At 39.3% G+C, this 144,179-nt stretch overlaps 2 protein-coding genes and 2 long non-coding RNA genes across 15 annotated transcripts; 2 read left to right on the forward strand and 2 right to left on the reverse strand.

Moving 5' to 3' along the window:
• Positions 1–16,634: 16,634 nt before the first annotated feature.
• Positions 16,635–47,074, forward strand: LOC131226712 (uncharacterized). The gene is made up of 3 exons (XM_058222348.1): positions 16,635–16,948; positions 44,430–44,694; positions 46,658–47,074. Exons 1-3 carry the CDS (start codon positions 16,681–16,683, stop codon positions 46,887–46,889), a joined length of 765 nt encoding a protein of 254 aa, XP_058078331.1. The 5' UTR covers positions 16,635–16,680; the 3' UTR covers positions 46,890–47,074.
• Positions 37,891–40,713, forward strand: LOC131226713 (uncharacterized). Its single transcript, XR_009161992.1, has 2 exons — positions 37,891–38,179; positions 40,066–40,713. It is a non-coding gene; the product is annotated as an uncharacterized LOC131226713 (long non-coding RNA).
• Positions 47,075–53,164: 6,090 nt separating the features above from the next.
• On the reverse strand, positions 53,165–114,017 carry LOC131227791 (probable magnesium transporter NIPA3). Of its 12 annotated transcripts, none has more exons than XM_058223618.1 (9): positions 113,544–114,008; positions 112,663–112,719; positions 99,501–99,591; positions 99,220–99,380; positions 98,992–99,119; positions 98,714–98,851; positions 67,362–67,454; positions 54,019–54,183; positions 53,165–53,928 (listed from the first exon to the last, which is right to left on the reverse strand). In XM_058223618.1, the coding sequence occupies exons 1-8, from the start codon at positions 113,779–113,781 to the stop codon at positions 54,058–54,060; spliced, it is 1,032 nt and encodes a 343-aa protein (XP_058079601.1). In that variant the 5' UTR covers positions 113,782–114,008; the 3' UTR covers positions 53,165–53,928; positions 54,019–54,057. The 12 variants fall into 12 exon arrangements, 5 of the variants coding, with proteins under 5 accessions (XP_058079601.1, XP_058079600.1, XP_058079597.1 ...); XM_058223617.1 differs by having other exon boundaries at positions 54,066–54,183; positions 113,544–114,007; XM_058223614.1 differs by having other exon boundaries at positions 53,165–53,974; positions 54,066–54,183; positions 113,544–113,984.
• LOC131227792 (uncharacterized) lies at positions 89,207–90,019 on the reverse strand. The gene is made up of 2 exons (XR_009162502.1): positions 89,688–90,019; positions 89,207–89,406 (listed from the first exon to the last, which is right to left on the reverse strand). It is a non-coding gene; the product is annotated as an uncharacterized LOC131227792 (long non-coding RNA).
• Positions 114,018–144,179: the final 30,162 nt, after the last annotated feature.

Consider the following 144,179-nt stretch of genomic DNA (forward strand, 5'->3'; position numbering starts at 1 on the left):
CTCTTTAAAATCAGAGTTACAGAATTCGAGATTAAAGGAATTAAACAAAAGCTATAAAAATAATTTATAAATACCGTTCAATAGCTTGCTAATAACTATAGCTTATCTCCCTTGCAGAAGAATTTTGATAATAATAATTGATATTTCAGATTCAGAGATAACTTTAATTTATAGGCAAAGAAGTTAAATCTTCGACTGGCCTGAGGCGGTCTTTGACTAGCCCGAGCAGTAGATTTTGTTTCAACAGATTTCAGATTTGGGCGGGATAAGATTTATCCAATCTTCGACTAGTCTGAGGACCAGTTCGACTAGTCAAAGAGCTCTATTCGACTAGTTGAATGTGGTCTTCGACTGGTCGAAGATCCCAAATATCTAAACCAATTTAGTTGCTAGATTTTGAGCCAAAATTCCTTAGGCTGGTCGAAGATCAGCCTTCGACTAGTTGAACAAAAAAATCGACTAGTCGGATTTGTAACCATAAGTCAGTTTTGCTTCAACTTAAACTTAGACTGGCCAAGAAAACTCATACTAGTCAAACTAAACCTTAGGCTGGTCGAATTCCAAGCAAACACAAGTGTAAAAATTCAATTTAAATAATTTTTTAAAGCACCTAAACCTAAGGTCTTCCTAGGGTTTTATACTACCTGAGATATGTGAAATATCTGAACTTCTTTGTCTTAAACTTGATCACTGACTTCATCTTAACTTTTAAGCTTGATCTTGTACTTAAATATCAGTTGATCTTTAGCTTGATCTTCTCTTGAGAATGTACTATACTTAAGCTTGATCTTCTCTTGAGAATGAGCTTAATCTTTTCTTGATAATGTTCCGGACACTTGAGCTTGATCTTCTCTTGATCTTAAGCTTAATCTTGGACCGGTCTAGAGGATTTCTTGACAAGTGCTTTAATCATTTTAGCACTTACAATATCTTCTTTCTCTATTTTTACTGTTGAACTATGGTAGTGAATCACATTGAAAGAAGAAGTCCTTAAATCCGTAGACGCAAGTTTATAGACACAAGGAAAAAATAATCCATTCAAAAGGGTTAACCCCTACCTTTTACAAATCATGTGAATAATTGCAACCAGTGGTTGAGAGGATAATTTGATCTTGTATCTAGTCTCCAAGCTGTCAATCTTGATGTGGGAAAACACTAACGATTCAATCAAATCTTGAGTTGAGTAGACTCTGGCACGTTGCACATTATACCCACATACGATAACTGAATATAGGCTCTCATTCACTCGTGTGGCCTTATTTGATTGAATTGACAACAACAACCTCATTGATCAAGGTCGGGTGAATGAGCATGTTAGGATTACAACTGGCCACCTACGCAGGTTATGATGCCTCTTAATCCAATTTTGATTATCGAGGTTTTTTACTATTGGAGAATCAATTTCATAGGACCATTCCTCTCTTTTAAATATCTTTATATCTTATTGGTTCTTGACTATATTTCCAAATGGGTTGAGGCAATTCCTTATAAAAACCAGTAATCATAAAATGATTTTATAATTTTTAAAAGAAAATATCTTGTCAAGATTTGTAACACCTTGAGCCATGATCAGTGATGGGGGCACACACTTTTGTAATAGACCTTTCGAAGCTCTAATTAAGAAATATGGTATTACACACAAAGTGGGTACTGATTGACAATTCCAATTACAAGACTGTGATGACTAACTTGGTGAGACTGAGATCATTCCGTAGGGATTTGTGGTTAAAAAAACAATTAGAACTAAACGAATTGTTTGGGTTTTTAATCCAACGAAAGAAAATTAGGGTTTAAACAATAATTAAGAACAATTAAGGATCCAAGAATCCCCACTTAACAAATTCTGAAACTAATTCGTCTTCTTCAAGTAGATAACTCAACTGAAAATAACTCTACAAATCCAATCACAAACATCCAACTAGATATATGAATCGAGATCGAGCTATCTCTCAAGAAGATCTAGGCAATTGATAGCAGGGAATCAAAAACATCTATTGTACCCAAAGTTCAAAATAGATAAATTGATTTTACAGATAGACTCATCTCCAATCTAAAAATTCAATCAAAAAAATCACAATTCAACATTCAAAACCAATAATACTTGAATTAAAAAATGAATTAAACAATAAAATTCATCAAGAGGTTCATCCCTTAGCCTTACCTAAGAGATTAGCCTAGCATGACTAACATCTTAAACAAAAACAGAAAAAAAACGAACTAGGAATGACGGATTGAAGAAGAAGGACGGCACCGGAAGAGCTTCACCTTCACTTGAACTCTCCCCCACAACCTCATTTCTCATTAAAAATCCTAAAAGCACCTCCTTATATAGGAAAATTCCAAATCGACTTGAAATTTATGTAGTGGCGCAAACTGTCTATCAATCGATAATTCTCAAAAACGTCTAGCAATCAAATTAAAATATTTGTTACATAGTCGATCAATCAACCTCCTGGACTTCAATCAATCAAATATTGCAAAAGGTATCCAGCGAGCTTAAGTCATAATTCAATTAATTTCAACCTCTTCCACTCAATCGATCAAGACGCGTCGAGGATTCCTCGATCAATCGAGCCTCTGCTTCGATCGCTCGAACTCTGTTGTTTCTTCGGGCCTTAATTCATCACTTTAAACTTAGTTTCAATTTAGATTTTCAAATCGGCTTGCATGTAGAAACTGTATATAATAAAGTCCATTTATCATTTGAATGCAAGGGAAAATAATGCTTAAACAGGGTTGAATATGCAATATTTAAGTCTGATAAGGTATGCCCTATCATCCACAAACAAGTGGTTAAGATGAAGTTTCCAATAGGGAAATAAAATATATTTTGGAAAAAACTATGAATCCATACCATAAGGATTGGTCTCTTAGAATAATCGATTAGTTGTGGGCTTATCGTACAGCTTACAAAACTCTAATTGGAATATCTCCTTATAAACTTGTCTATGGGAAAGCTTACCATTTTACTATGGAGTTAGAGCATAAATCCTATTCGGATATAAAGAAGTTCAACTTTAATATTCACAAGGCTAGCCCGCTTCATAAGGTCTAGCTCAATGAGTTGGAGGAAATCTGGAATGAAGCTTACGATAATGCCCAAAATTACAAGGAATGCATGAAGGTATTCCATGAAAAAAAAATATCATTTGAAAGTCTTTTAAACTATTTCAAAAAGTTCTCTTGTATGATTCAAGGCTACATCTATTTTCGGGAAAATTAAAATCTCGATGGATTAGCCCATTTATAGTTAAAACTATTTATCCTCATGGGGTTGTTGACTTGAGATTAAGAATCCCTCAAATGGCAATGTGTTTAAAGTGAATGGACAATGTTTGAAGCCATTTTTTTAAAGAATTTTACCTCAGAGGAGAAGTCCCTTCATCTAGAAGATCTTGTTTATCAGGATTGATCTCTTAGTCTAATGGAGATCCCCTTTTGTTTATATGAGTAGATTAGTCTATCTCATTTTTTTGTTTTTGTTTTTGGTGTCTTGGCAACTTGAAGAATTTAGGCACTTGTGATCACTCATCTTTTCAGGTAAATTCTCCCATTTTTTCTTTAGTCTTTAGAAATCTCTCATGTAGAATTCATTTTATATATGCATTAATCTTCTTTTAACATTGAAGACAATGTCTTATTTAAGTTGGGGGGTGGGATTCTTGTTGAAAGTTCTTCCAATTGTTTGTCTTTTTGTTATTTTGGGATTTTTTAAAAAATGAAAGTTTGATTTCTGTGTACTTGTGAAACCTAAAGGTTGTATGAATGAATGATAAGGCACTTGGTGAAAAAAAATTTAAAACCTAGAATCTAGTTGAATTGTAAAATTCAAAATGAGTTCTTTTCATCATTTTTCTGTTGGGAATTTGCAAACAGTGTTAAATCTTGAATTTCACGGTTTATGCAACTCCCAGGATGCTCTACAATCTCCAATAGTTGTTTTTTCCTCACCTTTTTCTCTCTAGTCGCAATCAAACTAGGGTTTTAGATCCTTCAAACCCAACTCTCTCTCTCTCTCTCTCTCTCTCTCTCTCTCTCTACCACGTTTTACCCTTTTCTCTCTTTTTAACAAATAGGGTTTTGAAACCATAAAAGCCTCAACCCATGTGCATGTGTGCTTGCATCTATGTGTGCATGCATGGGTGTGCGTGCATGCGCGGGTGTTCATGTATGCATGTGTGTCTTCCTAGGGTCACTACACCAGCCCAGTGGAGTTACCTTGAACAAAATAATTTTTTCAAGATTTTATTTTTTTTTTTGCAATAAAATCCCCTTACGACTAGCGAGTCTAACTTTGCAATAAATCAAATATTTTTTAGAAATCCAGTGACATCGTTCCCAAGTAAAGCCTCCAAACAATACCATTTTCAAAAAATATTTTCTAAGATAAGAGTGTACAGTATAAAAAAGCACTAGAAAGTCTTTCATACTTCTCAGTGGGCACTGGTGTAATAATAAGAATTTGATTTTTCTAATCTTTTTCATTTTACTAAATTCATATGCATTATAGATTAACTTGAATGCTCAATGTCAGTTTGATCGCATTTTATAAGTGATGGAAGTTGTACTTAAGCCACATTTTAATTAGGGCAACCACACGTCATTAGTAGAAGGATCAATAACAACCTAAGCATCAAAGTTAGAAGCTTGGATAATGAAGATAACTCGGTATACCCAGTCAGTGATACTTGTCTACCCTAACAATCGCAATGCAATAGTTGGATCCCCATTAAGTTGTAAAGCATGGAGAAACTACATATTTCAATGACCAAACTCACAAACAATTTCATGAGATGGTGTAGAAAGAGACATCACTGCTCTTGATCTAAGTGTAATAGTGGATCCACATAAGGTCACAACACACATGGATGATTACCTCACTAAAAATCCTGATTCACATACATGCCTGAAGTAAATACCACTTCACATGTGAGAACCACAGTCGGATCCCCGAGTGTTGCAAAGCACAACGATGATCACTATACTCTTATGATCCTTGGGTACACTCGAGTTACCTTTCGATGAACATTTAATTGATAAAAACAATTAGGTCAGAATGGACTTGACCACTTTTAAGCCTGACTGGAATGGTAGAATATTTGTTATAGATGTCGAATATCAAGTTGCGATGCTAGTCATATATGAAAATGTGTGGTTAACACAATTACTAAGAGATTTTGGAGAAAAGTCGACTATCTCATTCCAATCATGAGTGGCAATATTAGCTCAATCATATTGGCATCAACTTCGATGTTTCATGACAACATGAAGCACATGGAGGTCTATTATCACTTTATATGTGAGAAGGTCACAATCAAAGCTAGAGGGTTGATGCACCCCTCAACAAGTGACCAAGTGGTGAATGCAAATAAGTTCAATCTCTTCGAAAGAAAATTGGGAATGATAGATGCAAGTGGGACTTGCAATGAGAGTGTTGAGAATCATTGTCGTCTTAAATTTGTTATGTTACGTAGTTACCAAGCATGCTTTGGTTGATTAACTTGTAAAAGTGCTTAGTTAAAAAATTTCCTTCTAAAAGTAGTAGTGTTAGTAAAATTAAGAAATCAATAACTATCTTCCGTACAAGGGCCTAGCTATTATGTACATAACATATGTGAAAGCTCTTTCTTCCTTCTCTCTTCTCTTTTGAATAAAATAAATTTTATTTTTAGCCTCTCCATATATATCTATATGTTTGTACTGTCTTCTTTTTTTCTTATTCATTGTTCTTGTCCATGAATGCAAAAACATCTTTTATATAGCCTTGCTTGTGTTTTTTTTTTTTTTTTTTTTTTTAAACGGAAGCAATTCAGAATTTTGAGCCATAGGCCCATATTCTTTATTGTCTTGGAACAATTTTTTATGATTAAATCACAATAGCAAATATGTATATAAGATAGATGCAAAAGATAGGATCAAGATCTCCTTGGACAAGACCTCTACTAATGCTAAAGTAAACCTTTAGGAAATAACATGATCTTGGGAACCCATTAAAGGTAGACATTTACTACACCATTTATCTACCAATCGTACATTTTTATCTACCAATTTAATTGGTAGTGATGTGTACTATTAGTGATATCATGGACATGAAAGCAGATTAAGTGTAGCCCCGGCCCCACCTAATACGATGCGGCCCTAACCATGGGGCCCACCTTGGCCAATTCAGTTTCTACCATCTGGCCAAAAATAAAGCAAATAAAAATTTCAGGTGGCCCGCACCAAATGAAGTGGTGGTGTTTGATCATTTAAAACTTCTTCTGAGCCATTAAGGGGTCGTTTGGCACCATAGATTTGGGGGGATTTGAGGGGATCTCAAATCCCCTAGTTGTTTGGGAGCATAAAGTAACCGGGGGTTTCAAATCCCCTCAAAAAGAAGGTTTTAAATTGACGGTGAGAGCTTGGATTACACCTAAAATCCTTTTAATAGTTGCATGTGTAACATTTATGTCACTGTACTATTATTCTATTGGGCACATGGCCCACTAATGATATTAAAAAACAATCAATTACATCACTATAATTACTTTAATATGATGATCAACATCGTCCAAACATTGTCCATGTAAATCAATGGCTAAAATTTGCTGGTTAGTCACTTTGATGGGGACATCGTGTGCACACGCACGCCCCCCACCCTATGCACGTACTCAAGGAGTAGGAAGGTCTCATTATCAATATGGATTGACGATGACATCTATAGAGGACATCTTAGTTAGGAGGTTGTGCTATGGATCATTGGAGTGGACCCGATCATCTTGTGGATCCCACCATTGGATCTCATGATCGTGGCTAGGGGTGTACATCGAGTCGAACCGAGTCAAGCTGGCCTCAGCTCAACTCGGCTTGAACACTAGCTGACCTCAGCTCGAACTCGGCTCGGCTCGATCCTCGAGCCTGACTGGCCAGCTCGGCTCGGTTCGGTCAGTAGCTCGGCCAGCTTGTGCCAAGTTCGAGCTAAGATCGAGCTGAGTTTAACATTGAGGCATTTCCACAAACACCTGAATTGCAACTTCAAAATCCCACTGTTTTACAAACAGAGGTAATGGTTTTACAGGTATTTATCAAACACCTTCTAAGTAACATAAAAAGCCAAAAACAAAAAACAAAAAAAATAAAAAAAGGTATTTGTTTCATTGTAGCTCCACCGACACTTCTAGCCCATAATCGTCCGCCACCTGTTGCATCAGGCTGTTAACTTCCCCCTCCGGAGTCGACAGCGATGTGCTACCTGCCATCGAGCTCTCCATAAACTTGACCTGGACCTCCATGTTCACAAACTACTTTTCAAACTGGTTTGTCGTTTCCGACATCACAAACCTGCCTTACCACCAGCTGTCACGCCCCAGACTCGAAAACCGACTTCACAAAATTTTCGATCACCGAATCTGGTGCCGACAGCCTCCGTAGTACCCCATTTTCGGCTCCTGGCACCCATACACCAGGTTTCGATCCTGGGATCCTACAAGGAGGATTTCCATAACATAAGTCTGTTCATAACCAGCATACCCAAGATCATAATCATAGAAAATAACTACAACAACAATATTACAAAATCCATAAGAAATTAAAACTTTTACAATATATGGCTCGAATTAAGAAAAGGTATAATGATAGATAACAAAAACTCCCAAAAGATATCTCCTCAGCAAGCTCCTGCTCCTACACTAGCTACTGCCTAGCGTCACATGCACGTATCAATCGTGAATAAGCTTATAGAAAGCTTAGAAGGTGGTGTAAGTGTGTGCAGAATAGGTGTCAAGGATGCAATATCAGAGTATGTGGAAATGCTGGCAAGACCATGAATACTGTTAATTCTATCAGTCATACCAAGGCTATGATATATCAAGCATGAATGCTATAAATCGTCACAAGGCTATGCAATGCAACATATGAGTACTAAGCGTCATACCAAGGCGATACAATAAGAGGCCTACATAGCCAAATGATATATGCAAGGTGTAATGCAATCATGTTAGTCCTCATATCAAGTCCACATATCAGTACAGTTCCTGTCTGGAAAATCACTGAGGTCAAATACACTACCTGCTGATTGCCGCTCTTCTAGCCGCACAGCCCAGCGAGTGTAAAAGACCTCATTACCTGCATGTGGACAGCCAACACCAACAAGGCACGACGGTAGTGCACCCATTTACGAGCTGGTCAGACTCAACCTAACTATTACCCCCTCACTTAGGCGGGTAAGACCACACCCCCTCGCAACCAACCACGATACAGTAGGAGACGGCCTAATGGTAAAGGCACCGACGCTCATGTTTTCCACTCGGTCTCGGCGTTGGAGCATCTCCTGATACCATAAAGGTTATGGGACTTTCACCCAAGGATATCCTACGTGCCCACAGTACTCAAATAAACATTTTCGGTGTCCAAATCTGGCCACCCACAATATACGTGTGGAGGCTACGGCCCTGATGAAGCTAAGGTGAATATCAATCGTGCTATGCAATGCCAGATGCATGAATCACCTAAATCAACCATGCATCAGTCCTGTGCATATAGCGTGCTCAAAAGGGGCAACTCCGTCACTCAGGGAGTCCCATAATAGCCTGCCCAATGGCATAAACCATGACCAATCACATCTCAACCAAGCACACATATGATGCACATGGGAATGGGTTATGAAGATAACTAAGTATGCCATGCATTGATATTATACTCTCCTCATAACAAGGTAGGATCTAGGTACTTAGACAATTTTACATAGAATGGAAGGAGCACAACTACTAATGGGGGCCAAATAGCTTAGGGTATCCCAGGAGACTAAGTAGACAATGCCATCGGCCTAAATGATGAGAATGGGCCTAGCAACAAGTCTAAGGTGAACATTCAACCACCAATAGATGAGAATGGGCCTAGAGGGGTCCTCAATGGGGACATTTAACCACCATTGTCCCCTAACAAGGCAGCCCAACAATAATCTACCTAGAAGCAAGGCCCAAGGCCTAAATACCATTGTGAAAACAAAATGGGCAGCCATACATCCACATCTCAACACATAATGGGCCCTAAGAGAATGGCCTAAGGTTCTCATGAATATAATGGACTCAACAAGGGCATAACATGGCCCAAGTACATATCATTATGGGCCAAATGGAGCATTTGTGGCCCAACTGTCATATGTCACCGGATCCATGCATTAAACGGATCAAATGGCCAGCCCATAAGCCCAAGGATATAAGGCCAAGGCCTAAATTATTTATGTAGGCCTCACAACATCAACCCATGACTTGGCAAGGCCTAACCAACAAGTTATAAAGTGGGCCTTGCAAGTCAGCCCATACCAGGGGTTTAAGAGAGGGCATTCAAGGTTCATTTGCTCAAGTTGAGCTCATAGATAGCTCATTGAGCCCATAATATGATAAGGTCAGTCCTTGCACAATACTGGGCTCAATTGGAGGATCTCTAGCCCATCTGGGCCTATAGGACCATAAAAATCTGGTTCATACATGGTCCACAATATACAACATAAGATGGGCCTTACAAAGCATTAATTAAGCCCAAAATATACCTTAGAAAAATAGGTTGATTTGTGTGTATACTCAACACTTCATTTGGCGGGCCACACATCCTTAAAATGTCCCACAACAAGTGTCATGCACCCCTTAATACATTGATGGATTTTTGGCCCACCCAGCTTCCTGGGCTTGCTGAGGTCTAGTAGATATAAATTTTTGGGGGAAAATAAATCTGATAGTGTCCCTTAGTCATCATAGTGGGCCCCAACAAATGGAGGGTATAAATACAATACACAAAAGGAGGTGGGCCTACTGCTGGACTACAAGTCCAGCAGCAGCCCAAGAAGGCTGGACGTCTAGGTAGGCCTAGGCATCCCTAGGGCCTGGACGGCCTGAACAACATACAACAAGGTGGGTTCAATGGTGGATATCCCTCTAGGGAGTGGTCCACACATCAGTGGGCCACCCTAGGGAGGACGGCTAATGAATAAAACACATACATCAAGTGGGCCACTAGGGTGGGGCGGCCAGCCCACTCCTTCGGCGTCCCAAGGGTGGGACGGCTGGCCCTTTCCAAAATCCAGGTGGGCCCCACTTTAGGACGTCCCACCAAGGACTGGTCCCCTACTAAGTGGACCACACAAGGGATGGATGATTAGGATAAAAACATACATAAAGGTGGGCTCGAGGTGGGGTGAATGGCTAGCCCATTACTGGACATTCAGCCCAGCTGGATGTCTAGCAAGGTGCTACTATCCCAGCCCCTAAACACCCCAAATTATGAGTAGATATGTGGCCCATAGGCACATGGGGTTGTCCCTTACAAGGTGGACCACAAGTTGGGTGAATATGAAGGTCACCACCACACAAAAACCTAGGTAAACAACCATGGACAGCAAGGTCTAAAAAAATACAGCAGAAAAAATAAAATATTATTGTCCCTATTTTGAACACCCCAAAAGGGTGGGCCCAAGTCCTCCAAAAATTGGGAAAAAATATTTCTAACTTCCCCATACAAGTGTACTTCAAGGTGGGGTCCACAAAAGTGGCCCACCATTTCAAAAACTATTTTATATTTATGGTTTTCCAAACTGTAATGTTGCTTGACGATTCAAAAAAATCTGGACTGTCCACCCCACTTGGGCCACACCTTTGGGTCCTCAAACAAGGTCAGATAGGTGTGAAATTTAGTATACATCTAGGTGGGGTCCACACCTCTAAGAAAAGTATATCAAAGGGGAAGAAACAATCCCCCAAATAATCCACAAATCTGCCTCAAAACCATCTAGAAACTGTTTAGAAAATTTCTGAACAGCAACATATACATGAAGTAAACTGAGCATAAGAACCAAAATAAGGGGAAATCACCCCATGAAATCAGTGTTGGTCCACCACAGTAGGCCTCACAAATATCCAGACCTATTCCTCACATAAAAATCCATTGCATGTGCCCATGAAAGGGGAAACAGGTCATCAACATCCATAGAGTGGACAGCCATAGGCGTCTACTCTCTTTGGATGGTCTGGATGCTTCCAGGCCATAAGGTAGGCCACACACATCAGAGAATAAGAGATAATCAAAAGAGAAAAATAAGAATCGGCCATAAGGGAAGGGGCTCCGCCACATTGAGGCCCTTCCCTTTATCACAAACCACACATCTACTAATATTGATGAAGATACAATGATCTACACATGCATGCATCTTTCTAATCAAGATCCAATGGTAGGGATGACATATCCACTAAGGATCAAGGGTCTAGATAACCCAAGGATCCTTCTAACTAAGAAAAAAGACCATGGTGGGGTCCATGGAGAATGTTCAGACCCATGGGTTATGCATGCAAGATAGGATGGGCCAATGAGCACACCCAAGAAGACATGGGGCCTCCACCATCATTTCGTGGGCCCCACATGCTTCAAAACATGAGATGAAGAAAAAAAATAATAAAAAGAAATACAAATCTAAGTTCCTAAATGAAAGCACCCACCTACTAGGTCTCCAAGCTACCACCACCAAGAGGTCCTCCAAGCACCTAGAAAGAAGGTTCAAAGGCTAAGATCTTTAGCTAAGGGCTGGATTATGGGGTTATAGGGTGGATGGAGGGCTGGATAATGGGCAAGAGGTGGGACATTCAAGCTTGCTAGGGAGGGGGAGAGAGAGAGATAGATGAGGAGAAGAGAGGGAGAGAGGGAAAATGAGATGAAATTGTAAGTGGGAGGGGTTTCACCAAAACTTATGATTGCCTTGCTAGAAAAGAGGGGAAATGATGACTTCTCTCTCTAGAGAAAAGGAGAAAGTTAGAATTTCAGATTTTGATTAGAGCAAAAAAGAGTTTTCTTGTATGGGAGAGACAAAAAGGAGGCTACCTTGGTAAAAAGACCAATGATGACTTGCTATCTAGGGACCTAGCTACCTAGCCTAGCCTAGATAGTCTAATAACGACCCTAGAATGATGCAAGCATGCCTAGGGATTTATGCAACCCTAGGTGGGCCTCACATAGCGCGATCTATGGCCTAAACAAGCACGGCCCACATTTTATGATCTACAACTCGGATTGCATCACGAGACGCGGCGTTGGAACCGCGGCGACGATGCGGTCGCTAAGGCACTAGTTTCGGGTCGATCCGGGTCAGATTTATATGAATTAACTTAAGGGTCATCGCAAATGCAATCCGTAGGTCGCGAGTTGCAAAAAATTCTACCGGTATGACCACGGGACCTGACGGAGCAAAATGGATACTAAGGTTAAGGGTTTTACACCAGCCACATTTCGTTGAGTCATTTTATCAAACAGTTGGTGAGCAACATCAATGGCAAAGTAACTGAGTCACTGAATTGGTTCGATCCGAGTTCGATTTGAGCTAGATTCGATCCGAGTTGAGTCAAGCTGGGGCCTGCTCGAACTCAACTCGAACTCATTTTCGAGCTCAAAAAATTAGCTCGACTCGGCTCGAACTCAGCTTTGAATCGAGTCGAATCGAGCTTTTTCGAGTCGAGTCGAGCGAGCTAACAGAGCTAGCTCGGTTTGTGTACACCCCTAATCGTGGCCCACTACCCTAGATGATCTAGGATTTTGAGTTTTGATTATTATCGCTATTAGAAACATCATGAACGGTTTTGATTGTGTTGATTGGTTGTTATTTTTGTTACTTCGTCTTTAAGTCTTAGTGTGCGTATATGGCGTGACTTTTGGGGTTTAGGATTTTCTTATAAATATGCAACCCCATGTGGGTTTTTTTATTAAAGTTTATGAATAAAATTCTGCATTTTTTCTTCTATATCCCTCTGAGTTAAAGAAGCTAATTGGGTGCGAAACTCTCCCTTCCTTGAAGGGCTAATTACTATAGTGCGAAGTCACAACTATTCCAAATTGTCCCCACCTCCTCCACCCCATATCCACCATCTTCCATAGCCCTCCCATTTTCAGATTTATCCTTTTTTTGTACCCAGTTCTCCACTATAACAGATTTTCAGATTCTAGGTCACCAGAGGGGCTGAAACTTCAATGGAGCAACACGCACACACCGAAAGGCGGATCGTCATGAAACTTGGTGTGAGAGTGAGCCTCCCTTGGCTGACCAAGCTCTAGGTGGCCTTTTTCAGTTTCATGGGCCCCACAATCGTGCACCTAGGTGGGCTGTTGTCCACACGTAAAATCCTTCTCAGGTGCTTTTCTCGTCTCTATTTCTCTCCTCTCTCACCTTAAATCTCAAACCCTAACCCTAAAAAATCCCAGATTCCAAGTATTTTCAACTTTTGCAAACCCTAGGTTTTCCCCTATTTGAAATGTGGTGAATCTCTTGAATTGGAGAATAGTCCTTTGTAGGATTGGATGAATCTTACACTCCCTTGAGTATTGTTTGGTTTATAGTTTTATTTGATCCAGCCCTAACTTGTGTAGGTTTGGACCCCCGTAAATTCCCCTTGTTGAATGTTTGATCGTATGTGGGACGTGAATTTTTTTTGTGATTGTTTAGAAATTAGTACGATCTAATGCTTGAAATCTTGCATATCATATTTAATTTCATGTCTTGCATCACACTTGGACATGATCTTGTGCTTGTGGTCCATCCAGGACTTGAAATTTCATTGTTTTCAGGCAAAACATATATTTCAGCGGGCTTATTACAACCATTGTGTCAAACATTACATACATTGCTAAGTAGAGATATTAAAGTTGATTTCGCAATTAAATTCAAACCCTCGTAAGTATACCATGCATAGTTACTTTTGGATTAAAGTTGATTCCTAATACAGGGTGCCAAACACAAGAGGATTTCAAATCCAGGGGTTCCAAATCCACGCTCTTGAATCAAGATGGAAGCAGATTGCGTAGTAACTTAGTACCCTTAAGCGTATTGAGTATCCTCTATTATTTATTTATTTTATCCACTCCGTTCATCCATTTTAAAAAATAATTCTAGGGCTTGATCCCAAAACAGAAGCATACCCAAAGCTTAAGTAGACCACACCACAGGAAACAATGTAAATGAACCTCTACCATTGAAAATTTCTTGGAGGCCACAGAAGTTTTGGATTGAGCTATGTTTGTGTTTTCTCTTCATCGGTATCTTTGTGATCTTATGAATAGGCTGGATGACAAATAAACATTACTGGGGACCCTTGGAAGGTTTCAACGGTGGAAATCGTTGTTCCACGCTGTTTCCTGCGGTATGGTCCACTTGAGGTACTTCTTTCCTTCATCCAGGCTTTTTGTAACCGCATCAACAGGTTGGATGGAAAATAAACATGAGTGGGCCAGGTAGCTTGTCAGTAGGCTCAGGTTGGGCTCTAGTTGGGAGAAATTAACATTTTAAATCCGGACAGTTCAAAATCCGGGCCAAAGCCAACCCCAAGCTCGCCGGTTGACACCCGGTCGAGGTTTCGAGTACCAATAGGTGGTGAAATTCCACGACGGCGTGAGTGTGCAGTGGTGTGCATGCGTGTGTAAAAAGAAACAAAGAAAGCTCGTCCTGTTGACAGGGCTCAAAGGTGGGGAAACGGATTGGCTACTCCCCCTGCCACCGGCCAATGGCTGGTGGTCGATGCTCTATGGGCCCCACGATAATGTATGTGCTTCATTCATGCCGTCTATCTATTTTCTACATAATTTTAGGAAATGAGACCAAAAACGAGTTATATCCCAATCTCAAGTGGACCACATTACAGATAACAGTGTTGAATGAACAGTCAACCGATTAAAAACTTTCTGGGGCCATAAACAGTACAGTGGGCCTTAGGAGAATTTTAATGGTGGATATCCAATAACTATTGTTATCCTGTGGTGTGGTCCACATGAAATTTATATCCCTCTCATTTTTGGAATCAAGCCCTAAAATAATCTGTAAAAATATACTGAACAAATACATCATGGTGGGGCCTAAAGAGAACCGACCATCAGCCACCGGGCTAGTGGCACAGGGAGTAGCCAATCCGTTGGATTGGGTACACTAACCCCACTGGGACCTCTCCAGAGACGGACCCTCCTGTCAGGCGATTTGCAGGGGCTACTTTAATACACGTGTCTTATCCAATCCGTCCATTCATTTTGAAAGATTATTTTAGTGAGTGCCATGGAAAAAGATGCAGATCAAAGCTTCAAGTGGACCACACCATAGGAAGCAGTTGTAATAATGCCCACCCTTAAAACCTTCCTGCAGCATAACGTGATGTTTATCTTCCATCCAACCTGTTCATAACGTCACATGGAACCGGTTGAAGGGAAACTATAAATATAAGTTGGATCCAGAACTTCTGCGGCCCTAAGAGGTTTCAGTGGTAGGCATTCGCTTTAGGAAGTTTTTAATGGCATCATTTATTCACCATTGTTTCTGATGATGTGGTCCACGTTAGATTTGGATATGCTTTCTTTTTTCTTTTTCATTTTTTTTTTCATGAGACAAAAATTGAGCTTTAAAAACATACGGATAGTTTACAACACATAAATCAAAGTGGGCCCCATGGTCAAGGATGCAACATGTTGAGTGTGGCCAGGGCCGCACTTAATCCTCTTCCCCACGGACATTCTCGGATGTGGATTGCGTCTTACCCATGCCCGTCTCTAGCCTCAAATGGGCAGTTCTATGGGCTGGCCCACCCTAATGTATCTTTTTATCTAAGCCGTCCATCCCTTTTCTCAGATCATTTTAAGGCAGGAGCACTAGGGGTGTACATAGAGTCGAGCTGGCTTTAGTTCGACTCGGCTCAAACAATAGTTGACCTCAACTCGAACTTGCCTCGACTCGGTCATCAAGCCTGACTGGCCAGCTCGGCTCGGCTCAGTTAGCAGCTCGGGCCAGCTCAGGCCGAGTTTGAGCCAAGATCAAGCCGAGTTCGCCATTGAGGCATTTCCACAGACACCTGAATTGCAACTTCAAAAACTTACTATTTGTAAAATAGAAGCAATGGTTTTGCAGATGTTTTAACAAACGCCTTCTAAATAATGTAAAAACCAAAAAAGAAAAAGAGAGAGAAAAAAAGAAAAGGCATTTGTTTAATATACATACTGTACTTGCCACCGATCAAACCTTCCTTGCCACCAGCCAAACCTTCCTTGTCACCGGCCATATCCCATTGAGGCATTTTATAACAGTTGGAGAGCAACATCAATGGCAAAACAGTTGGTGAGCAACAACAATGGCAAAGTAACCAAGTCACCAAACTAGTTTGATCCGAGTTGGATTTGAGCTGGATTCGATCTGAGTCGAGTCGAGCTAGGCTTGCTCGAACGCGGTTCAAACTCATCTCGAACACAGCTTCAAACCGAGGGAAATCACCTTTTTCGAGTCGAGTGGATCGAGCTAACCCACCACTAGTTTGAGCACGAAATGAGTCAATGCAACGCTCAAATGGACTATTGCATTTAATGCAACTGGCATTTAATGCAAACAAGCTTATTATTTGGTGTGGTCCACTTGAACGTTGGATCTGACTCATTTTTGTGTTCATACCTTAAAAGGATCCGAGAAAAGGGATGGACGGCTTGGATAAACAGATACAACACGGTGGGCCCGCACACAGAACTGCACGCTCCGGCTAGAGACGGGCGGGCGTAGGACGCGATCCGCGTCCGACATCATCATCCACGTGGATGGGACCCATTTGTTGGAGGGTTCTTATCGGTAATAGGAATGTTGTTCAAAGGTCAGTGTATAAACCCTCTCCACAGCAAGAGAGAAGACAAACAGAAGAGAGAGAGAGGATGGGAACCCGTTCCTCCGACGATTTCTCAGTTCTTGTATTGGCTTCTGACCTCAACGTCGATGCCCGCTCTCTCCTATCAGCACCAGATGGAAGAGAAGCATCTCCTCAACAACAGCAAGAAGAGGTCTGGCACGACTGCCCTCCTGCTCTCTTCGGCGGTGATGCCGACGATTTCTCCGACCTCGATTCCTTGCAGGCTTTCCGCATCGAGGGCTCTGATAAATCCGGCAACCGCATCTTCCGCATCGTTGGCAAGTTCTTCCCAGGTCTCGCTCCCACTAGCTCTTTCTCACCTTTTTCCTTTACGAATTCCGCATCTTTCTGCTTTCAAAGAACTTAATTTTGAGATATTTTAATTGGTTTTTTTTCTCTCTTTTTCTTTTGGGGTAATTTTTTGGTGGAATTCAACTTGGAACATGTAAAAAGATTGGATTTTTTCAATCCTAATCTTGTGTTTTTTTAGCACTATCGTTGTAATTGCTGCTGCTCAACTTGGAATATGGAAGTTTTCCCCAGGTTGCAGCCTCTATGCTTCTTCCACCATCGCTTTCCCTTCTTTTCCTTTTTATTTTTTTCCCAACTTCCGCATCTTTCAGTGTGTGCATATCTTGATTTTGAGATATTTAATTGGTTTTTTTTTTTTCTTGTTCTTTTGGGGGTAATTTTTCAATGGAATTCAACTCGGAACATGTACAAAAATTGGGTTAGTTTTTTCAATGGAATTCAACTTGGAATGTGTAAGAAGATCAGAACTTTTTCAATTCTGATCCTGAGAATTTCAGTCCTCTAACTGTAATCACTGCCACTCGACTTGGAATGTAAAAGAAAAGCAATTTGATTTTGTGTCAGTTTTCCTGCTTTTCTACTGCTGAAGTCCAAATTATGGGAAGTCTAATCATATTATTTTGCAATTAACTGTAGAATATCTTGATGAAATTCAAGCCTGGCATGGAAACAGTTTGCACCCTCATACTCCACCCAAAATTCAGTTTATGATGATACTCCTGTCTTCCTACATTACATTAATCTATAGTTCAAATTTATCGTTCTCCAAGACATGCTCTGTGGAAAGACTTGTAGAGTTTTCATGGTATTAGATATGTATGTTGGTGGGTGAAATGACACGAGGAGAAGGGTAGGGTTCTGCGAAGAATTAAATGGGGAAATGAGAAAGTGGAACCTGTCTTGGTTCACGAAGGGGATTTCAATGGATCTGTTTTTCCAATGAGAAGTTGGGGGATGCATAATTAACTTTGGGTTAAGTGGATTTGTGGATTTTGTGGAGGCTAATGATCTTATGGATTTTCCTTTAAGAGGAATTTTTAATATTTGATCTGGTAATTGGACTAATCTGATCATGGGTGAGGTAGCTTGCTTCTCATTTCTGGGGTAGTGGGAGAGGCACTATCAAGATGTTGTTCAATCAATTCCCCCAAGACCAGTTTTGCATCACATTCAATTGTTCTTGAGGTGGCAGCATCATTCTGAGGCCCCAATTACATTCCAATTCAAGAGTTGGTGGCTGGATGTTCCTCAATTTAATCGATTGGTTGCATGGTATTCCAAAAATGATTATGCATCAGCTGTATCGGCCGATACGTAATGGAAACAGTCACACTTGATATCGTTCGTTGCTTTCACCAAAAATAAAAAATAAAAACAGAGCAAAAAAGTCACTGTTGATGCTGGAGTGAATTGGTCCATCATGAAAAAAAATGGGCTGTATCAGTCTGTATCTGCATATTGGCCGATATGGGCTGATACGCCCTGTATCAGCCCTGTACAACATCACAGCCAGATACAGCCATAAACTTCCCATTTGAAATATTTGCTTTCAATTTTCTCTCATTGTTCCACTTCATTTTTCATTTCAACCGTAAGGAAGCTTAGATCTTGGCCTTTTTTTCCCCTTGAAAGGTGGACCTAGCCCTATTTTGTGGACCACACAATAAAATTTGAGTAGGATGCTAGGATCTGATAGATTGAAGTGCAGTGGACAATTTGAAATACAGGAAGAAGGCTAGTCCATCACTTCTTTAACTTTTTTTTTATATAAAGAATTTTACCAATAATTTTGAGATTTTTTCCACAAATAAAGTTTTGGCCATTATAGGAGACAAGGGCCATATTGGCTGATTCAACCCATATCGTATTGGCTAGCAAGCTGGCCAATTCTGTTACATGAGACCTTGGTTGGTTGCTAAATGGCGAGTTCTTTTATAGTGGAGGGATGGGCTGGTTTCCATTCGGAGTCCTCATAGGATGAAACAGGAAGAAAGAAATTTTGCAAATGAGGCTCTTAAAGAAGGAAGGGATTGTGCCCAAGATCACCAACATTGACAGGGAAGAGGATATTGGAGCTATTTCTGATGGCCTTAGATTGGAAATGGAGGCTCTTAACCGGAAGGTCCGTAACATTTGGAGATTTTCAGAAGGGATGAGTTTGCTTGGAAGCAAAAGCCTAGAACTACATGGTTAAAGTGTGGGGACAAGAACATTGTGTTTTTAAGAAGATGGAAAATGGGAAGCAAAGAAGTATTTGACTCTTGTGGATCAAAATGTGAGGGCCGAGAATGTAACCCAAGTTAGAAGTCATCATTGAGTTCTACAATGGTTTTATGCTAAGGAGGAAATCATTAGACCTTTTTCTTTTCGAAAGGTCTGTTAGACCCTTGTTTGATGATGTCGAGTCATCTCGCACGAGTCTTCTATATGGCTTGAGAGGACTTAAGGAGAAGTGAGGAATGCAATTCAAAAGGTATACAACATTGGGACCTAATGATTTTTCCTTGCCAATTCTCAATGCTTTTGGAACATCATTAAGGATGGCCTAATAGAGTTCATGAAAGAATTCTACCAAAGGGCAAGACTAAATATGAACTTAAATCCTCCTATATTATGCTTATTCAGAAATGAAATGGGCAGTGGAAATCAAGGAGTGCAAGCTAGTCCATTTTGCTGGGAGTTCTTACAAACTTCTTGTAGAGATCAAGGTGTCCCGTATGGCCGTATCGGTATCGGTTGGCGTAACGGTGACCTCCAAAACCGATACGGATACGGGGGCGTAACGGTGATACGGGGGCGTAACGGCCCGTAACAGCGCAAATTATTTTTTTTGCCAAAAAAATATGAAAAAATATGGATTAAATCCGGAATATTCTAAGCATTCCAAATATGCATTCATTTATAAATTGGAACATGTTTATGGTGGTGTAACGGTCCACTCTTTAGTGAGAAGTTGTATCGGATTGTCTGATGAATTTATGAACCAGATAACCTGAATTTGACTACAAAATTCATATATTTAATTTTGTAACTATCTACTATCAATGATAGATATATTAGAATGAATGTAATATGAAAATATCTTACATTTAGGTGTTTGCAATTATTTTTGAGGGCCAAAATTCATGCGTAAATAGAAAAAAAATATAAAATGGCACCCCAAATATGTAAAATGCACATTAACATGTTCTACTATGATTAACACATCATATGACATCATTAAAACAGCAAAAGAATCATTAAAAAATGATTTTTCGAATTTTCAAAAAAAGGGCCGAAATAAATGCGTAAATAGAAAAAAATAAAAAAATAAAAAAAAATGGCACCCCAAATATGTAAAATGCACATTAACATGTTCTACTATGATTAACACATCATATGGCATCATTAAAACAGCAAAAGAATCATTAAAAAATGATTTTTCGAATTTTCAAAAAAAGGGCCGAAATAAATGCGTAAATAGAAAAAAATATAAAAAAAATATAAAATGGCACCCCAAATCTGTAAAATGCATATTAACATGTTCTACTATGATTAACACATCATATGGCATCATTAAAACAGCAAAAGAATCATTAAAAAATGATTTTTCGAATTTTCAAAAAAAGGGCCAAAATAAATGCGTAAATAGAAAAAATATAAAAAATATATAAAATGGAACCCCAAATCTGTAAAATGCACATTAACATGTTCTACTATGATTAACACATCATATGACATCATTAAAACAGCAAAAGAATAATTTAAAAATGGTTTTTCGAATTTTCAAAAAAAGGGCCAAAATAAATGCGTAAATAGAAAAAAATATTAAAAAAATATAAAATGGCACCCCAAATCTGTAAAATGCACATTAACATGTTCTACTATGATTAATACATCAAATGGCATGATTAAAACAGCAAAACAACCATTAAAAACTGATTTTTCGAATTTTAAAAGAAGGGGCCAAAATTCATGCGTAAATAGAAAAAAATATTAAAAAATTATTAAATGGCACCCCAAATCTGTAAAATGCACATTAACATGTTCTACTATGATTAACACATCATATGACATGATTAAAACAGCAAAATATATTAAAAAAAGTATAAATACCTATTTTTGACGAATTTCTGAAAAATGGCCCACGAGCTTTGATTCAAAAAAATCTATAATATAATGTGTTTTTCTATCAAATTCCTAGCTAAGGTTGGTCGAAATTAGTAGTAGAAGGAGTTAGAAACAGTTTGGAAGCAAGAGGTTTCAAAAAACAGCAAAAACAGAGCTAAAAAAAAAAAAAAAAAAAAGTCACCGTATCGGCCGATACGGGTACAAAAAATCGAATCGGCCGTTTCGGCCCCGAAACGGGTAACGGTTCGCACCATTACAGTTACGTATCGGCCGATACGTAACCGATTTGGCATACCATGGTAGAGATCCCTCCTTTTGATATTAAGAGAATTTTCAAGTCTTATCATATATTAGTTTCAATGGGCATTTATTAAGGATTGTTAGGAGATGGGCCCTCATGATGTGCAAATGTACCAACAGTTGAAGGGTTGGGACTATGGGGATTTTGTATAAAATAACATGATGGAAGTGTACAACCACGTTCACTGAGAAATTCTCTTATACTCCATAGGAAGATGGGTAAGAAAAGACTCGGCAACCTTTTTGTCTAAATGAAGTTATGGCCCTGATAGAGTGGAATGGTAGAAAAGGATTCATGTAGCCGACCCCAATTAGTTGGGATAAAGCTTAGATGATAACGATGATGATGGATTACTTGGGTAGAGGAATGCGTCTCCATGCATCTCTCTATTCCGGTTATCCTCTGTTGCTGGTGCTTTTTCGTCTTTCTTTTTCTTTTTGAGTTTTTTTCCAACCGTAAATCCCACGTTTTGCCCTCTTTTTTGTGCAACCCAAACTTCACTTTCCCAAACTAATACACTATTTTTTTCTTGGACGAGAAAGTCCCTGCAATACAAACCCATTTTCTAAAATCTTATATCTCCTTCATACAACAATACCCTAGCACCAAAAACTCATTTTCTGATTTCTTCTCTCCTCTTCGTGAGAGAACACCCTAACACCAATTTCCTGAATTCTTCTCTCCTCTTGGTACGAGAATACCCTAACACGAAAAACCTATTTCTTGAAATTTTCTCATTTCTTTTTATTTCTTCTTTTGGACGAAAATACACTTGCTACCACATATTTCATTTTCTTCATTTTCCCTCAGACGAGAATACACTTGCTACCACAAACTGTTACTTCATTTTCTTCATTTTTTCAACTCAAGAAAGGAGGAAAATGGTGCCTCCATCGAAGAAGCAAGAATTACAGGCATAAGAGGAATCGAGAAATTTTGTGAAATGTTGTATTTTGTTTTGAATGATATCTTGTATAAAATTCATGGTGAACGAAGACTTGTTTATGAATTGTTAATTAATTTAATTGTGAATAGTGATTTCATTATGAATGGTGATTTGTTTGTGAATTGGTATGATTTATCTGAGTCTCAGTCAATTTCACTATGTTCTCGTTCACTTTCACGCTGTTCTCGTTCAATTTCAAGATTTCCTTATTCAATATCACGCAATTCTCGATCAATTTCATGATGTTCTCATTCAATTTCCTCAATTCTCGGTCATTTTCACTCAATTTTCGGTCAATTTCACTCAATTCTTGATCAATTTCACTCAAGTCTCAGTTAATTTCACTCAACTCTCGGTCATTTTCACTCATTTCTCAGTCAATTTCACTCAGTTCTCTGTCAATTTCCCGATGTCCTGATTCAATATCACACAGTTCTCGGTCAATTTCATGTTGTTCTCGATCAATTTCACTCAATTCTCAGCCATTTTCGCTCATTCCTCGATCAATTTCACTCAATTCTTGGTCAATTTCACTCAACTCTCAGCCATTTTCACTCATTTCTCGGTCAATTTGGTGAAGTTCTTGGTCAATTTCACGATGTCCCTAGTCAATATTAGGCAGTTTTCGGTCAATTTCACTCAAATCTCGGCCATTTTCACTCATTTCTTGGTCAATTTCCGCAAGTTCGCGGTCAATTTCATGGAGTTCTAGTAAACAAGGCTCAAGGACTTCTCCCCTATTCTTCTTTTCTTCATTTCCCCAACTCAAAAAAGGATGAAAATGGTGCCTCCATCAAAAAGCTACAAATTACAGGTATATTTAAAAGCACCGAAAAGAATTCCCAGTTTATTATTTTTTAAACTTTTGGGCTAAAAATAAAATTAATCCAAATTTCAAATGAATTATTTAATACTACAAAGGAAAGAATCTATAAACCACATTAGGGTTTTTTTTTTTTAATCTAAACCCTTCACGGTGATAAAGGGGCGTAACGGCCCGTAACGATACAAAATTTTTTTTTGCCAAAAATATATGAAAATCGCTAAAGGCAGTAAACAAATTTTTTTAAAATTGGAAATTTAGGAGAAAAATCCATTTTTAGAATTTAAATGGATTTATAATTTTGAACCGTAATGTTTACCAAAATTCTTTTTAATTTTCAAATTCTAATTTATAACTTAACAATTTGATAATTTCAAAATATTTTTTAAAAAATAAATTAAATTTAATCCTTCCAATTTTTTTACACTCACTGGATGGGCTGGTTTCCATTCGGGGTCCTCATAGGATGAAATAGGAAGAAAGAAATTTTGCAAATGAGGCTCTTAAAGAAGGACGGGATTGTGCCCAAGATCACCAACATTGACAGGGAAGAGGATACTGGAGCTATTTCTGATGGCCTTAGATTGGAAATGGAGGCTCTTAACGGGAAGGTCCGTAACATTTGGAGATTTTCAGAAGGGATGAGTTTGCTTGGAAGCAAAAGCCTAGAACTACATGGTTAAAGTGTGGGGACAAGAACATTGTGTTTTTAAGAAGATGGAAAATGGGAAGCAAAGAAATATTTGACTCTTGTGGATCAAAATGTGAGGGCCAAGAATGTAACCCAAGTTAGAAGTAATCATTGAGTTCTACAATGGTTTTATGCTAAGGAGGAAATCATTAGACCTTTTTCTTTTTGAAAGGTATGTTAGACCCTTGTTTGATGATGTCGAGTCATCTCGCACGAGTCTTCTATATGGCTTGAGAGGACTTAAGGAGAAGTGAGGAATGCAATTCAAAAGGTATACAACATTGGGACCTAATGATTTTTCCTTGCTGATTCTCAATGCTTTTGGAACATCATTAAGGATGGCCTAATAGAGTTTATGAAAGAATTCTACCAAAGGGCAAGACTAAATATGAACTTAAATCCTCCTATATTATGCTTATTCAGAAGTGAAATGGGCAGTGGAAATCAAGGAGTGCAAGCTAGTCCATTTGGCTGGGAGTTCGTACAAACTTCTTGTAGAGATCCCTCCTTTTGATGTTAAGAGAATTTTCAAGTCTTATCATATCTTAGTTTCAATGGGCATTTATTAAGGATTGTTAGGAGATAGGCCCTTGTGATGTGCAAATGTACCAACAGTTGAAGGGTTGGGACTATGGGGATTTTGTATAAAATAACATGATGGAAGTGTACAACCACGTTTACTGAGAAGTTCTCTTATACTCCATAGGAAGATGGGTAAGAAAAGACTTGGCGTCCTTTTTGTCTAAATGAAGTTATGGCCCTGATAGAGTGGAATGGTAGAAAAGGATTCATGTGGCCGACCCCAATTAGTTGGGATAAAGCTTAGATGATAACGATGATGATGGATTACTTGGGTAGAGGAATGCGTCTCCATGCATCTCTCTATTCCGGTTATCCTTTGTTGTTGGTGCTTTTTCGTCTTTCTTTTTCTTTTTGAGTTTTTTTCCAACCGTAAATCCCACGTTTTGCCCTCTTTTTTGTACAACCCAAACTTCACATTCCCAAACTAATACACTGTTTTTTTCTTGGACGAGAAAGCCCTTGCAATACAAACCCATTTTCTAAAATCTTATATCTCCTTCATACGACAATACCCTAGCACCAAAAACTCATTTTCTGATTTCTTCTCTCCTCTTCGTGAGAGAACACCCTAACACCAATTTCCTGAATTCTTCTCTCCTCTTGGTACGAGAATACCCTACCACGAAAAACCTATTTCTTGAAATTTTCTCATTTCTTTTTATTTCTTCTTTTGGAGAAGAATACACTTGCTACCACATATTTCATTTTCTTCATTTTCCCTCAAACGAGAATACACTTGCTACCACAAATTGTTACTTCATTTTCTTCATTTTTTCAACTCAAGAAAGGACGAAAATGGTGCCTCCATTGAAGAAGCAAGAATTACAAGCATAAGAGGAATCGAGAAATTTTGTGAAATGTTGTATTTTGTTTTGAATGATATCTTGTATAAAATTCATGGTGAACGAAGACTTGTTTATGAATTGTTAATTAATTTAATTGTGAATAGTGATTTCATCGTGAATGATGATTTGTTTGTGAATTGGTATGATTTATCCGAGTTCCTCGGTTAATTTCACTATGTTCTCGTTCACTTTCACGCTGTTCTCAGTCAATTTCACGATTTCCTTATTCAGTATCACGCAGTTCTCAATCAATTTCATGATTTTCTCATTCAATTTCCTCAATTCTCGATCATTTTCACTCAATTTTCAGTCAATTTTACTCAATTCTCGATCAATTTCACTCAATTCTCAGTTAATTTCACTCAACTCTCGGTCATTTTCACTCATTTCTCGGTCAATTTCACTCACTTCTCTGTCAATTTCCCGATGTCCTTATTCAATATCACGCAGTTCTCGGTCAATTTCATGATGTTCTTAGTCAATTTCACTTATTCCTCGGTCAATTTCACTCAATTCTCGGTCAATTTCACTCAACTCTCGGCCATTTTCACTCATTTCTCGGTCAATTTGGTGAAGTTCTCGGTCAATTTCACGTGTCCCTAGTCAATATTAGGCAGTTTTCGGTCAATTTCACTCAAATCTCGGCCATTTTCACTCATTTCTTGGTCAATTTCCGCAAGTTCGCGGTCAATTTCATGGAGTTCTCAGTCAATTTCACGCTTTTTTCGGTCAATTTCATGCAGTCCTCGGTCAATTTGACTCAATTCTCGGTCAATTTCACTCAGTTCTCTCCTCTTGGTACAAGAATACCTTACCACCAAAAACTTATTTCATGAAATCTTCTCGTTTCTTTCTATTTCTTCTTTTGGACGAGATTACACTTGCTACCACATACTTCATTTTCCCTCGGACGAGAATACACTTGCTACCACAAACTATTACTTCATTTTCTTCATTTCCCCAACTCAAGAAAGGATGAAAATGGTGCCTCCATCGAAGAAGCAAAGAATTACAGGTATATTTAAAAGTGTTAATTTTGTGGACCCCACCGTATTATATATGATATATCCGCACCGTTCATCTATTTTATTTAAACATTTTAGGGCATCAGCTGAAAAATGAGGCAAATTCAATGCTCAAATGGCCAACATGAAAGGAAACAGTGGCTTTAATTCCTCAATCGTTGAAAGTTTCCTTCACTAGGCCCACATTGAGGGTTTTTTTTAATCATATAACCCATTCATGGGGTCACACAGACATGGATAAGGGGAAAACACAAATATCAACTTGATCGAAAACTTTTAAAGGCCCTAAGAATTTTTTAATGGCAGGCGTTCAATTCCACTGTTTCCTTTTGTGTGGTCCACTTGAGCTTTGGATCTAACTCTATTCCGTTGGTGGTGTTGCCGTCGTCTGGAGTGGTCCGACGGCCTCCCTCCGAGCATTGAATTTGCCTCATTTTTTGGCTAGGGCCTATCATGATGTATGTGACTTATCCACACCGCTCATTTGTTATGTCACCTGAATTTAGGGTATGAGCAAACAAATGAGGCAGATCCTAAGCTCATGTGGACCAAACACAAGGAAACAACGGAATCAAACGCCTTCCATCAAAAAATTCTTAAGGCCCTTAAAAGTTTTCGATCAAGCCAATATTTGTGTTTTCCCCTTATCCATGTCTGTGTGACCCTATGAACGGGTTATATGATTAAAAAAACCTCAATGCGGGCCTAGAGAAGGAAACAACTTTCAACGATTAAGGAATTAAAGCCATTGTTTCCTTTCATGAAGACCATTTGAGCATTTAATTTGCCTCATTTTTTGGCCGATGCCCTAAAATGTTTAAATAAAATAGATGAATGGTGTGGATATATCATATATAATACGACGGGGTCCACGGAATGAAGTCAACACTTTCAAATATACTTCTGTAATTCGTTGCTTCTTCGATGGAGGCACCGTTTTCGTCCTTTCTTGAATTGGGAAAATAAAGTAACAATTTGTGGTAGCAAGTGTATTCTCGTCCGAGGGAAAACAAAGTATGTAGTAGCGAGTGTATTCTCGTCCAAAAGAATAAATGAGAAGATTTTAGGAAATATGTTTTTGGCGGTAGGGTATTCTCAGACCAAGAGGAGAGAACTGAGTGAAATTGACCAAGAACTGCCTAATATTGACAAAGGACATCGTGAAATTGACCAAGAAATGAGCGAAAATGGCCAAGAGTTGAGTGAAATTGACCGAGAAATGAGTGAAATTGATCAAGAACTGAATGAAATTGATCGAGGAATGAGTGAAAATGGCTGAGAATTGAGTGAAATTGACCGAGAACATAATGAAATTGATAGAGAACTGCGTGATATTGAATAAGGACATTGTGAAATTGATCGAGAACTTCACCAAATTGACCGAGAAATGAGTGAAATTGATCGAGAACTGAATGAAATTGACCGAGGAATGAGTGAAAATGGCTGAGAATTGAGTGAAATTGATTGAGAACCGCGTGATATTGAATAAGGACATCGTGAAATTGACCAAGAACTGCATGAAATTGACCGAGAGTTGAGTGAAATTGATCGAGAACTAAATGAAATTGATCGAGAACTAAATGAAATTGACTGAGAACATCATGAAATTGATCGAGAACTGCTGATATTGAATAAGGACATCGTGAAATTGACTGAGAAATGAGTGAAATTGACCGAGAAATGAATGAAAATGGCCGAGAATTGAGTAAAATTGAACGAGAATATCATGAAATTGACCGAGAACTGAGTGATATTAAATAAGGACATCGTGAAATTGACCGAGAGCTGAGTGAAATTGACCGAGAAATGAGTGAAATTGAACAAGAACATAATGAAATTGACTGAGAACTGCGTGATATTGAATAAGGAAATCGTGAAATTGATTAAGAACAGTGTGAAAGTGAATGAGAACATAGTGAAATTGATCGAGGAACTCAGATAAATCATACCAATTCACAAACAAATCATCATTCATAATGAAATCACTATTCACAATTAAATTAATTAACAATTCACAAATAAGTATTCATTCACCATGAATTTTATGCAAGACATCAATCACAACAAAATACAACATTTCACAAAATTTTCCTATTCCTCTAATGCCTGTAATTCGTTGCTTTTTCAATAGAGGCATCATTTTTGTCCTTTCTTGAGTTGGGAAAATGAAGTAATAGTTTGTGATAGCAAGTGTATTCTCGTCCGACGGAAAATGAAGTATGTGGTAGCAAGTGTATTCTCGTCCAAAAGAAATAGAAAAAAATGAGAAGATTTCGGGAAATAGGTTTTTGGTGGTAGGGTATTCTCGTACCAGGAAAGAATTCAGGAAATTGGTGTTAGGGCGTAATCTCACGAAGAGGAGAGAAGAAATCAGAAAATGGGTTTTTGGTACTAGTGTATTGTCGTATGAAGGAGAAAGAAGATTTCAGAAAATGGGTTTGTATTGCAGGGGCTTTCTCGTCCGAGAAAAAAACAGTGTATTAGTTTGGGAAAGTAAAGTTTGGGTTGCACAGAAAAGTCGTTAGGTAATAAGTGGGATATACAATCTGAAAAAACTTTCTTTTTCCCCGGTTGTAGCGGAAAATCGTAGGTGCTGTTTGGTAAACTGAAAAATAAAGTCTGAAAATTAATTTTAGTGCTGAAAACAAGTGCTGAATTTTAGTACTTATAAGTACTGAAAAATCTGATTGGTAATTGTCTAAAAAAAAAGTCCTGACATCTAAAATTAAGTGCTTTTTTCACAAAAATCTGTTTGGGAAACACAAACCATAAATGTCTGAAAATTGGCAATCTGTCATATTTTGCCCATGTTGTGTCAATTTCTATGTTATGTAATGTATGAGACAAAACGTTTACGTGCCATGCTACCAAATTTAGTGGCTTTAATTCCTCAATCGTTGAAAGTTTCCTTCACTAGGCCCACATTGAGGGTTTTTTTTTTTTTTTTTATAATCATATAACCCATTCATAGGGTCACACACAAGGTGTCTCGTATCGGTATCGGTTAGCGTAACGGTGCCCTCCGAAACCGATACGGATAAGGGGGCGTAACGGCGCAAATTTTTTTTTTGCCAAAAAAATATGAAAAAATATGGATTAAATCCGGAATATTCTAAGCATTTCAAATATGCATTCATTTATAAATTGGAACATGTTTATGGTGGTGTAACGGTCCACTCTTTGGTGAGAAGTTGTATCGGACTGTCTGATGAATTTATGAACCAGATAACCTGAATTTGACTACAAAATTCATATATTTAATTTTCTAAATATCTAATTTATATACTTAACAATTTGATATGATTTCAACCAATAGTTCTTTTAAAAAATGAAATTAAATTCAGGTAGATCGCGTTGCCAATTTGGGGCTGACTTGATGGACCAATCCATGCCCCAAATCAGCCTCAAATTCATGCAATTTATTGGCATTATCCCACTTGTGAATTGGTGGACATTTATTGGCTAGTGAATCATGAAAAAAAAAAAAACCAAAAGGCCCTATTTTAAAAAATAAGCGTCCAAAAATTAACAATTAAAACTATTCAAACAATTTGATTTTGGCATTTTGAGTTAGCAATTACAGTCCATAATTTAAGTGGTAAATTTTAAGTTAATACATGTCTCGTGTACAATTTTTTAAGGGCCCGAATTAGGTAGGACTCAGATTGTGAAGTGTAGCACACGAGTATCAAAGTTTTTTGGACCCCACTCGTGATGAATGTGTTATATCCACACCATCCATCCATTTTGCCAAATAATTTTAGGGCATGAGCCCAAAAATGAGGCAGATCCAAAGCTCAAGTGGACCGCACCATAAGAAACAATAATAATTAAACGACTGTCATTAAAAATTTATCGGGGCTCCAAAAGTTTTAAATCAAGCTGACATGTGTGTTTTCCCTTCATCCACGTTAGTGTGACCCTTTTAACAGGTTAGATGGAAAATAAACATTACAGTGGACCCTAAGAAATTTTTAATGGTGAGCATTCTATTACCACTATTTCCTATGCTATGGTCCACTTGAGATTTGAATCTTACTAATTTTTTGAATCATAATCTAAAATGATGTGTCAAATTGGATGGACGGCATGGATAAAATACATACAGCATGGTGGGGCCCATGTGGCACGCATACAATTTTATTAAATTGTGCAACGTGCTGCGTAATGCGTACCAGTCCATTCATTTGACGCAAGCAAGCCCTGTGGGGTCTGATCATGAGGTATATGTTATATCTAAACCGTCCATTCATTTGACGAGCTCGTCTTAAGGCTTGACACGAAAAATAATACAGATCTAATTATCAAGTGGACCACACTGCAAAAAGCAGTGGGGGATTGAACGTCTACCATTGAAACCCTTTTTGGGATCACAGAACTTTTGGATCAATATGAAATTTGTTTTTCCTCTTCATTCAGGTCCTTTTGACCTTTTGAACAGATTGGATGGAAAATAAACGTTATGGTGGGCCTATGAATTTTTTAACTGTGAAAATCATCATCTTGCTGCTATTTTTGGTGTGGTCCAGACGATCTTTGGATGCGATTCATTTTTTGGCTAATGCTCTAAAATGATATTTAAAAATAGATGAACGGTGTAGATATAATAAATACATCACTGTGGAGCCCATATAACTTTGATCTCCTTTGAACCGTTCGTACAACTCGGAGCTCGAGGAGCGTCAACGCTCGTCTCAGCGTGACACGTACCTAACGCAGCTAAGCTGGTGTGGTACACCTGGAAAAAGAAAAAGAAAAAAGGAGAGGGAAACCGAAAAGAAAAAAGAGGGAAAGAAGAGAGAAGAAAAAAGAGGGAAAGAGGGAAAGAACAGAGAGAGAGAGAGAGAGAGAGAGAGAGAGAGAGAGAAGAAGAAGAAGAAGAAGAAGAAGAAGAAGTAAAAAAAGAACCGCAGCCGCAACCGCAGCCACAGCTGTCCGAGAAGAGGAAGAAGAAGAAGAAGAAGAAGAAGAAGAAAGAGAAGAAGAAAAGAAACGAAAAAGGTAAGTTTTTTTCTTCTTTTTTTTTCAAGGCCCGTAACGGCCATTATGGCCCGTAACGGCCTCGTAACGGCCGTTACGGTCACAGAATTCCATAACGGCTGTTTCGACTCCGTATTGCGTAACGGTGTCAGCCGTTACCGTTACGTATCGGCCGATACGGCCGTATCGTAACGGATACGGGACACCTTAGTCACACAGACATGGATAAGGGGAAAGCATAAAATATCAACTTGATCGAAAACTTTTAAGGGCCCTAAGAATTTTTTAATGGCAGGCGTTCGATTCTGCTGTTTCCTTTTGTGTGGTCCACTTGAGCTTTGGATCTAACTCTATTCCATTGGTGGCGCTGCTGTGGTCTGGAGTGGTCCGACGGCCTCCCTCCGAGCATTGAATTTGCCTCATTTTTCGGCTGGGGCTCATCATGATGTATGTGACTTATCCACACCGCTCATTTGTTATGTCAGCTGAATTTAGGATATGAGCAAACAAATGAGGCAAATCCAAAGCTCAAGTGGACCACACACAAGGAAACAACGGAATCAAACGCCTACCATTAAAAAATTCTTAGGGCCCTTAAAAGTTTTCGATCAAGCCAATATTTGTGTTTTCCCCTTATCCATGTCTGTGTGACCCTATGAACGGGTTATATGATTAAAAAAACCTCAACGCGGGCCTAGAGAAGGAAACAACTTTCAACGATTGAGGAATTAAAGCCATTGTTTCCTTTCATGTAGGCCATTTGAACATTTAATTTGCCTCATTTCTCGGCCAATGCCCGAAAATGTTTAAATAAAATAGATGGACGGTGTGGATGTATCATATATAATACGGCGGGGTCCACAGAATGAAGTCAGCACTTTCAAATATACTTCTGTAATTTGTTGCTTCTTCGATGGAGGCACCGTTTTTGTCCTTTCTTGAATTGGGAAAATAAAATAACAATTTGTGGTAGCAAGTGTATTCTCGTCCGAGGGAAAATGAAGTATGTAGTAGCGAGTGTATTCTCGTCCAAAAGAATAAATGAGAAGATTTCGGGAAATATGTTTTTGGTGGTAGGGTATTCTCGTACCAAGAGGAGAGAACTGAGTGAAATTGACCGAGGACTGCATGAAATTGACCGAGAACTGCCTAATATTGACAAAGGACATCGTGAAATTGACCAAGAAATGAGCGAAAATGGCCGAGAGTTGAGTGAAATTGACCGAGAATTGAGTGAAATTGATCGAGAATTGAATGAAATTGACCGAGGAATGAGTGAAAATGGCTGAAAATTGAGTGAAATTGACAGAGAACTGCGTGATATTGAATAAGGACATTGTGAAATTGACCGAGAACTTCACCAAATTGACCGAGAAATGAGTGAAAATAGCCAAGAGTTTAATGAAATTGACCGAGAATTGAGTGAAATTGATCGAGCACTGAATGAAATTGACCGAGGAATGAGTGAAAATGGCTGAGAATTGAGTAAAATTGATCGAGAACCGCATGATATTGAATAAGGACATCGTGAAATTGACCAAGAACTACATGAAATTGACCGAGAAATGAGTGAAATTGACCGAGAACTGAGTGATATTGAATAAGGACATCATGAAATTGACTGAGAACCGAGTGAAAATGGTCAAGAATTGACTGAAATTGAATGAGAACATAATGAAATTGACCGAGAACTGCGTGATATTGAATAAGGAAATTGTGAAATTGATTGAGAATAGCAAGAAAGTGAATGAGAACATAGTGAAATTGATCGAGGAACTCGGATAAATCATACCAATTCACAAACAAATCACCATTCACATTGAAATCACTATTCACAATTAAATTAATCAACAATTCACTAGTATTCATTCACCATGAATTTTATGCAAGACATCATTCACAACAAAATACAACATTTCACAAAATTTTCCAATTCCTCTCATGCCTATAATTCGTTGCTTCTTCAATAGAGGCATCATTTTCGTCCTTTCTTGAGTTGGGAAAATGAAGAAAATGAAGTAGCAGTTTGTGGTAGCAAGTGTATTCTCGTCTGACGGAAAATGAAGAAAATGAAGTATGTGGTAGCAAGTGTATTCTCGTCCAAAAGAAATAGAAAAAAATGAGAAGATTTTGGGAAAATAGGTTTTTGGTGGTAGGGTATTCTCGTACCAAGAAAGAATTCAAGAAATTGGTGTTAGGGCGTAATCTCACAAAGAGGAGAGAAGAAATCAGAAAATGGGTTTTTGGTACTAATGTATTGTCGTATGAAGGAGAAAGAAGATTTCAGAAAATGGGTTTGTATTGCAGGGGCTTTCTTGTCCGAGAAAAAAACAATGTATTAGTTTGGGGAAGTAAAGCTTGGGTTGCGCAGAAAAGTCGGTGGGTAATAAGTGGGATATACAATGTGAAAAAACTCTTTCTTTTTCCCCGGTTGTAGTGGAAAAACGTAGGTGCTGTTTGGTAAACTGAAAAATAAAGTCTGAAAATTAATTTAAGTGCTGAAAACAAGTGCTGAATTTTAGTACTAAATAAGTACTGAAAAATCTGGTTGGTAATTTGTCTAAAAAAAAGTCCTGACATCTAAAATTAAGTGCTTTTTTCACAAAAATCTGTTTGGGAAACACAAACCATAAATGTCTGAAAATTGGCAATCTGTCATATTTTGCCCATGTTGTGTCAATTTCTATGTTATGTAATGTATGAGACAAAACATTTACGTGCCATGCTACCAAATTTGGCACACCTATGCCCAATTCACATACATTTCACAAACACAATCCTTCTATTGATGGACCATGTACCATATTATTTTTGATAGAATAATCATAACCTTTCGATTGTTATACTTGAATTGGATAGCTAATAAGAGAAACACAACAACATCTCATATTTAACTGATAATGCTGATATGAAGGTTAGGATCATCGAATATTTATTTATTTATTATTATTATTTCATGGTCCATCCACAATGGGCCCTATGTTGACGATATTATTAATCATGAAACCAATGGGCACACACATACAAACAAATCCAAAATATGACCCATACTCAGATGGAGTATCATATAACTCCACTTGTCGAGATATGACCCATACTCAAGTGGAGCATCATATTTGTTAAGATTTAATTCTGCAAGTAATGCTAAATTAGTCCAAGCCAAAACACATATATGAAAAACCGTCTAAAAATGAGGCGGTCTGCCTTGCTATATTTGTGAAATCAACGCTGTCGCACTATCTTGCCAGCTCAATATAGTGCATGAGCCCAAAAAATGAGGTAGATCCAAATCTCATGTGAACCACACCACAAGAACAGTGGTAATTGAATGCCCACCACTAAAAACATGTAGGAGCCACAAAATGTTTTGGATCAAGCTGATGTTTGTGTTTTCTCTTCATCCATGTCCTTGTGACCTACTCAACAGTTTGATGGAAAATGATCATTACAGTGGGCCCTTGGAAGTTTTTAATGGTGGATGTTCAGTCACCACTTTTCCAGTGTTGTGGTCCACCTGAGATTTGGATCAGCCTTTTTTGTTTTGTCTCATGCCCTTGAATAAGCTGGCAAAATGGATGGACAATGTGGGTAAAATACATACATAATGGTGTTGGTGATTGCGTGTATCCGCAGGGAGTAGTCTCACTTCAAAAAAAGAGGTGGGGACGCCCTCTGTCTTCAAAAAAGAAAATAAAAAAATACATACATAATGGTGGGGCCCACAGAGCACCATGATAGACATAACCTACGTGTGTATGCCATCCCCAAGATACAATACATGTGTATGGAATCCTTAGGATGCAATCCGCCTCAGGATTGCATATGAGTCCTAGGCCATCTTAGAAAAATGAGATGGCCTACCTTAATGTCTATGTTAAATCCACGATGTTCCACCATTTTGCTAGTTATTTTAGGGCATGAGCCCAAAAATGAGGCAGATCCAAATCTCGGTGGACCACACCATAGGAAAATGTGGTAATTGAATGCCCACCATTAAAAACTTATTGGGGGCCACAAAAGTTTTGAATGAAGCTGATATTTGTGTTTCCCTTTTGTCCAGTGCTATGTGACCTAATCAAAAAGTTGGATGGAAAATAAACATTATAGTGAGCCGTAGAAAGTTTTTAATAATAGGTGTTCAATCACCATTGTTTTCCTGTGGTTTGGTCCACCTGAGATTTGGATCTAGTTCATTTTTTGGACCATGCCCTAGAATGATCTGGAAAAATTGATGCACAACTTGAACACATAGATCGAGGTGGGCCCCACAGTCAGGGCAACACCCACTACTATGTTAGCCGGTAACACCTAAGCTCCCTAGTGTAGAACTAACACCTAGGTCAATCTGTGTTAGATGTGGGAAAGTTTTGTGGGCCCCACCATGATGTATGTGTTAGATCCACACCATCCATCCATTTTGTTAAATCATTTTAGGGTATGAGCGGAAAAATGAGGTAGATCTAAGGCTCTAGTGGGCCACACCACAAAAAAAAAAACCACCAAGAATTTTTTAATAGTGGGTGTTCAATCACCACTATTTCCTATGGTATGGTCCATCTGAGATTTGGATCTACATCATTTTTGGGATTATGCCCCGGAATGATATGGAAAAACTGATGGACGGCTTGGATATGCAACACATACTCGACGTGGGCCCCATGGTCAGGAAAACACCCACTAACATGTTACTTGTAACGGCTCATCTTTCATGTTACTCGGACTAATGCCATTCCACCATGATGCATGTTACCCACCACCCACCGTGTTGACATGGCAAAGTTCTATGGGCCCAACCATGATGTATATGTTGTATCCACACTGTCCATCCATTTTTTCAGGTCATTTTGGGGCATGAAACTAAAAATGAGGCAGATGCAAGGCTCAAGTGGACCACACCACAGAAAACAACGGGGGTTGAATGACTACCATTGAAAACTTCTTTGGGGGCAGCAAAAGTTTTGCATCAAACTGATACTTGGGTTTTCCCTTCATCCAGGTCTGTTTGACCTTATGAACAGATTTTATGGCAAATAAACATCACAGTGGACCCTAGGAAGCTTTTAGCGGTGGGTGACATTATGCCAACAGGTTTCTATGGGGTGACCATGTGATCCACTTGAGCTTTGGGTCCGCCTCATTTTTTTGGCTCATGGATGGGATGGTGTGGATATAACCCATGCATCATGATGGGTGCCAAAGAACTTTGCCACGTCAACACGGTTTATATCCTACCCGGTTTGCTATTTGAAAGCTTAAAGTTAGAAAAAGGGTAGAGTTGTCATTTAGAAAAATAATTCAACTCAAAACCACTTACTGCATTCTGCGTTAAGTGCAAAGTCAAATGAGGGAAATTTATAAAAATAAAAATAAAAATAAAAAAAATCCTATTTTTTAGTGAAAATCTGAATTAATTGCTTAAAATTTTCGATTTACCAAATGCTGAATTGAGGAAAATAACTGAAAATATACAATTTCAGCGATAAGTGGTGAAAATAAGTTTTACCAAACAGGCCCTTAGTATCCTTATGGCAAAGGTTCTAGGTCATATATATCGGGGTTTTTCGTGGGCAACAAAGGTATAGTAGTATCACACCTCTAATTCACCAATGATGCTCTCATTCTATGAGAAGTGTCTTTGGAACAAGTATATATATATTTTTTTTTTTTTTAAAAAGTCTCCAAGGCATCTTAAGGTGCTTGGAAGCAATTTCAGAGTAAATCTTGGCAGAAGTGCCATGGCAGGGGTTGTATTGAGGGGAAAGTTGTCAAAGGATTAGTAGAATGGATGGGGTGTAAAGCAAGGAAACTTCTATTTACTTATCTCATGGTTCAAATGGGTGGTAATATAGAATTAACGGTTCTTGGGACCCAGTCATTGAGAAACAAACTAGGCTGACAAGGTGGAAAGAAAGCACATTTCCTTGGGCCACAAGATCAGTCTTATTAAATCCACATTATCAAATCCTTGGCTGCAAGCAATGTTGTCAAAATTGTTATCGTGTTGCAAATTGTAATAGGGGTTGAATCGTATCAAATCGCAAATTGTAAGATTTTTTCTTTTTTACAAAACAATATATGTAAAAGTCATGAAATGATACAAGTAAATCATAAAAGATTAAAAATGCATCAATCATCCATTTACCATCAACATGTACCAAAAATGTAATACATGTTATGATATTATCAATTGAGAAAATGCATATTGTATACAAATCATGATAGTAAAGGATTCTTGTCTTTTTACTCTGTTTTCTTTTATTTTCTTTTGAAAAATTTACCATAAAAAACATACAGGAGTCCTTAAAATTTTTGTTTTGTACCTTTCTTGAGTGTAGAATCATGTTAGAAAAAATGGCATTCGATTCCTTTGTGAATCAAAGGATATCTTGATTTCTTTGTTTTGGGTTTTGAAAAATCAAAATCCCAAAATCTCATCTTTTCCTCTCTCTCTCTCTCTCTCTCTCTCTCTCTCTCAAAAGAAGAAATAAGACATTTTTAATAGGGAATAGCCTTTTTCATATTTTATGAGCAAAAGGGTACAAAGATAGGGAGGAAATTGAATAAAAATAATAATAAATTGATATTTTGAAGTATTTTTTGGGCCCCTTTATGCGGTCTACAATTATCTTACGATAATCGTACGATTATTTAAGATTTATGATTTGGGTGTACGATTCAAATCATATAACCATACGATACGATGTGAATCGTACAATTTTGATAACATTGGTTGCAGGATCCTTCTAACTAGGTGCCGCTCCTGCATAGAATTCGCACTTCAAGCTCTTGCTCTTGCTCCGCCCTTGCACCCGAATTTGTTGCCGCATCACTTCACGCTTCATGCAACTATAGTCAAATCACCCATTGTGCTTCCATCCACTATTCTCTATGCCAGCTAAGTTAAGGAAGGTAGAGCAAATTCACTATTCCACTATTCTATCAACACATTCTCATTCCATCTTTCACTATCTTCTTAATCCTTAATCTCTCCTTATGAATGCTTGTTCTTCTAATCTTGGACTTCCTTTGAAATTCATTACTAATCCTGTTTCTATCAAACTAACCGCCACCAACTATCCTCTCTAGCCATTTATTTTCTTCCTATTCTCTATAGTCATTCTCCATGGTCCAAGATCCCTCAAACCTCAACCTCCCAAATGCATGAAATAGTTGAACATTGATTAGCTACTTCTCTAGCTGGATAACTTCCACCCTAAATGGGGAGATGCTTTCATATTGGCCTCCCTTCATTTTGTGCCATGTACTTATTTTTGGAAACCACCTTTGTGCAAGAATCCAAGGCATGCACATTAGTGCAAAATGATCCCCTATGCATAGAATCTCCCACCTACGGCTGTCAACAGGCTAGGTTCGGACCAAGCCAAGGTTAATGTGAGCTCAGCCTGCACAGTGAGACTTGAGCCCAAGCCCTGGCTGGGCTCGTGACGAGCCAAAATGGACAGGCTTGAGCCCGGCCCTTTAAGTTAATAACCGGCCTAGCCTGAGCTTAGCCCAAACCTGTTTACGACCTCTAGGATTGGAATAGTCATCTAAGAGAATAATAATTGCTATTAATAATAACCTAGTAGAATGTTAGTTGCAAGTGGAATTGGGATAGTCATCCAAGAAAATATCAGTTGTTATTAATAAGTTGTCTAATATAGATTGGTCATTAAAATTTTAAAAATACATTGAAAAACAAAAAGAAAAAAAAGACTTGAAACTTTTCAATATACCCTTGGGTTGGGCTGGGCTGGACTCGAGCCAGGCAATAAAACATCTCTCTGTCTAATATAGATTGGCCATTAAATATTTTAAAAATACATTGAAAAAGAAAAAGAAATTAAAAAAAAAAAAGGTGAAACTTTTCAATATACCCTTGGTCGAGGCTGGACTCGAGCTGGGCAATACAACACCTCTGTGTGTTTGTGTGTGTGACTCAAATCACCCATTCTTGTTCCGTCTTGCATTATATATTTTTTTAATCCTTCATTTCTTGTCAACTTCTTTTCTTTTCAATCTCTCTTTATAGATACTTCTACTTCTAGACTTCCTTTGAATTACTAATCTTGTTTACATCAAATTGACCACCACCAGCTATCTTCTCTAGCAAATTTAATTTCTTCCTATTCTTCGTGGCCAAGATCTACTTGATTAGGTTAATGGCACCCCTCAACTTTTGTTCTAGATATTTATTTGTTTATAAGAGGGAATTGATATGGCAATAGGAAAATATGTGATGTGGGACCACATAGAGAGAAGATCGAAGAAGGGATAGATCCATTGGAGTTCCACTAAATCTTTTTGAGAACTTTGCAACCTCGGTGAATTCCAGTCATTGGAAGGTTTAAGAAAATCGTTCGGAGTAAAATGTGCATTCAACTTAACCATAAAAGTTTCCACAGATGGTTATTTAAAGAGTCATTAACTTGACCAACAAACTACTAGAAACCACACTACGAACTGACCGCTCTAGAAAGTTCTTAACCCAATAAATAAACAGAAAAAACAAAACAACAAAAACATACTGATCTTAGGCCTGACCTCATGGTGGGTATCCATATTACCTTATGTTAGGCTGGTCAACTGGCCTGAAGGAATAGGGGTGGCAATTATCAAGCCCATAATGTTCTCATGCTCGAATTTTAAGCTGCAAGTGTCAGGCCCATTAAGTCGGGCTGGTTCAAAATTTCTCAGTTGGTCAGCTCGGTGTGGCCCGCAAACATCTAATTTACTGTCCAATATAATCCTCCGGCAAACCAGCCTTATATTTGCTTTTGTTTGTTTTGATTCAGGCAAGTTGGCCACTCATTTAATCTCCCAAGCTTGGGTTGACTTGACTCAGCAAGTAATTGAACACGTGTTGTTCATAAATGTCTATGTTGATCTACCGGAAATGTTTCTTAGCAATGCATGTGCAATCAGGCAAGAAACTAATCTTCCACCTTATGAGTTACATGTGTTATCCGCCATGCCTAGTCGCTATGATTTAATCATCAAGCACATCTTCAATTGCATCACAAGTCGCTTGAGCACTTGCGGAACCTTAACTTCTTGCGCTTCAAAGCAAGGTGTTCCGTATCCGCTACAATACACCTATAAAGGCCGATACATATAGGTGATGGCTATGACTGTTACACGATACGGGGGTGAAACAGGGCCGTTGGTTTTTTGGGACTGACTGTATTGGCCGTTACAGGGCATAACGGCCGTTACCCCTGTAACGGTCGAAAAATGACAACTTTTTTTTTCCTATTTAAATCCATTTTTCTCCTCATTTTTTCACTTTTCTCATTCCAAAAACTCCCCTAGATCATTTTATAAAAGATTTCGACCACTCTTACAATAGTTTTTAAGATTAAAACCGTAGATTGAAGTGATTTAAGCAAATAGAAGCTCCCAGGGCCTTTTTTCCAAAAAAAAAAAAGGAAGTATTTGTGCTTCTTTTTTTTTTAATGATTTCTAGTTCTAATGCGTTATTGTGATGTGTAAACATTAAAGACATATAATCATGTTCACAAATTCACTAGACAGCTCAATACATCACTCTCACCAAAGAGTGGACCGTTACAACTACCATAAACATGTTTTAAAAAAATTATTTTTTATTTTTATTTTTATTTTTTTTAAAGAATACATATTTGGAATATTTACATTTTTCTAGATTTTCTAGATATTTTTTCAGAAATTTTCGAGCAAAAGAAAATCTAATGGTGGTGACCATTATAGCTACCGTATCGGCTGTTACGACTATTTTTTATTTTTTGAAAAAACTGTTACATGACCGTTATGGGGCTGTTATGGACCGTTACAGGGCCTTTACGGACTGTTTTTTCTATAACAGCTATTTCGACTCCATAATGCGTAACGGTTATGACCGTTATCGTTACATGACAGCCGTCATGGCCGTTACGTAACCGATTTTGAATACCTTAAGCACATGTGGTGTATGCTCCCAAAATGGCATATGCGATCACACATGACAACATTGAAGCAAACGCTTTGCAATTGTTTGTTTTGCCAAAGAAAAGTCCTTGAAACTACTTTTCCTTTGTATTTTCAACTGTTTGGATTACAATCCCACAAAGGGAAACCTTTTTTCCCTAAAAAATTGTCATTTAAAACTTCACATTAGAGGCAGACTCTTTTCCCTCCATCTTTTTGGAAAACAACAAAGGTTTTATCTCTCTTGTTGAGGAGAAAGCAAATGCAAACTCTTTGTTGCAGCATCCATTGCTTCCCAAAGAGGTGCAAATGTCTTGTTGATGCAAATAGATTGCATTCTATTCAAACAGGCCCTTAAATTACTCATGCTTGAGAACAATCTTTGCACATCTTTGTGAATCTTGTGAATCTGTTGCTGCAAACCCCCTTGTATCTTCACTCGAATGGGAAGAAACATGCGACATAACTTGATTGAGTGGTGGCTTTGGCTTGATACCATAGGTAGGGGTGTCAATGGGCCGGGTTAGGGCCAGGTGAAGCTATGTCCAAGCCTGGCCCCCATTGTTCCACCTAAGCCCAAAACCAGCCTAGGCCCATGGCAGGCTAAAATAGTCCAGCATGAACCCGGCCCGAAATATTTAGACAGGGCGTAGCCCAATCCCAAGCCTGAGAGAGAGAGAGAGAGAGTGAGAGATGTGGTGGCTGAGGAAGAGGTGGATCTGGTGGATGTCGTCAGTGGTGACAAAGGTCGTGATCTTGGAACGAGAGAATGATCGGGCTTCGTCGTTTCATTTTATCGATGCCAAAGGAGGGATCCGCGAGCCCAATCTGCCATTAATGTTGGTTGGAGACCTTCTCCAACATAATTCGCAATGGTGTTACAGGTCGATCATTGTGTAAGCACATCCGATTCCAGCTGGGAGAGACTATTGCTACCATTTGGAGATTGAAAGGCTACAACATCTCCATCCAAATGATGGGTTTTTTTTTTTAATGGGTTCGAGTTTGTGTTTTGTTTGTCATCCACTGTGGAAGAAGCTGCATCAGATCTACTTTCCTGTTAGATTTTGACGAGAGCTCTGGCTGCTACTGAGTTCCAGAGATGTAGTGTATGGATTGCCATTTTTCACAGTTTACTTGGATATTGGCAACAAGCAGAAGCTCTCATGGGAAAGAGGGTGGGACATAGGCACCATGATTGATTTTAATGGCATCCACGACTTTGGTGGGTTTTCTGAGGGGGATTCCCAATTTGGGGAAGAGATTCAGATGGGTGGCAAGGGAAGGAAGAGGGATTGATGTCTAGTCCTTGTGACAAAACAGAGACTTTGAAGGAAACCAGAGTCAAGAAGGAGAGAGAGAGAGAGAGAGAGAGAGAGAGAGAGAGAGAGAGAGAGAGAGAGTTCAAATTTGAATTTGGTCTTTCAAATGTATCTCAAAAACAAATCTCATTTTTGTGTGCCATGTAGTTGAACAGACTTCCTGAAGAATAATGCAGTGATATGCAAAGCATTAGACCCCACACATGAAAAAAGGGTGTCATTTTTGGAACACAATAAAAAACCATGGAAATGGTTCACAGCCTAGTCAAGTTCTTCGTAACCTTAGGATGAAGTCCATGACAATGTTCTCCCACTTAAGTTATTTTATTCACTTATCTTTTAGGCTTCCTTTTCATGGCATTTATAAGAAGAGGTCCTGTGGTGCATGTTGTTTGCAGTTTTGATTGATGAGACAAGGGAGGGGTAAACATAAAGCTATAAGTTGGACTAAAACAGAGTACATGAAACACAATTTTAGTAACAATAGAAGTGGCAAGGAATTGGTGAAGATTGCTGGCTAAGATGTACTGTATTAGTCAAGGGCTAGAATTAAATCTGGAGTTCTCCATTTTTTTTTTGTACATATCTTGTGCATACTAATACTATATCATTCTTTTTTGCTGAAAATTTTCTGTCGCCTGCTGCTTTTAACTTCTCAAAGTTCTCTTCAAGAATATAAAAGTACTTCACTTTTTTGGATGATTCTCCTTCTCTATTCCTTTTTTTTTTTGTGGGGAGGGAGGTCAATGGAATCCATTTCACATTTACTCCTGTTTCAAGTGTAAATAAATTACTCAGTTGTGTTTAGATGGGAGGAAATGAAATGCATTGAAATCCAAATATTCTGTTTGGATGGGAGTAAATGGGAGGAATTGGATTGCATTGGAAATTTTCAACATATTCACAAGAACATGTGATATGCGTTGATATCCCAAATTAGTGTACATATGTGATATTCGACAAAATGATTGTAATAAGCCCATTGAATATATACTTTAGCAAAAAATGAGGAAATTTCGAGCCTCGGGTGGGCCACAAACATAAGGACCACAAACAAGCAACTTGCCAACACTTTTTAACTGTCTATTTAGATGGATGCCAATGCTTTTTAACCGTCAATTTAGATGTCTGCCAATGCTTTTTAATCGTTTATTTAGATGGCCAACATTTGGACAGTTTGGAACATTCTATTGGTGTGATTTTAGTGATGTAGCCGATAATTAGATTGTTTTGGAGTATTATCGGCATGCCACATGTATGGCGGACACATGCATAGCAACACCTCTGTTTACTCGTGTGACTCTCCAAGGGAGACCAAAAACGCTTTTCACCCCATGTATCTCTCCTCTTCCTCAGGATTTGAAATCAACTCCATTTACTCTCAATTCATTTACTCCCAATTCCATTTACCTCAATTTACTTCCATCAAGGCACCATTACCCCATATACTCCCATCCAAATGACCCCTTACAGAAACTCCAAGTTGGTTAAGAATTTTGTCGAATTAGAGGTTTGATTATACAAACAAGCTCCTGAATTGCACTAGAGTTTGATTGATAATAGAGAACTATTGGCTTTCCACCTTTTGCTTGATAAATGATACTGAGAAGCCCCTGACTTGCAAAGTTGCACTAGAGTTTGATTGATAATAGAGAGCTATTGGGTTTCCACCTTTTGCTTGATAATTGATAGTGAGAAGAAATCAGTTTTCCAACCCCTTTTCTACACATTTTCTGCGGTACAACTAGCTCATAATTTTGGCAAATTTGATCTTTTTTATGATATGGTAATGATAGATGAGATACCCATTCATCTATTTGTTGTTTATTTATCTTTGATTGAGTTTGGGTTCTGAATTACACTTTTCACGGTGTTGTTTTGTGATTTTGCAGCACCGGTGATTAGTGGGGAACGACTGAAGAAGTATATTTTTCACAAGATTGCCAGCGAATTACCGGAAGGGCCTTATTGCATCGTCTACATGCATACTGCTGTTCAAAGGGACGACAACTCTCCTGGACTGACCATCTTGAGGTGGATTTATGAAGAACTCCCCCATGAACACAAGGACAGGCTACGTGTTGTGTACTTCCTTCACCCCGGAATCTGGTCTAGGCTGGTTTTTGCCACTCTTGGTCGCTTCTTCTTAAGTGGAGGGTCAGTTATTTTTAAAGCATGTGTTCATTATAGTAAACGACCCAACGTAGGAAAAACTGTCTATAGAACCTTTTGAACCTTACCACTGCCCAATCAAGATCCGAAGATGAAAAGAGTAAGACTGACATGCTTTGATTTCTAAGGAGCTGTGGGGCTCAAGTTGAACCAGGCTCTTATGCTTGCTTGATTTGATTCGTATGGGACAAGGTTCCCCAATAGTCGGTTATTTTTCAACACAGGATTGTTTCCCATTAGTAAATATAAAGTCTTACAATAGTTAGAAACTCTAGGCAAATTTTTGGTACCACATGTGGCTGGCTTTCAACATTGGGATGCTATTTGCAACTATTGCATTCACATCATCATCATGTAACCCGCATCCCACCTAATTGGGCTTGGCGAATCATGTTCTACCATGCCACTCTATTAAGGACCATATCATGGTGTGTTATAAAGGCCATTACGTAAAGGTAACTGTGGCAACCATTACACGTTATAGGGTCGTAACAGCCATAACAGCCGTTATAGAAAAAATGACCTATAACCGTTGTTAACGGCCCGTTACACCCCTTGTAAGGGTCATAACTGCCCCGTAATGGTATGTTACAGGGCAAATACAGGTTTTTTGAACATTACGGGGCAAATACATGTTTTTCTAATTTTTTTTCTTTCAATAAAAGAAGAGATCGTAACAGCTGTTACAAAGGCCGTAATAGCCGTTACGACCCGTATCGTAAAGGTAACTGTGGTGGCCGTTATGTCCACCATTACCATTACGGAATACCTTGGATCATATCCTTGGTTAAACCATATGTCACCATATATCTTCATTCTACCTCAACCCAAGCCCTTTCGGGCCTTCCCCTTTCCCTTTTAAAGCCTTCAACTTGTATGGACTCACTCCTAACCTATGCAGTTCTTGACCCCCATTGCACATGACCAAACCATTTGAGTCCACTTTCCCTCGTCTCGTTACCTATTGGTGCTACTCCTAAATTCCCTTGAATGTGTTCATTTTTAATATTGTCCTTTTTCATCTTGCCACTCATCCATCTCAACGTTTCTGTATTCCATGTGGTAAGAGGAACCCTATTCTCTTGGACTTCTCTTCTATAGATATTTCTGGAATGGGGCCCTTCTCTCTCTAGACCATGGACCATCTCTTATTATTCTACTCTTATTTGTATTATTATTTTTCTTTCTTTTCTTTTGTGCTGGGTTCCAAGGGCATTTTATGTAATTATGGACATCACTCAATATAAATAAGAAGGGGGCTAGGCATCCAGCCCCAGTTGAGAGGTTTTTTCCTCTCCCGAAGGCTTTTCTCTTTGACATCTTTTCCCATTTTGATCCAAAATGGCGTGGGAACCCTTGCCTCCTCCTCTATCCTATATTAGATGTATGCTTTGACAATGTACCTGGGTACTCTGCAGCTGTGCTCAACATTGAACAATATGACATGTAAACACAGTTACCTTTACGCATCAGCGAGCATATGAATTTGTCCTGTGCTAATTTTGGAAGGACATCCAATGTTCCTAGAAGCATAGAAGTTTCAGGTCTCCTCTATCTGTGCTGTACAAATAACATTAATGTGATGATAGAACCAGTTATTCATCATGGCTCCGTAAACGGACCATAGACCAAAAATTACAATGGCTGGACATTCCTAACCATGTAATAAGGAATACAAAGATTACCAACCAATTTGAATGAATTTTGTATTCCATCCTTTTTAAGTGGTTAGTATTTTCTGGTCTCTGTGATTTTTAGTATATGATCCATTTGCAGTTTATTGCCAATGAAGGATTGGGATTGTCATACACGTGTGCATGGTGAAAAAAGTTGAGGCTGAAAGTTTTGAAGTATTGGATCTCATCCTGCCAAATTCCATTTGTTTATTTATTGATGTTTTTATTGGTTGGATTCAATGTTTTTACAACTTTAGTTGAACTTCTTGCAGCTTATACTGGAAAATCAAATACGTTAGCCGGTTGCAGTATCTTTGGGAAGATATAAAGAAAGGTCAGGTCGAAATTCCCGAGTTTGTACAAAGTCATGATGATGTTCTTGAGCATAGACCGCTTACAGATTATGGCATAGAGCCAGATCCTCTTCATCTTACAGAGGTTCCAGCCATGGGGTACTCGATGGGTAGGTATGAAGAGAGATGGACGACTCAGTCATTCACATGATGGTTGCTATTGCTTATAGATTCTTTTAGTCAGTATTTGTAGAGATAAACCTGACTTATTTATACTTAGCAGTCTTGTTATTGTGAAGTAGTGCTTGTGACCTATATTCCACCATGTATTAGAAGATATGGTAATCATATGAACCGCATCTAATGAAGGGTGATATGCTCTCTAACTTACCTGTATTTATCAGGCAACTGTTCAATTACTTGATGGCTGTCTCTCATACCTTAGCATGCTGATTCTGTAACATCTTTGGGAAATTCTACGGTGCTCTCAGAGCACTGTAAGTTATAGTGCTCCTAGTTGCATTGAGACACTTGGACACTCTGATTGCTTGGGAATGCTACCATGCAAATATCCCACTTATCTGACAATTCTATCTAATCATTAGCCTTTAATTTGTATGGTCCTGATCATTTACAGATAAATAGGTCTGATCAACAATTTCATCAATCTATTTGTGATCCCATTGTAGACTGCTTATGATTCTACAGAGTCACTTTTGTCTTGAAATCCTAACCATCCCATCCATGGCTCAGAAAAAGGATGGCTAGAAAAAAAAAAAGACAAATCAGGGATATATTGGATTATGCCATGAGTGTGATTTTTGCATGGTAGCCTGTAAAATGTGTTTTGGACTTGGTAACACAGTCCATATCGATCGATTGGACTAAGTGACAGATGCAGCTAGGATAACTGGAGCATTTCTCATCTTCTTTACAATCCACAGTCTACTTTTTAGAGTTTATTATTCCTTTGAAGTCAGTTCCATACTCATTGTATTGTGTGCGCGCGCGTGCTCGTGCATGTGTGAATGTGAAATGTTGGAGATTCTTTTTTGCATGGAGTTGGAAAAGTAAGCTGCTTGAAAGACATGCATTGAATGGAATATTGGAATGGTTCAAGAACAAGATGACTCCCCCATATGTTAATAGGACCAATGAACCTTGAACCACTCATCATCACATGGAATACATGAGCCATGCACAACAGGTTTCCAACTTCATAACTCTTCCTTTAGTGGAGTGTGATCATGCTATACTCCATACTGGAAGTTATAGCTTCGAATGCTGATTGCTCCGATTCATGGTGCAGGAACAAGTATACCATATGCTACTTGCTTGAATTAGTGGTATGCTAATGGTAGGATCATCTGGGTCCTTCCAGTGCATTCACTAAGTATGTGCAATATAGTTCTATAAACAGTACATTCACTAGGTATATGCAACATAGTTCTATCAACAAACTGAATTTGTAATTTATGCAGTAGGTGATGAAAGTTATCATTATAGATCCCATATTTATATGTAAGCAATTGCATAAATCAAAGTATAAATATTTACATTCTAATTATAAATTTACATAATTCGTCTGGCATCTGGGTTATACAGCCATACTTTTGAGTTAGTGAACATAGCGATCCAGATCACAAATGACCCATACTTCAGATTGCATGATTCGGAGAGGAGTGTGTAGGGTTTTTGGCAATTTAACAATTAGTCTTGTCTTTTGGCTGTGTTGTGACATCCGAAGCATACTTTTGCCTCCCTTAAAGAATCTGCCTACTCTTTTTAGAATTGTTGAATAGCTACCTTCTCATGGGCAGTCATCATCTCAGGTGTGCATCCATCTCAATCACTTTTAGTATAAGGCAGATTCTTGGTGGAAATAAACATGCATTATAAAGCATAGCTGTCCTTGTTGTGATGAATTAGAAGAAATGAAGCAAAAGCTTCTATGGATAGTGAAGAGAGATTTCCTCTGGAGGTGGTAGAATTGGAACCTTTTGCAAAGGTTAGAGCAAACAGTCCATAGAAGAGTGATGTTCCCTTGTTAGATGTTTGGAAATGAAATTCATTCCATGGAATCTTTATTTTCCTCCATTTGCAGAAAAAGAGCGTGTGGAATACGTTTTTCTTTTCCAAGGTTTTCCAAGAAGACTCTGGAAATTTTCCTTGTCCAAAGTTGTTGAATTGATTTCAAAGGTTGTGGAAGTGTGGAGTGCATCTTCTCATTTTGTTTTCCTTTTTCAAGGTTTTTCATGAAAATCACACTCCAAAACAAAGAAATTAACTGTTGTAACTGGCGATTTTCCATTTCCATAGGGATCGTTGTTAGCTTTCCATGTTGTTTTAGTTTTCCTCCATCCATACACGGTTAGAGGTGGAAGAGTTGTGGAGTAGGTGGGACCTTTTGCGACTCGACTTGAAACTAGACCGAGTCAGCTTGACTCAGCAAGATTACAAGCTGAGTTGGTGATAAACTCAATTTTCTGTCTTTTTACCAAGGAGAGAGTGTTCAGTCCTGCCTACTGACTTCATCTCCTGCTTCAAGTGACGCAATGTGAAGCAGATGTAGGTGAAGAACATGCAGTCCCTATCAAAAATGGTTATGAAATAGCTTTAGCTTTGTTTGCTTTGCTCATAAAGCTACGGGAAGCATCACACGTCAAGACGGAAGGTCTAGAAGCAGCACCTCAGAGTCTCTTGAGGGTACCATTCTGATGACGTGAAGGTCTAGAAGCAGCACCTCAGAGTCTCTTGAGGATACCATTCTGATACTGTATCAGAACTATACGAAACAAAGGACTAGAACTCGAAAATACCTTTCTAATACTGTATCAGAACTGTATGAAACGACGTGTTCAAAATTGGTAGCACCTATTGAAATGATTCCTCTCTCCATGCGGATTAGGAAAGAAAAAAAAAAAGGGATTCTCGACTGCTGCCTCTCCTGGAATTGTTGTCCTGTTCGGATTAGGACTGGCACGAATGCCAGGTTACTGAATAAAGGATAGATAAGATAACCTACTTCTAATAGTTTGTTTGTTTGTTTGTTTGTTTGTTTGTTTTTTGTTTTTTTGTTTTTTGTTTTTTGGTTTTTCCCTGATTAAGCCATGTTCTCTTGGATCCTGGGGTTTAGATATTGTGATAGTTGTATGGGGTTGTTAAGGTGATGGTAGGAGTTTCATTGAGTTGACATATAGACTGAGTTTACTCAAAACAACTCCCAATGACTCAGCAGTGTTAATCACTTAATCAAGCATTTTTTTTTTTTTAAGATAAAATGTTAATGTAATGAGAGAGAACAAGGGAATTAAACCTTTGAATATGATAATGTTATCGCCTTTTGTTATTTTCTATCTTTTAGAGTATTGTGAATATTTATCAATAACATTAATAAATGGACAGATTCTGGACCATCAGGAATAGGCTGCCAATGATCGGGTGCCTGCCTGATCAGGTTCTAGATCTTTCCGATCAGATTCAGGGTAAACATTGGGTAATTCAGATCTCAGTTTCAAGGAAGGTCCAGATCAAATAAAGACATTCAGATGGCCATAATCACCTAATGTATGGATTAGATTACACACAAGTGTGCCTCTTTGATTAATGTGTGGTATATTCATAGGCTTTTTTTTTTTTTTTTACACACCCAAACACTCACGCCGTAGTGGAATTTCACCACCTATGGGTACTCGAACCCTCGACCCGGTGTTGAAACTCCTTAAGAGTCTACTCGGCAGTGGTATATTCATAGGCTTGCTTACATGCATCTACCTTGTAAAATGCTCACCAACTGGTTGGAGATTGCATTTTCGTCTATCTTTGATACATGTAAATGCTCCCTAATGTAATATTTCCGAACGTCTCCTATTCATGTGCGATGAAAAAAAATCTCAAAAATCAGAGCCGTTCATAAAGTAGGGCCCACTGAGTAGATGTCATATGCCAAAAATTATTAAATCATATACTCATTAGGGGAGCCAAACATGCATGTTCACAATAAAATTAAATGGACCCTAAATGACCTCAACCCTAAACCCAATAGACCCGTTTTCAAACCGTATTCATAATGCGAGACCCGGACCTGTAAAACCCGGGTTGATGGCTCCTGCTTTCTACTGGACAGGGTCTTATAAACCTCTGCTTAAAAGGGAGCGGATTAGGTGTGGCACTTACCATGGGGCCCATACATATTTATATCCATGCCGTCCATCCGTTTTGCCGTATCATTTTAGGGCGTGAGCCCAAAAATGCAGTAGATCCAATTCTGAGGTGGACCATACCATAGGAAAAGGTGGTGATTGACCATTAATGGGCCACATTAGTTTTGGATCAAGATGATATTTGTTTTTTCTCCTTCACCCAGGTTTATGTGACCTTATCAACAGGTTGGATGGAAAATAAACATTATAGAAACATTACAGTGGGCCTTAGGAAGTTTTTAATGGTAAGGCATTCTGTAACCACTCTTTCCGATGGTATAGTCCACTTGAGAATTGGATCTGCTTCATTTTTGGGCTCACGCCAGAAAATGATATGGAAAAACGGATGGATGGTGTGGATATAGAATACATATATCAAGGTGGGTCCCATGGTGAGGACTGCACCGTCTTGGGTGAGGGTGGGGCCGCACCTAATCTACAGCCTGCATAAAACTTTCCCATTGCATTCGTAGCATAATGAAATGGAGTTATCTAATACTCTGGCAGAGCATGATCCGCTATACACAGGCACTCAAAAGTTGTACACTTCACATACATTAACTCAAATTAACCCATGAAATTAAGGAACCCACTGTTTCTAAATCAACACTTGTTTGTTAAAATGGGACCGTTGGATATTTTTTTCTTTTTAGCTCTCACATAAATGTCCACCAAATCCAATGGTCAGTTGATAAAGTAAGAGTAAATATCCAAATTGGGCCCTATAATTTAGACATTTGATTCATAGTTAGCAATAACCTATTTTTAATACCCCTTCATATTTTGGAAAATAGATGGAAAATGGGTGTGGGTGTAGTTAGAGCATTACATGAGTCGTACTGAGTTAAGCTTGGCACAACTCAGCTCGGCCAGTAGCTAACCCCAGCTCGAACTCAACTCGGCTCGGTCCTCGAGCCTAACTGGCAAGCCCGACTCGGTTCGGTCAGCAGTTTGGGCCAATTCAAGCCTTTGCAACATTTTCTCAAACACATGGAATGCACCTTCAATTTCTCACTGTATGTAAAACCGCAGCAGTCTACAGGCATTTCATCAAACACTTAATAGGCAGTATCAAAATCAAACTACAAGGGTCACTTTATCATGTAATTTATTTTATTTTTAGTGATTTGTTTCCTATCATACATTCCTTGCCACCGGCTGATCCTGCAAAGAATATATGCACCCAATACACCACTTGGTTGAGTCATTTCATCAAACACTTTAGTGAGCAACGTCAATATCAAAATAACCGGCTTATTCGATCCAAGTTCGATTCGAGCTGAGGTTCAATCCGAGCTGGGACAAGATCGAACTCTGCTCCAATTTATTTCGAACTCCAAAAATCAGCTCGACTAACCAAGCTAACTCGGTTCGTGTACAGCTCTAGGTGTAGGTTCGGTAAGTGGGATTGCGTCCTGTGCCCCTGCCAAGAGATCTATGGGGCCACCATGATTATGTGTTTTATCCACGTCGTCCATCAATGTTAACAGATCATTTTTAAGGCAGATTCAAGGCTCAAGTGGGGCACACCACCGTTGAAACTTAGGTAGGATCCACTACAATGTTTATTTGCCATCCAACCTGTTCATAAGGTCACATAGATTTGGATGAAGGGAAAACACAAATATCAGCTTGATCTAAACCTTTGTACCCTCCAAGAAGTTTACAATGATAGGCATTCAATCCCCCATTGTTTCCAGTGGTGTGGTCCACTTGAATTTTGGATATGCATCATTTTTGGGGCTTATAACCTGAAATGATCTGGCAAAATAGCTGAGCAGTGAGGATAAAACACATACATGACGGTGAGCCCCACAGAGCTCCTGCCAGGACCGGGTCCATCCTGGCAGGGGTAGGACAATTTGAGCCAGATGAGTGATTGAGTCTGATTAAGTAATGATATTTGCTTGCCCATGCCCAAACCCAAAAAACAAATAATGTTATATGTTACATATTTCCTAAAGCTTTTAAATGGCCTGTGGGGTAATATATCATCCATCGCACTCTGCCACAGTATCAAAGTTTTCATCTACCAAATATCCAGTGTGATGTCCAAGGCAGGTGGTGCACCTGCCCTGAAAACAGAAAACCTTAGCCATCCTTTCAAATGCATACCACATGCAAGTTGTCCATCTTGCCAGCGGTCCACCATTATCAGACAAATGAAATAATCCAATGGATGAGATTTTTGTAGCATGGTTCATCCATGTTATGGATCTGTATCACTGAAAGAACTGAAAGAACCCTGCAAACATCACTGCTACAACGATCAAAACCGTTAAAATATAGTAATTGTCAGAGTCTAGGATTAGACAGACTTTAGCCTTACAGATCAAGAATTTCCATAAACATGAACAAAATGACACCTTTAGATCACTATTACTAATATAAATTTATTCAACGCCGTTTACAAATACAACTGAGAAAAATACAAAACACCCCACAAATGCATGGGCAGATACTAAGCTCAACCCACAAGCCATTTCCTATGGCCAACAGATTCTGTCGCTTCATGGGTACACTTCACCATAAACCAAACCCAACAATGCCTAACAAAAATGAATATGAATCCACGCCTCTGGACACGTTAGATTGAATCCATCTCTTTCTTGACCTGTCTGATGTATGACACCAATCAAAGCAAATCAGCCCACCAAATCCAAAACACCACCAACTGTACAGTAACGCCAGGCCGTGTTCCGGAGCACAAACCGATCACAATTCCTGTGAATTCCCCACCACAAGGTTCAACCACAATCTGTAATTAGGGAAAGGATAGAACTCAACAGATTCCATCAAATTCCAAAAATCTCATCAAGAGCCTCAGTCAATACTTCTAAACCAGTTCGAACTTGTCTGAACTTGTCAATGCCAATCGTTATCTTTGCTCTTTGAAATCTGGGTACTTCCAAATTGATCTTAAACACCTCGTGAACTAGGCCAGCGGAGTCAAAAGCAGTACGTTAGTAAAGCTCTTGTCTTCTCAAGCAGATCTCTTCGGAGGATGACATGCCTTCTTCAGCATCCTTCAGAAGCTCCCCATTTTCACTGCAGAGTCGGGTTGAAAGTGATGGGGACAACAGTGCATGCATACCTGCATATAACATGAATTCCAAGGGTAAGTTTAAGATTGCATACCTGTAAAATGGTGATAGTAAAAGAAAATTACTGAATTTCTCACACACCTCTTGAGGAACTTCTGTCAAAGTCTTTCGTCAAATGCAGTAAGATGGTCCCCGATAGCACAACCACTAAGCCACAGATTCCAGAAACAATGCTTGCCCCACTTTGGTCATCCCAATCCTGAAACACGACACTAGAGCTAGAATGAAAATGCATAGACTCGCTAGCTCTGTATCCACCCAAATTATGCGAAGGGTTGAGAAAATGCAATAGCGAGAAAGAAATAAAAATTATCTGATATTTTAAGGTCAGTTCACACAATAAAGAAATATTTCAACTAGGACGTATCAGCGAGTAAACAAGTATAGGAATAAATGTTTGGAAAAGCCACCAGAAACATATCGCAAGGTCAAATGTAGAGAAGAATGTCAAGTCATGCATCTGAGAGTAGGGGTCTAGATACAAGCCATTATAAACTAGCCGTAAAGTTAAATTGAGAACATAAATAAACAGGAAACGTGAACACCTAAAAAAGGGAGTCTCTGTCTAGTTTGCAGGTTAAATAAATAAATAATAATAATAATAATCAAACAGATAACTCGAGACTCCAAAATTCCACCACCAAATTAGATTATGCGGATAAACCTTTGACCTCCTGAATCAACTATCAGATAATAAAGTCCCTTGGTAAGTCAAAGAAAGTCAATCCCAATGCATCCCGCCAAAATTCCAAAGAGGAATTATATTGATGGGACATCAGAGGACCTACTCGGGTGTACCAGAGACGGAGACGACTGCCTACATCACCGCAACTTTCTTTGTGTATGAGAGACGAGTTCCGGATGGGGCCCGCTAGGCCATTTTGAAGACCCCACATGCATTGGACGTGCATCAGGAAGACCCCACCTTGGGATGATGCATGTGGGCTGCTTAGGAGATCATTTTCGTCATAGGATTTCTATTTCGTGTCGATCCGACCGTTGGATCTTGTCGATCAGGCCATCGGGCCACCAAATCTTTTAGATTTAGGCCCCCTCGACTCTGATCTTGCTTTCTTTATGGTTTTTATTATTTTTAGGAGTCATTTGATGGTTGAGATTGATAATATATGTTTTAATTTTCTTATTTTGGATGATGGGCAACTTTACTTAAGTGAGTGGCATAGTTGTAATTATGCTGAATTTTAATTCCGAATTTTTTAATTATAAAACCACAAGGGGAGCAGAGTTCCAACCCTAGTGGAGATTTGAGGGGAAAAAAAAAAAAAAAAGCTCTCTTGTGTGAGCTAAGGTTTTTTTGAAAAAAAAAAAAACTCCCTTCCAATTGAATTGTGGAAGGGTACAAGCTTGTTTGGTGGTGAATTCCCCAAGGTACATCATTCATCTTCGAAAAGTATTCTTCTTACATCATTCCTCTCTCTTCTTCGAAAGGTACATCATTCATCTTCTCTTGTTTACTCTTAATTAATTAGTAGGTTAGCATTTTTTGTTAATTGAATTACTTGATGGACTCTTTTATAATCTCCACGTTGCATGCTAGCATTAAATCATGTGTCTTGCATCATATATGATCCTCAGCTTACTCAGATTTCAATCTCGTATATGTTGGGCCCATTCTTCGATGATCTAGATCATTGATCTAAAGGGCCCCAAAGTGGATGGATCATGCCACATTTTCCAAATAGATGTGTTACATACAGAAATACAACAGTCCACACTCAATTGAAAATGACCAAACAATGGAGAGCTACAAGCTCCATCCTCCAAAAGTTTTGGGATATGGGCCATCCATATATCAATGGTCTAGACAACTGGACTACCACATGTACAGAAGAAAAGGCCGAATGACTACACATATCCTCAGGTTTAGGATCCATATAATTCCAAACCCAAACAAATTTTTGGAAAATGATGAAAAAATGCTCCAGGATGCAAAAATTTGAATACCTCAATATTTGTGCTTTTGTTGAAGATGTTTAGAGGACATCTTGTTCACCATTCTTTCACGCTTCCAACAACTGGATACCTCTAGGTTCTTCCCTTGATGATGCCAGTATGTGATGTTCCCAAATTAGACTGCATTAGGCTTTCCCAGCACTAATAATCCCTTAGGGTTTGTTTCCCTTAGGGCCTGTTTGGATTCATGATAAGGAAAAGAAAGGAAACATCACTTCCCATGAAACACATTTTCTATTATTTGTGAAGACCTTTTTTTTTTTTGTGAGAAATGGTGCCTCCCACCATTTTTCACATCCTTTTTTTGTTGGAAAATCGACATATTTATTTTCCCCTCTCCCCCTAAGAAAGGCATTTTTCGATGGCTTAAGGAAAATGAATTTCTCAAGAGTTAAACACGTGCCACCACCCATCTCTAATCACCTCACGTGTCACATATGCAAATATTCCACCATCCATCTTCTATTTTGTCACATATGTGCCAATGTGCCACATGTGCCACCATCCATCTTCACTTGGGCCCAACATGTACAAAGCACCTCGCATGTGCCGCATGTGCCAACTTTCCATTGTCCATCTTCTGTTGTGTGGTACATGTGCCACCATTCATCTTCACTTGTGCCCCACATGTGCAAAGCAACCACATGTGCCATGGTCCATCTTCAATCGCTCTATATGTGCTACATGTGTCAACATGCCACATGTGCCACCATCTACCCTAAGTGTTGACATGTGTCAATTGTGCTAATGAGTCGCTTGTGTCACATGTGCCGTCATACAACTTCCAGCACCATCATCTCGTGTGTGACAACATTAAGCTTACACACCCACAAGTGCCACAGTCTATCTTCAAGCGTTCCATGTCTCATGTGTTAATCTGGCACATGCCAATAAATTGGAAAACATGCCTCAAATTTTCTAGGAAAATCTTATTTAAAAACAAACATGGAAAACAAAGTTTCCTATCCCATAGTGTCCTGGGTATAAGGTTTCCCAAGAAACAATGTTTCTTTTCCCACGCTTTCCACAAATCCAAAAAAGCCCTTAGGGACTCAATTTTGTTGATTTTGACCCAAGGCTTCTTGTTTGCAGCACCCCCTACGTAGGGGAGGATTCAACTCCAGTGAATCTTCTTTCTCTTCTTGCATGGTGCCCCTCCAACTTGAAAGGTACTTTTGACAGATTTGTGGTTTCTCAACGGATCTTTTACCATGTGGCCATATTCGATGAGAACCCAAGCATATTAGGAAATAGTATCGAAGTTATTTTTCCTTCATCTGTCAAGAGCATAAACATTCTCCCTTGGTGTATCACATCTTGGTCATACTACAGCCCACTGAGGAGAATGTAGCCTTTATCCAGAGAGGTTGTCACAATTTGGCAATGAAAATCCTTCAAATAGTGAAGGCAAAGGACACCTGGATACTTAGGAGACACTTGCGTAGTACCGTTACCCCAGATTGATAGTCTTAATAGAATCTAGACAATTCCAAAGGCACAGGAAAGGAAGGAGAATTGGGGATCTCAAGGTTTTGGATTGCAATTTGCCAAACTAAGCACCTCCTAACACACGAGGGAAAAGTCTCAACTATCTTCTCTCAAATTCGTCTTAAATTTCATAGAAATCTCCCAAAACTACCATAACAAAAATTCTTCTCCTCTCTCTCCCTCTCTCCTTTTGGGTAACCCTCAAACAAGGGCAGACTTGAGCATGACTTGAGCGCAAGTCACTCCCTTCAAGAGGAGATGTCCCTACAAACTCCATCACAAAGCCAGAGACATCATTTTCTTTCATTCTTTCAAACCTAGGCTCCTAGAAGTTTAAGCAACCATAGCCTAGGTTTTAGAACTAGGTGCAGTGACATTCTCACAATTAATCCCACTTTGCTACGACCACGAATAAGTTGATTGCGAGCAATCTCTTTACCTCAACCTTGATGCTCCCTTTGCATAAGAGGATTCCTCTCAAATCCCTTTTCTAAATCTTCACAAAGAATTAGCATTTATCATTTTTTTTTTTTAATTCCTTTTAGTCGCAAAGAAGTTAATTCGAATAATCATACAGATAGCGCTCGGCTCACTTGGCTTCTTCTCCTTTTCTCCTTGACATTCGCTTCCACGAAAGAGAGGAAGAAGTTTTTTTTCCAAGGAGGACGAGAAGCCTTTTATCCTAGAAAGTCATTCAGTCAATCATCATTACAATTTTATATTGTAGTGTAGTGGAAATCTCCTATCCAAACACGCACATCAATGTATTTTTCTCAATTGTCTGACATTAAGGTAATGTAGAAGTATCATCATTATGGTTCAAACATGGGAATATTCGGTACCTATTTTCAGGAGACAAGTATTGTAATTTGTAATCATTGCACTTTTACAGCAAATTACTGATGCAATTTGCAATCCAAACAGGCCCTAATGTTTCAAGGCATCTACAATGTAGTGAAACTCCACCTCGTATGTAGAGTACTTTTATGACTCATTGAGTTTTTCACTGAAAAAAGCCACTGAATCTTCCTTGTTGATTGAGGACACCTCAATGCCTTTGTAGGATGCATCATAGGCAACCTCAAATACCTTTTAAAATCAGGAAACTTGAGCACTGGATCTTCTGTCATTTTTATCTTAATTTCTTAAAATGTCTTTGTTGCTGCTGTTTTCTATATCGGTACTGATGGATGTATCACACTCTTGGGATACGGAAACATATTGGTTATCGCAGGGGAAATATTGGATGAATCGCATAATGTATCACTGACTTATTATTATTATTATTATTTTGAAATATTGGGAAAATGGTCAAAATTTTCAATGAAACTACAGGGATGTTAAAAAAGACATCATTACACACTAAGAACTCATAATATTGCAAGCAACAAAATTGAATAATATGTTTCCTATGCATGGGATCGCAAGTCATACATTGTCAAACAGAACACAGATGTGATGCAATGATATCCGAAATAAGTTACCTCATTCAAATATCATATAGCCAATTCAAATTAAACCATTCAAATTACGGGTCCCAATTTAGATGTATGGTAAATGAAAAATACGCTTATTTATTTATCTGACTATTAGATGAGTGGGCTAACAATGTGGACAGTCTAGATTGCCATACAACTATGCCATGCATATGATCAACAAGTTGCCACCATTTTTTTATACAGTGTAAAACTAACATGGCAGTTTATTCTAAATAGAAAAGAGAAAACTTTGATACTCTGGCAGTGTAGTGGATAGATAATATTCGGACACTTAGAAATTACTTAGAAATTGTAGACGTGGCGTTCAAGTAGTCAAATGAAACCATCCAAATTATGGTAGCCGGTGTAGATGTATCATCAACCGAAAGTTAAGCTTATTTGATTTTCTGATTATCAGATTAGAGACATTTGTTGGATGGTTAAAAGTGAAATATATCCAACAGTTTTATTTCCACAAACAACTGTCCACAAATAAGAATTTAGGATTCTTCAACCAATCTGATCTTAGGGTTGTGATTTGGCAATGGTGAGCTGCACAATCTAGTCGGTATTATTTGAGTAAATATATGCCACGTGTACAATTTTTGAGTGCATGTTTATCGAGTGCCATACATAGCCTGAGTATCATATATCTCATGAGAAAAAACTTTGATACTCTATTAGAGTGTGACAAATGATACACGGACATTTAGAAATTACTTAAAGATTGCGAAGTGGCAAACAAGTATCAAACTGTCCAGATTATTCTTTTGTAGTTTAGATGTACTATAACCCAAAAATTAGGCCTATTTCATCATCTGACAATTAAATTGGTGGACATTTATTGGACAATTAACAATGAAAATATCAAATGGCTCTGTATCAACAAGCGTCCAAGAATCAGACGTTTGGATTGTTCAAACAATCTAATTTGGGACCATGACTTAGAGACAGTGGGTTACACAACTTAATCAGTTCATTATGAGTTAATATATATGCCACGTGCACAATTTCTGAGTGCCGGTGTATGAAGCATCATATGCTGCCCAAGTATCAGATACAACTCATTTCTAATGATGACACAGCAGATCATTATCAGGCTCATCAATTTTAAATGACAGAGTGATAGAGAGGGGGGAGCCTTTTCAGGCTCATTTCACAAAGAGAGATAGAGAGATTGCAGAAGAAGAAAGAAGAGGAGGAGAGGGAGGAGCTTTCACAGGTATGTGATTATTCTCCTTTGGTTTTTTTTTTTTTATTTTGGGGAAAATTTTCAGGAAAGGGGCCCCAACACTGTCTGATCTCGATGCCTGCACTACAATCCAGATTTTCCTCCCAAAAATCAAATGAGGGTTGGTTGTAAAGGAGTGGGAAAAAAAAAGAAAAAAAAAGAAAAGAGAGAGAGAGAGGAGGTTTTTTGTTTTTTTTTTTTTTTGGTGTGTGTTGGCGGGGGGGGGAGGGTGTTTGTTAATGTCACAGAATATCAATGGTATCAAATATTATCATTGATACCTTTTAAATATGTGAAGGAGGACGTGAGATATTTCACAATATATCGGCGATATGTATCGATATTATCGGCAATACCAAGTATTCCCGCAACTATCCATGGGTTTCGTATTGCATCCCTGCAATATCGGTAATATTGGCGATCGATAAAGTAAACCTTGCTGCTTTAGTCCACTCAAATGGATCGGTCTTCATACATTCAGTAATGGGCATCATGATAGAATTAAAGTTTCGGATAAAACTTTGATAAAATGTCACTAGCCCATGAAAGCTGAGAATCTTATGAATATTAATCAGAGTAGAACAGTCAACAACAAATCCTTCCAAATCAGTGCTAATGTCTTCTGCTAAAACAGCAAACCCAAGGAAGACCACACTGGAACTTATGAAGGAACACTACTTCAAATTGATGGAGAGTTTCTTATAGTGTAACTCTTATCACCTGGAAAAATGGATCAAATGATCATCTTATGAGGATGTCACTGAAGTACGACAATGAAGTTGCCTACAAATAGCCGTAGAATTTGCGTCATCACCCACAAGAACGTACTAGGTGCATTTGTCAAGCAGAAAGGCATAACTAGTTACTCAATCCAACCCTCCTCTAAAAGTGGCCTTCCATTCGTCTCCAAAATGAATTCTTATATGATGATACCCGCTTTACAAATCAATCTTTAAAAAGATTGTAGTATTCACTATCATGCCCAACATAAAGTTGTACGTGTTCTCACAACCCTTATAAGTCACATCTCTATCGTATATTCATGGGCGCCCCAGCAATATATGTGTGACTTTCATCTGAATGATGTCACACCAAAGTGATTTTTTGTAACTATCCAAGCAGAAGTTCGCTAAGCACTGCTTGGTCATGAGGATGAACATGTCATTCACCCATGCAAGCTTGACCCGCTTGGGATGCTTTTGAGCCTTCAACTTCAACTTGTCCACAATGCTTTACAAGGCCATGTTCATACTTCTGCCTCCATTAATAATAACCTTAATAGCCTTTCCACAACACGACACGCCGACACTCATGTATGAAAGATGTTGGTTTTAAACCAGTTTTCTTGGGCCCCCTCTTTTAGTGTCGTCAGAATCTTCCTAACCACCAAAGATAACTAATTTTCCTTAAGGCCATCTATGCCTCCCTCAAGCTCCTGATCATCACCTTCTGAATCGTTTTCATGTTCACATTCTTCTTGGTCTTCAATGAAGTTCTCTTTGTACCATTCACCCTCTTGTTTCTCGCAGAACTGGAGATTGCGAGAAGTACATTTTGTCGCATAATGTCCTTAACCACCACAAACAAGTGTTGGTCGACCTCTCCTAAGTTGGAGTAACAGACTTTTCCTTCATGTCAATGTTTCGAGAAAGAGATTTGCCTGCTGATTGTGACCAAGAGTGTTAGAGGTAGAGTATTGGAAAATTTTGCAACCCCGAGGAAAATTGCCACGGGGTGAGACTGGTAGTAGAGGTGCTATGGAGCCACTAGCAGTATGGTGGGTGAATGTATAGCCATCAGCTTGACGACTACTATGTTTTGCCACCAACTTCTGCTCCTGCACTTTTTGGCCCATTTGGTATACTTTGTCCACATTGTTGAATGTCAAACCATAGTCCATTGCAATAACTCACCGCTTGTTGCTTTCCTATCTCCATTAGGTGGCAATTGATCGCCAATCATAATAACCCTCTGTTTGTTCCTCCACCGTCAGGTTGTCATGCTGCAATGTGAGGACCTCCTGCAGGGAAATCATCTTATTATCCAGTAGCGGAAACCCCTGCTTCAAACTTGCCTTCATTTTCTCTCAATTGCAAACAGGAGGAAAGCCTCATCGTTGCAAATATTCTTCGACAACGTACCACCAATCGTAAGCTGCACCCTTAAGTTTCAGGGTAGCAAAACATAACTTGACGGCTTCTTCCATTTCGTAACAGTAGAAATACCACTCGATTGACTTTAGGTAGTCATTGAAAACCTTAGGATCTAGATTTCCATCATAACCTGGAATCTTAATCTTGACATGCTTGGCAAAATCAACAGTGCAAACATTTTTCCTTCCTTCAGATTATTTGGATAGTCCCATCTGGGGTTGTTCGTCTCTTTTGTTCCTGGTTGCATATGGCGAAGTTGTCGGATCCTATAGCCCAATTCATTCTCATCATGGAAATCGCCATTCCAGCCAAGCTGCCTTGGGTTGACATTCCTGAATTTTAGGTCTCCAAAGGCCATCCATAGATGTTTTGCGTTTCGGATTGATTTCCTTTCTTGCTTCTACAAGAACAGTAACTTGTCCTTCCACAATATCTACTTTGGTCGTGAAACAAACCCCTGTGTCATCCAACCATTTTGTGAACAAATCAACTACTTGCTACAAGGCTGATACAGTCCCATCCTGAGGTTCAAATTTTGGAGAATAGGGAAGGTTTTGGTAGGTCTAGGTTTATGACAGATCATGGGTTGTTTACTGGCTAAACAATGGGCAGGTTTTACTACTATTTTAGATAGAAATATGATAATGACTAGGTGAGATGGAGGTTGCATATGGTTTATGTTGAAGGGTTTGAAATAACAGTCAGATTTGAACTTTTTGAGGACAGGTTTACCATGAATATTGTGACAAATTTTGGTAAAGAAGACGGGGAAGAGAATAGAAAAGAAAAGAGAATCTCCCAAGAGCAGAACTTGCTCTGATACCAAAATAATGCAACTAGATCAAGGAAGAAACTAATTGCAATGAAGTTCAACATACCAGATTGAAAGTTCAGTCACACGAGAAAAGATGTAATGATTGTGAGCAAGCTCAACAGTCCACTAGTCTTATACTAGAGATCACCACCTCCCCTCGACAATCTACCATAGAGAAATAAGAGAAGTTGGTCAAAGAGAAATATCATTCAACTGTCTTATTCCATAGTGCCTATGCCTTATTTATAATCAGTGTTTACAAAGTTTCCCTGCGAAAAATCTCTAGCATAATCTAAGGAATCTAAAAATAAAATTCCTTGTCAAGATATCTAAAATAAGAAAACCCATTAATATGAAAATCTAGTAATACTTATTTTCTAGCATAGAGATATTTTTCATAACATAGATATATGAAAAAAAGGAAATTAGAAGCAATATAAAAAAGGAAATCAGGCCTTTTCTTGTGCACAGGTGTGGAGAGTGCACATGTGAAATGTGGCGCAGCTGCATCAACGGTTTCTTTAAGTACAAATTGGATAGACAAGATTCTCTAATGGGCAAGGTATGCAAAAAAAAAAAAAAAACAGGTTACGTAAAGCTAATGGTGGCCACCGTTACGTGTTATGGAGTCGTAACGGCCGTTATGGAAAAAACAGCCCGTAACAAACCCGTAACGGGCATAACGGCCCCATAACAGTCTATTACAAGGACAATACAGGATTCTTTTCCAAAAAAAAAAAAGATGAAGAAATCGTAACGGCTGTTGCGGGGGCTGTTATGGCCCATATCGCAACGATAACAGTGGTGGCCATTATGGCTACCGTTACCGTTATAGAATACTATGCTAGTAGTTCTTTTGATGTTTTAGACTTTAGTACCACTTTGTGGTGATTTCTAACCAGTGTTTTAAGTATTGATACTATTGGCCGATATTATCGTTATTGGCCCCCAGCGAGATGAAACCCGTCCGATAACCCTCGGAAGATACAAAAAAACCCAAAATCCAGATCTCGCGCGATATATCGTCAATATCGCACCTGGGAGAGCATCATTATTTGGAAAAAATGAAAAAAAAGGAAAAGAAAAAAGAAAAACTTTCAATGGTAGATTTCGGTACTTGTAAAGAAGATCGCCCTGATCGGAAGCTGTGTTTGATGGGCCATTCGAATCGAAGCCTCTGATTTGGAGAGATTTGGGCGCGAAATCCGTCGAAATCCTCGAAATCATCTGCATTTGGGAGAGATTTTAGGGTTCCGGCGTTCCGAAACCCTCTCTGCTTCGAAAAAAAGGGCCCCGAGCCCTTATTCAGAGGAGGCGGACAGACTGGTGTATCGCATGTCACCGACTAGGATGGTGTGTTGACGTCACCAAGTTATGTGGGTCCCATCATGAGGTATACATAATATCCAAACCGTTCGTCCATTTGGCAAGCTTGTCGTAAGGCTTTAGCCGAAAAATAAGACAGATCCAAAGATCAAGTGGACCACACTGGAAAAAGCAACAGGATATTGAACGTCTACCATTGAAACCCTTTTGGGGGTTGCAAAAGTTTTGGATCGTATGATATTTGTTTTTCCTATTCATCAAGGTCTTTGTGACCTCATGAACAGATTGGATGGAAAATGAACGTTATGGTGGACCCTACGAATCTTATAACGGTGAGAATCATTGTCCTCACTACTAATTGTGGTGTGGTCCAATTGAGGTTTGGATGTCACTCAATTTTGGGTTCATGATCTAAAATGATCTCTCCAAATGGATGAACGGTGTGGATATAATAAAGACATTATTGGTGGGGCCATGTAACTCTGATCTCCTTTGAACTGTTTGTACAATTCGAGGTGGACGATTGCAGCGCTTGTCTTGGCTTCGGAAGCGGATAGCGTACCGAGTAACTCAGTACCCTCAGCGTACTAAGTAAATTCTGTGGAGTCCATGGTGATCTATGTATTTTATCCACTCCATCCATCCATTTTACCAGATAATTTTAGGTCTTGAGCATAAAAATGATGTATATATAAACCTCAAGTGACCACACCACAGGAAACAATGCGAATTGAATATATACCGTTGAAAATTTCTTGGGGGCCACAGAAGGTTGGATCAAGCTTGTATTTGTTTTTTCCCCTTCATCCATGTCTGTGTGATCATATGAACAGGTTTGATGAGAAATAAACATCACTATGGGCCCTAAAAAGGTTTCAACGGTGGAAATCATTCTTCCAACTGTTTCCTATGGTATGGTCCATTTGATCTCTGGGTATGATTAAATTTTGGGCTTAACCGCTAAAATAATATGAAAAAACGGATGGACGGCGTGGATAGATCATATACATCCATATTGGGCCCAACAGAGTTTACTCGGTATGATAAGAGCATACCGAGTAACTCAGTACGCAATTCGATTTCCTTGGCTTCGCATGAAGTTCATGCGCTGGAAACTTAGGTGGGGTCCACCATGATGTTTGTGAGAAATCCATTCCGTCCATCTGTTTCTTGAGCACATTTTAAGGCATAGGGCCAAAAATGAGCCGGATCCAAGACTCAAGTAGGCCGAAAACGTGAGGATTGAAGGTCCACAGTTGAAATATTCGTGGGGCCACAGGTTTTGAATCAGTCTAATATTTGGGTTTTCAATTCATCCATGTAGTAATGACGTAATGAACGGTATGGATGGAATGTAAACATCACTGTCGACCCAGGAAGGTTTCAACGGTAGGAATTTCCCTACCCACCTTTTTCTTTAGTGCGGCCCACTTGAGTCTTGGATCCCGCTCAATTTTTGCCTCAAGTCTTAAAATAAGCTCACCAAGTTATGTGGATGGAATAGATTTCTCACAAACATCACGGTGTGCCCCACTCCTGCAAAAGGATTTAGTAGGAAATCCGCGTCCCATCTTCGCACGACACATGCCCATACCTCGCTGATGTGTGGTACACCAGCCAATCCACACCCTCCATCCATCTTCATAAGTAATTTTAAGGCATGAGCCCAAAAAGGAGACAGATGAAAGATCAAGTGTACCACACCACAAGAAAATGTGGTGGCAATGATGTCCACCATTGAAGCTTTTTAGGGCCCATCGTAATGTTTATTTGCCATCCAATCTATTCATAAGGTTTGACAAACCTGGATGGGAAAACATAAATATTAGCTTTATCCAAAAAATTTATAGCCCCAAAATAGTTTAATGGTGATCATTCAATGACCACTATTTTGTGTGCTGTGGTCCACCTCAGATTTGGATCTACCTTATTTTTCAGCCCATGCCCTAAAATGATATGTTAAAATGAATTCCAATTAATGTTTGGATGTGACTCATTTTCATACATATCTTTATACATTTATAAATGGTATGCATCATATTTAAATAAGTTTAATCAGATAACGCATAACTTAGTACCTTATACAAAGGAAATTTATTATGTGCACTTCTTTTTCGATATTTTATGATTTAAAAGTGTGCATTAAGGTCTTTTTAAATAATCTCTGAAGTTTCATAAAAAAAATTCAACCATTTTGCTAATGTTTCCCCATATTTCCCAAAAAGTGTGATAAATTATGCGATACAAACGATATATCCCATGCGATAACCGATACGTATCTGTATCCCAAGGTTGCGATACATTGCGCGATACCAATATTTCGAACACTGTTTCTCACAACCCTATCTAATATTTATGAGTCGATATATCTCCCTAGGTTGATTTTGTGAGTAGGTTGTAGATTTAGTCATTTTGTTTCGGTTGTTCTTCTTTACTTTACACTGTTCACAGTGGAAATATTGTTGTATTTTGTTCATTAGCTGCAATCGGATAAGTTGGTTGTTTTCACTCTTTTGTGGATTTGGTGTGCATACCAGTCAATGTAGCAACCGCATTGTCTAGGCTGCACAATTTGCACACACGCCTCAATATAAATAAGACAGAAACTACATTCTGAATTTGCATTCAGATTTTCCATTTCTCTCACAACAAACCAAGATTTAAAGTCCGACTAAAATCAGCTGACAGGCCTGACTTGCCTGCCCTTTAACTTCTAGACTGGCCAGAAGCTACACAACTAAGCCAACTCGTAAATGAGGTGGTTTAATACAATGGCATCTAGAAATGGCATTTCAATCATAGAAGCAGCAATCAGTGAACCAATACAATCTATTCCATAGAGCCAACTTGGAGACAAGTAAGTTTTGTACAATGATATTTTCATCATTTAAGCTGTGATCATAGAACCAATACCTTGAACATTATGACGCTTGCAAGAATTGTAAGCGTGGTGAACATGACATAATATATAGGAGACACAATGGCAGTATTAAAGGTGTCTAGGGCCTGAAATATTGAAGAGAACTCAATTAGAGCAGCAAATAATTACACAGCACCAAAGAAAATATATGATTTTCAACATTTTTTTCATTAAGCAAAAATCAAAGCATCATTTTCTCCAACAAAAATGAACTAGAAAAATACTAGGGGCATGGCACATGCAATGCACATTGAGTGAGTAGGGGAGAGGGAAAAAAACAGAGAGAATGAGGGAAAGGATGTAGCTACACGAATGCGGGCTACCCACATAGAGAGAAAGAAGGGTTTCAACAGTGGGCAACCCATGCCCACTTTTTCAAATATTGTGACCCACTTGAGCATTAGATCTGCATCATTTTTGGGCCGACATTCCAACATGATCCAGCACAACAGATCGGTGTGTATGTAGCAGAATCATCACAGTGGGCCCCATAGAACTGGCTCCCTTATCAAGTCTTCTAGTAATATATAGAATAGATTTTAACAGATGAATAGAATCAATGCAAGAAAAAGAGAATGAGCCCCAAAAGTTAACAAGGAAATGAAGAATTGAAGGGAGAATCGTCCTGTTATTTCAGCGAATGAGGGGGGTCGATGTCACAAACCCTCTTGAGGGACTTCTTATGAGTTATTTACAGCAAATGCCCCTCCAGGTTTTAATGATAAAACAATGAAAGAGCATGGAAGGATGAGACAAGTATGCCTTGACGACCATAAATATGGGAGAAGTATCCTCTCCACCATTCAAGTTGGCAAATGTATTGACCATGCTCTGCTCATCTGCAATAAAATGGAGACAACTCTTGGGAGGAGCGTTGGCTCATCGAACAGAGATCTATTGAGAGAGAGGATATCCTCTCGAATAAATTGAAGATTCACTTGGATACGTTGGGCCCTTACATGGTTAAACCCCTTATGCGGCATGAGATACGACTGGTTGCTTGATTATCAGATCCATCTCCATCTGAGAATGGAACCTCGACTTTGGCATCAACTTCTAACTCAAATGAGATCACATTGTTGCCGTTATGTAACCATTTTTTTAACACCCTCCTTTCCATTGAGTCATCATGCTTATACTTCAAGGTATCCAGCCACTTGCAAGTTGCAAACCACCACGTGCTTTCCTTTTGGCAGCTCTACTAGATCCCAAGTTGCTGTTCTTCTATCTTTGAGTCTGAATAGTCTCCTACTCTAGATTCAGACCCACCAGTAGATCAAATATTTGTTGTTCTTCTATCCTGGCTCTGCGTTCTTTATCACAACAAGGCTTGATGGATCGATGGTGGCTCATCTCAAGCCACAATCCAGAGAGTTATGTAATCTTCCACTGACTCACCTTGGAGAAACTAACTGTATCTTTGGTAAGCTGAAATACCCTTGCAACATTTCTTTTTTGAAAGAAGGCTGCAACAGGTTCCAAAATTTCCTTTGTAATCTCAAGATACATGAAAGTCTTACTGATCTCAGGCTTCAAAGAATGAAGCAACAACATGACTCTCATATCATTTGCCTCACAGTCTGCATGGCGCGGATCATCTGCACTTGATTCCACATATTTGCTATCAAAATAGCCTAACTTACGTCTCCCACCATTAAGTATCCTCACCGACCTGGACCACTCTAAGAATTCTCCAACAAATTTCAGCATAGTGATGTGTAAAACCTCGACATTCTATGACACCAGAAACTGAAATTCCCTACGAGTTGGATACCATACCCGAAGTGTGACTTGTATTTGACAACATCCCTTTTGTAGCACTACTCCCCTTTTCCATACACATAAACGACCAAAATAACAGCAACAAATACTACAAAGGATCGAAATTAAGCCAACACATTCCCATCATCACATAAGAGGAACATAGACCCCACAATGATACTAGAACATCCCCAAACATCATTCAAACACCTCAGCCACATCAACCACTCCCAAATATCATCGACACCCCACAAAAAATCAGAAAAACCATCATATAAACATCCACACTTATTTTGGACTTTTATTTTATGGAAGGTAAACAACAAATAGAGTCAAAAGAGATCCTGCATGTTTTTTTTTTTTTTTTGGGGGGGGGGGGGTGCGGGGGTGGCGCGCACTTGTTATGACGGGCAGAAGGTAAACAACATCCACACTTGATATTAAAGGAAAAAAAAAAGAAAAAAAAAAGTTCAAAAAAACTTCTTTTAAAAAAAGGTTAAGCAGAAAGACCCTCATATTAAGAAACATCACTAATCTCCCAATCCTTGACAAAATCAATCAATTCTTGTCTACCAATATAAAAAAATCAACTGATTCTTGTTTCTGAGAGTATAGATTATCAATATACATAGATCAATGGAGTGAACCCCATTTAGTTTAGATAAGGCTGTGATGATGATGACGTGGGGAGATTCGAAAGGGAAAAGCGAAATTCAAAATTTCCATATTTAATCCCTTAGATCCAGTACCCATCTAGATGAAATCAAAATTTCCCAAAACCTAGATTGGATGGTTGAGATCATACCCGTGATCATGTCCTCCTAGTGTAGATCCAATGCCAATCCCTCTTTAATGAAGAAGGCCTATCCATGATTTATCTCCAATGAAAGGAAGCCCTAAGAATCTTCTCACAAACACACTGTAGGGATGTGATTGGAGGACGGAAGAGAACTATCCACAAGGTGTGCTCCGTACTCCTACAGACTTAATATATGCCCTACATCATCAAAAGTTTGTTATCCTCCCTTTTCCATGCACTCAAATTGACCCAAATCCTTCTACCATCTTTGGTGTCCACTCTTGACCCAAAATCCTAAGCAAGTTCAAGAAGTGGACCACAAAAATCCAACTAACTTCCATCAAGCTAAGTAAAACACTTTAACAATGAAATCAAAAGATTGAACGGTCAAAAACATATAAGAAACCTTTGAAAAACATTTAGAGATGATGGCTAGCCTTTTAAGCTTAATGGATGGTCCAATAAACAATATCTAGCACATTACAAGTCCTGGGAAGAGTAGTTGATCCCATGTTGGGGTACTTAGGCTTCTACTAGATCCTAATGCATGTATATGATCACAACTATATGTTGGCCACCAATGTGTCCTTAAAAAGTGTGTAAAAGCCATCACGCTAGGACCATGAAGTCCTTTCGTAACCTAAGGTCCAAGGATTAGTCAAAGCTAGTTCACAATCAAGTTCATCCAATCCAAGCATGATGAGCCTCTCGGGTAGGGGATTTGATGCGATCCTCCAATGCGAGTGTCCAATCAGCCCAATAATAGTGCTCGTTTACAAGTGAACAATCACACTACCATGTGGTGAAGGACGTGTGTAATAGGATGCCCAATGGTGGAGATTAATCCATCCCAACTCGTTGTTGGTTCCGCATCACATAGGATAACCATAAAAGCAATCCCGAGTTGCCCAAACCCGTTAGAGAGGTCAAGGATTTTAGGGTACACAAGAACGGTGAGTAAATAACTCTCCTTTAGCCTTATTGGCCATTGTGTTCACTTCACTCTTTCCCCATTAGCCCACAAAAGAGATTCATTAATTTATCTTTGTAACCCTCAAATGTAAAGCAGAAAGTTTCCACATGGTTAATAATAAATCCAAGAAAGAAACAAGTCACTAAAGACTTAATGACAATCAACATAAAAGACCTCTAATGATCAAGTTCCAATACTTAGGCCTGATTGGCTTTCCATGGCACATGCATCCTACAAATGATGATGACGACAACAATGAGACAGATCATTGGGAAAAGAAAAAAAAAAAATTCTTAGAAACCCTCAGAAAAAATGTGTAAACCGCACGTAGAAAATGAATCTGTCAATCCTTGACAGACTCAATTGATTGTGTCTACCAATAAAAAAGATCAATCTATTCTTGTTCCAAGAGTTGTAAATGGAGCTGACACCATTTAATCGGGATAATGCTTTGATAATGTTGATGAGACAAATCAACGGAGAAGGAGCTGACACCATTTAATTGGGATAATGCTTTGATAATGATGATGAGACAAATTAGAGGAGAAAACCTTCTCAAAAAAGACCCTCGGAAAAAGAGTACAAACCACACATCAAAATGATTATTTTTTTCAAAACTTCCCCTAGATATGAGAAATTTCCATCTAAAATATACCCAAAATACTTGAAAAATCACCAAAGTTCTTCTAACATCATCCCCTATCAGACCACATACTTTTTTCTCATTCAAGTGCCCATCTATCTGTCCGCTATTGACGTGAACCGTATAGACTGATGATGTTAGCAATCAAGCCCACTGCTGTTGCCTTTTATTAGTCCCAAAAGATGCTCTGATACCAATTTGATTTGAAAAGGCTGGAGAAGGGGGGGGGGGGGGATGAATAGATTAGCACCAGAATGTTGCATTGGTTCAAGGGAGGAAAGGTTACATTGGTTGTCTACATCGAAGTTCCTTCCAAGAAGTCTATCTTCAGTTGTATTGTGAAGCCCTAGTGGAGCCCATCACTTGGCACAGCCTCACGTGTGGGGCCTATATAACCCCTCTTCCCTCTCTCACTCACCTCTCTCACTCATTCTCTCTACCTAGAACAACCAAACACCCCCCTCCCCCTTTTTAATGAAAAGCCAAGCCACCTGTTTTTGGGAGAAGCAGCGCCTTTCCTAATTTGCGGAAAAGTCTTGCTTTCCATGATTTTGGGAAATGCCGGGCCTTTCCTGTTTCATGGAAAAGTCGCCCCTACCATGTGATGCAGGACACATGATTTAATGCTAGCATGCAACGTGAAGATTATGAAAGAGTCCATAAAGTAATTCAATTAACAAAAGATGCTAACCCACCAAGTAATTAAGAGTAAACAATAGGAAATAAAATCTAATTTAACCTAAATCACATGCCCGCATTCTAAGAAATCACATAAATCAATTAAAATTAGGCCCGATGGAAGGATAGAACTTCTAATTCAGCATACGCACGTTCCACACTCAAGTGACAGATTTGTAGGTTTTATGATGAGATTTAGGAATGGGAAAATATGAAATTTGAAAAATTAGTGATGAGGACATCCAAGCACCATACCGAAGGAGGGCTGAGCCAGTCTCCTAATGGTTAGACAGCCATTACATGGGGCCCACTTGGCCCAATTCACATTCCTAGCTACATTGAAGACCCCATGTGCATGTTCATGCATCTTTGAAGAACCTACACTGGGAAGATGCACGTGGACTACATATAGGAGCTTGATGGACACATCAGACCGTTAGATTGGGAGGACACGATGATCGGACAGTTGGATCATCATTAGACATCTTGATCGTGGACCCCCATGGGCCACGAAATAATTTAGTTGTTTAAGTTATTTGCATGCTTCGTTATTTTTGGTATAGCTTATATTTGTGTTGACATTAGGGAGTTAGGAATAACTTTAACTTCATTAAGCGTATTTATGTTGAGAATCTTATCTCAGAGTGTCTTTTTGTAAAAGGTCTTTTCTGAGAATATAAAAGAGAAATATGGGTGTGTAAAGCCCTAATGCCATTATTTTAAAAGAAACAAGCTCTGTGTTTTCTCTTCTTCATGTTATTTGAATAATACTCCATGTAATTTGGAGCTTAGGTGTGGTGTGATTCCATTCCCCATTCAACGGAGGTGCGAGACTTCCATCTATCATCTTCTCTCTCTTCATTTCTATCCAAAAGAGGTATTTTCCCTAAAAACTTCATCTCTCTTCTTTCCTTTATATCCAAGACCATCAAAATCATCTTTTTCTTCAACTTTTCATCATCCAACTTCAACCCAAACCGAAATCAACCATTGAGGACCCAAAAATCTTAGCCAATGATCCACACATGCGAGCCCCTAGGCTAACCGTATGAACAACTGTTCAATCGTTTGATTTACCCTTGCTTCCCCCATCAAAACCTCTTGATTCCCCATCCATAACCCTACTCGAAACCATAGATCCCCAATTTCTAAAAACCCTAATTCTAAAATCCCCAATTCCCATGAACCCTAATTTTCCAAATTTCAGATCTCCCCATTCCTTACCCTAATCATAAAACCTACAAATTTGTCCCTTGAGTGTGGAACGTGCCTATGCTAAATTTGAAGGTTTTATCCTTCCATCGAGCCTAGTTGTAATTGATTTATGTGATTTCTTAGCATGCGGGCATGTGATTTAGGTTCAATCATATTTTATTTCCCATTGTTTACTCTTAATTACTTGGTGGGTTAGCATCTTTTGTTAATTGAATTACTTTGTGGACTCTTTCATAATCCCCACGTTGCATGCTAGCATTAAATCATGTGTCCTGCATTGATTAGGGTTCATGAAAATTGGGGATTTTGAAATTTGGGTTTTTAGAAATTAAGGATCTAGGGCTTAGGGTAGGGTTATGGATGGAAAATCAAGGGATTTTGACGAGGGAAGCAAGGGAAAATCTAAGGATTGATCGGTTGTCCATACGGTCAGCCTATGGGCTTGCACATGTGAGTCGTTGAATAGGGTTTTTGAATCCTCAATGGTTGATTTCGATTGGGGTTAAAGTTAGATGATGAAAAGTTATGATTTGGATGGTGTTGGATAAGAAGGGAAGAAGAGAGATGATGTTTTTTGGGATAATACCTCCTTTGGATAGAAAAGAAGAGAGACGGAAGATGATAGATGGAAGCCTCAAACCTCCGTTGAAAGGGAAATAGAATCACACCACACCCAAGCTCCAAATCGCATAGAGTATTATTCAAATCACATTAAGATAAGAAAAGAAAACACAGCTTTTTTTTACTTCAAAATAATGGCATTAGGGCTTCACACACCCATCTTTCTCTTTTATAGTCTTAGAAAAGACCTTTTACAAAAAGACGCTCTCAGATAAGATTCTCAACATAAAGATGCTTAATAAATTAAAAGTTGTTCCGAACTCCCTAATGTCAACACAGATATAAGCTATACCAAAAATAACAAAGCAAGTAAATAATCTAAACAACTAAACTGTTTCGTGGCCCATGAGGATCCACGATCAAGATGTCCAATGATGATTATCCAACGATCCGATCATCATGTCCACCCAATCCAATGGTTCGATGTGTCCATCAAGCTCCTATATGCAGCCCACGTGCATCTTACTAGTGTGGGGTCTTCAAAGATGCACGAACATGCACGTGGGGTCTTCAACATGACTAGGAATGTGAATTGGGCCAAGTGGGCCATGTAATGGTCGTCTAGCCATAAGGAAATTGGCTTAACCCTCCTCTAGTATGGTGCTCGAATGTGCTCATCGCCATGTTTTGGGAAAATCCGTGCCATCCTGTTTTAGGAAAGAAGTCGTGCCTACCCTGTTTTGAGAAAAGACGTGCCACCCTATTTTAAGAAAAATTGCACCATCCCATTTTAGGAAAAGTCATGCCATCATGTTTTGGGAAAAGCCGCTCTAACCCTATTTCGCAGCCATACTGATATATGAGGTGAGGGAACAAGGGGATGAGGTAAGATATGTATGTTATGTGGGGCCCGTCCACTCACAAGTTGAATGGAATCATGTTGTTGACATACCACTTTTGTCGTCGGATTGGGGATGTGAATTGGCCTATCTTCCAACATGTGGTTGATTTGAGCAGGACACCGGGTATCGTGTTTCGGCTCCTTGAATCGGTTGTGTAATCGTATCGCTCAATCCATATTAATAATAAAATAATGATAAATGCCATACCGTCCGCTTGCACGCCCATTAGTGGTATCAGAGCAATGTCTAATACCATGCCGACCAGAAGACGATGAAGTGGCTTGCCGACGCACCTTTTATTGCTTCCATTGCAGTACGTGTTGCATTTCTATTAGTGTGGCATGTGAGTGTCAATCACGACACGTGTGCGCAAAGTGGCATCGCGTCCAGTGGTATGACATTGGATCATTGCTTAGTTGTCTAATTTTTATATGCGTGCGATAACATTGCATTACTTCATAGCGTGGTTGTTTAAATTTGATGATTGGCAAGTTATTGTGGGCGTGACCATTGCCATGGAGGGATTCTTTTATTGTCCTTCCGACTTTTATTGTTTCTAATACGCCCAATCAAGTAAGTGGAACTTTTGGACCAGACCAACAATGACCGTATTACCCTTGTGTCAATTGGTTTGTGTGATGCCAACTTAGATCTTTAGACCACTAATGATGATTGTGCATGAGTGTATAATATTTAGTGTCTCTGATGTATTTCCCGATTGACTTAAATAGAGCCCTTTGTCACTTGATGTGGTGACTAGAAATGGCATTCAAATCCGTTATGGCCGATCTCTTAAGAGGAGAGAAGTTTGACGGGAATAATTTAGATGATTGGCGTAGATCCATCAAAATATTGCTAGATGAAGAAAATGTATTGTATATGTTAAAAACTATTAAGAAAAGGCAAGAGATAGAAAATGAGGATGTTCCCATAGGCAACTTTGAACTCGCTCAATGGAAATACAAAAAGTGGAAGAAGAATAATAGAACTACCAGAAACATCTTACTCGATTCCATGCACAAGGATTTGATCCCCACGTATGAAGTCCATAAGACCGCCAAGCAAATGTGGAATGCCCTAGTTGAATCGTATGGCAAAATATTAGATGCCAAGATTAGGATGTGAAAATGGAATTTGATACATAAAAGATGCCGATTGGGTGCACTGTTAGGGATTGCATTAGAAACATGGGACAAATAATGACGAATTGCAGAATTTAGGCTGCACTCTGACCAAAAATCAAAAATTTATTGCTATGTTTCGATCTCTCCCAAACTTATGGTCCCACATCAAGGATATTTTGAATCATAATGAGGCGATCAAAACTTTCAAAAACTTAGCCCATCATCTAGAATATGAGGTTAAGTCCAAGGTTGTCCACTCTAGTAGCAGTGTTGTTTATGTCGTTGAGAGTAGTAAGAAATCTAGCCGATTGAAGAGAAGAGTTAGAAATTTAGGTAGACAAAAATGGCAGAAAACTCCCACCAATCAACCCAATCTACCCTATCAACCACCCGCTCCTCGCTTCCATCCACATCTGCCCCGTTACAAACATCAACCACCCCAATATTATCATTACCCCCTCAAAATTGTCCATACCCACTTAGGCATCATCCAATGAAACCTCCGCAACAATCTGAAACCTGTGATGTGTATGCAGAACCCTTGCAATCAAGGAGAGATAATAATGCAGGGGCATTTTCACACCGGGCTCTAGTGGGGTGGCCTGTGGGATGCAGGGGCACACTTGGGGTGGGCAGCCCTTGTGAGGCGAAACCCATGTGATGTGGGGCCCACGAGAGGGGTTCGACCGAGGTCCTAACCCAAGGGATGTGGGGCTTGGGCTATGAGATAAAGAGATTAATTCGTCATACTCTATCAATTCGAACTTTTAAAGCAAGTGGTTAATTGTCTTGCATCAAAGATTAATGCAAGGGCAGTTTCACACCGGGCTCAAGTGGGGTGGCCTGTTGGATGTAGGAGCACACTCAGGGTGGGCGGCCCATGTGAAGCGGTTGGCTCATGTGAGGCGGGTGGCTCATGTGAGGCAGAACCCATGTGATGTGGGCCCCACGAGGGAGGTTCAACCGAGGTCCTAACCCATGGGATGTGGGGCCTGGGCTATGAGATAAAGGGATTAATTCACCATGCTCTATCAGTTCGAGCTTTTAGAGCAAGTGGTTAATTGTCTTACATCAAAGTGGTATCAGAGCGGGATGTCTCGTGTTCGAGACTCCTCACCGGGGGTGATTAATGCAGGGGCATTTTCATATCGGGCTCGAGTGGGGTGGCCTGTGGGATGCAGGGGCACACTCGGGGTGGGCGGCCCGTGTGAGGCGGGTGGCTCATGTGAGGTGGGCCCCACCCGTGTGAGGCGAAACCCATGGGATATGGGGCCTGGACTATGAGATAAAGGGGTTAACTTGCCATGCACTTTCAGTTCGAGGGTTCGACCAAGGTCCTAACCCATTGGATGTAGGGCCTGGGCTATGAGATAAAGGGATTATTTCGACATGCTATATCAGTTCGTGCTTTTACAGCAAGTGGTTAATTGTCCGGCATCAGATAATAGGAAAAGATCGAGGGGATGGGGTGACAATTCATGTTTTGTATGTAGAAAAAAAAGGGCCACTAGGCCAGGACTTACCCCAAACATGAAGCGGCAACCTTTTATCCACCTATTAGTTGTGTTTGCATAGAAGTATTGATAGCTGACTTGAACTTTAATGAACGGTTTGTAGATTTAGGGGTCACAAGGCATGTGACAAAGCATAAAAAAGGTTTTGTGGATTTTCAGACCATCCCACTTGGAAGTCACAAGGTGTACATGGGAAACAATGCATTGGAGGATGTCATCGGGGTTGGTACCTATCACTTGGAGTAAAAAATTGTACATCCTCTATTTCTTAAAGACACTCTTTTTGCCCCTGGGACGAAAAGAAATCTGATATCTGTCACGTGTTTAGCAAAAGAGAATTTTAATGTAAGATTTTGTAAAGATAAGGTCTCACTGAGCAAAAACAATACAATACTGGCCTAGGGAGAATTATTAAAAGACCTATTTAAGTTAGTAAATTGTAAATAGCTTTTCGCTAATGCCAAGCAGCTCATCTTTTGTAGTTGTATCTGATGCTAGTATCATATCTGAATCTATTAAGTGGTTATTAAGTGGCATAACAAATTGGATCAAATAGGAAAGAATCAAATGACAAGGTTAACGCAATGTGGATTATTAGGAACATTTACTATGATAAAATTGTCATCTTTTGAATATTGTGTCAGGAAAAGCAACTAGAGAACCATTCCTTAAGGCAGCTAGATGTATAGAATTTTTGCAGATTATACATTGATATATGTAGACCTCTAAATGTGAGAGCAGGACATAGTTGCCGATATTTTATAACCTTTATTGACGATTACTCACAGTACGGTACAGTGTAACTGATTTCTCATAAATTGAAAACCCTCAACTATTTTCAGAAATATAGATCAAATGCTGAAAATCAAATAGATAGAAGGATCAAAGTGTTGAGAACAAATAGAGGTGGAGAATACACATCGGATATCTTTAAAAATTATATTGCGAAAACACCAGCATCGCTCGTCAGTACACTATGCTATAAACTCCTCAACAGAATGGTGTAGCTGAGAGAAGAAATGGAACATTGCTGGATATGGTCAGATTTATGATGGCTCATGCAAATCTGTGGACTACCTTCTGGGGAGATGCTCTACCTATAGTTGTTTATGTGTTGAATAGGGTTCCTTCCAAATCCGTTCCCAAAACACCTTTTGAATTGTGGATTGGTAGAAAACCGTCATTGAATGACTTGCGTCCATGGGGTTCGAAGGGTTATGTCTTGATCCATGCTCTGAACATAAGCAAATTGGATAAAAGAACTATTGAGTGTACTTCCATTAAGTATCTTGTCCATTCGAAAGAATAAGTATTGGTCAATGTTTTAAATAGTGGTAGCGTGTTGCATAGCATTCAGCCCTCTGTAGCATATAGCGTAAATAGCGTAGCGTGTAGCATGAGCTACATGATACTTCTATTTTTTAATTTAAAAATAAGAAATACATGATAAATAGTAAGACAAAAAAAAAAAAAAAAAACACAAAACAAAACAAAACAAAACAAAAAATATAAAAATGCCTAAAAGATTATTCATCTTTCAAGTATAAGCATGTTCAAAAAAGTTATAAATTATTACTTATCAAAAGCCAATCCAAATATATAAATTTATAAACCAAATCAAATAATCATCACGTCAGCAACACTCTAAACAAACCACTTTAATTAATAGTCTAATTGAAACTACAAGTCACAACTCATAGGAATGAAAAAGAAATAAAAACCCCACAAATTAAGAATATCAAGTACAATACAATGTCAGGGATTTTTTAAAACCCTCTTTTGAAACCCTCTCTCTTTTAAGTTTAGTTTTAAAGGTTTTTTAATGTGTGAGTTTCACACCAACTTTAACAAAGGATCACCACCATTTTAAGTGAAAGTAAACAAAGAAGATGTTTGATTTTAACTTCACATTTTAAGTTTTTCATGATGTGAGTTTTACACCATTTTTTTATGGAAGAGTTTTGCACCATTGTTAACAAACAAAAGCTGAAAAACAAAACAAAAAAAAAAAAAAAAAAAAAAACATTGTAGCACATGCTACGAACACTACATGTTACGTAGCTGTAGCATACACTACAGGGGATTTACACTATTTAGCTATGTTACGTAGCGCTACGGCTACACTACGCTACGTAGTGTACGCTACCGCTACTCTATGACTGCTATTTGAAACACTGGTATTAGTATACGAAGACCATGGCAGAGTGTGTGGAGGAATGTGGGGTGTGAGTGCACGGGTTTTAAAAAAAATACGAAGACCATGACAGATGGATTGAAGTCGAATCCCATGATGTGACATTTGTAGAAGATAGGTATCCCAGTAGAAAGAAACCCATAATAGAAATAGAGCTCTATGAGATGCCAGATGCAATTTAAGGAAGTGGGAGAAGCTGTCTTAATGGTGATGGTCAAGGCGTTCCTACAATTCGTGATGATAATGGGAGCACGTCATCTAATATACCTGAGTTAAGACGTAGTTTACATGGTAGAATCCCTAAAAGGCATTTTGAGATAGAAGGTGAGTCGTACTCTTGCATCACAATTGATGAAGATGAACTTGATTCATATCAAGACTCGTTGGCATCCCCTAATTCTGAGGATTGGATTCTTACGATGAATGAAGAAATTGATTCTATGAAGAAAAATCATGTTTGGGAGTTAGTTGATATTCCCATTGGCTGTAAAGCAATTGCGAATAATTAAGTATTCAAAATCAAGAGGAAGGCAGATGGCTCAATTGATAAGTAGTACAAAGCTCGTCTAGTAGTAAAAGGTTTTACAGAAGTGGAAGGGATTGATTATGAAGAGAATTTTTCACCCATGGCTAGATTTACATCAATTCATATGATTTTGGCGATTTTGGCCTATCTTGATTTGGAATTATATTAGATAGATGTGAAAACTGCTTTCCTGAATGGAGATTTGGAGGAAGACATTTATATGCAGTAACCTGTGGGATACGTTAAGAAAGATCATGCTAACAAGGTCTATAGACTCTTAAAATCTATTTACGGGCTGAAATAATCGCCAATACAATGGTATATCAGATTCCATGATGCGATCACTTCCTTCGGATTTTCTGTGTGAAGAAGACCACTGTGTATGTGTGAAGCGATCTAGGAGATGCTTTCTGATATTATTCCTATATGTTGATGCATCTTATTAACAGGCAATGATATGGGAATGTTGTGTTTTACCAAGGAGTACCTATCTTTAAATTTTGAAATGAAAGACCTTGGTGAAGCAAATTTCATATTGGAGGTTAAGATTATCAGGGAACGCTCGAAGAAGTTCTTGGGCTTATCATAGGCATCCTGTATTGAGAAGATTCTGGAGCGTTTCAGAATGCACAATTGTAAGCCAGCCGAAACCTCGACCAATAAATACTCCAAGTTAAATAAGAGTATGTGCCCCCCAGTTTGATGCTGAGAAACAATCTATGTCAGCTATGCCCTATGCTAGCACGATAAGCAGCCTTATGTACGCGATGTTGTGCATTAGGCCAAATATATGTTATGCCATGGGACTTGTCAGTCGATATCAAAGTAATCCAGGCCAGGAGCATTGCAAGCAATCGAAAGGATTTTTTCCTACCTAGGAGGATTGAAGGAATACATGTGTTATTACAACACCAAGTTAAGGGTTGGCTTATTCTAATGCATCTTGGGCAGATGATCAAGATAAGAGCAAGTCTACTTCGGGCTGTGTATATGATGAATGGAGGTGTCGTCTCATGGTCTAGTAAGAAACAGTCTTTGATTAATCTATCGACTATAGAAGCTAAATAGATTGCATGTTGTGCAATAGTTCAAGGCGCACAGATTATGAGATTCTTAAGAGTTTTGGGCGTTCCGACTGCTAAAGATCATTTCCTAATAAAGATGAACAACACATAGGTTATCGATCTTGCCAAGGATCCTAAACAATAAATCCAAACATATTAAGAATAAATATAACTACATCAGAGATCAGGTGAGAGGTAGGCATGTTCTACTTGAGTACATTCCCACTAGAGAAATGTTGGTTGATCCCATGACAAAGCCCATTGCTAAAGATTTATTTGAAATACATGTTAGGCAGGTAGGACTCAAGAGATTTTGATATCCTTTATGTAAGCAAGAATGTGGTATTTTGTCCCTACTAGTTATGATGGCAGAGATCCCAATGTGTAGTATTTTGAGGCTTGCACATGTGAAATGGTATAAGTCCATGTAAACTAGAGTGGGTGATATAATTTGTTGATTTTTGTATGCATAATGAGATGTATCTTTTTATAGCCACAAATTAAATATGCATGCACAATCAATATTTCTAGGCCTTGGATCATTAGTGGTAGTTATTTCGTCGGCAGGCCGATCTTCCCCACTCATACGGGAATTGACCACCCCTGACATGCAAGTAAAAGGAATGTTCAGGATGAGGAAGCACAATGAGGTGCGAACGCCTTCTGTAGTGATGCAAAAGATGAGGCAACGCAAGGCGCAACCGCCTCCAGTCACTACTAAATGTATGTATCCCCGACATGCTAGGCATGTTCAGATGAATCTTACACGTGTTAGTGCTTATTAGCCTGAAATTATCATATTGCGGATAGCTTCGGATGACTGGGGATAAGACTCTTGGGGTCGAATGACATTCACGATAGTAGACAGGGTTATGAGTTGTTGAGCTAGCTCGCGCGATTTAGGCAGGACCTCAATCTCTTGATGATGTCATGGCCTGTATAGAGTCTGGTTAGGAGTTACCAAGCCAAAACTCACACACTTTAAGCAGGACATTTATGTGATGAGGTTAGGAGTTCTGTTGATTGGTGTTTTAAATAGCAGTAGCGTGTTGCGTAGCATTCAACCCTCCGTAGCGTGTAGCGAAATAGCGTAGCGTGTAGCGTAAGCTACACAATACTTCTATTTTTTAATTTTAAAAAAAGAAAAAAGAAAAATATGATACCACAGTGGACCCCACACATGTGGGCCATGGCATAGAACACCACAGAGGACCCACACATGTGGGCCATGGCATAGAACACCACAGAGGACCCCACCCATGTGGGCCATGGCATAGAACACCACAGTGGACCCCACGCATGTGTCCCACGTGATGGTTGGATGGGTCAAATCTATGCCATACACACCACAGCCCCCATGCATCTTTGTTACATAAGAACCAACCTCCTAAAAAGCAAAGAAAAAAAATTGAAAAAATAACCACAACTTTTCACCATAAATAAAAAGAAAACGCATTAGCAATAATTAAATGGCCAAAACATACCTTCAATAGAGATTTAATCAACTGAAAATGGATTTTTTTGAGCTACATGTCCACACGGTTGCGAAAAGAGGGAAACGTGATTTCTCCCTTGTTTGGGCTTCAATGCTCTTGAAAATCCAGCAAGAAGATGCTCTTGTAGGTCCGATTGAATGCCTAAAATCTTATCTTCAAGGGGCCTTTTGATCGGTAGGAATCAAAGCTTGAAAATGGCAATAAGTGCGGCTACTGCGGCCAAGGTATCCCATATCGGTATCGGTTGGCGTAACGGTGTCATCCGATACCAATAGAGATACGGGGGTGTAACGGCGATACGGGGGTATAATGGCCCGTAACAGTGCAATTTATTTTTTTTGCCAAAAAAATATGGATTAAATCCGGAATATTCTAAGCATTCCAAATATACATTCATTTATAAATTGGAAGATGTTTATGGTGGTGTAACGGTCCACTCTTTGGTGAGAAGTTGTATCGGACAGTCTGATGAATTTATGAACCAGATAACTTGAATTTGACTACAAAATTCATATATTTAATTTTATAAATATCTAATTTATATACTTAACAATTTGATATCATTTCTCCCAATAGTTCTTTAAAAAAATGAAATTAAATTCAGGTAGATGGCGTTGCCAATTTGTGGCTGACTTGGAGGACCAATCCATGCTCCAAATCAGTCTCAAATTCATGCAATTTATTGGCATTATCCCACTTATGAATTGGTGGACATTTATTGGATAGTGAATCATGAAAAACAATCAAAAGGCCCTATTTAAAAAAATAAGCATCTACAAATTAACAATTAAAACTATTCAAACAATTTGATTTTGGCATGGTGAATTAGCAATTATAGTCCATAATTTAATTGGTAAATTTTAAGTTAATACATGTCTCGTGTACAATTTTTTAAGGGCCCGAATTAGGCGGGACCCGGATTGTGAAGTGTAGCACATGAGTGTCAAAGTTTTTTGGGCCCCACCCGTGATGAATGTGTTATATCCACATCGTCCATACATTTTGCCAAATAATTTTAGGGCATGAGCCCAAAAATGAGGCAGATCCAAAGCTCAGGTGGACTGCATCATAAGAAACAACAATAATTAAGCGTCCGCCATTAAAAATTTATTGGGGGCTACAAAAGTTTTAAATCAAGCTGACATGTGTGTTTTCCCTTCATCCACATCAATGTGACCCAATTAACAGGTTAGATGAAAAGTAAACATTACAGTAGACCCTAAGAAATTTTTAATGGTGAGCATTCTATAACCACTGTTTCCTATGGTGTGGTCCACCTGAGATTTGGATCGTACTAATTTTTTGGTTCATGACCTAAGATGATGTGGCAAAATGGATGGACGGCATGGATAAAATATATACATCATGGTGGGGCCATGCAACACGTGTACAAAAGCCTACCATGCACATTTCTTTGAAAGCGGATTACGCTGTGTACCTCAATGACATACCTATATTAACGTCAGTAAGTCCTGTGGGTCTGATCATGACGTATGTATTATATCTAAACCGTCCATTCATTTGACGAGCTCGTCTTAAGGCTTGACACTAAAAATAATATAGATCTAATTATCAAGTGGACCACACTACAAAAAGCAGTGGGGGATTGAACGTCTACCATTAAAACCCATTTTGGGATCACAGAAGTTTTGGATCAATATGAAATTTGTTTTCCCTCTTCGTTCAGGTCTTTTTGACCTTATGAACAGATTGGATGGAAAATAAACATTATGGTGGCTCTACGAATTGTTTAATGGTGAAAATCATTGTCTCCGCTGCTATTTTTTGTGGTCCAGAAGATCTTTGGATATGATTCATTTTTTGGGTAATGCTCTAAAATGATGGACGATGTAGATATAACAAATACATCACTATGGAGCCCACGTAACTTTGATCTCCTTTGAACCGTTCGTACAACTCAGAGCTCGAGGAGTGTCAGTGCTCATTTTAGCATGACACGTACCTACAGTAGCTATATAGATATAGCTGGTGTGTGGTACACCAGTCAATCGGCATCCGACTTCAAACGAAAAAGATGGGAAAGAGAGGGCTTCCGATTTCAGACGAAAAAGACGGCAGAGAGAGGGAAACCGAAAATCTAAAGAGGGAAAGAAAAGAGAGAGAGAGAAAGAGAGAGAGAGAGAGAGAGAGAGAGAGAGAGAGAGCGAGAGAAGAAGAAGAAGGAAGAGGAGGCCCGCAGCCGCAGCACGGCGAGAAGAAGAAGAAGAGGAAGGAGGAGGAGAAAAGAAATTTTAAAAAAAAAAGGTATGCTTTTTTTTTTCCCCACTTTTTTTCTTTTTTTTCTTATTTTTTTTGGCCCGTAACAGCCGTTACGGTCACAAAATCGGGGGAGTGCCCGTTTCGACCCCGTATCGCGTAACGGACCCCACCGTTACCGTTACATATCGGCCGTTACGGCCGATACGTAACCGATATGGGACACCTTGGCTGCGGCACTAAGATAGGGCTGTTCGAAAACCCTATTTCGATAGTTTTAAGTTTTAAAAAATTAAAATATGAGTCTCCCACCATCTACTCAAAGGGAAAAAGTCTCAGCCATTCATTTCAAGGCCCATGTTTTAATGGTTTAGATTGTAAAAATGTTTAAATGAGTACATATTTATAACCTACAAAGTGCCACGTGTGTGAAGGATGGTTTGGATGGATCTACATGCTGCCACATGTGAAAAATATGGGCCGCCACCATTTTAAAACAATTTGTTAACTCACATAATAAAATATAGCTTTTATTTTAAAGAAAAGTACCATAGTCCTAAGGCGTACGCGACGTATGCTACACGCTACCTTACGCTACAGCCCTTGTAGCATACACTACAATGGAAATACGCTATTTCCATACGCTACGTAGCGTTTTTGGTACGCTACGCTATGCTACAGCGCTATTCACAACACTGGTGCTGATACTTAAGTGCTTTAAGCAGGACCTGCGCATTGTAGACCCGACGTATGCCTAGTAATGTCTACTTTACGGCATGGGTGAGCAAACACATGCTTAAAGTGTTGAGTTGGACTCCGCTCCAAGACCAATTTACTTATTGGTGCTTGATTCGATCTAATCAGTGCATTGTGCGAGTAGGCCGATCTCGTAAGTAAGCCTTGTGCCCTCAGCTACCCACCTTTGTGTATAGGAGGAACCAATTGAGGGTCACTACTTTAGCATACAGTAGGAAGGCCATGATTGATTTAGTTGAAGATATACTGCTAGGAAAGTAGCTTGGTCGATTCCGAATTGTGTAGTTGCGTGAGAAAGACCCCTAAGCAACGACACCAGGTTCCTAAGACCATGATTACACAGTTTGAGACTTACTGTCGTAGCATTATTGAGTTTTTGAAAAGATGACTTGCAAATTGTATATATGTACAAAAAAAAATATATTGTTTTAAAATTGTATATATGTAAATAATTAATTAATTTTCAAACTTTTGATAACATTTACAAAGGTTTTGTGATTTGAACTCGATAAGAAAATAAGTATGTATGCTAGCAAACCAATCCTAGATTGGGGATTGACTATAGCCAACGTGCTCATGTGGGTTTAGGGTAGGCCTTAGAGAGCCTAGGAGGTTGTGCGCTAGTAAAGTGGTCGCTTAGCGTACAGACACCTATGTATAGGTCTACTAATCCCCTGGCTGGTCCCACGTCCTAGATTCTTGCTCTATGTATATGATGTCGATCACTATTGATGGAGTGGACAAGGCTAGTTGTGTTCCCTACTATGGGGTTGAGTGGGAGATGTTGGAAATTGAGGAGAAAGGGATAGTGCGGCCAACCCTTATTGAGGCCCACCACTTGGCACGGCCCCACATGTGGAGCCTATATAACCCTCCCATCTCTCATATAGATCTCTCTCTCTCTCTCTCTCTCTCTCTCTCTCTCTCTCTCTCTCTCTCTCTCTCTCTCTCTCTCTCTCTCTACCTCCACCCATTTTAGAAAAGCCACGACACCTATTTTTACGAAAATCCGTGCCTTGTTTTTGGGAAAAGTTGCGCCTTGTTTCATGGAAAAACCGTGCATGTCCTGTTTTAGGAAAAGTTGCGCCATCCTATTTTGGGAATAGTCGTGCCTACCCTATTTTGGGAAAAGTCGTGCCATCCTGATTTGGGAAAAGTCGCGCCATCTTGTTTTGGGAAAAGCCACACCAACCTTGTTTCGCAATCATATTGATGTCTGGGGTGAGGGAACAGGGGGATGAGGTAAGATATGTATGTTATGTGGGGCTCGTCCGCTCGCAAGTTGAAAAGGACCATGTCATCGGCATACCACTTCTGTCGTTGGATCGAGGATGTGAATTGGTTTGTCTTCCTGCATGTGGTTGATTTGAGTAGGCCACATGGTATCATGTTTTGGCTCCCCGAATCAATCGCATAATCATATCACTCGGTCCATATTAATAATAAAATAATAATACATACCATGTTGTCCGCTTGCACGGCCATTAAAAGGGATGTTCCATAGTTTGTTACATGGCAACAGTTAGATGGGAGAGGGGTAGTACTTCTAAATAGAGATCCATACGCTAAACGGATTGAGAAATCACCATGTGAAGAAAATTGCCAAACAAGTTGATCCAGTTATTGGTGTAATGGTAAAGGGACCTTTAAAATTTTTGAGGTGATATTTGGGAGCCAAAATTGATAGATAAGCTAAGTACATAACAAGTAAAGACTCATATACAAGTAATTGATGATGATTTTATTTAAGTTTTTTTAGCATTATTGGCTTCCAATTTTCAGTATGCATTGCGCTTCCATGCTCATTAAGCATTTTCACTTTACTTTCCTTCTAAATTCTAATTAATTAAGACTAGAAGGCTGTTGAGCATGTGTTGTTTTTCTAGTTAATTAAGACTAGGAGGCTGTGGGATATGATCCAAAGCCCCCTTTAATCAGTTTGAAGGTTTTGACACTAGTTAATGCTAGTAGGTTGTTTGTACATACAAACAGCTAATAATATATGGCATATTCATATATCTTATGGCCTTTTGGAACTATATAGATCTTAATCTAGTCAATTACTTCATAGTAATCTATTATTGTTCTAGATCTTTCTCTTGTTTCAATGTTGGTATCAGAATAAGTTCCTAGCCTTGGCTATTTGTTCTTTTCTTATTTTCCCCAAATATTCCCACGTCCATAATTTCCCAAATAGTCCGATCCTAGAACCCACACAATTCCCAATAAAATCCCTAAAACTATCTGTAAACACCCCACTTGACCAACTGTTAGATCGGATGAAGAAGGTCAACTTCCTCAACCCTACTTCAAAAAGAATTATAACCATTAGATTAGACCAGACTAACCCTTTTTCCAATTTGAGCCAAAAGCCCCTATTTTTATTTTTCTTTTTCTTTTTCTTTTCCTTTTGCTACCTTTGTCATTTTAACTTTTGTCCCATTCGACTTTTTGACTTTTACTCCATTTACTTCTTGAGTTTTGCTCTATTTTACTTTGACTTGCTGCCATGTTTTCCCCATATGCCCTAAGTCACCTTTTGTCTTGTTGCCATGGTCATCCTTTAGTCTTGTGTCATGTCTCATTTTTGTCTTTTTATGCCATGAGTCCGCTTTTATCTTTTTATTTTATGTTTCCGCTTTTGTTTTTGTGTCATTTCTCCTCTTTGTTTTTTTATGCCATGTCTCCTTTTTGTCTTTTTGTGCCATGTGTTCCCCTTTTCTTGCTTACACAAAAGCAACTACCGAGGTACTTCCCGCTTTTTTTCCACATCTTTTTAAGAAATGACATGTCTCTCCCAATATTCCTTAACCCTCAAAAGTCTTCAAAATCATTTAAAAAAAAAAAAAAAAAAAAAACCTCAAAGCCCTATGAAAAGATGCCATTCAACACCATGTATCCAAAAACAAATGAGGTTGCGACATGTGTCTTTTGCCCGCCAAGCCATCTCAAGTTAAAAAACAGGCATCCCTTCTTTCTACTTCATTGCACAAGGCTTCTCTCTCTCTCTCTCTCTCTCTCTCTCTCTCTCGCGCGCGCGCGTACCCCCTCATAGAGAGAACCCTAGAAAACTCATCCTCTTAGAGGTTTGCCTTATAAAGGAGAAGAAGAGAAACAATGATAAACTAAAAATAGAGAGAGGATGTAGGGAGGATGAAATGTAGCAATGAAAAACTCCATCTTGAAGTAATTTGTATTACCTATAGAGGGCCTTGGTTCTAGAGATAAGGAAGGAAGAACCCTCAAATCCTCCTACAAGTAATAGTTTGGGAGCCACATCTCAAGACCCAAGAGGTCTGGGCAAGGTATCCCATATCGGTATAGGTTGGCGTTAATTTCCCTCCAATACCGATATGGATACGGGGGCGTAACGGCGATACGGGGGCATAACGGGCCGTAACGGTGCAAAAAAAAATTTTTGCCAAAAAAATATTTAAAAATATGGATTAAATCCGGAATATTCTAAGCATTCCAAATATGCATTCATTTATAAATTGGAACATGTTTATGGTGGTGTAACGGTCCACTCTTTGGTGAGAAGTTGTATCGGACTGTCTGATGAATTTATGAACTAGATAACCTGAATTTGACTACAAAATTCATATATTTAATTTTCTAACTATCTACTATCAATGATAGATATATTAGAATGAATGTAATATGAAAATATCTTACATGTGTAGGTGTTTGCAATTATTTTTGAGGAATTTCTGAAACATACCTCTGGCTGTGACTGTGATTCCTGTCCGTGACCTGTCATTCTACTATGATTAACACATCATATTCTACCATTAAAAAAGCAAAACATTCAATAAAAAATGATTTTTCGAATTTAAAAAAAAAAAACAAAAAAAGAGCCGAAAATAGTGTGTAAATAGAAAAAATTTATAAAAAACAACAATCTATAAAATGCACATTAACATGTTCTACTATGATTAACACATCATATTCTACCATTAAAACAGCAAAACATTTAATAAAATTTGATTTTTCGAATTTTTAAAAAAGAGCCGAAAATAGTGCGCAAATAGAAAAAATTATAAAAAAATATAAAATGACATCAACAATCTGTAAAATGCACATTAACGTGTTCTACTATGATTAACACATCATATTCTATCATTAAAACAGCAAAACATTCTATAAAAATTGATTTTTCGAATTTAAAAAAAACAAGGGCCGAAAATAGTGCGTAAATAGAAAAAAATTATAAAAAAATATAAAATGACATCAACAATCTGTATGCACATTAACATGTTCTACTATGATTAACACATTTTATTCTACCGTTAAAACAACAAAACATTCAATAAAAATTGATTTTTCGAATTTAAAAAAAAAAATATACCCAAAAATAGTGCGTAAATAAAAAAAATTATAAAAAAAATATAAAATGACATCAACAATCTGTAAAATTGACATTAATATCTTCTATTATGATTTACACATCATATTCTACCATTAAAACAGTAAAACATTCAATAAAAAGTATAAATACCTATTTTTGAGGAATTTCTGGAAAATAGCCCACGGAGCTTCAAATCAAGAAAATCCTTAATATAAGTTGCTTTTATCTAAAATATCAAGGTAAGATTGGTCGAAAATAGCAATAGAATGATTTAGGAAGGGTTTAGAAGAAAGAAGTTTCAAAAAAAGTGAAAAACGGACCTTACAAACCCAAAAAAAAAAAGTGACCGTTTTCTGACTGTTACGCCTTGACCGCTACTGGGCAGTAACGGCCGTTACGGCTACAAAATCGGTGGGGTGCCCGTTACGACCCCGTATCGCGTAACGGACACCAATATGCCCGTATTGTAACCGATACAGGACACCCTGGGTTTGGGCGCACACCTTTGCCAATTACCTGTAATGGTTGAGGAGCCACGTCTCAAGATCCAAGAAGTCTAGGCGCACATTGTAACTAATTACACTAAGAAGATTGAAGGAGTCTTTAAATCCTTAACGCATTTTCTTGCTTAATGTGTCATTGTTCCTCTTCTTTTCTTAAAGTAATTTGTATTATCTATAAAGGGCCTTGGTTCTAAAGATAAGGAAGAACCCTCAAATCCTCCTACAAGTAATAGTTTGGGAGCCGCATCTCGAGACCCAAGAGGTCTGGGCACACACCTTTGCCAATTACATGTAATGGTTTAGGAGCCACTTCTCAAGATCCAAGAAGTCTAGGCGCACATTGTAACTAATTACACTAAGAAGATTAAAGGAGTCTTAAATCCTTAACACATTTTCTTGCTTAGTGTGTCATTGTTCCTCTTCTTTTCCTTCACAACGAAAGCCTCTAAGATGATAGATTTCCTTAGGCTTGCTTTAGAGGTAAAGAAGTGTGAAGGGGAAAAGAGAGGGACAGAAGGGGTGTATAGAATGCGTGAGAATCCAAAGGCGCTTTGTAATGAGATAGAGAGCCTTATTTATAGATAGAAGGGGTGGTTCTTTGGTAAAAATGACTTAAGGAGCAAAAGACACGTGGCTCAAAATCATTTGCTTTTGAATGCATGGTACCACTTGGCATACTCTCATAAGGTCTTAGGGTTGGTTTCTTTGGTAATGTTGATAACTTTTTAAGGTGAAGGTATATTAGGTTATGCATGTCATTTTCCCAAAAAATATGAAAATAGATGAGGAAATACCTAAATAGTTTCCTTGGGCAAGCAATAAAAGGAGACTCATGGTACAAAAAGAAAAAAGGAAACATGGCACAAAAAGACCAAAAAAACCAATACCGTGCCTGATGCAGACATCAGTGGTGCACCCTTTAAAGTGTACCAGAGGAGGAGGCGTTGCCGACAGAGTATCGGAGCGGAGGAGTTGATATGGAAGGATGTCGGGTCCATCAGACCCATTTTCTGACGCACTACGAGTGCAAGAGCGGCATAACCGCGCCCTGACTGCAGGCCCATGGGGCGGATTTCACACCCTGTTGTGCGGGTGTTTTAGTTTTAGGCATCTTTTTGTTCTTTTCCTTGTTTTTAGTAGCTTTAGTGCACTTTTTATTTTTTCCTATGGCTTATATATACACTGTGAGAAACCCTAATTTATTAGTGAATGAATAAGAATTCGTATGCTTTCTTCCTCTTTTACCAAAGATATTAGGATTTCAAGATTGGCCCTTGAGTGTTGAGGATTCCACCCCGGTTTCAAATTTTCCTTCTTTCTAGATCTTTGAGGTGCAGAAAAAAGGTAAGAATCAGCTGTCTTCTTGTCTTTGATGCCCTATAATTCATACTCTCTTTAATCTCGAACCCATCTCATCTTCATTTCTTTTACTCCATCCTGGATATACCCTTAGGTTTGAACGGAAAAGAAGGATGGCTAGTCAGGAGAATCGGATCCAAACTTGACTGTGAAGTGGTTTATGCTAGATCTGGAATATCCTCATATCCCTAGGTCCTCTCTTTTTTACTATTTATGTGATTCCATCTCTGTATTGAGATTTGCTTAATCCCCTTGATTGAAAACAACTGGTTGATTAATTTTATTATTTGAATCTCTTCAATCTAATTATACATGCATCTAGGGTTAGGCCATCACATGTCCCTACATCAGTGCCCTTAATTTGTACCTACCCAATTTAGACTTACCTTCCGCCAGAGCCTTAACCTAAAATAGTCCATAGAGTTCCAACAACATTTACCAAAACCTGCCTTTACCTGCAGCTCAGACCCAAAAATTGCAACACAATTTGTCACTCTTACAGCCCATACCCAATCCCCTGTTAGCCCCTGCAACCAGCACATCACAGCCCATAATCGAAGCCAAATTCCACTCCAGATTCTGTCGTAGAAAAAACATAACTTGCCCAATATCAACCACCCAATTCCAGCCTTAAACTAACCTATTCTTTGTTGATGAGATGTCTTCGAGAGGTGGTAAGGTTAGTCCTTCCTAGAGTCTTGTGATTATTACGGTAAGCCTTACCAATCTTCCAAATCCCATCCAAGTTAGGCTAACTACAACCACCCTACCAATGCTTATTATGCCAGATCATAATACCCTCTTCTTGCTACAAGAGTCCATTATCTAGAAATGACACCTCGTGGTAAGAAACCAGGGTGGGTGCCAGCTAACAATCACAGAGTGAAGTATTTGGAACAAGAGCAGTAGTACATGGAAGAAGTGAATCAATGGAAATAGATTGTCATAAGAAGACCTTGGATACAACATCGAAAAGCCATCCATGATGAGAAGAATACCTATAAATGTCAAATCCATGAAGGATGGAAGAAGGATCATATTGAATCCACTGTGTGAGATTTGGTTGCCCTTCAATTCATTAGAAGAGGAAGGGAAACTATTGACATAGTGACAAAGGGACACCAAAATAATTGAAGCCTATAATGTCAATTTTGGAGTCACCATCTTGTTTGTCATTCAAACATTAAAGAGAGCACTTCAATCAATTTTTGGAAAATTGGCTCCAACTAGGTCTTTTGACCGAAATCCCGAGTAAAGAATATGGTTAAGGAGCTAGAAGGGGTTAAGCACCCAACTCCACCCGTAATATCTACAATCTCTACTCAAGGTGAATGAGATTCCAAAGATGGGAATTTCATCAAATGGTTGGTTGGATCCCAAAGTAAATAAATAAATAAAAAGGAAAAGAAAAGATTGAAGGATAGGAGAAAGAAGTGGGAAGCAGAGAGTGGGGTATGCGGCGAATGCTCTTCAAGTCATCTTTCTACGTTGGACTTCATTGCTTGTTCTTGGCATGAATTGAGGTTGAACTCAGCTCAGACTCCTTGGTGTTGTGTGCTTGTCTTGTGAAGGATGCTCTTGCCATATGTAGCCTTTAAAGAGAAATGAGGGAGGAAGAACAAGTGAATTCCTCTATCCCTCAAAAGTTGTTGGAGCCTGGACTCACCACTTCGAAGAGTAGAGTTGGAGCAAGGGGTCTCTATTTATAGAGGAGATGGGTGGTAAAGTCAAAATTTGGTAGAACGAAATGGGTGATTTAAGGGGTAGTGAATTGTGGGATGGATGACAAGTAGCACACTGTGGGCCATTGATTGGGTGGTTGGAGGATAATTAAAGAAAATTGAGGGGTAATTGGGCTTAGAGGAGTTTCTAGGAGATATCAAGAGGCTATTGGGATTGAGTGGCTACGATTGAAACACTTGGAAGCATCTCATGGCTTGGGGAGGGATAGTTATGGGTTTCACTAAGTAACTTGGGGGGTAGTATTGTAAAAAGATGGTAGCTTAGGAGCAAACTAAGGCTTTTTAGGGTATTTGGTAAAAATTGGGCCAAAGGGTTGAAGGAAGTTGGATTTTGGGTTTTAGAATTCCATACAACGACATGGATGTCATTTTCAAAATTATTTTTGCATAGTTCAGTACGTGCACCTCTTGGTTTTTTATCAGATTTGTGCCCACCTGCCTGGGCACCGGAATTAGGTGATCCATAACTTGTGGAAAAGGGGATTTGATGGAGGACACATGATTTAATGCTAGCATGCAATGTAGAGAAAAAGAGTCCATAAAGAAATTCAATTAACAAAATATGCTAACCCACCAAGTAATTAAGAGTAAACAAAAAGAAATAAAATCTAATTTAACTTAAATCACATGCTCGCATGCTAAAAAACCACATAAATCAATTAAAATTAGGCCCGATGGAGGATAGAATTTCCAATTTAGCATAGGCACGTTCCACACTCAAGGAACAGATTTATAGGTTTTATGATTAGGGTTAGGAATGCGAAAATCTGAAATTCGGGAAATTAGGATTTATGGGAATTGCGGATTTTGGAGTTAGGATTTTTAGAAATTGAGAAAAATAGGAAATTGGGTATCTAGGGTTTAGGGTAGGGCTATGGATGGGGAATCAAGGGGTTTTGATGGGAGAAGCAAGGGGAAATCAATGGATTGAGCAGTTGTCCATACGGTCAACCTAGGGGCTTGCACGTGTGAGTCATTGGCTAGGGTTTTTGGGTCCTCAATGGTTAATTTCGGTTGGGGCTAAAGTTGGATAATTAAAAGTTGAAGAAAAAGATGATTTGGATGGTCTTGAATAGGAAGGGAAGAAGAGAGATTAAGTTTTTGGAAATATACATCTTTTGGATAAAAAGGAAGAGAGAAGGAAGATGATAGATGGAAGCCTCGCACCTCCGCTGAATAGGGAATGGAATCACACCACACCCAAGCTCCAAATGACATGGAGTATTCTTCAAATCACATGAAGAAAAGAAAACACAGGTTTTTTTTTTCAAAATAATGGCATTAGGGCTTCACACACCCATCTTTTTCTTTTAGTCTCAAAAAAGACCTTTTACAGAAAGACGCTCTCATATAAGATTCTCAACATAAAGACGCTTAATAAATTAAAAGTTGTTCCTAACTCCCTAATCTCAACACAAATATAAGGTATACCAAAAATAACAAAGCATGTAAGCAATCTAAATAACTAAACCATTTCGTGGGCCATGGGAGTCCACGATCATGATGTCTGATGATGATCCAACTGTCCGGTCATCATGTCCACCCAATCCAACGGTCTGATGTGTCCATCAAGCTCCTATATGCAACCCACATACATCTTCCAAGTGTGGGGTCTTCAAAGATGCACGAACATGCACATGGAGTCTTCAACGTGGCTAGGAATATGAATTGGGCCAAGTGGGCCCCATGTAATAGTCGTCTAGCCATGGAGAGACTGGCTCAACCCTCCTCTGGTTTGGTGCTCGGATGTCCTTGTCAGGATTCGATGGTCTAATTAATGGTTTTAGTTTGGAGGGAAAAAATCCTAGGGTTAAGAAGATATGGGGTCTGCAAGTTAGGTCAATTTTCCAATTTGTAACATTCAATCAATCATGTGCATTCTCCAATATTTTGATCATACTTCGCACCCATAGATCAGATTAAGCTGAAAGTAGACTCATTGGGAAGGAAATTTGATGGCTTACACGATGGACCTATAGATCATAGAGTTTGGACATCATGAACCATAAACTGGCCTTGGATGCGGAAAAGGTTCCCTACATCCCAGGCCACATTTTTTTGTGGTCGAGCATCTAGGACTTTCCCTTGAAAAAAACAAAGGCAGGGGGCCCAACCTTGGGTTAGGCTAGTCCCAATGTTTGAAATAGCAATAGCGTGTTGCGTAACGTTCAACCCTCTATAGCGTGTAGCGTAAGTAGCATACATGTCACGTGAGCTACACGATACTTCTATTTTTTAATTAATGTGTGTGTGTGTTGTGTGTGTGCGCGCCTAAAAGATGATTTGTTTTTTCAAGTATAAGCATGTTCAAACAAGTTATTAATTATCATTTATCAAAAGTCAATCCACATATATAAATCAAATCAAATCATTATCACATCAACAAGTTTTTAAGCAAACCACTTTAATTAATAATGTTTAATTGAAACCACAAGTCACAAGTATAAAAAGAAATTAAAATTCCAAAGGTTAAGAGTATCAAGTAAAAAATACAAAATACAATTATCTTTTATTTATTTTTATTTTAAAAAAATAAAAACATAATGTTCGCTACATATGCTATGCGTACACTACATACGCTACGAACCACGTAGCTTACGCTACATGGGATTTACGCAATTTGCTAATGCTACGAAGCGTCGTAGGCCCATAGCGTGGCACTATTCAAAACACTAGCTGGTCCTACACCAACTCGGGTTCACTTTTTTATTATGGGATTTGGGTGAAGTTTTTGGGTTGCAGGTGAGCTCGAGCATTGTTTGAGCCCGCTATGGATGGGTTAATTAGCCTAAACACTTTGTTAAGTGCAGTGTCTACAGAAACCAATGTAAGAGCCTATAATCAATCACATGGTGGAGAAGAAAGATGAAGAAAATAAATGCTTTGAGAAAGGATTGTGCAAAGACTTGACTCTAACAAACCCATAATATCCTTTTCCTACAAAACCCTTTAAAAAAAAAAAAAAAAAAAAATGTATCATGCACAAGAGGAGCACCCAAAGACAATATACACTCACCCAATAACATCCCATAAAAAATCCTTTTTTTTTTTTTTTTTGAAATTGTGTTTCTTGGGAGTTTTTTAACATCTCCACTTGAGTTTTTTTGCATAAACAAGAATTTGATGGAGAAAAGGTGATTAGAGAGCAGCTTCGGGCCAAAAGAATAAAATTGAGAAAAGTTCGTTTAAATTTGTTTTTCAAAAATTAAAAAAAAAAAAAGCAAGAAAAGTGGAAATCCATATAAATTCATAAGTCTCATGCATGGAAATCCATATAAATTCATGAGTCTCATGCATTGACATGGATTTCAAGCAAGAAATTTCAATTTTAAAGACAGAAATGGAAGGACTTGGGAAAAACCTGAAATTCTTCTGTTTTCACCTATAAAATCATCATGTGTGGAAAAAATAAATGTTAATGGATGCAGATCAATGTATAGATTAGATTGGCCATAATCTTTCATTTACTAGAAAATTCATTTTTTTTAATTAATTAAAAATTACATTTAAAAATGTTTTTTATAGAGATATTGGGCGTTGATTTCGAGCCGCCTCGTAACTAGATGTGGATCTAAGACCAATGTATTCTTTTTCTTTTTAGTTTTTTTACTGTATTGTTTGGGTTTTATAGCTTGCATTGTATGACATTTGAAAGATATAACTCATTTTGGATATAGTCACATCATTTTATGGCCAACACAGCACATAGTTTTGTTCCCTAAACAATTGAAAACTATTAAGCATAGTTCTTTTTTTGTTTTTTTGTTTTTTTGTTTTTGTAATGTTTTAGGTGCGTAATCATGTATCTTTCCCTGATGAATTCCACCATTTTCTTATATTTCCCCAACATTTTCCTCTGTTTGTGACACATTACCTGATAAATGACATATTTACTAAGGTTTCACACAATATTTATGTACCCAAAGGGTTTGCTGCACAGTGCAATATTAATACTTTAAACATTGGCATTGACAAATGAATCACATGAAGTAATGGTAATTGAATCTACTAAGTAGCTCATAGCTTATTTTGGAATTCTTAGCCTTAGATGATCTATGGAAATGAGAGAATCTGAGCTTCTTTGTTTATGCCAAGAAGGGTTGCAATACAAATTTCACATCCTTCAATTGCCACTGACATCAGAAAATTTGAAGATCTAAATGAGAGGTCACATGACCTTAAGAGTTTTCCTAAAATGCAGACAGCAAAATCATGAAAAGGGATGATGCACCATCTGCAGCCAAGGAGGTTAACATAATGAACTTTTCTAAATTCCTAAGGACAAATGAAAATGGCAAGAACAACGGCAAGGAGAAGACAAAATCCATGAAAGAATGCAAATAGAGAGCAGATGCCTCCAGATGGTGAAAGGCACCTTAGAGAAATTCATTGAAAGGGGGTTGTTGCCATTGTCAAAACCAAAATATGCTGACCAAGTGAGTAATTTTCACATTTAGAGTTAATATGAAGTGTGTCTACAAAGAAATATTTCATTGCAAGGCTAGATGAAACGTGTCAGTCTCTAAACTAAATAAAATTGAAACTCTAGAACATTCAATCATAGTTCACCAACCCAGCAAGTTGACCTGCAACTTGAGCAAGTCAACTCAGCCTCATCAGCAATTAGATGAGTGGGCCGAGATGCATCCAGACAGCATCTAACCCGAGTCTGACTCACCTGGCTTGGGGTAAGGAGGAAGACAAGGAGGAGGAGCAAGGAGGAAGGAGGAGGAAGAACAATGAAGGATGAGGAAAAGAAAGAGAAGTAGAAGGAGAAGGAGAGGAAGAGGAGGAGGAGAAAAGGATATGAGATAGGAGAAGAAAAATATGTATATTGTTATAAAAAAAGACAATTAAAAATCTGATCGACCTGATCTGGTGACATTCCAAGTCCGAGTCCGAGTCCGGGTTATTGAACTATGCATTGAATGATAATTCCTCGTAAGGGGAAGCAACAATCCTTCACTAACCTTGTTGAGATAATTCATTTGGATGATGATACATGTAAGAACCACCAGCATAAAGAACCATGTCTCAGGATAGATTAACTGATTCTTTCCCTCAAAAGTCAGTTTAAGGGAAGTTCCTAGAGCCTTAACACTCATTACCTGCACGGAAGTGAAAGATTTTAAGTAGAAAGCGCAGACTCAGGTTAAATGAGAGATTCAGTTCTCACGTTCACCCTATTTTAAGACGAAACTTATCAGAAACTCTTAAAAATAAAAATAAAAAAGAAAAGGAAATTTACCGAGAGGGAGCCCATCAAAGAACAAATGCCCGTGAAAACCAACACATTTGTATGACCATAATGTGGTGCAAAATGGATGATCAGAACAAAAACCAACACAATGACTGATGCCACATAAACCAAAAAGGCTGAAATACAATGAAGGGAATCAATCATTGTTCTTCAGAAATAACCAATGAAGGAACCAAAAGAACTTTAAAAAGTGGCAATATGAATAAATCTGCCAACCTGGTTGTGTTGCCATGCTCCATACTTCATGAACAGAAGTAATCGACCTCTCCTGTGGTGCATGGACGACAATTATAACAGAACCAGTAATGCACATCACACAACCCAAAATCCCTAGATCATGCAACCTCTCATTCAAAATAAAGTGAGCCAACACAGCGCTACTCCATGTCGTATTCATCCGGGCCATCACAAGTAATCCCAACGAGGTGGAGTTAGGACCTTAAAGAGAAAAATACACAAAACCAAAAAAGAATGCCAAAAATACAAAAGGAGTTTACCTGACAATAATACTCAATGCACCGAGAGGGGAGACAAGAACTGCCGGGGCGAATGCATATGCCACAAAATTAGCAACCTCTCCCACTATCACTATAGGTCACAATACAAGAAGGAAAAGAAGATGCTCGACCAATCAGCATAATCAAACAAGCCATGCGATTAGCAAAAGGTATTATAAAATCACCAGATTAAACTACCATTTCATACAAGTAACATGTTGTACAGGTGGAGCCCATCTCGTTTGGATCATAAGTTGTTTTGCTTAAGCTACTTATGCCTAAATAGCTTTTCTTGGTTTCTACTTATCTAACAAATAAGTATGTTTGGTAAACAACATACTTATAGTCAAAAAGTAGATAAGTTTATTTGGTTTCCAACATCACATAAGTAATTTTTAAATCCCTTCTATTAATCTTTCTCCTCTTCCAATATTTTTTAAATATCTTTCAATTTTTACTTATTCATACCTTTAATATCCATCATCCATCATGTGGGGCCAACCTCTAAAGTGGACTGTTCATTATGTTGGGCCCTCCTTGGCCCTATCTTCAATGTGAACTGTCCATTGTGTGGGGCTTACCTTCAAAATGGACCATCCACCTTGTAAGGCTCACCTTCGATGTGGGCTACCCATCATACAAGGCCACCTTGGATGTGGGTTGTCTATCATGTCGAACATTGGATGTGGATCGTCCATCATGTGGGGCCGACCGTCATCTGGGGCCCAACTTTGAAGTGGGCCTCCATCATGAGGGGCCCACCTTGGATGTAGGCCATTCATCATCAAGGGCCGACTTTTGATGTGGACCATCCATTACGTGGGGCCCACCTTGATGTGGGACATCTATCACATGGGGCCCACTATCAACGTTAATTGTCCATCATGTGGGGCCCACAATCAATGGCCACCACCCATCATGTGGAGCCCACCTTTGATGAGGACCGTCTATTGTGTGGGCCCCACCTTCGAAGAGAGTCGTCCATCATACTGGGCCCACCTTGATGTGGACCATCCATCACAAGGGGCCCACCTTGATGTGGGACCCACCATCAATGTTCAGTGTCCATCATGTGGGGCCCAGCTTCAATGGCCACCACCCATCATGTGGAGCCCACCTTTAATGTGGACCGTCTATTGTGTGGGCCCCACCTTTGAAGTGGGTCATCCATCATACTAGACCCACCTTGGATGTGGGCCATTCATCATTAAGAGTTGACCTTTGATGTGGACAGTCCATTACATGGGGCCCACCTTGATGTGGGTCATCTATCATGTGGGCCCACTTTCAATGTCCATTGCCCATCATGTGGAGCCCAGCTTTTATGTGGACCGTCCATTGTGGGCCCCACCTTTGAAGTGGGTCATCCATCATACAAGGTCCACTTTGGATGTGGACCATTCATCATTTGGGACCGACCCTTGATGTGGACCATCCAATATGTGGGCCCACCTTGATGTGGGTCATCCATCATGCGGGACCCACCTTTGATGTGGAATGTCCATTGTGTGAGCCATTCATCATGCAAAGCCACCTTTGATATGGGCCATCCATTTCAAGTGGAGAGATGAGAAATAGAAAGATGAGAGAGAGAGAGAGAGAGTAAAAATAAGGTCAAAAACCAAGAATTTCTAATTATGGCTATAAGTTTAAACTAATAAGACAGTTATGAAGGTGGTTACCAAAATAAATTTTTAGCTTATTTGCTACCATAAGCAAATAAATAAATACTAATGGTTATGGGGATGTATCCAAACACGCTGTGATCCAGATCATTCATCTGCGAGCCCCATGTAACGCCCTGAAAATCGGGGGTCGAGCATAGACTCACTCCCAAGTTCCAACGCATCACTTATGCAACATAGATAATGATATCTACATGTTGTCCGTATTAGTACCTTAAACATGAATGGGATTATACCAAAATAGCATATCATACTCCAGAGGCAATTAAAGTACGCTAACGGAAGACTGTGATATGTATATAAACTGTACAAAAATAATAGTAAGCCCTCAGAGTATGACTATCACTAGGTTAAGAGAAAGTGTGAGGGAAGTTAGGGTTTTGCTACAGAGATCGTTCCCTGCCGCTCTAAGTATCGAAACACCGCTACTGTGTCACTACACCGGCGATTCTAGTTCCGTTCTTAGGTAAGAAATCCTAACCCTAATCTGTTTTAGGTTTCCAAACGGTGTATGAGATGAAATAGCTAACCTATTTCATGCTATAGGTGGCCGTAGTGCCGTAGACAAAGGCTTGGCATACAAACTGAGTTCGATACTTGTTTACCGGCGTAAGGTGCGGACTATAAACGTTTAGGTTATGGTTTTCAAGGCTTTCAATGTCAGCAATGATTTATGACTGACTTGATTGCTATCACATGTGCTTACATACGATGTCTTCCGTATATTACATATACATATAAACTATGTTGATCGTTAATGCATTCTATGTGTTTGTTGAAATGTTTGAATGAATATGGAATTATGATTTGTGCTTGTTATGATTGATGTTTGAGAATACATGATGGTTGTACGTGTGGCAACTCCCTTGTGAAAGGATTTGCTATAATATGTGTTTTAACAAATTTTATTACACGTATGTAATATGTGAAGTCTAAGTGTTTGATAAAATGCCTGAATGAGAAAATGCTTGGTGTAATGTATTTAATGAGGGTGTTGAGATAGGATTTTCAATCCCCTCATACGTAGTTACAGTTTCCTGTGTGAAGCCTATCTTACTACTATATGATTATAGATGAAATGCTTATGTGTGATAACATGCACATGTTGTGGTTGTTTAAATGCTTAAGTAAAATTTATATTTACATTGGTTGTCACATGCTGATGTTGATTATCGCATGCTAATACCATTGTTGGAGTGTGTTTGGGGCTACGATGCAGTCCAGGCGATTGGTAATGTTTTCCGAGTTAGTGGTCAAGCTAGTTTCGCCACACCAGACACGTTCGAGGAATCCGAGTCGTACGCTGCTAGTCGACAGTGGTTAGGCCACGCAGAGTGCTTACGCGCTCTATGTCGATCGGCTCAACGTATGTTCGTACCAGTCGAGCTTATCAAGTAACCCGATTAGCCAATGTATGTTCACTATGTATAAACGCTACTGCTTGAATCTAAGGTACCAAACTCACCAGTGGAAAGCCCGTTTAACTTTGGTACCTCAATCCGCCAAGACTCATGAGCCGAGCATGGTGGTATGGGACACCGTAGTTGCGCTGTCGACCTACGCTAGGGCAACAAGCCTCCCCGTAATGTCCAGTGAACAACCTAAGCTCGTGAGCCGAATATGGTGGTATGGGACACTGTATTCGAGCTGTCGACCTACGACTAGGTGACGAGTCATTCGTAGTGACCTCGAGTATACTCTGAGACTGCGTTGAGGCGACGAGCCTTCCCATAGCAATTAGAGTATAAACTAGGCCTACATTGAGGTGACGAGCCCTTTGTAGCGACCTAGAACCGCAACATCGTATGAGACTAGCTAGAGCTGACGACCCTAGAATGGATCATCGTTTGGAAAATGATATAAGGGAGGTACCTTAGCTTCCCAATCCTGCTATATGAAAAGGTCTAACAAAAACTCGGTAATCACGCTCATGCATCGCATTGCACGGTGCTTTGGCGAGGAAGTGCACAAAGGAAGGGGTGCATGCCGCGATCGTAAGATGTTGTCGCAAGAGGGAGTGCAGGCGAGGGCATGCATCATTATTACATATCATGTTTGCATTAACCAGAGTACTTAGGGATGCTTGATTGTATTGCTTTATCATTACTGCTTGATTGAATTGATAACATGTTAGCCTTTGCCTTATAGCTCCACTGAGTTGATCACTCACTCCCACGTTCTGGGACGGTGTTGTACACACCAACCAGACTCTGTCTTAGCTGCAGGTGATGGCGATGCTTATGAGGCAGAGCCGAATTATTACGATGACGAGGAGTTCTCCTATATGCAACTCTCTGACGGGTCTATGTAAACCTGGAGTTGCGCTGGCGGGGCTACAGGGTTTTGGATAGAGAATATTACACTTTCTCATTTTGTACATTTTGGAACTAAACTTGTAATTGTATTTCCAACACATGTCAGTGCACTCGTGACCCTGATCGAGTACCGGTGACCGTTGAACTGAAACTGATCCGCCACGGTCGATCTGTAAATCTGATCAGACCGAAAACTTAACTCGACCTAGATCCAACGTCAGGAAGCTTAAGTCCGACCGCATGCAGAAAAGGGGCCACCAGAAGTGCTCCGTTGGACTGAAACAGACGCCCTTTGGATATAACCTAAGTATACCTTGGCCCTGGGGCCATTTCCATCAGTCCTGAGCCTATATAAAGGCTTAAAACCCCCTCTCTCTCACTCCATACGAATTTCCTAACCTAAGTGAGAGAAGAGAAAAGAAAGAGAAGGAAAGAGAGAGAAAGTGTGAGGGAAGTTAGGCTTTTGCTATAGAGATCATTCCCTGCCGCTCTAAGTATCGAAACACCGTTACCATGTCTCTATACTGGCGATTCTAATTCCGTTCTTAGGTAAGAAATCCTAACCCTAATTTGTTTTAGGTTTCCAAATGGTGTATAAGATGAAATAGCTAACCTATTTCATACTATAGGTGGCCGTAGTGCCGTAAACAAACGCTTAGCATACAAACTGAGTTCGATACTTGTTTACCGGCATAAGGTGCGGACTATAAACGTTTAGGTTATGGTTTTCAAGGCTTTCAATGTCAGCAATGATTTATGACTGACTTGATTGCTATCACATGTGCTTAGATACGATGTCTTCCGTATATTATATATACATATAAACTATGTTGATCATTAATGCATTCTATGTGTTTGTTGAAATGTTTGAATGAATATGGAATTATGATTTGTGCTTCTATGATTGATGTTTGAGTATACATGATGGTTGCACATGTGGCAACTCTCTTGTGAAAGGATTTGCTATAATATGTGTTTTAACAAATTTTATTACATGCATGTAATATGTGTAGTTTTAAGTGTTTGATAAAATGCCTGAATGAGAAAATGCTTGGTGTAATGTATTTAATGAGGGTGTTGAGATAGGATTTTCAATCCCTTTATACATAGTTACAGTTTCCTATGTGAAGCCTATCTTACTACTATATGATTATAGATGAAATGCTTATGTGTGATAACATGCGCATGATGTGGTTGTTTAAATGCTTAAGTAAGATTTATATTTACATTGGTTGTCACATGCTGACGTTGATTATCACATGCGAATACCATTGTTGGAGTGTGTTTGGGGCTACGATGTAGTCCAGGCGATCGGTAATGTTTTCCGAGTTAGTGGCCGAGCTAGTTTCGCCACACCAGACACGTTCGAGGAATCCGAGTCGTATGCTGCTAGTCAATAGTGGTTAGGCCATGCAGAGTGCTTACGTGCTCCATGTCGATCGGCTCGACGTATGTTCGTACCAGTCGAGATTGTCAAGTAACCCGATTGGCCGATGTATGTTCATCATGTATACACGCTACTGCTTGAATCTAAGGTACCAAACTCACCAATGGAAAGCCCGTTTAACTTTGGTACCTCGATCTACCAAGACTCATGAGCCGGGCATAGTGGTATGGGACACCGTGGTCGTGCTGTCAGCCTACGCTGGGGCGACGAGCCTCCCCGTAGTGTCCAGTGAGCAACCTAAGCTCGTAAGCCGAATACGGTGGTATGGGACACTGTATTCGAGCTGTCGGCCTACGACTAGGTGACGAGCCATTCGTAGTGACCTCGAGCATACTCTGAGACTGCGCTGAGGCGACGAGCCTTCCCGTAGCAATTAGAGTATAAACTAGGCCTACATTGAGGTGACGAGCCCTTTGTAGCGATGTAGAACCGCAACATCGTATGAGACTAGCTAGGACTGACGACCCTAGAATAGATCATCATTTGGAAAATGATATAAGGGAGGTACCTTAGCTTCCCAATCCTGTTGTATGAAAAGGTTTAATAAGAACTCGGTAATCACGCTCATGCATCGCATTGCACGGTGCTTTGGCGAGGAAGTGCACAGAGGAAGGGGTGCATGCCACGATCGTAAGATGTTGTCGCAAGAGGGAGTGTAGGCGAGGACATGCATCATTATTACATATCATGTTTGCATTAACCAGAGTACTTAGGGATGCTTGATTGTATTGCTTTATCATTACTGCTTGATTGAATTGATAACATGTTAACCTTTGCCTTATAGCTCCACTGAGTTGATCACTCACTCCCACGTTCTGGGACGGTGTTGTACACACCAACCAGACTCTGTCTTAGCTGCAGGTGATGGCGATGCTTATGAGGTAGAGCCGGATTATTACGATGACGAGGAGGAGTTCTCCTATATGCAACTCTCTGGCGGGTCTATGTAGACCTGGAGTTGCGCTAGTGGGGCTACAGGGTTTTGGATAGAGAACATTACACTTTCTCATTTTGTACATTTTGGAACTAAACTTGTAATTGTTTAACCTAGTGATAGTCATACTCTGAGGGCTTACTATTATTTTTGTACAGTTTATATACATATCACAGTCTTCCGCTAGTGTACTTTAATTGCCTCTGGAGTATGATATATTGTTTTGGTATAATCTCATTCATGTTTAAGGCACTAATACGGACAACATGTAGTCATCATTATCTATGTTGCATAAGTGATGCGTTTCTGGGTACTATTAGGACTTGATTTCCGAGGTAGTTGTCAAGTCCAACAATGCGGTCATAACCGTATAGTTTTGGGGTAATCGAACTTTCGATGTGCGGTAGAGGTCCGATACGGAGTTTCAATGTGCTCCCGAGAGCAACTGGGTTTTGAGTTGGATCCTAAGTTTTAAGGTAATGTAGCGTTCACGGTTCTACTTGTTTTGGGTCTTACGGATCGTATTTAAAGTGATTAGTGCTAATTCCACAGGTAATCTCGTTTAGCACTTAGTTAATTCCCGCCTAATTTCTAAAGGATTTGGTCCTTAGTGATCTCTGCCTGAGGTGGTACTCGGGTCTTTGTACGGATTTTTCCGAGACGTTACACTCCATGTATATGGTATGTTTGCTATGTTTTCTTTAACCATCAATTTGCAGGCTAATTATCAAGAGGATTGTGTGATGAGGGCCACCAGATAAATAATCTGGATCATTAAAAAAAAGGGCGCACAAGCATACAATGCAGGCCTAAATTAGACATCCTGATAATTGGGGAGCCCCAGCACCGAAAATCTCCTTGATTAAGTAATATAAAACAATCATGCAAAAAGAAAAAAGAGCAGATCAACTATTGTCTACTGGCCAGCTAACAACTGAGTCAATGTACAATTAGCTGAGTCAATGTACAAACACAACTCATACAGCCCTTCAATTCACTAAAATTGGCATAACCAGCCAAGTGATGAATTATATCCACACAGTATATAATTCACCACAACAACCCATCTTCTATTGGGTCGAACAAGAGAAATGAAATCCAGTTTTCAGAAAGCTGGTGAAGTTCAAGCATCACAATAGAGAAGCTGAAATGAAAGCAATGAAGCATTAGCTGAAACAAAGAAATTCAGATGAATATCAATCCATACATCAATTCATAAACTGAAATGAAAAACCCCACCATAACCTCTGCATTGCATAATATAAAAATATGTATGATATGTAGTTGTACATAACAACCGTGTAGGTTTAGATATTAGAGTAGAAAATAAAGAAAATTGAGAGAGAGAGAGAGAGAGAGAGAGAGAGAGAGAGTTCACTTTAAGGGGAACCAGCTCCTTAGAAACTGAGTTTTTTGGTCATTGCCACCCTCAAAAGAGTTTACATTCAACCTTAAAAAGACTAGTGCCACTTCTCTCTAATAGATAGATCCCTAACTAATACAAAAATTCCAATCTTCCAATTAACAATGACAAATCAAAATAGAAATTCTAGTTTAAAAGACCTCAAAATTTGGGACAACAACTTAAGAATACTACTACCCCAAGCAACACCATGCTCACCAACTATGGGACAAGATCACGCATGCTACCCATGTAGCCGTATCATCTCCTCCTCAATTGTAAAATACTTTTCCACGAGGGTTGAGGTCAAAAAATTGTTCTGGTTGCTGGCTCCATCCTGAATGGTATCAGTTGGATCACAAATGTTTAACTCTCCTTCAAATCTAATGCAGGGGCATTTTCACACCGGGCTCGAGTGGGGTGGCCTATGGGATGCAGGGGCACACTCGGGGTGGGTGGCCCACAGAACCCATGGATTTGAGGCCCGTGTGAGGCGGGTGGCTCGTGTGAGGCGGAACCCATGGATTTGAGGCCTGCGTGAGGCGGGTGGCTCGTGTGAGGCAGAACCCATGGATTTGGGGCCCACGAAGGGGCGGAACCCATGGATTTGGGGCTCACGAGGGGGGTTTGGCTGAGGACATCACCCATGGATTTAGGGCCTGGGCAATGAGATAAAGGGATTAATTCGCCATGCTCTATCAGTTCAAGTTTTTAGACCAAGTGGTTAATTGTCCCGCATCAAATTGGTATCAGAGCGGGAGGTCTCATGTTCGAGACTCCTCGTCGAGGGTGATTGATGCAGGGGCATTTTCACACCAAGCTCGAGTGGGGTGGCCAGTGGGATGCAGGGGCACACTCGAGGTGGGTGGCTCCCAGAACCCATGGATTTGGGGGTCGTGTGAGGTGGGTGGCCCATGTGAGGCGGAACCCATGGATTTGGAGCCCATGATGGGGCGGAACCCATGGATTTGGAGCTCACGGAGAAGGTTCGGCCGAGGACCTCGCCTATCGATTTGGGGCCTGGGCTACAAGATAAAGGGATTAATTCACCATACTCTATCAGTCCAAGCTTTTAGAGCAAATTACAGATGGTTAGACTTCGCAAATGTGACCTAGAGAAAATCTCCCATAACTACTATATCAGGGACCCTTTTTCTTACACTCAGCCATCTCAACAGGTGTGGGCATTTTTTAGGTGCCTAGAATCATGGAGGGGCTAAGGACTCACCTTCCTTGTGTATTGGAGATATCTCATTTTTCTTTTCCTCTTTGCTCTTCATCTCTTCCTTGTGCTGAAGTTTCTCTAAGAATCTTAGGGTTTCTTCTTTTTTTTGGTGTGTCAGGCCTTTGTAATGGTCAGTGTGTGAGAGGGTGTATGTTGTGTTCGTGACCATCAATCTTTTCAAACATTCTTGTAGGTGTACTCTTGTCCATTCTTGCAACTCAGTTGTCAAATTTTCATTGATTTGATAACCGGGTTGCATTAGCATAAAGCATTAAGTGAAATGACAACAAGGTCAAGTACAGGAGTAGAGAAGCAGCTACCTCAAAATGCTAGCAAGTATAAAAGGCTAAGTGATGCGGACATCAGTGGTGCACCCTTTAAAGTGTACCAGAGGAGGAGGCGTCGCTGACAGAGTACCAGAGCGGAGGAGTTGATGTGGATGGACGATGGGTCCATCGGACTCACTTTCTCACACACTACGAGTGCAGGAGCGGCAAGACCGCACCCCGACCATAGATCCATGGGTCGGATTTCACACCCTACCACACGAGTGTTTTAGTTTTAGACTTTTTGTTCTTTTTCTTGTTTCAACTTTCTTTATTTTTTGTTATTTTTCTTGTTTCCAGGAGCTTTAGTGCACTTTTACTTTTTCCGTAGCTTATATATACGTTGTGAGAAACCCTATTTTCGTTATTATTGAATGAATAGAAATTCGTCTCTTTTCTTCCTCTTTATTCAAGAGATTAGGATTTCAAGATTGGCCCTTGGGTGTTGAGGATTCCACCCCGATTTCAGGTTTCCTCCTTTCTAGATCTTCGAGGTGTAGGAAAATATAAGAATCATCTTCCTTCTTTTCTTTTGACAACAAAATGACCCGTACTTTCTTCATCTCGAACCCCTCATTATTCACCCCTTTCGTTCCTCTCTGGATACCCCCTTTCTAGTTTGAACGGAAAAGAGGGATGGTTAGTCAGCAAGATCAGATCCAAACTTGACCGTGGACTGACTTATGCTAGATCTGGGATATCCTCATATCCCTAAGTCCTCCCTTTTTACTGTTTACGTGATCTTATGCTAAAGGGCATGATCCTGACGGAATAACCCCATCTTTGTGTTGAGATTTACCTAATCCCTTTGATTAGAAACGGTTAGTTAATTGGTGTATTTATTTGAATATTCTTTAACCTGATTATACATGCATCTAGGGTTAGGTCATCACATGTCCCTGCATCACTAAGTAGGCGTGGGAGCATGATTTGAAGCAAGAGCAACACCCAGTTAAAAGGATCCTGCAACTAAAGGGGCATCATATTGCATGAGCTTAAGTGATTCAGAGAAAGATAACTAGACTTTGTTCCCATCTGATAATGGAGATGATGTTCATAAGGAGAATCTAAGTTAGAGGCCTCTTAACTAAGGACATGAATAAGGGTACCAATGTGCCTATCAATTGGGCCCATAACTTTGCCATACATGTGAATCTAATTGTATAAAACAATACAAGCCTGTGTCAATCAGAATTTTTTTAGCACAGAAAATCTTGAAAATTTATTTCGAAAAATAGAAAAAGTGTAGAACACCTTAATCTATCATTTTTTGTGATTTTAGCATGTATTTAATGGTGTATCACACCATTCTTTAATAAAATAGTGTTTGTCACCTTTTCCTGCAGAAATTCAACCAAATGGGGCCCAATTGAAAACAAACCAAGCATGATTTGGTGGATTTGAGCCATACATAAAAATACAACAAAAAGTATATGAAACACAAACAAAAAAAAAAAAAATGATGGTTTGCCCCATCCTTCCAATAGTTCCGAAAGATGGCCCATTCCGCATCGGTTCATCAAATCGTATCCAATTTTTTGTCTTTTGATCCTCAAAATAAGGCTTAAATCTAGTCTGAAATTAGTTTATAAGCTTGCTTCATTACTAAAATGAAGAAAAGAAGTGGGAAATGAGAGAAAATTTAAAATCAAAAAAATCAAAGTGGAACCTTTATGGCCACAGCAGCTTGTATCGGCCTATACAAGCCAAATGCATGCCATTTTTCCAATGGACCGGTTTGCCCCCTTATCGCGTAATGAAGGTGGCTGATGTCCATAACATAACCAATGGTAAAAACATGCACATAGCCCATTTACTATTGAAAAGCAGTTTGACCATGCCACACAGGACCCAAACCACAGTACTAATCCCGCAACTAGACGTCATACACGCATGAGAGCTGAGTCAATGTCTATTATGTCATAAGAAAACAGCAAACACGCAATGAGGAGGCCATTGCACGGAGGATTGGGTCCATAGACGCCAGTGACAGGTAGGGCATTTCCATTTCCATGCTACATTATGGATATGAATCAACTTCCTATGGCTATCGGATGAGCAACTCTAACAGCTACAACACCCATTTGCAGTCATCCAGCTATGGCTATATGAGGTGATCACAAACCATCCAAAATGCACACACTCCACACATGTGCACCAGCACACATGGCTTCTTTCCTTATTCTCATTAGTTCCTATAGTTTTAAATTTTCCTTTTTATTGTTATTTTTTAGCAGGTTATGTCTCATTAGGATTTTGTTTCCTTATTAGGAGAATTAGAGATTACATCAAGTAAGAACACCTTGCAATTCCTTCATAAATAATGCTACAGGCCAAATTGTAGAAGCACTCTCTTTATGATATTTGAAGACAAGTTGCCGATTTCTCAATTGTAGAAGTATTGGAGAGAGGGTTTTCACAATCTCTACTTCATGGCCAGAAGGTGGTTTAGCTTGCTCAGTCTCATTTCTTCTTCTATTTGTTGTATGAATCTTCCTATGCTTGTTTGTGATTTTTATCATTTAACATTGTACATAGATTTGCAACTACTTCCATTCTCTTGATCTAGTTGCACTACCATGGTCATAAGTATGCCTAAGGAAACAAACAAATTATGGCTATGTATAGTTGTATCTAGGATAAAAATGTGGGTATATATTTGAGAGTACATAGCTTGGTATCATCAGCTCATGAGAAAAGGCGAGTATCGCAGTTATAAGGAGCAGCAGAAACATAGCCACCCCAGTACGAATAGGGACGACAACTTCGAGCTGCCTCATACTTGATGTGGATCTGAGGCCTGTGTATGTTTTCAGATCTTCTTGGTATTTGGTTGTATTGTTTGTCTTATTGCTTGTATTGTATGGCATTTGATTTTTATTTTTATTTTTTATGACGACAGGGTGTATCAGCCCTTTTTTAAGGCGAGACTAATCCCTACGGATGCATGCAATCACCAGCAAACTACGTGCATCGGGTAAAGCACGGGGAGGGGAATCGAACTTGCATCTGTGGGGAGAAAACCCACGATGCTATGCATTTGAATAATATTAACTCGCTTTGGATATAATTGCATTGCTAGTGTCCGAAAATGCATAGCTTTGTCCCCTCAACAATTGAAAACCAGTACGCACAGTTCTTTATGTAATGTTTTTGAGTTCAAACTGTGTAATCATGTGTTACCATCCCTGAAGTTTAATGAAAAAGAATTTTGCCATTTTCCTTGAGTTTCCCCAATGTTTCCTCAGACTATGAAACATTATGCAATACATGGATAGTTCCCAATGTTTACAATGATATTTCCATACCCAAAACTATGATACAAAGTGAGCCGTTGATACTTCAAACGCTCAGGACCTAACAGATCCTAAAGGACACCTTAACTCCTCAAAGGAGCAATCCCTGAACTCAGGTCTAATAAGAGCACAATTAATGATCATGGGACAAGCCCCGCTTAACCGATTCTAGCGAGTTGCACTTGTCATCAACAATTCTTCTATTCCTTTCTAGCCAAAGTCCCCATAAAATGTCATACCAAGCCGTTGATACTTCAAACGCTCAGGACCTAACAGATCCTAAAGGACACCTTACCTCCTCAAAGGAGCAATCCCTGAACTCAGGTCTAATAAGAGCACAATTAATGATCATGGGACAAGCCCCGGTTAACTGATTCTAGCGAGTTGCACTTGCCATCAACAATTCTTCTATTCCTTTCTAGCCAAAGTCCCCATAAAATGTCATACCAACTAAGGAACACGACCACAAGTGCTACCATGCGCGAGCATGTGCATGATCAGAACAAATGCTCCAAAAATGTAAATAACTTACTTGTAATCATGCCTACCCACCAGAAAGGCTCCAAGAGATAAGCATACCCACCAACACCTGCAAAAACATTTAAGAAAAAAATAAGGTTGCAGAAATTTTAAAATAAAATAAAATTAAAATAACATTAAATGAAACATAATTGTGCAAAAATACAAAGAAAAAATTGCACAAATTTTGAAGAAAACAATTACACCATTTCATAAATTCAAAAACCCATCAAAGAAAAAGCAAAGTTCCAAAAGCAAATACTACAAAAAAAAAAAAAAAGGAAAGAGAGAGAGAGAGAGAGAGAGAGAGAGAGAGAGAGAGAGATGACTACCCATTTCAGAGAATTGAAAAACTCATCAAGGAAAGAAATGATCTGGAAAAAAAAAAATCAAGAGAAAGAAAAACTCAAAAAATAGAAAATACTAATAAAACAACAAGATCCTGACCACAACCAATCCTACAAATATTCAAATAAATAAATATAGAATACCCACTTAAGAGAAATATTTAACCAAAAAAAAAAAAAACAAATTTACAAATTTCCACTTCCAATCCTACAAAATTTAAACAAAGGTACAATTAAGAAAATAAAAAAACCACAGGAATACAAATTCATACCTTCAATCAAAAAAAAAAATTTACAAATTTCCAAAAAAAAAAACCTTCTGATAACCAACAAGCGAAATTCCGCCCGAATCGAATTCATTAAAAAAAAAAAAATTAATTAAAAAAATTGGAGACATCAGAAAAATACAAACTTCCGCCAGAAATACGACAAAAACCAAACGAGAAATGAAAAGAAAATCGAGGGGAAGAAGAAGAAGAGTAGATATCTTCATGGAATTATCGAAGAAACACAAGAGAGAGAGAGAGAGAGAGAGAGAGAAACACACCAGCCCGAACTCCAGAAGTCGCTGCTGCACGTCTCAACCCCTTCTTTTTTATAATGAAGCTGGCCCCTACAAACGCACATGAGAGAAGAGCAAGAACGAATCCTTTCGTATTATCATCTCCTGAAAAAACCACGTCTTTCTCTCTCAGAGCCTGAACGACTCCTTCCAGATTATCACCTGCGGAAAAACCCATCTCTCTCTCTCTCCCATTCAGATTATCACCTCCTGAAAACGCCATCTCTCTCTCTCTCTCTCTCTCTCTCTGAAGAATTTCTGATCTCCTTCGTATTTCCTCTCTTTCTCTCTCTCTGTTGGAAGAATTTTTGATCCGAGAATCAGGTAAGAGATTATGAAGAAATAATCACATACAGGTATTGTATATTGCCTTGTCTTCGAACAGGTTGGCCCCACTGTGAAGGCCACATGGTCTGAAAATCAGAAAACGGATTGCCTACTCCCCCTGCCACCAGCCCCATGGCTGGTGGTCGGTGCTCTGTGGGGCCACCATGATGTATGTGTTTCATCCATTTCGTTCATCCATTTTTACAGATCATTTTAGGGCTCTAACCTAAAAATGAGAGGGAAATATATCTCAGGTGGACCACGCCACAGAAAATAAATAATGATTGGATATCCACCATTTAAATCCAACTAAGGCCCACTGTACTGTTTAATTGACATCCAATCTGTTAATTAGGTCATACAGACCCAGATGAAGGGAAAAAAAATAAAGATCAGCCTATCCAAAACTTTTATGGCCCCAAAAAGTTTTGAATGGTCTCAACACACGTTTCCTGCAATGTGATCCACTTGAGATTGGGAAATACCTCATTTTTTGTCATATGATCTATAAAAATAGATGGACAGCATGGATGAAACACATACATCATGGTGGGCCCACAGAGCATCGACCACCAGCCACTGGGAGTAGCCCGTCCGTTTCCTTTCTTCTTTTCTTTTTTTCTTTCCCGTATCTCCGCGTAGTATGATCGATGATGCATAGGCATATATATTACATATGTGGCTTCGGTGGATCCCTCACTGTAGGGCCCACCGTTATTTATATGTCTTATATCTACTCCGTGGATCCATTTATTCAGATCATTTTAGATTACAGGATAAAAAATGTAGCATATTCAAATCTCAGATTAACCACACCACAGGAAAAGGTGGTGATTGAAGGATCACCATTAAACACTTATCATAGGCTACAAAAGTTTTCAATCAAGCTGGTATTTCTGTGGTCCCTTTATAAAGGTCTGTGTTACCTTATAAACAGTTCAGATGGCAAATAAACATTATGGTAGCTTTTGTGAAGACTTAACGGCAAACATTCAATCACTATTGTTTTCCATGGTGTGGTCCACATAAGATTTAAGTTTACTTTATTTATTGATTATTCACTAAAATGAGCTTCCAAAATATATATCGACGGCGTGGATATAAGGCACATACATCACAGTGGCCCTGCCACAATGGGATGCGGATTGCGTCCAGCCCCGCCCGGACGGACAGCAGGGCCCTCTGGGGCTTACCGTGATGTAAATGTTTTACCCACGCCGTTCATCGTTTTTTTCGTATCATTTTAAGTTATGATCCTCGGTCCAAGTCTTAAGGGCCCGTTTGGCCGGGTGGATTGGAAGGGATTGAATGGTACTAGGGTGGATGGCATGGTTTTCTAGGTAATGATGGTGTTGTCAGTGGATTGTCTTGAGATCCATGGGATTGCTCTACCCTTGGACTGCTAAATCCAGTCTGTTTGGCATGCCCGGCCAATCGCAGGATTAAACCTTCCCATCCCTTCCAATCCTTCGAACCAAACACGTTCCAGGCAAATTTGAACAGATTAGGGTGGATTGGATGGGATTTAAATGTAATGATGGTGTTGTGGGTGGATTACCTTAGGATCCATGGGATTGGGATCAGATCACCGACTCTGTTTGGCACGCCCGGCCAATCCTGGGATTTAACTTCCAATCCCTTCCAATACCATCCAATCCCTTCCAATCCGACCGGCCAAACGGGCCCTAAGTGGACGACAAAGTGGGATTGAACTTCCACCATGAAAGAATTTATTGGGAGCTAGAAAAGTTTCGGATCAAGATTATATTTGTGTTTTCACTTTGTCCGCGTCGTCCTTATTAATATGCTGAATGGTAAACAAACATCCCAGATGCCATTAAAAAGGTTTCAACGGTGGTTGTTATTATCACTGCAGCTTCCTTTGGTGTGGTCCACTGGAGCTGTGCACCTGCCTCATTTTTAGAATCATATTTTAAAATGATCTGATAAAAGAGATGAACGGCGTGGATAAAACACTTACATCACGGTGGACCCCACAGAGCCCAGCATGGACGGATTACCGTCCGGGCGAGGGTAGGACGCAATCCGCGTCCGCCGCAGTGGATCCAGTGGATGGGATCCGGATCCACCGAAACTGCGTACACATGCTATGAACGCGGATTGGCTGCGACCCGGATCCAGCCAGGTGGGTGCGACCCTGACAGTGGGCCACTTCAATGTATTTGTTGTATATCCACACCGTCCATCCATTTTTAGAGAATGGTCCTAAAATTAAAGAAGACGGAAAACAAAAATGCAGATACAAGACCACACGCTAGGGATTCAATTCCCACCGTGACAAGCTTACACCGTCCACGTAAGTTTGCTATTTTTGTTTGCCTTTCATCGAAAATGATATTTTTATCAACGGGTTAGGATGGAAAATGACATTACGGTAGACCTAGTAAGTTTTTAACGGTGGTTTGGTCCACCTAAGATTTGTATATGCTTCAATTTTGGAGCCATGCCCTAAAATAAGGTTTAAAAACGGATGGATTGCATGGATATAGTCACACCCAACTGGCTAGATCCGGGTTTCAGCTAATCCGCATCCGTGTATGTGGGGGCACAAAATACCTAAATTCAGACCGAAACGGATTGGCTACGCCCCGTGCCACCAGCCAATGGCTGGTGGTCGGTGCTCTGTGGGCCCCACCATGATGTATGTGTTTCATCCATGCTGTCCATCTATTTTTTCTAGATCATTTTATGGTATGAGACAAAAAATGAGGTATATCCCTATCTCAAGGAGACCACATTACTGGAAACGTGTGTTGAATGAATGTCAACCATTAAAAACTTTTTGGGGCCATAAAAGTTTTGGATCAAAATAATCTTTGTTTTTTCCCTTCATTTGGGTCTGTATGACCTAATCAAAAGATTGTATGTCAAATAAACAGTATAGTGGGCCTTAGGAAGATTTTAATGGTGGATATCCAATCACTATTATTTTCCTGTGGTGTGGTCCACACGAGATTTATATCCCTCTAATTTTTGGGATAAAGCTCTTAAATGATTTGTAAAAATGGATGAACGGCATGGATGAAATACATACATCATGGTGGGGCCCAAAGAGCAGCAGGGGGAGTAGCCTATCTGTTTCCAATTATGACCGCCTAGGACGTGTGGACCCATTGTAGGTGGAGCATCAACCAATGCATATTGGAGGTGTTGGGGAGGAATGATCACGTCCACCCTCTGCGCACGTGCCAATTAACACCTACGTATTGTGCTTAAATGGGACCCACCATGAAGATCGCATGGCACAAAAGCACGCAAACACTTTCAACTGATGGGCCATACCTGGACTCGGATTTCCTGCTAAAGCCTTACTGTAACGTCTCGGAAAAATCTGTACAGGGACCCGAGTACCACCTGAGACAGAAATCACCCAAGACCGAGACCTCTAGAAATTAGGTTAATATTAGCAAGTGCTAAACTAGAGTACTTATGAAATTAACACTAAACACTTTAAATATGATCTGCAAGACCCAAACCGTGCAGAATCATTGACGCTACATTATCCTGAAATCTAAAATCCATCCCTAAACCCGGTTGCTCTTGGGAGCACACCGAAACTCCGTATCGGACCTGGACCGCACGTCAAAAGTCTGATAACCGCAAAACTATACAGCTATGACCGTATTACTGGACTTGACAACCCCTTCGAAAATCAAGTCTTAATTGCGTCTAAAAATGCACAACTTGAGCCCGGAGCAAAGTGTGTGAGAAACGTGGATATCTTTAGAAATAAAATTCGAATTTAAGTAAACTGAGTCGTGTCGCTTACGGGCCAAATACAAGGATTCAGACCATCAGAATTTGACCCAAATACACCCTCGGATCAGGAAAATTTCTCATACCTGACAATGTACTTGTGGCCCTAATCAAGTGCTGGTGACCGTTGAACTGAAACTGGTCCACCACGGTCAATCTCTAAATTCGATCGGACCAAAAACTTAGCTTGACCTAGATCCAATGTCAGAGAGTTTAAGTTCGACCGCACGTGGAAAAGAGGCCACCAGAAGTGCTCCGTTGGGCTGAAACAGACACCTTTTGGATATAACTTAAGTATACCTTGGCCCTGGGGCCATTTTCATCAAACCTGGGCCTATATAAGGGCCTTAAACCCTCTCTCTTATATTCCATACGAATTTTAAACCCTAAGAAAGAGAGGAGAGAAAAAAAAGGAAAGGAAAGAGAAAGGAAGTGAGAAAGTGAGTTGGAGATTTCATCCTGGGATTCGATCCCATTGCTCCATGCACTTAGCCACCCTATCTGTATCGCTATACAGGCGATTCCAATTCCGTTTTTAGGTAAGAAAACCTAACCCTAACCTGTTATAGGGTTTCAAACATTGTAAGTAATGGAATAGTTAACCTATTTCATACTGTAGGTCGTCAATTCGTCGTTGACAAAGGCTAAGTATCTAAAACGAATCCGTTACGCGTTTACTGGCGTAAGGTACGGACTATAAATGTTTAGGTTGTGGTTTTCAAGGCTTTAAATGTCAGTTAATGATTTATGACTGACTTGAATTCCTATCACATGCTTAGACACGATGTTTCTCGCACTTTACATATATATATGAACTATGTTGAATATAGTGTATTCTTGTGTTTGTTGATATGATTGAATGAGTATGGATTTTGGATTCGCACTTGCCATGATTATCCGTCGTGGATATATGGTTGTTGTATACATGACAACTTCGTGGTGAAAGGGTTTGCCCTAACACCTGTTATAACCAACATACGTCATGTATGTTGAAGTGTGTAGACTAAGTATTTGTTGAAATGTCCGAATGAATATGGAATTATGATTAGTACTTGTTATGATGGATGTTTGGTAATACATGATCGTTGTATGCGTTGCAACTCCTATGTGAAAGGATTTGCTATAATATACATTTTAAGTAAATTAATCTATGTATGTGATATGTGTAGTGTAAGTGTTTGATAAAATGCCTGTATGAGGAAATGCTTGTTTAAATGTTTGAAATGAGAGTGTTAAGATAAGATTCTCAATCCCCTTCTCTATAACTATAGTTTCCTTTATGTAATTTATGGAAGTAATGCCTAGGTAAGATAACATGTGTACTATGTGTTTCATGAAATGCTAGATGCTTGAAATGGTTGAACTGTTGTGTAATGCTGTTATGCATATCATATGTGATATATAAACTGCAACTGAGTGTGATTGGGACTATGACTTAGTCCAGGCAATCGGTAACAGATCTCGATTAGGTGGCTGAGGTTGTTTTCGCCACACAAGACGCGTTCGCTGAACCCGATTCGTACTTTGGTTGTTGGCAGTGGTTAGGCCACACGGAGTGCTTACGCCCTTCATGTCGATTAACTCGAGGTGCGCTCGTACTAGTCGAGCTCGTCAAGTAACTCGATTGGCCCGATGTATGTTCACCATGTATGGACGTTACTGCTTGAATCTAAGGTACTAAACTCACCAGTGAAAACCCCTTTAACCTTGGTACCTCGATCCACTAAGACTCATGAGCCGGGCATGGTGGTATGGGACACCGTGGTCGAGCTGTCGGCCTACGCTGGGGTGACGAGCCTCCCCGTAGTGTCCAGTGAGCAACACAGCCTCATGAGCCGAATACGGTGGTATGGAACACTGTATTCGAGCTGTCGGCCTACACTGATAAGGTAACGAGCTCTTTGAAGTGACCTCGAGCGTACTCTAAGACTGCGTAGAGGCGACGAGCCTTTCCGTAGCTACAAGAGTACAAACTAGGCCTACACTGATATGGTGACGAGCCCTTTATAGCGACCTAGAACCGTAACATCGTATGAGATTTACTAAGACTAACGACCTTAGAATGGATCATCATTTGGGAATTGATATAAGGGAGGTATCTTAGCTTCCTAATCCTGCTATATGAAAAGGACTAATAAGAACTTGATAATCACACTCATGCACCGCACTGCATGTACTGTTTGGCGTTGAGTAGAGAGCACGAGGAAGTGACTGACATGCGCGACCGTTAAATGAAGATCGCAGAGGGAGTGCAAGCGAGAGCATACATCATTTATACATACCATTCTTGCATTAATCAGCGTTGTAGGGATGTTTGATTGTATTATTTTATCATTACTGCTTGACTGAATTGAGAACATGTTAACCTTTGCTTTATTGTTCCACTGAGTTGATCGCTCACTCCCACAGTACGGGACGGTGTTTTAAACACCAACCAGACTCTGTCTTAGTTGCAAATGGAGACCCGACTGATGAGGTAGAGACGGACTTCACAAACGATGAGGATATTTTCTCATATATGTAGTATTCAAGCGGGTTTATATAGACCGCTTTAATCGACGAGGCTTCAGGGTCATACTTGTGGACTATCACCTGTTTTTTTGAAAATTTGTATTTTGAAACAGTACTTGTAATTATTGACCTGGCAACTTATACATACTTTGGAGACCTATATTGGTTTATAAAGTTATACATATTCGTTTCAGTCTTCCGCTTGCGTACTACAATTGTCCCTAGATTATGTTTTGTTGTTTTGGCTTAATCTCATTCATGTTTTATGCACTAATATAGACAACATACAACCATCATTAAATATGTTGCATAAGTGATGCGTTGGAACTCGGGAATTGGGTACCTGCTCGACCCCCGATTTTCAGGGCGTTACACTTACGCAGGAAGTTCCTGAGATAGGATGTAAGGTGGGGTCCACTAATTGCTTGCCTCCAAGTGCAGAGGTTCGTAAGTAGTATCCTGTGAATATAGGGTCGATCTCACAGAGAGATAAATTGCGAGAATTAGAAAATCAAATGCAAAATAAACTACGTAATTAAAAAGAAAATACTAAATTGATGATTTGATTTTAGGAGTTTTGAATGGATGTAATTCAACTGAATTAAAACAACACCCAAGCTTCAAAGTTCCACACATAGGTTAATGTTCCAAAAACATGATGACTCGGATAACACAACTAGGATCTGAGCACCATGGTCTGCTTAATCGAAAAATAAAACAGTTTAAATATTTTCATAAATGATATAAAAGATTAGAAAATCATGGATTTGCATCATTGATATGTATTCTCAAGCACCGATGATTTCAAGAAATCAATATCAATGACATAATGAAAATCAAATAAATATAGCAGGTTGAGAACCTCTCCTATCTAAGAAATCTGATTGATCTAGGGTAAGCCTATCCATCATTGTGGATCTCATATGATGGTAACATATAGATCTCACAAAATGATAAAAAACAAAACCTAAACAATAGATAACATGCATACACCATTCTTCACATCAAAAAACAATCAATCATTATAACTTAAAGAATTATTAAACTTATGTGTTTCCCTTCTACCTTGGGCTAGAAGGAACTTAGAAAAACATAATTACAATAGAGAAAGAAAGCAACAAGAAAGAAATAAATGCGAATAAAAAATATATAAATTTTTTTAAAAAAAACAACAACTTATAAAACTTAAATAAAATTGAAAACCCTTTAAAAACCCTGAATCTTGCTCTTGAATGCTTTGAGTGATGCTTACAAATGCCCCGGAAAGCCCTATTTATAAACGGGGAACTCCAACTTTCGTACAAAGTTGGAAAACTCTAGAAACCGCCTCAAATTTACGCAGTTTTCCAAAATACACTTCATACTGCGCAGTTTGTTTAAAATAGATTTTACGCTGTGTAGTTTTCCAAAATAGACTTCACAGTTTCAGAATACACTTTTTCAGGATGATTTTAGGATTCTTCACTTCAAATCTTCGATTCTCTTCATTCCTCACTTGGTTTTCTTAGATCTTTGGTAAGTAAATTCTTCAATCTTGGTCTCATATGATCTATATCTTGCCTTGGTGATTCTCGAGCATCAAATCCATGCTTTTAGCACCCCTTTTCAATTCAAGCTCTTAAATTCACCTTGCAACACAAACATGAGTAAAATAGAACATTAAACTGATTCATGTTCATAAAACTAAGATATAAATGGAGGAAATTATGCAATATTTGAGTTTTAACATATCCCCAACCAACATTTTGCTAGTCCCGAGCAAAATAAACGAAGAAAAATAAAAATAAGAATAAAAACTAATTCTATAAACAAAATTAAAACGAAAAAAATTCTAACTACACCACTTTCGCAGGTAATCTCGATTGCATTTAGCATATGCAACAAGCCTTTAAACCCTTAGGTTTCCCTTAGTGGACGAGTTATAGTCTCGTAAGAATTTTCAGAAATGTTACCCACAAACATTGAAAATATGAAAATAGTTCAACACTCAGAAATTTATATAATTATACCTTCATTCATCATTTAAATTCCAAAACAAAACAATACTTACCCAAAGTCTGTAGTTAGTTAGAATCTCAATTTTCTAATCCATTACACCCTTGAGTTCAGAGATCTAATCAAAATTTAGAATAGTTATAATCCAATATACTTAGGTGCTCCGTGACACTAATCTAAATTTGAGAAATATGCATGTTCCATATCCTAACTCCTTTCAATCATTCTAAGAATATAAAATCTCTAGTTATCTCATTTTCTTCATGACATTTCTTCTTTTATCATCATATCCTCATTATTATAGACCACCCTTAGATGAAGATTTTTGCTAGGTTTGCTTCATAACATAAGGTATCATACTTGTAATGGTAACAATAATGGATACTTAGGTATCCTTACTTCGGATTACTGATACGATTGTTATAGTCACTGCATTCATACTTTATAATAAAATTTTCTTTGTCCATCATTTTTTTCTTCAATATTCTCTCCTTTAAGCACATATCAATGATACTAGTTCATTCAACCTTGTTTAAATCAAAATTTATTATTCTAGTTCACATATCATATTCTTCACTTAGTTAGTTAGGGTTGTCATGCCCCAAACTCGGAAACCAGGCTCACAAAATTCCTGATCACCGAATCCGGTGCCAACAACCTTCGTAGTACCGCGCATGCGCCAGATTTCGATCCTGGGATCCTACAAAGAAGATTTTCTAGCATATATTTATCTCGTAATAAGCATAACCACAAGTTTACCCAAATCACAAAAGGCAACATCATCATCACATATCCACTAATATAAACATTTGAATACAATCTGAAAGAAAAATATATATATCGAAATCAAAGCTCCAGAAGACAGCTGCACACTCCATGCTCATTGCTGCTACAACTTAATGCCACCTGCACGCATCTATCGTGCATAAGCTTATACAAAGTTTAGAGGGTGGTGAAAGTGTGTGCACAAGATAAGTGCCAAGTATACAATAAAGCCCATAAATCATTCATCATCAGAATAAGCAAAAATATTGACAAGATCATGGATCATATGATATCAGAGTAAGCGAAAATATACTAGTAAGTCCATGAGTCATATAATATCAGAATACACAATGCAGATCATAATGAGCCAAATATCATATACTGCGAATGTAATGCAATTTGTAGATCCTGTTAAGTCCGTCTAAGCCATATAAGTGCAGAAATGTAGCAATCCAAAATGCCATATGCCGTGGATGAAATATGTGATGCGAATGAAATGACCAAGCTAAAGTGTGAGGTTGGGATGACAATACATAGTATCATAGGCTACGGGGTCCATCACAAGGGACTTCTATCCAAACCAGTCTCATACCTAAATTTGGATAGTCAGACTTAATGTGGTAAACTCCTGATCTCAAGTTAGTCGTGCGCCTAACCAAAATCCTGGTCATGCGAGGTACACGTAACAAATAGTTGTGCACCACCAGCCCGAGTGAATAGTGAATGAATGAATGAATGAGTATGCAATTCATGATAAGTCCACATATCAGTACGGTTCCTCTCTGAGATCATCACCGGGGTCTAGTACACTCCACACTGACTGTCGCCTCCCTAACCGTACGGTCCAGCGGGTGGAAGAGACCACACTATCTGCCTGACCAGTAGTCTACTAATGCCTACCTGGCTCGTCGATAGCGGACCCATTAACGAGCTGGTCATACTCAGCCTAGCTTACAGCCCCCTCACTCGAGCGGATAAGGCCACTCCCCCTCCCAACCGACCACGACATAGTGGGAGATACGACCTACTGGTATTCGGCACTCGGGCGCTCATGTATCCACTCGATCTAAACGTTAGGGCGTCTCTTGGCCTCGAAGGTTTAGGGACTTTCACCCACGGACATCCAAAGTTCTCATATACTCGAACCAAACATTTTCGGCATCCCATCTGGCCATCCATGACGTGCCTGTGGAAGCCACGACCTTGATGTCTCTAGGGCGTACAACGATCATGTCACACATATGTGAGATGCATGAGTTACACCGTCCAGTCATGCAGCAATCTTGCATGTATCGCGCCCTCATATGGGTAACTCCTATCAGTGAGTCTCATAAGTAATCTGCCCAATAGCATATGCTATGATCAGTCACTACTCATATCAAGCATACATATGATGCGTATAGCATGAGTTATGAAATTATACTAAACATGTTATATGGTGATGAACTATCCTCACAACGAAGATGGGCCTAGACGGCCGACACACAACAAGTATGGGCCTATCAATGGGCCTTAGGGAGAGTCATAATGCGGACATTTAACCAATATTATTCTTACAATGTGGACGTCAAACCATCATTGCTCCCAAGGCATGACCCGCCATAAACATCATTACATAAACCATGGTGGAATCACACATTACAATGGACCTTATATACATCCCATTGGGCCTTAAATACACAAATGGGTCGTATCACATGGGCCTCATATATATCAAGGTGGGCTTCAACAACGGGCCTCATATACATCAAGGTGGGCCTCAACAACGGGCCTCATATATATCAAGGTAAGCCTCAACGGATGGGCCACAAATACATCAAGATGGGCCCTATCACATCCCAAAAAGAATCATATTGAAGGATCATTTGGACCATACCTCAAATAGTAGTTGGGATAATAATTCTCACTTTTAAACAAATCACAGGGCCCACCATAAAGTTTATTTTCCACCCAATCTAATCATAAGGTCTTAAGGACCTGGATTAAGAGGGAAAACAAAACTCATATTGATCCAAAACTTCCATGGCCCCAAAGGGTTTCAATGGTAGACGTTCAAATCCCACTATTTCTTTACAGTGTGGTCCACCTGATAAAAGGGCTGGACACATCACGGTGTGGCCCGCCGTGATGTATTTGAGATCCAACCTATTCATAAGTTAACATAGTGATAGATGAAGTGAAGACAAATATCAGCTTAATTGGGAACTACTATTGCTCTTAGAAGTTTTGAACGGTGGATGTCACTGTCCCCACTTTTTTCAATGGTGGGGTCTGCTTGAACTATAGATCTGACTCATTCTTAGTCACAAGCCTTAAAATTATCTTTCAAAATGGTTGGACGGTTTGGATGCAACACATGCATCATGGTGGGTCCCATAGATGGACGGCGTGGGTGAAACAGGTGGGTCTCACAGAACTTGGTGACGCCACTACAGCAGCTATGTAGCTGGAGTAAGATACACCAGCCGTCCCACTCCCAAAATGGGGATGGTGTATGCTAAACACAATGTCAGTGGGTCCCACGTGAGGCCCACCATAATGTTTATCTGTCATCCAATCTGTTAATAAGGTCACACAGACCCGGATAGGGAGGAAAAACAAATTTCATAATGATCCAAAACTTCTGTGACAACAAAGGATTTCAATGGCAAACGCTCAATCATCACTGTTTCCTGTGACGTGGGCCACCTGAGCTACGTATACCGCTGATTTTTAGGGGGGCCCATTGCCTAAATGGGGCCCACCAAATGCACGGTGTTGATGTCAACACACATCACGGTGGGGCCCACGGCCCCTGCCTCGACGCCCACGCAGTAGCAGCGCCTGCTGCATGCTTCATGTTTTTTTTTTTAAAATTTATTTTTCCATGGTTTTTCCTAGGTGGGGCCCGCATCCGGAAAATCCAACCCCCCCATTGGATTCCACAACTCAAGACCGTCCAAAAGAGCCCAATATCTAGTATGTTTTGGCGAGTAGAAACATCAAGGTAGGCCCTAACGAATTTTAAAGGCAAGAATCACAATTTCCTACGCTATGGCCCACCAGATAATCGGATTAGCTTCATTTTTTGGCTCAACGCCTAAAATGACTTGGGAAATAAGATGGACGACGTGGATTAAAGCCATACATCAAGGTGAGGCCTACACGAGTGGCCCACCCAAAGAGCTTAAATCAAGCTGATATTTTTGTTCTGCTTCGTCAGTACACCACACTGTCCATTCACACTTCATTGTGTTGCCATGTCCAACGTCCCTGGACGCTGGACGGTTTGCATATAACACATATAAAGGTGGGCCCCACCTACAGATGTGCTGCCTAGGTGGGCCACCAAAAGGTTGGATGGTGTGGATAAGACATACATCAAGGTGGGGTCCATCCGAGTGGGCCACACAGCCACATCATCACACACAAAAAAAGATGAAAAGGAGAGGGAAAGAGAGAGAGAAAGAGAGAGATCGAGTGATAGAGGGACCCCGGCACTATAGGCCCTCCCTTTTCATGCATTCAATCATACATCAAGTGGGTCTCAATACATGTGGGCCCACCAAATAAAAAATCAATGGTGGAGATTCATTCTCCACCAAAATGGAAGGTCTAGATGACATCTTTCAAACTAGAAAGTAAACATCATGATGGGGTCCATGGAGATTGGCCCCACCATAGAATGATCATGTAAATCATAATGGGCCATCGGCCACATCTAGGGTCCAAAGTTAGACCCATACCATCAATCGGTAGGCCCCACTTGGTCCATCATCAAAAGAATGAAATCTAGGCCTATAGAACACCCACCGTTCGATCTTTTTAGTCCAATGGAACGCCGAACTCCTTGTGTCCCTCTTTAATGAATGATGATGAGAAATGAAGGGCTAGGATGGTGGATCTGAGGATAGGAAGTGGGCCACACACATCACACTTTTCTCTCCATGGAAGAGTTTGGACGTGCACTCTTTTGCTTGCTTGGAAAATGTGAAGAGAAAGAGAGAGAGGGGGGGTGGTTGTAAGAGAGAGGTGATGGTTGTGAGTGATGGATTGATGGGGAGTGAGTGATAGGTGATGGGCATGTACTTGACATGTAAGGGTGTGTAAGAGAAAGAGTTGACTTTGGGGTTGCCTTGTACTTGACATGAGGTGATTGATGTGTACTTGATTGATGAGACATGTTATAGAGATTCTCTTGAGTTTAGCAACGCGCAGTGTTTTCCTCGAACTAAATACGGGCCCACATCTCCTGGCCAGGGTATCGAATCGGTGTGTAAGATATGACATTGGAACCGCGGTGATGGTGCGGTCGCAATGATAGAAGTATCGGATTGAGCTGACTCAGATCTACGGGATACGACTTAGGGTCGCATGTAAACATCGATCATAGGTCGCGGGTTGTCGGAATTCAACGAGAATGATTGCAGGAATCTACAGAACGGTACGAACTAAGATACGGGTCTTATAAGGGTGTATTGTGAATTCAGTGCATCAAATTACAACTCACTTTAAACTAGTGATTAGATAATCGAACTCAAGTCTATAAACTATAATTTTCAGTTATCAGAATTCTGACTACTATCGACCTAGACTAAGTATTAACTTTGCCTTTGAAATTCGCATAATATCATGATCACATTCTTGTATATAAAAATATTATTTTAAAAATGTTGAAATTTTTTCCACAAACCTAAAAGAATAAACTTAAACCTTAAAAAATAAAAAAAATAAAAAAAAAAAAAAAAACTTAAACCTTATAAAAAAATCTCACATCGATGATTACTCGTGAATAAAAAAAAACCTAAAATCAATATTGTCCCCAATGTAATGATAATGTAATGCAGAGAACAATAAAAATAAAAGATAGGGTGAATATTACCTACCATGAAGAACTCACCTGCTAGATGACACTAAAAAAATTGAATATGATACAAATCCTACATAAATGCTCCGTCAGACTAGGAGCATCAATCTGAATATTTTGCCTTATGAAGAGGGACGGATTCCTCTCTCAAATGAAAATTTTCCACATAAGGCTTCACTCTCTGACCTTTAACCTTGTATACATTGCCATTATGTAGATTCTTAATTTCAACAGCCTCATGAGTATAAACATTCTTCACAATGAAGGGGCTCGTCCATCTTACTCTTAACTTTCCCAAAAAGAACTGGAGATGAGAATTGTACAATAGGTGTCCCGCTCCAAACCCAGAAATCGGATTCACAGGAATCCCGATTGCTGAATCCGGTGCCGACAGCCTCCGTAGTACCCCATTCTCGGCTCCAGGCGTCCATATGCCAGATTCCGATCTTAGGAACCTACGAGGAGGATTTTTTTTAACGTATATTTAACTCGTAATAAGTATAACCACAAGTTTACTCAAATCACAAGGCAACATCATCATCACATATCCACTAATATAATCATTTGAGTACAATGCTGAAAGGAAAATACATAAATCGAAAATCAAGCTCCAGAAGACCGCTGCACGCTCCAAGCTCAACACTGCTGCAACCTAATATCACTGCTGCAACCTAACATCACCTGCAACCTAACATCACCTGCACTCAATGCGGGCCGCATATACATCACATTAGGCCTCAATAATTGGAATCGGCAATCAGCCACGACAATCGAAATTAACAATCGACCACGATAATTGGCCTCGGTCGGTAATCGGAATCGGCAAATCGGTCACGTCAATCGGAATCGGCAATCGATCACGACAATCGGGATCGATTGATAATCAGAATTGGGAAATTGGTCACGTCAATCGGAATCGACATTCGATCACGATAATCAGAATCGATCGATAATCAGAATCGGCAAATCGGTCACGTCGATCGGAATCGACAATCGGTCAAGACAATCGGAATCGATCAATAATCAGAATCGACAAATCGGTCACATCGATCGGGATTGGTCGATAATCAGAATCGGCAAATCGATCACGTCAATTGGAATCGGCAATCGATCACGATAATCGGGATCGATCGATAATCAGAATCGGCAAATCGGTCACGTCAATCGGAATCGACAATCGGTCATGATAATCAGAATCGGCAAATCGGTCACGTCGATCGAAATCGTCAATCGGTCACGACAATCAAAATTGATCGATAATCAGAATCGGTAAATCGGTCACGTCAATCGGGATCGATCGATAATCAGAATCGGCAAATCGATCATGTTAATCAGAATCGGTAATCAGTCACGATAATCGGAATCAATCGATAATCAGAATCGGTAAATCAGTCACGTCGATCGAAATCGACAATCGATCACGACAATCGGAGTCGGCTTCGACACAAGGCGGGGTCCATAGATGGACGGCCGATGATGGATCAAGCAATATCAATAGGGCCCAAGCGTTTGGGTTAACCCACTAGAGAACGATGAGAATGGGCCTATCCAGGCCTTAGAGAAGGTCACAATGTGGACATTTAACCATCACTGCCCACCAATGTGGCCATTTAACCAACATTGCTCCTAAGGAGTGGCCCACGTAGAGTCAAAACATATAGTGGGCCCATGACCTCACACAAGGGCCTAATATACATCATCATGGGCCTCACCAAAGGTCACGAATACATCACAGTGGGCCGCACTAATAGGCCTCATACACACCAGATGGGCTACATCAATGGGCATAATACCATGGGCTTCAAATACACAACAAGTGGGCCTCATGGGTGGGTCACAAATATATCAAGGTGGGCCTCACAAATGGGTCACAAGTACGTCGAGGTGGGCCTCATGGATGTGCTACAAATACATCAAGGTGGGCATTATGGATGGCCCATAAACACATTAAAGGTGGGCCTCATGGATGGGTCATAAACACATTAAAGGTGGGCCTCATGGATGGGCCATACGCACGTCAAAGGTGGGCCTCATATTCGCCAAGTGGACCGCATCAACGGGCCGCACCAATGGGCCCATATACATCAAGTGGGTCGTATCATGTGGGCCGCACTAATGGGCTGCATATCCATCAAAGGTGAGCCCTCACAGAAAATGGGCCCCACCAAATGGTCGGTGTGGATATATAATGCATACATCAAAGGTGGGTCACACGTCTCACGGACAGAGTGGATAAAACATACATCATTGTGGTCCCTCGTCCTTAGACGACGTGGATGAAATCATATATCAAGGTGGACCACACGTCCATCAAAATGGACAAACGATGCGAATACAACACATCATTAAGGTAGACCTCCCGTCCTGGACAGATGGACGGAGCTGATAAAGTACATAAATCATGGTGAGCCACGATGGATGGCCTGGTTGATTAGTTGAACGGCGTGGAGAACACATATACATCAGGGTGGATTTCCACCGTCCAGGGATCCTGGACGATGTGAATAAAATGCATACACTAGTGAGTCCCACACATATACAACGATTATATATGTATATATAAAAATATCTTTTAATATTATATGAATATAAGTTCAAACGTCCAACCCCTCTATTCAACGGACGGCTGGGAGTAAAAACAGATGGACAACGTTGATACAACACATGCATCACGTGAGTCCACACACGTGGGTCCCACGGTTTCAACGGTGGACGTTCACTCTCTACACTGTTTTCTGCGGTGTGGTCCACCTGATCATTAGATTGGCTTCATTTCTGACCCAAGCCTCAAGATGAGCTTGCCAAATGGATGGACGATTTGGATATGCAACACAAACATCAAGGTGTGGTCCCACATCTAGGCAATGGACGGTGTGGAATCACACGTACATGTGGGCTTCACCGTCCAAAATGCTAGACGACATGAATAAGGCATATACATCAGAGTGGTCCCACGTCCAGTGGACTGCACATGTGCAAAGGGATTTCACCGTCTAGAAAGTGGGATCATGTGGATGTGCAGACACATCAGGTGGGTCCCAGCGTCCAGCTACTGGGCGGTGTGGATATCACACATACATCACGCGGGCCCTGCATGCAGCTGGATAGCGTGGGTATGAACACATACATCATGTAGGCTCCATAGCTGCTGGACTGACGTCCAGCAGCACCCTCTGATGAACGATGTGGATACAACACATAACTAAGGTGCAGTCCACGTGAGTGGGCCACCCTACTCAAAGGACTAAGTGGGTATTAAAACCCCTATTCAAACAGGCCTGATGGCAGGTGGTCTTCCTGGCCGTTAGATCTGCCTAACAGGCAGTACCACATGAGCTGAAGATGGATGGTGAGGATATACTACATACACCAAGGTGGGGTCCATGCATGTGGACCACCCCACACATCCACCCATCAAGTGGGCTCCACCGTCCCAGCTGGATGATTGGATGAAACGTAAAAAAAATCAGGTGGGCCACACGATCATCACAAAAGGGATAGAGAGAGAGGGAAAGAAAATCGATTGGTGGAGGGACCCTGCCACCATGGGTCCCTCTTTGATACAACACACACATCAAGATGGGTCCCACATATGTGGGCCCTCAAATCAAAAATCAAATAAATAAAATCACCCACCTCGAGATCACTTCTTCCTTCTTCCGCCAATGCGTGATAGAGTCCCAAAGAGACAAATTCAATGGTGGAGATGATCATTGGATGGTGGAGATGGGAGATAGGGAGGTGGGCCACACTAGCTCTCTCATGGGAGCTATGGACGTGGGTTGCTCCATGGAGGGATTGCTTGGAGAAAAAGAGATGAGAGAGAGAGTGATGGGAGAGAGATGGTGAGTGATGGGTGATGGGGAGAGTTGACTTTAGGGATGGGTAGTTGTACTTGGGGATGGGGGTGAGTGATGAGAGTGATGTGTACTTGATTGATGATAGTGATGGGATGTGTTGCAGAGATTCCCTCGGTATTTGCAACGTGTGGCGTTTTTCTCGAACTGAATGCGGGCCTACATCTCTTGGCCTGGGTATCGCCTCGGCATGCGAGACGCGGCATCGGAACCGCGACGACGGTGTGGTCGCTAGGGTATAAGTCTCGAGTTGAGCTGACTTTGAAATGCGGGATATGACTCAGGGTCACGCACAAATACGGATTATAGGTCGCGGGTTGTCGAAATTCGATCAGGAGGACCGTGGAAGCCTATGGAACGGTACGGTCTAAGACACGGACCTTACAATATGACCTTTTGCTAAGGTTCAAAATTATTCCTCGGGATGTTTTTGTTATGAAAAGCTTTGGTCCTCTCTTTATAGATTTTAGAATTTTCCTAGGAGTCTCTCCTTAGCTCATCTAATTCATTCAACTCTAATTTCATTTGCCCACTTGCTTGGTCCATTTCAAAGTTTAATTTCTTTATTGCCTAGTAGGCTCTATGTTCCAATTTCACAGGCAAGTGGCAAGCCTTCCCATACACCAAACGGGGTCTTTTAAGCAGTCCTATAAGCCCGTAAAGCGTCGGATAGCCTGAGGGACTAATCCTTCCTATATGGCCTTATAATTTTATCTAAAATGTGTTTAATTTCCTGATTAGAAATCTCAACTTGCCCACTCATTTGTGGGTGGTATGGGGTCTTCACTTTATGCTTGATACCATATTTCTTCATCAAAGCATCAAATGTTCTATTACAAAAGTGAGACCTGCCATCACTAATAATGGCCTTTGGAGTTCCAAATCTAGAAAAAAATATTTTTCTTGAGGAATTGTATGACTACTTTGTTGTCATTGGTTCTACTTGTAACTACCTCGATCCACTTTGAAACATAATCTATACCAACCAATATATAAAGAAATCCAAAAGAAGTTGGAAATAGGCCCATAAAATCAATACCACAACAATCAAATATCTCCAATGGTAAAATTTGGGATAAAGGCATCATGTTGCACCGGGACACTCTTCTCAACCTTTGACATCTATCACAAGCAACACAAAGCATGAGTGCCTTTAAACATAGTAGGCCAGTAAAAACCACACTTTAGGATTTTTGCAGTGATTTTCTTAGTAGAAAAATGGCTACTGCATGCTTCCATGTGGCAAAAGAAAATAACACTTTGAACTTCATCCTCTGTGACACAACGTCTAAAAATCTGATCAGTCCCATATTTATATAAATATGGGTCATCCCAGAAGAAGTTCCTAACCTCGGTTTCAAAACGCTTCCTATCTTGTGACTTCCAATGATATGACATTTTTTTCGTTACAAGATAGTTCACTATATCCGCCTACTAAAGCAATTTGAAGATCGCAAATAATTGTTAATTAGAAAAATGTCTTGGATATGCATCTCCTCAGTGGAATCATCTAACACCAATCTGGAAAAGTGATCGGCCACTACGTTTTCTACTCCTTTCTTATCTTTTATCTCTAAGTTAAGTTTTTGGAGTAGGAGGATACATCTTAAAAGTCTCGGCTTTGCATCTTTCTTAGATAGCAAATATTTCAAAGCCGAGTGGCCCGTGAAAATGACTACTTTGGATCCCAGCAAGTAGGACCTAAATTTATCCAAAGCAAAAACTATTGTAAGTAACTTTTTTTCAGTTGTTGGGTAGTTCACTTGGGTCAAGTATAGAGTTCTACTCGCATAGTGAATAACGTAGGGCTGTTCATCTTTCCTTTAGCCCAAAACAGCCCCTATAGCATAATCACTTGCATCGCACATTAGTTCAAAAGGAAGTGTCCAATTTGGTGGATGCATCATAGATACAGTGGTAAGGGATGATTTAATTTTATTAAAGGCACTTGCACACTCATCTGTTCACTTAAATGGGATATCCTTTTGAAGAAGATTAGTCAAGGGTCTAATAATGGCACTAAAGTCCTTGATGAATCTTCTATAGAAACCAGTGTGCTCTAGAAGTGATCTAATATCTCTAATAGTTTGGGGGATAGGTAGATTAGTTATAATGTCCAGTTTTGACCGATCTACTTCGATTCCATTTTTGTAGATAACATGGCCCAAAACAATTCCTTTTTGAACATGAAATGATATTTCTTCCAATTTAAGATAACGGGCTTCTCTTCACGCATAAATAAGACAAATGATAAATTGTTGAGGCATTCCTTAAAACTACTCCTAAATACAGAGAAGTCATCCATGAAAACCTCAAGAAACTTCTCAACCATATTTGAAAAAATACTTAACATACACCGTTGGAAAGTTGTTGGGGCGTTACATAATCCAAATGGCATCCGTCTGAAAGCAAACATGCCAAATGGACAAGTGAACGTGGTTTTCTCTTGGTCTTCTAGGGCTATCTCTATTTGGTTATATCTGAAATATCCATCAAGAAAACTATAGAAGGAGTGACCTGCTACCCTCTTTAAAACTTGATCAATGAATGGTAGAGGGAAATGGTTCTTCTTTGTGACTTGGTTCAATTTTCTATAGTCAATGCAAACATGCCAACCTGTGGTGACATGTGTTGGTATGAGTTCATTATTAGAATTTTGCACAATAATTATTTAAGATTTCTTTGGGACTACTTGAGTTGGACTCACCCAAACAATATCAGATATTGGGTAGATGATTCTCACATCCAATAATTTGACCACCTCATTTTTTACAACTTCTGTCATGTTTGGATTGAGACGCCTTTAAGGTTGTCTAATTGGTTTGGCGTCCTCATTAAGGTAGATTTGATGGGTGCATATAGAAGGGCTTATACCCTTGATATCAAAAATGGTCCAGCCCAAGGCTCCTTTGTGGTTCCTTAGAACATTCAACAATTTAATCTCTTGATCCTTGTCTAAAAATGAAGAGATCACCACATGATAAGTTTTATTTTCACCTAAGTATACATATTTAAACTCATTTGGTAGTGGTTTTAAATCAAGCTTTTGAACATTGGTTGGTGATGGCAGAGGTCCCGAGTCCTCGATAGATAGGATTTGAGTGCGTGGTCCCATTGGTACATACCAATGCCCTGAGTGGTAGTGCTCTCATTATCATCACAAATTTCAGCAAGCACTTTTTCTGAATAAGAATTTTTTAAGTCCTCAAATACTTGAATCAATTCCTTAGTCAGACTAGGTTTGAATTCCTCTTCTGCTATCAAGCAGTTCATGAAATTCAGCTCATGAATCTGATTATTATCAATGAGCTGCTTATATAGATTGAAAATATTTAGCTCTAGATTCATGTTACCAAAAGACAAGTTCATCATTCCATTCATACAATTTATGATTACATTTAAAGTTGTTAGGAATGGGCGGACTAAAATGATAGGAACTTGAGCGCTAGCGTTTACACAAGGTTCAGTGTCTAGTATAATAAAATATACGGAGAAGTAGAATTTCTCTACTTGGACTAGCACGTCCTCTAAAATTTCCCTTGGTACCTTAATGGAGCGGTCAGCGAGTTGGAGTGTAATCGTGGTTGATTTAAGCTTACCTAACCCCATTTGTTTGTAAATCAAATAAGGTACTAAGTTGATACTTGCACCCAAATCTAGCAAAGCATGCTCAATTTGGAAATTTTCAATAATACAAGGAATAGTGAGACTTCTCGGGTCTTTGTATTTAGGTACGACTCTTTATTGAATGATAGCGTTCACTTTCTCAGTAAGGAAGACCTTTTTGTGCACATTTAATTTCCTCTTTACAGTTGTAACGTCTCAGAAAAATCCGTACCAAGGCCCAAGTACCACCCCAGGCAGAAAACCTTAAGGACCGTACCTTATAGAAATTAGACGCGAATTTAGCTAAATACTAAACTAAATAGGTGGTGGATTTAGCTTGAACCACTATCTATACAAATGGCAAGACCCAAAACTATCAAAAGCAATAACTTAACACTACTTAGTAACCTAGGAAAAATTCCAAAAGTCGGCTGCTCTTAGGAGCACATTGAAACTCCGTATCAGACCTGGACCGCACGTCAAAAGTCCGATGACCATGAAACTATAGGGTTATGACCGCCTTATTGGGCTTGACAATCATTGCGAGAATCGAGCCCAAATAGTATCCAGAAATGCACAACTTGAGCCCTGAGCGAAGTGTGTGAGAAACACGAATATCTTTAGAAAACGAAAGGAAACTTAAGTGAATTGGGTCATTCGCTTACGGGCGAAATTGAAGCCTTTGGACTGTCAGATTCTGACCGAACTTCACCCATGGATTAGGAAAATTTCCCTACACATATCCGTATACTTGTGGCCCCGATCGAGTAAGAACAACCGTTGATCTGATACTAGTTCTTCACGGTCGATCTGCTAATCCGATCATACCAAAATCATAACCTGACTTAGATCACTAGTCAGGGAACTTGCTCTATAACATAGGTGAGAAATGAACCTTCCTAAGGGTCCTGTTTGTCAAAAACAGACACCCTTTGGCTATAACCTGAGTATACCATGGCCCTTGGGCCATTGGCATCACTTCTGGGCCTATATATAGCCCTTAAATCACCCTCTCTCTCATACAAATTTCTCCAAATCCTAGGAGAGAGAAGAGAGAAAATGAGAGAAAGGGGGAAGAAAGGAAGAAGGATTCTTAGAGTTTGCTGCAGCGATTCCTTCTTGCTACTCCATGCACTGAATCGCCTTTACATCTAGCTAACCGATTTGTTTCAACTACGATTTGGGTAAGGAATCCTAACCCTAATCTTGATTTAGGGATCCAAATAGGATAAACGATGAAATAGCTAACCTATTTCAATGTTTAAGTAATCGTTGTTCTGTATACGGGAGCGTAGGATTTGAACCACGTTCGAATCGAGTATTCCGACGAAAGGTGCGGACTATAAACGTTTAGGTTATAGTTTTAAATGCTCTCAATGTCAGCGATGATTTATGTTTGACTTGATTGCTGCCCTATGATCTTAGTTATGACGTTTTCGATAAATTACACATGTGTGATCTATGTTGAATAGAAGATGCATGTGTTTGTTGAAATGTTTGAATGAACGTGAAATCCTGATTTGTGTTTGACATGATTTCTAATTTAAAATCCATATATATTACATGCTTTATGACCGATGTTGTGTAATAAATTGCTATGGTACATGTTGTAACTAATTTAGTCTATGTATTTACTAAGGTGTGTCTAAGTGTTTGATAAAATGTCTGAACGAGAATTTGTTGATGGATTGTATTTATTAAGGGTATTGAGATAGGATTCTCAATTATCTTATCTATATGTATAGTTCCGTCATGTATTCATAATTTCGATTACGTAATTTATGGATGAAATGCAACTATTGGGTGACATGTTCAATGTGTTTGACAAAATGCTCAAATGAGAATTGTATTTGAATTGTTTGTTAATTGTTGTTATGATTATCACATGTGTTTTACCTACTGCACTTGAGTAGGATTGGTGCCATACCCTGGCCCAGGTAATCGGTAACAATTCTCATTGAGTGGCAGAATTAGTCTCGCCACATTTGATATGTTCGGTGAATTCGGGTCGTTCGACGATTGTCGACAATGGTTAGGTCACGTGAAATGCTTATGCACTCAATGTCGATTAATTCAGCATGCGCTCGTACTAATTGCACTTATCCAACAAAATCGATTGGCCTTTTGTGTGTTCACCATGTATGGACATCACTGCTTGAATCTAAGGTACCACTTACCAATGTAAGACCTGTTTCAACTATGGTACCACGATCTGTTAAGACTCGTGAGTCGGGCATGGTGGTATGGGACACCGTGGTCGAGCTGTCGGCCTATGCTGGGGTGACGAGCCTGCCCGTAGTGACCAATGAGCAACCCAAACTTATGAGCTGAATACGGTGGTATGGGACACTGTATTCGAGCTATCGGCCTGCGCTGAGGTGGCGAGCCTCCCCGTAGTGACCTCGAGTATAAACTCTTGAATTTGCTCATCCACTATTTTCATTAAGGTAATGCCCTACAACTTACTTATCGCATGTGATTAACTAGGATTGACGCCTTAGATGGATCTTTTGTTTGAGTAAATGATTTAAAGGGAGGTACCTTAGCTTTCCAAATCTGCTGTATAAACAAGCCTAATTAAGAACCCGGCTAACACGACCATGCACCTCATTGCATGTGCCTTTGTAGATGAAGGGCACAATGAGGGAGTTTGTCATGCGCAAATGGCTGATGTTGTCGCTTGTGAGAGAGCTTTGTGCGAGTGCATGCATCATTACTGCACTCCATTCTTGCATTAAACAAAGTATTTAAGAAGTGATTGTTGTATTGCTTTATCATTACTGCTCGATTGAATTGATAACATGTTAACTTTTGCCTTATAGTACCACTGAGTTGATCACTCACTCCCACTCTGGGATGGTGTTTTAAAACACCAACTAGACTCTGTTATAGATGCAGGTGATGAGGATGTAATGCAACGGAGTTGGACTTCGTAGATGAGGAGGAAGAGTTCTCCGATGTTCAGCTCTTTGGAAGGTTTATGTAGACCTCATGCTGCTTTGATGGGATTACAGGGATACATGGATTAGTTGGACATTTACATTTTGATATTTTGTATATTTTGAAACAACACTTATATATATTCAACTTAGTACATATGCATACTCCGGTTTGTGAAACACTCTCATGTGTAAATACACGTACTTAAGTCTTCTACTTGCTTAATTTAATTACACCTAGAGTATGATATGCTAATTTAGTATAATCCCTCTCATGTTTAATGCACTAATATGGACAACATTTAAGCATCATTATCTATGTTGCATAAGTGATGCGTTGGGTCTCGGGAGTTGAGCTTTGCTCGACCCTCGAAATCCGGGGCATTACAACAGTGCACAATTCCTTGAGATATTTAGCATATAATGAAATTTGTCTAATGCCATCAAGGATAGGAATATTGACAGTTCATTCCCCTTTTGGGAGAATGACAAGATTTCCTGTTTAAGTGCATTTGTTTTGTGCTCAGGAAAGAATTTTTTCAAAAACTCTCTACTTAAGGCTTGTCATGTAGTATTGGTATTAGGTCTTAGAGAGTTGAGTCATGCTTTGGCCCGATCCTTTAGAGAAAATGAGAATAACCTAAGCTTAAGTGCATCCCTATTACCATTGTTTACTTATAATATTCTGATTACTTCCTTAAAGTCCTTGAGGTGCAAGTAGAGGCTTTCAGAATCCAAGCTAGGAAATTTAGGAATCAATTGAATCACACCTGGTTTAAAATCAATATTCCCTGTGTGAGCGGGAAACACTATGCAAGATGATAAAGTTGATCTCTCAGGGTGTAGATGTTAACGTAAAGTCCGTGGTTGGTTTAATACATTTGTATGAACTTCATTTTCATCATCAAGAGGAAGATTAGGTTGATTTTCTCTGTTTTGATTTATAGTTGGATCTGGCAGATTTGGATTTGCATTATCAACTGAGTTTGCCATGGAATCTAAGTGATGTTGAGTGCCTCTTCTAAGTGAATGATCAAGGCCTGACCTTAGCCCGCCTTTAGAGGAGAGTCAATTATTTTGATCCCTACTCCAACGATACATAAACCATCTACACCACACAACAAATACCACTAATTCGAATATCAAATATGATACTTAAAATAAAATAAAAAAACTTAACCAACAACCTAGGCGGTAGGGCCAACTATGAGGGTTCAATTCACGAAACAAAAATAAATCAACAACCCAGGGGGCAGGGCCGACCATGAGGGTTGAATCCACAAAGCAAAAATAAATCAACAACCCAAGCGGCAGGGCCGACCATGAAGGTTCAATCCACAAAGCAAAAACAAATCAACAACACAGGCAGCAGGGCCGATCATGAGGGTTTAAACCACAAATTAAAAATAAAAAATAAATCAATAAAAGTAAAACTAATGCAGAAATTTAATTATGCTAATCTAGAAAATAAATTCAATGGATGATCTTTGTGATCAAACAGCAACTGTAGGACAACCATAGCACTTGGGTAATAAAATCCCAAGCAGGGCAACCTTATGTCATAGTTAGTGCTTGAAAGACCAATTACTTTTAAAGAAAAACAGAAAATCTACAGAAATTTTAAAGGGTTTAAAAGATAACTTACCTTATAAAAGAACTTATCTTAGCTATCTTGCATAGATCTAATCTATCTTAGTCTCTCCCTGGCAACGGCGCCAAAAACTTGATTGCTTGCCTCCAAGTGTAGAGGTACGTAAGTAGTATCTTGTGAATACATGGTCGATCCCTTAGGGAGATGAATTGCGAGAATGAGAAAATCAAATGCAAAACAAACTAAGTAATTAAAAAAAACAAAAACTAAATTGATGATTTGAATTTAGGAGTTTTAAATGGATGTAATTCAACTGAATTAAAACAACACCCAAACTTCAAAGTTCCACATATAGGTTAATGTTCCAAAATCATGATGACTTGGATAACACAACTAGAATTTTAGCACTATGGTTAGCCTAATCAGAAAATAAAATAGTTTAAATACTTTAATGAATGATATAAAAGATTAGAAAATCATGGATTTGCACCATTGATATATATTCTCAAGTGTCAATGATTTTAAGAAATCTATATTAACGATATAATGAAAATCAAATAAATATAGCAGGTTGAGAACCTCTCTTATCTAGGAAATCTGATTGATCTAGGTAAGCCTATCCATTAATGTGGATCTCATATGATGGAAACATATAGATCTCATAAGAGGATAAAAAATAAAACCTAAACAATAGATAACATGCACACATTATTCTTCTTGTCATTAAAACAATCAATTATCATAACTTAAAGAATTATTAAACCCATGTACTTCCCTTCTAGTCTAGCTTGGGCTAGAAGGAACTTAGAAAAACACAATTAGAATAGAGAAATAAAGCAATAAGAAAGAAAGAAATGCAAATAGAAAAGATTATTATTTTTTTTAAAAAAAAAAAACTTATAAAACTTAAATAAAATTGAAAACCCTCTAAAAACCCTAAATTTTGCTCTTGAATGCTTAGGAATGCCCTGAAAAGCCTTATTTATAAACGGAGAACTCCAACTTTCATACAAAATTAAAAAACTCTAGAAACCGCCTCTAATTTACACAGTTTCCCTAAATATACTTCACGCTGCGTAGTTTCCCAAAATACACTTCACGCTACGTAGTTTGTTTAAGATAGATTTTATGTTGCATGGTTTCCCAAAATAGACTTCACAGTTTCATAATACACTTTTTCAGGACGATTTCAGGATTCTTCACTTCAAATTAAAGGTGGGCATCGAGCCGAGTTGAGTCGAGGTGGGCCAAGCTTTGCTCGGCTTGTTCATACTGAACTCGAGTTCGAGCTCAACATTGAAGCTTGGCTTGTTTGCTAAAGCTGTTAAGTCGAGTTCGAGTCGAGCTAGTGGTTCGAGTCGAGCTTACCTCGAGTCGAGCTCGAGCTTGTTGGGTGAGAGAGTAATGGATTCTGTTCTTGATCCTCCTCCATTGATGAAAAATTCAAAAATCTTACAAGAATCAAAGCAAAACCAGATGAAAAAACCAAACAAAGCTTTGAATTGGATGAGGAAACCTGTAAGAACTGATCTGTTCTTGATTTTCTTCACCAGCAAAAATCCAAGTACTAAAAAAGAAACAGAGCAGAACACAGATCAGAAATCCAAGTAAAGAGCTCTAGCCAATCAGATCATTGGATTTCCTTAAAGTTCTAACAAATCTGAGAAGAACCCATCTCGGATTTCGTAGGTTTCTCGCCCAAGAAGTAGATCTCAAGAGATTGAAATTATACTATTGTGGAGCTGAGATGAAAACTGGTGGTGGTGGTGGTCCGGGCGGGCGTGTGGCTGGCAACAGGTAGAGAAAGAGAAGAAATGAAAAGGGAAAGGGAAATGGGGTGCGTGCGGTTGGGTAGAGACTCTAGGGTTTGTTCATTTGTTTTTTTTTTTTTAATTTGTTTTTTAAAATTTTTTTTTTAAATTTTAAAGTTAAAAGTTAAAACTTATATTAATATAATATATATAATATTTAATATTTAATATTTAATATATTTATTAATCGAGCCGAGTCGAGCTCGAGTTCAAGCTTCGAGTCGAGTCGAGTGGAAATGCCCCCTGGTGGAACTCAGCTTGAACTCAACTCGAGCTTCAAATAATTAGCTTGACTCGGCCCGAATCGGCCATTCAAGCCGAGTCAATCCGAGCTGACTCGAGCCGAGTCGAGCGAGTTTTTCGAGCTAGCTCGACTCGTGAACAACCCTACTTCAAATTTTTGATTATCTTCATTCCTCACTTGGTTTTCTTGGATTTTTGACATGTAAATTCTTCAATTTTGATCTCCTAAGATCCATCCCTTACCTTAGTAATTCTTGAGCATCAAATTCATGCTTTTAACACATTTTTTCAATCCATGCTCTTAAATTCACCTTGCGACACAAACCTGAGTAAAATAGAACATTAAGCTTATTCATGTTCGTAAAACCAAGATATAAATGGGAGAAATTATACAATATTTGAGTCTTAACGTCCACCATGATGTTTATGAGAAATCCAACCCGTCCATCCATTTTTGGAGCTCATTTTAGGATGCACGACCAAAAATTAGGAGGATCCAAAACCCAGATGGGCCATACAGGATGAAACAATGGGGAAAGGAATTCCTACCATTGAAACCTTCCTATGCCCGCTTTAATGTATATATGCCATCCAAACCGTTTATAAGGTCATTTTTGTGCATTATAAATATTTCAACGGTGTTCACTAAATCCCCACTCTTTCCTTTTGTGTGGCCCATTTTAGTTTTAGATCCACCTTATTTTTGGTCAAATGTCCTAAAATGAGATCTAAAAACAGATGGACGGGTTGGATTTCCAACGGACATCATAGTGGCCCCCACCCATACATGTACTTTCCGTGGACCGGCTTTAATGTTCACGCGGTGGGCTCCACGATGCGGTACACCTTATGCCGACATGTGAAACTTACATCCAACCGGTTGCATGTTATTATTCTTGATTGTACCGTTCGGAACCGGAAAAGGGCCGAAAAGATTCAACGGTCATAAATACAACAAACTGGTCATCTTACACCAGAGGTCGTTAGCTCAGCTCCCAGTAATTTGATTTGTGAAATTTATAATATCTACAATGCGTCCCAAGATCTGGACGGTAGGATTGATGTAGTTGTATGAGACGTACACAGTGCTTTTATACATGCGTAACGATCAACTATCAGTGTTTTCTTATAAGAGCTCATGTGCACGCCAGATATGCGCCAGCATTGAAGATCCAATCCATAAATCGGGTTGTTCTGAAGTATTAGAAATAAGCACATGAGTTAGAACTTCATCCAATTTTCCAGAGCCGTACAACGTTTTTTTTTCCAAACTGTGGCCCACTTGAACAGTGGATCAACCTGATACTGCATCTATTCGCCAATATAGTGGTGCCATTCTAACGGATGGATTGGATCTCAGAATCATCATGCAATGATCACACATGAATGACGTGTACTTGAGCTTTTACTGCACACGCGTGTTGGCTGAGTAAGACTACTTCGCAGGAAGGGGAGACAATTATTGGTATTTTGCGTGAATTATTTTGGGCGCGGGGATCCACTAAGCTGGGTGTATAACTGACTGTGAGGCCCACATTGATTGATGTATTTTACTTTCATCCATTCTGTTCATGCGTTTTGAAATATCATTCTAAGACATTATGCAAAAAATATATCAGATATAAGTCTCAAGTGGACCACACCATAGGAAATAGTGGTAGCGGGCCACAAAAGTTTTGGATTATGCTGATATTTGTGTGGTCTCTATGAGCTTTGTGACCTTATCAACAGGTTAGGATGGAAAATAAACATTCGGTGGCCCCCACAAGTTTTCAATGGTGGGTATTCAATTAACACTGTTTCCTGTAGTGTGGTCCACCTAAGATTCCGATCTTCATTTTTTTTTGGAATCACCCCTAAAATGAGCTTCAAAACTGATAGGCAGCGTGGATTTAAGTTACATACATCACGGTGGGCCCCACAATGGAGGATCCACCGAAGCTGCCCAATTATTTTCGTCCAACTCCAGTATACTCGCAATAACATCTGAAACGCTCAGGACTAGGCGTATTAGCTGAGACACCGGCCGCACCCAAGACGGTGCCCCCCTTACCGTGGGGCCACCTTGGTCATTTTATTCTATATCCACTCGGCCATCCGTTTTATTGTATTATTTTATGATATTATCCCAAAAATGAAGAATATTGAACTCTCATGTGGACCATAATTTAGGAAACATTTCTGATTTAACACCCTACCAATAAAAACTTTTTAGGGCATATCGTAATGTTTAGGTAGCGTTTATTTTCCATCCAATCTATTGATATATATATATCCAAAACTTTTTTGGCCCATTAAAGATCAATCACCCCTATTTTCTATGGTACGGTCCAGCTGATCATTGGATTTGCTT

The sequence above is a fragment of the Magnolia sinica genome, chromosome 15 (genome assembly GCF_029962835.1).
Source record: "Magnolia sinica isolate HGM2019 chromosome 15, MsV1, whole genome shotgun sequence".
NCBI lineage: Eukaryota > Viridiplantae > Streptophyta > Magnoliopsida > Magnoliales > Magnoliaceae > Magnolia > Magnolia sinica.

What these genes read in the sequence shown, in the direction of transcription:
- LOC131226712 (XM_058222348.1), top strand. Translation starts at nt 16,681, where the DNA reads ATGGGAACCCGTTCCTCCGACGATTTCTCAGTTCTTGTATTGGCTTCT. An exon ending in CGTTGGCAAGTTCTTCCCAG is followed by an intron (nt 16,949 to 44,429) that starts GTCTCGCTCCCA and finishes GTGATTTTGCAG; the next exon opens with CACCGGTGATTAGTGGGGAA. An exon ending in CGCTTCTTCTTAAGTGGAGG is followed by an intron (nt 44,695 to 46,657) that starts GTCAGTTATTTT and finishes AACTTCTTGCAG; the next exon opens with CTTATACTGGAAAATCAAAT.
- LOC131227791 (XM_058223614.1), bottom strand. Translation starts at nt 113,781, where the DNA reads ATGGCGTTTTCAGGAGGTGATAATCTGAATGGGAGAGAGAGAGAGATG. An exon ending in GCATTGAGTATTATTGTCAG is followed by an intron (nt 99,381 to 99,500) that starts GTAAACTCCTTT and finishes GACATGGAGTAG; the next exon opens with CGCTGTGTTGGCTCACTTTA. An exon ending in CAAGCGTCATAATGTTCAAG is followed by an intron (nt 54,184 to 67,361) that starts GTATTGGTTCTA and finishes GTCGTGTTTCAG; the next exon opens with GATTGGGATGACCAAAGTGG.